The sequence below is a fragment of the Cyprinus carpio genome, chromosome A22 (genome assembly GCF_018340385.1).
Source record: "Cyprinus carpio isolate SPL01 chromosome A22, ASM1834038v1, whole genome shotgun sequence".
NCBI classification, from domain to species: domain Eukaryota; kingdom Metazoa; phylum Chordata; class Actinopteri; order Cypriniformes; family Cyprinidae; genus Cyprinus; species Cyprinus carpio.
The window spans coordinates 2,596,702-2,730,015 of NC_056593.1; the positions used below are offsets into that span (position 1 = coordinate 2,596,702).

General features: G+C 36.2%; 7 protein-coding genes, 1 long non-coding RNA gene and 1 pseudogene across 12 annotated transcripts in view; 2 read left to right on the top strand and 7 right to left on the bottom strand.

Annotated features, from left to right (window-relative positions):
• The window catches only part of LOC122134848, a 7,500-nt gene extending 5,954 nt beyond the window's left edge, over window positions 1–1,546 (bottom strand). For both annotated transcript variants that reach the window (XM_042711656.1, XM_042711655.1), the window contains exon 1: window positions 1,390–1,546. In XM_042711656.1, the coding sequence (XP_042567590.1) occupies window positions 1,390–1,462 (73 nt within the window). In that variant the 5' untranslated portion in view covers window positions 1,463–1,546. The remainder of the gene's footprint in view (window positions 1–1,389) is intronic.
• An 18,732-nt stretch (window positions 1,547–20,278) lies between these two features.
• On the bottom strand, window positions 20,279–23,140 carry LOC109072657 (SLAM family member 5-like). 2 transcript variants are annotated; one of them, XM_042711654.1, is made up of 4 exons: window positions 22,613–23,140; window positions 21,920–22,252; window positions 20,797–21,102; window positions 20,279–20,707 (listed from the first exon to the last, which is right to left on the bottom strand). In XM_042711654.1, the coding sequence occupies exons 1-4, from the start codon at window positions 22,650–22,652 to the stop codon at window positions 20,556–20,558; spliced, it is 831 nt and encodes a 276-aa protein (XP_042567588.1). In that variant the 5' UTR covers window positions 22,653–23,140; the 3' UTR covers window positions 20,279–20,555. The 2 variants fall into 2 exon arrangements, with proteins under 2 accessions (XP_042567588.1, XP_018944443.1); XM_019088898.2 differs by lacking the exon at window positions 20,279–20,707 and having other exon boundaries at window positions 21,011–21,531; window positions 22,613–23,135.
• A 12,507-nt stretch (window positions 23,141–35,647) lies between these two features.
• Window positions 35,648–38,509, bottom strand: LOC109069959. Its single transcript, XM_042711657.1, has 4 exons — window positions 37,900–38,509; window positions 36,644–36,958; window positions 35,893–36,204; window positions 35,648–35,799 (listed from the first exon to the last, which is right to left on the bottom strand). Exons 1-4 carry the CDS (start codon window positions 37,943–37,945, stop codon window positions 35,648–35,650), a joined length of 825 nt encoding a protein of 274 aa, XP_042567591.1. The 5' UTR covers window positions 37,946–38,509.
• A 417-nt stretch (window positions 38,510–38,926) lies between these two features.
• On the bottom strand, window positions 38,927–41,078 carry LOC109073454. Its single transcript, XR_002014864.2, has 4 exons — window positions 41,021–41,078; window positions 40,142–40,419; window positions 39,719–40,003; window positions 38,927–39,562 (listed from the first exon to the last, which is right to left on the bottom strand). It is a non-coding gene; the product is annotated as an uncharacterized LOC109073454 (long non-coding RNA).
• Window positions 41,079–61,054: 19,976 nt separating this feature from the next.
• On the top strand, window positions 61,055–65,323 carry ca22h19orf44 (chromosome A22 C19orf44 homolog). Its single transcript, XM_042711661.1, has 8 exons — window positions 61,055–61,351; window positions 62,158–62,760; window positions 62,847–63,093; window positions 63,209–63,285; window positions 63,361–63,772; window positions 64,505–64,594; window positions 64,741–64,907; window positions 65,047–65,323. Exons 1-8 carry the CDS (start codon window positions 61,256–61,258, stop codon window positions 65,134–65,136), a joined length of 1,782 nt encoding a protein of 593 aa, XP_042567595.1. The 5' UTR covers window positions 61,055–61,255; the 3' UTR covers window positions 65,137–65,323.
• LOC109059558 (calcium homeostasis endoplasmic reticulum protein) lies at window positions 65,283–80,153 on the bottom strand. 2 transcript variants are annotated; one of them, XM_042711659.1, is made up of 19 exons: window positions 79,937–80,153; window positions 79,385–79,558; window positions 78,320–78,355; window positions 76,570–76,733; window positions 74,393–74,530; window positions 74,163–74,314; window positions 73,110–73,221; window positions 72,912–73,001; window positions 72,621–72,834; window positions 71,375–71,538; window positions 69,932–70,364; window positions 68,534–68,775; window positions 68,318–68,451; window positions 68,137–68,223; window positions 67,181–67,327; window positions 66,954–67,076; window positions 65,977–66,071; window positions 65,713–65,898; window positions 65,283–65,537 (listed from the first exon to the last, which is right to left on the bottom strand). In XM_042711659.1, exons 1-19 carry the CDS (start codon window positions 79,959–79,961, stop codon window positions 65,500–65,502), a joined length of 2,754 nt encoding a protein of 917 aa, XP_042567593.1. In that variant the 5' UTR covers window positions 79,962–80,153; the 3' UTR covers window positions 65,283–65,499. The 2 variants fall into 2 exon arrangements, with proteins under 2 accessions (XP_042567593.1, XP_042567594.1); XM_042711660.1 differs by lacking the exon at window positions 78,320–78,355.
• Window positions 80,154–81,843: 1,690 nt separating this feature from the next.
• On the bottom strand, window positions 81,844–101,327 carry LOC109059560 (NACHT, LRR and PYD domains-containing protein 12-like). The gene is made up of 8 exons (XM_042711662.1): window positions 101,188–101,327; window positions 94,918–95,052; window positions 93,012–93,179; window positions 90,757–92,601; window positions 90,132–90,302; window positions 83,905–84,066; window positions 83,389–83,435; window positions 81,844–82,788 (listed from the first exon to the last, which is right to left on the bottom strand). The coding sequence occupies exons 2-8, from the start codon at window positions 95,037–95,039 to the stop codon at window positions 82,232–82,234; spliced, it is 3,072 nt and encodes a 1,023-aa protein (XP_042567596.1). The 5' UTR covers window positions 95,040–95,052; window positions 101,188–101,327; the 3' UTR covers window positions 81,844–82,231.
• On the top strand, window positions 98,880–98,987 carry LOC122135051 (annotated as a pseudogene).
• A 9,701-nt stretch (window positions 101,328–111,028) lies between the features above and the next one.
• Window positions 111,029–117,640, bottom strand: rx1 (retinal homeobox gene 1). Of its 2 annotated transcripts, none has more exons than XM_042711664.1 (4): window positions 117,502–117,640; window positions 116,032–116,370; window positions 113,232–113,482; window positions 111,029–112,741 (listed from the first exon to the last, which is right to left on the bottom strand). In XM_042711664.1, exons 2-4 carry the CDS (start codon window positions 116,324–116,326, stop codon window positions 112,295–112,297), a joined length of 993 nt encoding a protein of 330 aa, XP_042567598.1. In that variant the 5' UTR covers window positions 116,327–116,370; window positions 117,502–117,640; the 3' UTR covers window positions 111,029–112,294. The 2 variants fall into 2 exon arrangements, with proteins under 2 accessions (XP_042567598.1, XP_042567597.1); XM_042711663.1 differs by having other exon boundaries at window positions 116,032–116,403.
• Window positions 117,641–133,314: the final 15,674 nt, after the last annotated feature.

The following is a 133,314-nucleotide window of genomic DNA, read 5'->3' on the forward strand; positions in this document are numbered from 1 at the left end:
GTTCTTGAATGGCCCAGCCAGAGCCCTGACTTAAACCCAACTGAGCATCTCTGGAGAGACCTGAAAATGTTTCTCCACCAACGTTTACCATCCAACCTGACAGAACTGGAGAGGATCTGCAAGGAGGAATGGCAGAGGATCCCCAAATCCAGGTGTGAAAAACTTGTTGCATCTTTCCCAAAAAGACTCATGGCTGTATTAGATCAAAAGGGGTGCTTCTACTAAATACTGAGCAAAGGGTCTGAATACTTAGGGCCATGTGATATTTCAGTGTTTCTTTTTAATAAATGTACAAAAATGTCAACAATTCTGTGTTTTTCTGTCAATATGGGGTGCTGTGTGTACATTAATGAGGAAAAAAAAAAAAAAGAACTTAAATGATTTTAGCAAATGGCTGCAATATTAACAGAGTGAAAAATTTAAGGGGGTCTGGATACTTTCCGTACCCACTGTGTGTGTATATATATATATATATATATCCCACTGTGTGTATATATATATATATCTCCTGATTACATAACGCCGTTACATGTACTCTGTTACTCCCCAAGCCTGGCCCCGACACATTAAGCCAATGATCGACCAACACTGAAAAATGTTTTATGTTTAACATTTGGTTTTATGCTTAATTGAGCAAGTCATGGGAGCAGTGTTTTTAACCAATCAATGTTTTGACTAATTAATTTAGGATGTGGTGGGATCTGTGTTTGTTTGTAGTCAGAATTTTGATTTTGGGTCGGTAGAGATGTGGCTTGACTGTTGTTTTTGTTTTTGGTATTCTTGACCCAGCAAACAAAATACTTCAAGCAGAAAACAGTGATTTATTTGCAGCCATTAAATTGTGCAGCTGATTTTGTCAAAAAAAAAAAAAAAAAAAAAAAGAAATTATCTGATCCCAACTGAAACCAGACCAAACAAAAGACAACACATGGTGAGTCAGAACTCAGCGTTACTCTACTGAGGAAACCGTATTCAGTGAAATGCAGACACCTCTAACTCTACTGCCTGTAAGTTTTACTGTTTTTTTTATTATTTTTTTATATTTTTTATTATATGTTTTATCATTATTATATTAATGAATATACCAGTATGGACCCGCTGTGGTTCTTTTCAGTATCTGCAGTGGAGTTCGTGAATGTTGCTGTACACTGTATAGCAATTGTTTCCAGGATTACATGTTTGGGGATTTTCTCGTATAAACAGTGTAATTAACTTTGTCACCTGCCGAGTTTGGATTTTTCTGCTCACCTTTAGAATTTGAATGCACTCCTATCAGTACTGGCCTGTAACAGTGAATGTTTATCCTCTCTGAATAAATTTAACCAGTAATTTATTACATGGTACTAGAACAGAAGCAACTGAAGCCATAAAAACACATTTTAAACTCACCAACCAGATGCCAGAAACACAAACAGAACCAAACAGTCCAAAACATCTTCAACGGTTTAAGTCCACAAATCATATGAAAAGACAAACTCAGCAATAAAATGACAGATGAGCTGATGAGAAGCTGCTCTGTAGTAAAAACAAGGGACTTTCATCTATGTGGAAGTGTCCACTTCCTGTAGATGCATGATGTACAGTGTAATTTTTAACGGAAACAAATTGACACATAACGTGAAATGTGTCTTAACGTAAGAGTTTCAACTTGTCATGAGATCCTGAGAGTGTTTGACTCTACTCTCACCTGTAACTATCTTCATTTCTTTTCAAATATCTTGATTGTTTCTGAGTTTCTAATGGCTTTAAGGAGCAGGAACAGATTAGCTGCTAGAACTGTGTGTAGAAAAGTGTTCTCTGATATCTTCAAATGATTTATATTCAGCAGCTATGGATTACAACGCTGGTGTGACACGCTAAATGCTTACTTTGTTCAAACACTGCATTAGTCCTTACAGCTGCTATTAGAGTATATGAGGATGAAAAACCTCTCTAGTGGCCCCGGCCCCTGGGAGAGAAACACTGCTCTAAATGCTTACTCTACTAACAAGTGAACACCGCATTAGTGAGACAAAAACAACATGACACTGCAACAGTTTCTCACACACTTCAGTCAAGCTGCTAAAGACTGTGAAATAAAGTTCTGAGCAAATGCTTGCATATGAGGCAGGCAAATAAAGCAATAATTCCAGACCAGTTCCCAATTCAACTCTAGATGAGCTTCTTCAAGGTATGACAAACAAATACAGATGATAAATGGACAGCAGTAGTAAAGAGAGATCTGTGTGTCTCATCTGAGAGAAATATAAACAAAAAAATTTGACTCAAACTAATCATAATGTTCATTCATTCATGTATGAAAAATCTAAAGTATGAATCATTTATTGCTATTGTTTTAATGATACTGTATGTAATCATGGCATCAATTAAAAAAAAAAAGTATAGAAAAGTGTTTTCATTTCCAAACCTCCACTGAAACAGGTCATAATCATGTATTTCAACACTGACACTGACTTCATTTCAACACCAAACACACCTGAAGAACAGAGTTTATTTGTTGTTGTTGTTTTGCAGATTAAGCTTTAAAATCACTTGATGTTGGTTGGATGACGCTTCACTAAAATACTTTTAATAAATTAAATATGACACGAATAGTATTATACAGCCGTACAAAGACAAATGATGATAAATGAAAGAAAAATTTAGTTTTATATGGAAAAATAACTAACTAGAAAGCATTTTAATACAACTAACACTAATGCTGTTGCTTGTTTGAGCTTCATATTTAATTGACTCACTCACAAACTGAATACACTGAATAATAATCAAACTTGACCTCAGATTAGAGGTTCAAAAAAAAAAAAAGCCCACGATAGCGATGCTTCAAATGTCTGAAAACCTTCATGACTGAACTGTGATATTTATCTGGTTGAATCCTCCTTCGACCTCCATCACACTTTCCGTTCACACGTCCATCTCCTTTCTCATCAAGAAAAATCAACAAGCTTCTGCTGATCTTACATTTTCAAATGTGTGAAAACTAATTAAAGAGTGAAATATTGTATTAGATATTTGTATCTACTGATGTGTTATTTAGTGTTGTGAGCTGTCAGACTAGGGGTGTGCAATGTTGAAAAAGAAAAGTTTAGATTTTTTTTTTTTTTTTTTACGATTTTGTAAACAATTTTCAGACTCCTAAAGCTTTTCATATTTTTTGCAGTTAGTTTACTGCAGTTACAGAAATTAGCTTTTCCATCCATGTTAAATCAGTTTGTACCTGTTTTGGCCATTTTTACCTTTATATGGGAATTTTATATCACCTTTATGTCAAATTCTTACATAAAAAATTATATTAGAATAATTAAACACTATAGGGCTGTTACCAATCAAATTAAATCAGTATTAACAAAATCCATGTTTGCACTGCAGAAGTGGCAAAAAAGCAGCATCTTAAGTGCTATTTAGATGTATTTATACAGACATGTTTAATGCAGCTCAGATGTGGAATAAAATGTGTGTTGAGTGGAAATGAGAATATTAAGGGAACAAAAAAATGGAACAATACTTAAGCCTAAATATGAAACTAAAATCAGCAGTATGGTGGCAAGTCACTGTCTTAATGAATGAGTCATGAATCATTCATCCAACCGATTTGTTTAAAAGGAATGAAGGAATGAAGCAGGTGATCATATTTATTAATGGGTCTTTGAGTCATTGACTCATGCATGTTGTTTGGAGATGGTTTTCTGTGATTTATTCATTATAGTTATTATGAAACAGAGCAAAAACAAACATTATGTCTAAAATGTAACTCAATGTTAACTTCTTGTTTGTTGAACTGTTGCATAAATTCAATATCACATTCACAATCAGGCTGATATTGAGGAAAAGAGTACTCTTGCTCGTGTGATATTGCTTAACTCGGTCATATGATGCAAGTATAAAAAGATATTAAAGGTCATACAGATGTTATCTTCATATCTTGACTTTTGTGGTCATTCTTGCATTGCATAAGTTACATCTCACACATTCATGACTGTAGAACTTCACCAATTTAAGACTTCTTGCGTTTCAGAGCAAGAAGTTTCACGTACATTATTCAGTACATTAATACAAACCATGTTTTTGTAGTAAATGTGGTTTGCTGAAAGAAAGAAAAAAAATAAAGCGGTACAAAAATTAAAATTTAAGGATATTTTAAAAAGGAAAAGATAGACAGAGGGGGCATTATGGGTGCTAACATTTTCCTACTTATTTTGCAAAAGGGAATTTCTTCTGCATAGTCAGCAAATTAAAGTTTTATCGAAAGCTTTTAAATTGTAGCCGTTGGTTGATTTTCCCCCTGTGGGTTAAAGGTTTGAAATATTTCATAAATTACATTTGACTGACATGCTTGTATTGAAATATTTTACATTCTATCCATAGTTGGGGCAGAATCTAGAATCATGAGCTTCTCCACCCTTCCTCCAGACTCTAGGACCTTGGTTTCCAAATGAAATACAAAACTTGCTCTCATCTGAAAAGAGGACTTTGGACCACTGGGCAACAGTCCAGTTCTTCTTCTCCTTAGCCCAGGTAAGACGCCTCAGGAGTGGCTTAACAAGAGGAATATGACAACTGTAGGCACTCTGTGAACAGCCAGCTTCTTTGGCAATGAATGTTTGTGGCTTACCCTCCTTGTGAAGGGTGTCAATGATTGTCTTCTGGACAACTGTCAGATCAGCAGTCTTCCCCATGATTGTGTAGCCTAGTGAACCAAACTGAGAGACCATTTTGAAGGCTCAGGAAACCTTTGCGGGTGTTTTGAGTTGATTAGCTGATTGTGTCACCATATTCTAATTTGTTGAGATAGTGAATTGGTGGGTTTTTGTTAAATGTGAGCCAAAATCATCACAATTAAAAGAATCAAAGACTTATTGAGAAGCACCTGTATATAATGACAAATGATATTAGAACTGTTTGTATTTGTTCCCCAGATGCATTTGGTGCCGAGACACACACAGTCAAAGTAGTTTCAGTGAAAGAGGGGAAAAATCTTGCTCTGCGTACTGGTGAGACTGAAATACAGAGAAATGATCAAATACTGTGGATGTTTGGAGATGAGCACAAGCTCTTAGCTGAAATCCATATGAAGAACAAAATCTTCGAAACATATAACACTGATGACGGGAGATTTGGAGACAGTCTGGAGCTGGACAGATATACAGGATCTCTCATCATCAGAGACACCAAATCCACACACTCTGGAGTTTATCATCTGAAGATTATCAAAAAAAGTGCCACCATTTACAAGAGATTCCAGGTCAATGTCAACGGTAGTGGTGGAGGTGAGTAAATATTTTACTTATATATATATATATATATATATATATGTGTGTGTGTGTGTGTGTGTGTGTGTGTGTATATATATATATTGTTGTATAGTGTTACTATACAACAATGTGAAACACACATTTGTAGTACCAAGAAACTGCACCAGTTTTATTGGGAAGGCTGATTTTATTCGCTATTCCAGAGCAAATTTTCCTAATGTACCAGTATGTTACATTATAAAATGTAGTGAATTAAGTTAAAAATAAACATTTAAAATGCTGTTCTACAGGAACAAAGAAGAGAAGTTTAAGTTTTGAAATGTGTTCATATCAAATACTATAGATTGTTCTTATAGAAGTCATATTGCATCTTTTCAATTAAATGTGGAACTACTACCAAAATTTGATCGCGGATGAACTGCACCCTTTCTGATTTAGTTCCTGGGCTGTACAGCTTTTCCACAAAGGACACAGGATGAACAAAACACATTAGCTGTCATAGTGAGAGTTATGTCATTAAAGGAAATCACTTGAATGTGAAGGCATCAAGCTGTTGCTGAAATACAAAGAAGATAGTATCATTTTGACTGACTCTGAGGAGAATAATTGCAACAGTATATGGTTTATCTGTGTTTTTCAAGCCACACTGGGTATTTTTCATAAGGTTAATGAATATTAATCACACAATACTAATCAACATAGCCTTTATTACTGTGTAAAATACTATAAAATAATTCATTTAGTGATGAGAAGCCGTTGTAAAATGGTTTGTTTCTCCTTCATTCTGGAGACACTTGATTGATGCAAGTATGGAATAAAAATATGTCATTCTGATATATTGTTGCATTTGACGCTGTATTACTAACTAGTGATGATAGAAATGAACCTTTTAGAAACTCTGAATCAGATGAACCAGTTGCTTCGCAAAATGATTTACCTTTTTAAAGTGATTGAAACACGGTGGTCGCCTGCTGGACAAAACTGTGTAAATGCAACAAACTCCCACCAAAACCCTTGACAAATCATTTTTATTATAATTTATCTCAACAGCATTTTTTTCACGGACAAAAAAATAGACGATGACGAACTAAAACTTTTTCTGAATGACAGAAACTATGACAAAAATCTATTGACATTTTCGAAATCTGGGAAGAGATTCGTTCAGAATGAATATGCTGCATGATTGCGAGCTTAGATGAGTATGAACCGGCGGGACATAAGCTAACATACACTTGCTGCACGTCCCATAAAACGTACACAAATGTTGATATCTCGGAGTAAGAGAAGAGCAGACATATGGATCAATCTGTAGATAAAAGCATCCGTAGACGTGTAGAAACAGGGGCGCGCGCTCACGCGGAAATGTTGTTTATACATTCAGATATGCGGATATAACCAAAAAAAGAAAGGGACAATCTTTGAACAACCTTACCTAGAGAGGCGTAGCCTGGTCAGTCGGATGAGGGAATCAGAAACTGAGACACGATGGAGCCATTTATGAAATCCGGATCATATTTATTAAACTTACAAATGTACAGAAAGAAAGCTTTCAGAATAGTTCTGTTTTTACTACTCTTCAATGGTAAGAGCTACATATCTATTTGTTTTAACATTTTCGGTTTCACCTTAGGCTAAATTTCAATTTACTAATTGCATGATTATTCTTATTTAATATATTTAAAAATAGCCTAATATTAAACATGACAGGCTGAACTTTAGTGTATTTTTTTACCCACTTAAGCTAGAACGTAGATACATTTTATTTGTTATTTTGTAATTATTATAATGCAGAAATAATACTAAAAATGAAAAACGCGTTTATCCACATTGCAGGGTTTAACTGAACGCTCGAATCCAAGAGCACCGGAGCGATGTCGCTTAACGAGTCTAAAATTAGTTTAGAGCTCCGTGGATTCAGCCTCGACAAGGGGTTTAAAAATGGTTGGATCGTGACTTTTTTTGGTTGTTATTTATGACGATACTTCTACTCGAAATAGACTCGTGATAACTGCTTTATTTATTCAGAAACAGAAGTAGCTCACGGCTTTTTCAACATTTGTATCAGCATTTGTGCAAATTATTTAAACTATATTTTGCGGTTCTTGGCAGAAAAAAATGTACTTTACTTAGACTATTTAATTATCAAGTAGGTCAGGAACTCAGATTTCTTGAAATGGAATGTGAAAAGGAAAGGATAAATTTGCATTCATAACGTTCTTAAAAAGGACTAAAAAGTCTTAAATTTAACTTTTTTTAAAAAAAATGCAAAAACACACACGTAAACTAAAGAACTGATTTTAAGAATCAAGGGCATTATGTTGGCCAGAAACTATCAGTTTCGATTTCGGTTGCTATGGAGAAAACTCGACGCACAGCTGCCACTCCGCCTCCGTTTAAATGCAGCTCTCCAGCCAGATCTTATTGAGCATCCACCTAACCCATATTAGGTAAGGAGAACTATTATATTATTACCTCTATCAGAAAGTTTTGTGGGTTTGTTTTTATTTTTTATGTAAAATCCACTTTAGCACACTGACACACTGCCTGGACTGCTCTGATAAATTCTCCAAGTTTGCATGAGTGGTCACTGTTTTAGTTTTGTTTTGTTATCAGTTTTTCCTAAAAGCACATTTAAAAGCAAGCAGTGGAGAAGTCAGAGGTGTCCTTGCTGGCTCTTGGTATACCCCAGACATCTGATTGGTCACTCCGGACAAGGCTCGAATTGAGGGGGGATGCGGGGGGATGACATCCCCTTTGTTGAAAAAAATAATAAAAATCAAAAAGCATCCCTGCTGTAAAACCATCATCCCCCGTACCATTCCCTTTAGATTAATAATGTTGTATATTGTGTAAAATTATCAAGCAAATGAAATATTAAAATTCACTACTTCTGATACAGTAATTCACAAACTAAATAATGGCGACTGACCAGTCAGATCTCAATACTGTAACAAACTGCACACCAGTGAATTTTCATAATTTTCACACGAAATGGTTAGAGCAAAACTTCTGACGTTCTTTAAAAAGACGAAAACAGAAGCTATGATATTTCCTTGATTAGAGTTTAAAGACGTTCTCCTGACATAACGTGTGACTGAAAGACATTATCAAGTCAGTTCTCAAGCAAGTCTGGGCAGATAGTTAACTAGTGAGATTAGTAAAGGTCATTTATTTGATTATATAGTTTAAAACTGTAAATTTTGATTAGATTACCCGTTCGATGCGTGTGCTCCCATCGGACGCCGCCGAGAGCCTCCTGGCCAGACAACCGTTACCTTTCTATGTTTTTCGGTTGCCAAACCAATCTACACAATATATAAGCAAGCCGTCCGATGCTGTGAGTATCAAGCCCCCCATCGGACATCGGCAAGAGCCCCACGGCCACACAAACCCTCCTTTTTCCATCCTATGGTCGTCGAGGCTTACCCGTCTTATGCTATGAGTAACGAACTCCCAATAAGGCGTTGATTGGGGTATGAATGCCACACAAACTTACCTTTTCCATTCTATGGCCTGCAAGGCGAGAGAGACTTACCCAGCGAGCAGGAAGGCCTGTAATGGACCTCTTCCGCTGGCGAGAGCCTACCTGTTCCACTTAATTTTAGAGCTCTTCCGTCTCACACAACCGGACCTTTTCCATTTTCTGATTCGATGTTTGATGTGTGCTCCCTTCGGACGTCGGCAAGAGCCTCCTGATTAGACAAACCTTACCTTTCCATTTCTATGGTTGGCGAGGACTTACCCATTTGATGTGTGTGCTCCCTTCGGACGCCGGCGTAGAGCCTACCGGCCACACAACCTACCTTTCCATTTGACGGTAAGCGAGGATTAACCGTCCGACTCCATGAGTCTCGACCTCCCGCCAAACCCTGCCTAAAACCCTCTCAGCTATCCTCACATCTTTTAACCCCGCCTGGCGAGGCTTTCCCGTTCGATGTTCTGAGTTATGATGCCCCATCGGATGCCGCGAGAGCTCTCCCAGTCGGGTTTTCCTTTTCACTCTCCCCGTCCGGCGAGGCTTACCCGTCTTATGCGTGCGCTCCCTTCAGACGTCTGGCAAGAGTTCTCCCGGTCGGGTTTCTATACTTGCCGCCCGCAAGCGAGTCTCATCCATCTGATGCCGTGAGTCTTGATCTCCCATCGGATGTCGCAAGAGTCCTTCTTGTCAGTCAGCCCAAAGCTTTTTATCTGCCAAACTGAGAGGACCCAGACGTTCGTTGTGCTGAGTCTTAATCTCCAGTCGGAGGCTTCATGGGCCCTCTCGGTCAGTCATTTGCCCTTCGCCCACTGAATAGCAGGGGCTTGTCAGCCTGTAGGGCCCGTATGCCGACACCGTGACCTATTCCAGTCGAGGGAACTCGGGCCCCCCTGGTCGGGCTATACAATCACACTGCTCCTCTTCATAGGCCAGTAGGGCTCACCCGTTCCAACCCTGTGAGCTCCCGTTGAGCATCGGCTCGAGCCCTACTGACCGGGCGCCCCCCAAACCACGCAGTCCAGTACCAGCAACAGGTAGGGCCTACCCTTCCAATGCTTAAGTCGCTCCCACCGGAGTACGTAGGCTCTTCCGGCCTGCCAACCAGCTGACTTGTTGGTATATTGAAATGCAGGTCCGGTGTATACTTACAATGACATTTTTGGGGGGCGTTCTTAATCTGGCGGCTGTCCTTTGTCCAACTGCTTTTTGGGGGGTACTCTAGGTTCGGGCCATTCCCGAGCTCGGAGCCCTTCCCTGGACAGCACGCCAAATACGCATTCTATACCTCAGCTAATAATATGGGAACTAGTGAAATTTATGTTTTACCAGGTTCGGGAGAAAGCGCGTCAGATAATTAGCCTAATCAACACCGGTAGACCACAATCAAGTAATCAATACCACAGCATAAATACCGCTGACTTACCTCTATCCATTGACGGTTTATCAGCATCCCTCCTCCCCCCAACTCCTCACTTAAATTTCACTTTACAACTAGATGGGGAAGGGGGGGTACTCTAGGTTCGGGCCATTCCCGAGCTCAGAGCCCTTCCCCAGACAGCACGCCAAATACGCATTCCATACCTCAGCTAATAATATGTAAGCGTGAACTAGTGAAATTTTGTCTGTTCTTATGTCTATATTTGGTTTGTGTTTCTCCTGCTGTGTTTTGATTTTGTTTAATAAAATACCTACTGAAGGTTTTATCTGATACTTGTCTTTGTGAGCCAATACCTGACACATAGGACATAGGTATATACAGAATGACGAATGATATTAGAACTGTTTGTATTTGTTCCCCAGATGGATTTTGTTTAATAACACATACAGTCAAAGTAGTTTCAGTGAAAGAGGGGATAAAATCTTGCTCTGCGTACTGGTGAGACTGAAATACAGAGAAATGATCAAATACTGTGGATGTTTGGAGATGAGCGCAAGCTCTTAGCTGAAATCCATATGAAGAACAAAATCTTCGAAACATATAACACTGATGACGGGAGATTTGGAGACAGTCTGGAGCTGGACAGATATACAGGATCTCTCATTATCAGAGACACCAAATCCACACACTCTGGAGTTTATCATCTGAAGATTATCAAAAAAAGTGCCACCATTTACAAGAGATTCCAGGTCAATGTCAACGGTGGTGGTGGTGGTGGTGGAGGTGAGTAAATATTTTACTTATATATATATATATATATATGTATAAATATATATATATATATATATATGTATATATATATGTATATAGTGTTACTATACAACAATGTGAAACACACATTTGTAGTACCAAGAAACTGCACCAGTTTTATTGGGAAGGCTGATTTTATTCGCTATTCCAGAGCAAATTTTCCTAATGTACCAATTTTATACTGTAAAATGTAGTGAATTAAGTTAAAAATAAACATTTAAAATACTGTTCTACAGGAACAAAGAAGAGAAGTTTAAGTTTTGAAATGTGTCCATATCAAATACTATAGATTGTTCTTATAGAAGTCCTATTGCATCTTTTCAATGAAATGTGGAACTACTACCAAAATTTGATCGCGGATGAACTGCACCTTTTCTGATTTAGTTCCTGGGCTGTACAGCTTTTCCACAAAGGACACGGGATGAACAAAACTCATTAGCTGTCATAGTGAGAGTTATGTCTTTAAAGGAAATCACTTGAATGTGAAAGCATCAAGCTATCGTTAAAATACAAAGAAGATAAAATCTTTTTGACTGACTCCAACGAGAATTAACACAATTACAACAGTATATGGTTTATCTGTGTTCTTCAAGCCATCTTGGGGGGGGGGGGGGGTTCATAAGGTTATGGATATTAATCACGCAATGCTAATCAACATAATCTATTACTGTGTAGAATACTATAAAATAATTCATTTAGTGATGAGAAGCCGTTGTAAAATGTTTTGTTTCTCCTTCATTCTGTGATGAGAAGCCACTGTAGTTCACAGAAGGAAGTTATTTTAAACACTTGATTGATGCAAGTATGGAGTAAAAATATGTTGTTCTGATATATTGTTGCATTTGACGCTGTATTACTAACTAGTGATGATAGAAATGAACCTTTTAGAAACTTTGAATCAAATGAACCAGTTGCTTCACAAAATGATTTACTATTTTAAAGTGTTTGAAACACGGTGGTCGCCTGCTGGACAAAACTGTGTAAATGCAACAAACTCCCACCAAAACATGCATAAAAACAGCTTTTACAAATAATTTTTATTATAATTTATGTCAACAAGATTTTTTTTCACGGACAAAAAAGAGACGATGACGAACTAAAACTTGTTTTTTTTAAATGACAGAAACTATGACAAAAATCTATTGACATTTTCGTCAATGAATAAAGATGAAACGAAAATCTTATGGAGGGACGATTTGGGAAGAGATTTGTTCAGAACGAATATGCTGCATGGTTGCGATTAGATGAGTACATACAGTATGAATCGGCGGGACATAAGCTAACATACACTTGCTGCACGTCACATAAAACGTACAAAAATGTTAATATCTCGAAGTAGGAGAAGAGCAGACATATGGATCAACCTGATGACGCAAGAGAGAACTCAATTCAGTCCGGTTTTCTGAGCGCACACACCGAAGCAGCGCCTCTCACAGAGCACACGAGTACTCTTTCACGTCTCATGAATAGAGAAATACACACTAAATGATGTCGAATTGCCTGTTTTGACGAGTATTCACGTAAACACACTTGGTTATGGCTTATGTGAACATAAACAGTTGGGAGAATATCGGACGTGTATCAGTTTCTGTGTGTATTCGGTTTTAAAGTGACAGCAGCCTAATTTAGTCGCTATTGTCTGTGGCATTGATGTTAATCAAGCAACAAAAGAAAGACAGACGGCTCTTGACTGAATAATTTAGTAGCCCTAAAGACTAATCTACATTTATTTATAGAAATAAATATGTCTTCTTGAAAGAATGAAGAATGTGGTAAACAAGTTGTTTTGATGTTAGTTGTCATAAGCAAGTTGTATTTCCTTGAAAAGAAGACCATGTTCTTGTCCTTTATGAGAAGTGGTTTTATTTAATTTTAACATAAAGGAATGTCGTGTGTCACCACAGTTAAATCTGTGTATATTATGATAAAACATTAATATCAAACCTAGTGAATTTGGAAACCCATTAACCTAAACTAAACTAAAGACTAAAAATTATGATAAAACATTAATATCCAAAATTAACACTGCAATGCAGATGTGTTATTGAAATTATAAAACTCAACCACAGCATACTATTTAAATTCTAATTTTTATATGTCACTTACATAGCCATACATGCTGTCTGTACTGTACCTCCCACATAGTTCTACCATTATTATTTGTTATGTTGTTTTTGTTTGATTTTAGTTTCCATTTACTGGAAAGAACTATGTGATCTCTAAACTAGATCCAGGAACTGAACTGTCAGTAGAAAAACACCTATGATTATCTAATCAGAAGCCATCTGATTATTACATAAGTCCCTTTCACTCATGGGTCATTAAATGCTCAACTCATCATTGATTGACATCTTTAACAATGCTGTCATCGAGAAGGCAGGTTTTGTGAGAGTAAACAGTCTTGCCAATTTAGCGATTAGATGAAGCAACTTCCCTAACTCTTTTGAGATTTGTTTTTAATTGCCTAGAGACAAATCTGTCGCCGCAGACTCAGCGTCTGTTGTCATCCACTATGACACACAATACAAGACAAAATCACTGATTCTTTCATCCCGACGCCTTCCATACATCAAACAGATTGTGACAAAATCAGATCAGTCTGATCCCGAGTCACACATTACAAGCAGTTTAATATTATACATGACTTTATGGTTTAAGGTTTACTTTAATTTTGATAAAAAAAATTCAGTACACATTTAAGACCACTCTTATTGCTTTATTTCAGAAAAGCCAGCTCTCATAAACGATTGGATTGTAAAAACTGGTAAGTAAATATTATGATATACATCAGTGCATGAACATGTTACTTCATGTAAAGGCTACAGGAAAATTAATAAATCAGCAATGCTTCTGTACACTTTAAAGTATTTTTTTACTGTAATCTATGTCCTGTTTCTCTTTTTCCTTTTAGTTTTGTCCTTCATGTTTGCAGGACTGATTGGACTCGTACTCATTACATGCTGTTTCTGGTATACGAGATAACTAAACTAAAACTTTACTAAAAAGACAAATGCCGACAAGATGGCAACGGCCGGCTCCGCCTACTTTTGTCTTCAAAAATGCTCTTTGGAAACCTATGGGTGATGTCACGGACACTACGTCCATATTTTAATGTGGGTTACATTTTTCTCATTGCAATTTGGCTTTATGAGGTAAATGAGAAAATCTTGTCTTATGAACATTGTGATATGTTTTGTCTAAGTTTATAAGGGTATAATATAGCACATAACATGCAATCAGTCCTTTTATGAAAAAGTAAATATCACATCCACAACTTTTGTTTTCTGACTTGAAACTGCTGTAATTAAATGTGTCAAAGATGTCTAACATTTTTAATGTTAAGTCTTGTTAGGGCCGATATTACAATCCAGTTTTATTTAAAAATTAGTTTGTAAGTTTTATTCTTATTCATTAAAGTTGTTATTTATTTATTTATTTGTGTGTTTATTTATATTATTTTTAGTTTTAGATTTTTTTTTAATTACTTTTACAACAAATATAAAAATATTTCCTTAATTCCATAATTAGTGGGAACCATGCAGCAATGTTTTTGGTTATTAACATTCTGCGAAATATATTTTTATGTTCCACAGAAGAAATAAACTCATACAGGTTTGAAATTATGACAGAATTTTTACTTGGGGTGAACTATTCCATTAAGAAGGGGATTCATTGGCTATCTAAATCATGAGTTACTACGGTAAACCTATAATAATTTAAAATTCATCACTCATAGTCATCACTACATTAAATAGAAAGGGGAAAAGGTAATCTGATCAAGTAAGTGTCATATCTGCTGCTTTTGTTTTGACCGACTGAAAATGGAAATTCCATACAGCTGTTCTCTTTGAAGCATGGTAATTTTTAAAAATGTCTTCAAGTAATATTCACCCCAATCACCATTTTACCAAATAAAAAAAAAAAACCTTTTGTGGGACAATGCAAGACAGGATTACTAAATGAGAATTACTAAATAACTTATCTCTCAGTTAGAGAGATATTCTGTAAAAAAGGCTTTAGGGGGGTGTTGTATATACCATATGGGTAAAGTATTGTATCAGTTTTGATTGAAGTATTTATCAAGTCGGGTCTGATAAAGATAGATTCTAAGAAATGAATCTGTATAACAACAGAAAAAGTGTACTGGCAGTGCAAGTGTTGTTCCATGAGGTCAAGACATACACATAAAAGTGGTCTGATAAAGATTCTACTAGTGAACAAAATCCAGGAGTAGACCAGCTGGCAGAACCACTCGCTGTACTGTTAATAATGGATTATTAAGGAACAAAGACAGAAAATGAAAATTATTTTTTTTTGAAGTAAATGAAAGAGGTGGGTGAAATAAATGAGTGAGTGGCTGGCTGGAAGACCGACTGTTAAACAGAGTTTTTTTCCACACTGAAAATTTCAGAAGTTTAGTAATGTTATAATATTTAATTTGGCATGAGAACCAGTGGTGTTAAGATGGACATGTGATGACAGAGATTGATCAATCACACTCAGTACATTAATACATACAGGGTTTGCTTTAGAAAATCTTGCACATATACAAAAATAATTGAATAACTAAAAGACAAAACTATTGTTTTAGTGGTACAGGAAAGGTTACTGTAACGAAGGAGGCGTTGTGACAACGGAGTGGGAATCCACTTGCAGGGTTTTTTAGTGGTACAGGAAAGGTTACTGTGCATAATATTTTTTTGGGAAGAGGAGTGTTTAATTCAAAATAGAAATTTTGGGGCATAGAGGACCTACAATAAAAATAAAAACAGTATTTGAAAAATAATGTGTTTTTTGAACATGGAGTAAATGCTGAAAAGTTGCTCCGGGGGAATAATTAAACATTAAAGCATGTCAACATATTCTGTTACTCCAAATACACAAAATTTTGATTTTTTAATATGTATGATTTATTATTTAATCTTGTGTGAACAGCGCAATATTTGGTAATCATCATTTATCATGACAAACACTCACATTTGACACTTCCCATTTAACTATATTATATAGGTCATTAATTTTTGTTGATTGTAATTTATCATGACAAACACTCACATTTGACACTTTGAGCATTAATGAGAAATCTGTTGCTTTTTGATCTCAAATCATTTTTTAGTTATAAAAAAAAAAAAGGAATGAGAAATTTCATCAATCATGTACCTGTTGTGTGAATCTGTGCTCGATCTTGTTCAGCTCTTCTGGATCTGATGTCATAAACCAGAAGAATGACAGTAGCCACGCCCACCAGTGCAGAGAGGACCAATCGGATCACAGCTTCAGTAGAACCACAGCAAAAAAAAGGGACAGAGTCTGAGGAATAAAAACTTGTTCAGCCAAACTGAGATCAGCTCACTCAATAACGGGATCACATTAACCACAGCATCAAGAATATTTGAACAGAAATTAATATCAAGAATATTTGAAGAGCAGGACACATGATTTCTTCTTACCATAGACAGAAACACTGAAAACTTTTAATGACTGATTTGCTCCAATTATCAGTAGTAAATAATCTCCAGTATGTTCAGTTGTGATGTCTGTGATGGTCAGAGATCCAGTTTGATTGTCCAGCTTCAGTCTGTCTCTGAATCTCCCGTCTAGAACATCATCATATACAGTCATGCTGTCGGATGAGTAGATTCCAGCTATTACAGCAATTTCATTCATATATGTCCACAGAATCAGATCATAATCTATTTCAGTAAGATCAGAGTTCAGAGTGACTGAATCTCCCTTCTTCACTGATATTTCATCTGTATCACCAAACACACAGAGAACAAACAGAAACAGCTTGTCACAAATTAATACTGTTTAAATACTTTATGTTATTAGTTTGAAATTAAATTTTCAAATGAATAATATAAAATAACAGAACAGACACCCAAGAAGCAAAATAGTGTGTGGAATAAGATCTGGTGATTAAAGCAGAGGTCTAATGCTATTTCATGCATTCTGACTTTTCGCTGTTAAAGTTGGATTTTCATGCAAAACATGGCCAAAAAAAAAAAAAAACATGTCTTTTATAACCTCCTAATCTGAAAAGACTCTTCAGAGATATGAAGGATGCAATACTACTCTATAGGTACTCTAGATTAATATGAGATTGGCAGAAACTGTGTGTGTTATGTCCCCTTTAAAAAAATAAAACAGGTGGAACAAATATGCAACTCACCATAGACAGCGAGAAAGAAAGATATATTCATATTTTTGGTCTCTACTGTATAAAATCCAGTTTGTTCTTTTGTGAAGTTTGTGATGGTCAGAGATCCAGTTTGTTTGTCCAGCTTCAGTCTGTCTCTGAATCTCCCGTCAAGAACATCATCAAATACAGAGAATCTGTCGGCTGTTACATTGATCTCAGCTATTAAAGTGTTTTCAACCCAAAAACTCCACTGAATCAGATAATCATGTATTTCAGTAAGATCAGAGTTGAGAGTGACTGAATCTCCCTCCTTCACTGACACTGACTTCATTTCAACACCAAACACACCTGAAGAACAGAGTTTTTCACAGATTAAAGCTTTAGAATCACTGGATGTTGGATTGATGAAGCCTCACTAAAACACTTGATTTAAATTTTAAGTTAATAATATAGATTCATATATGGAACAATAACTACAGTAGGGGCCAACGTGATGTCAGTCCTACAAAAACAACAACAACACAAAAACATCAAACTTCATTCAAATTATTTCAAATGTGTTACAGATTGTGTAAGCATATTGCATAGCTGTGCTTGGAGTCAATCATTTTATTTATGATAATGCATTGAAACATGCCAAATAGTGCGGACATCATTTTTTCGAGGCTGTCGTAGAAATAAATGATAAATAGCCTACATGCAAAAACAAGAGAGAACCAACAAAATATGAATAACTGATGTTCTAGTGAATGTATGGTTTTTCCCTCTAAGCTTTTGTTTTTCAAAGCATTTTTTTTTTTCATCATAAAATAAAGCCTGTAGCTGTATTGGTAACTATTATTTAACTAGTATTTTATTACATGCTACCAGAACAGAAGCAGCTGAAGATATAAAAACACATTTCAAACTCACCATCCAGACACCACAAACACAAACAGAAGCAAAATCTGTCAAACATCTTCAACGGTTTCAGTCCACAAATATGAAGACAAACTCTTCAGAACTGGTTCAGTAATAAAATGACAGATGAGCTGATGAGAGACTGATCTGTAGTAAAGGGATATGAAACTCTACTGTCAGCTAAAATAACTGCATATTTATTCATTGTTAATGTGTGTGACCATCCAACTCTTTCTCGCTGATTTAGTCACATCCTCGTTGTCATTTTTAGCTCCAGTAGACCTCCACTTCCTGTAGATCAATTGCATCATTTTAAACTGTAACATAACATGATCAGAGACGCATTAATCACTTACCCCCATGTTGTTCCAAACCCGTAAAAGCTTCGCTCGTCTTCGGATCATAATTTAAGATATTTTGGATGGAAACCGGGAGGCTTGAGACTGTCCCATAGACTGCCAAATAAGTTAGTATTCTTTTGTCAACAGTCTCCTCTGTGTCTCTCCACATAACTCAAACTGCCTGTGCTCTTCTGTGTCAGCCGCGCCACAAGGATGCACTGTTTTCTCTGATATGGAGAGACACAGAGGAGACTGTTGACAAAGGAATTGTTGAATAAAGTCGTTATTTTTGTTTTATTCGCGTACAAAAAGTATACTTGTCTCTTCATAGCATTCCGGTTGAACCACTGAAGACAAATGGAGTATTCTGACTATGCTTTTCATACTTTTCTGACTGATTCCACAAGCTCTGTTTAACTGTAAATATAGTTTAAAACACACTGACTGTGTGTAAAACGTTGTGCGCTATGTGCATGTAAAACAGTTGTCAGTTATATTCTATATAGAGTAAGAAAACTTTATGCAACACAAGTTTGCACAAGAAAGACAAAATTGCAGCAACATGAAATGTGGAAATACAAAATAAATGCTTAAATATGGGCTATTAACCACAATACTGCTTGTGTGGTCAACCACTTTCACAAAAAAACCACACTGGTAAGCTAGTTTCACCATCTCAATTTTGTTTTCAAAACAGCATGACCAACAATTTCCCACAGAGAGGTTTAATTTTGACTAACAATCATAGTTTCACATGTTTGTTCCGGTTTTCCTTATTTGGTCATGTTTGCTGTTCCTGTCCTCAGTTATATTAGTTCCAGGTGTTCCCTGTTTAGTTCATTTGGTTCCAGCTGTGTGTCATTAATTAGTTCATTTGTTTCCAGGTGTGTCCCATTGTGTCATGTGTTTAAATAGTGTTCCCTGTGTTGAGTTCTCTGTCTGCTGTTAAATGTCTTTTAGTTCATGATGTATCATTGTGAGAAGCGGCCCTGATAGCACACGTACATCTCAGAGACGTCTAATACTGTATATGTCTGCATTTACATCTGCAAGATCTATTTTTTTTAATTGTTTGCTCATCTGCAATATGTCTATAGGACGTTTCCTAACAGATGTCAAATAGACGTTTAGAAGATGTTTAGAGATGTTTATGTTTTAGAATGTGTGTAAAACCGACACCTTAAAGAAGTCTATCATATGAGAGTCAGCCGATGCAAGCTTGACTCACATGACCTGTGAACTATGTGGTACTGGATTGTAGAGTTGGACCGTTAAACAGTTTTTCAGGATTTTGTGGGCGGGGCTGAAATCATGTCTCAATGACGCACCTGAGCCATTGAGCATGGCCCCTCCCCTAACACTATGATAACTAGAGTGCATTAATTTTTGTGGTTTGTCCGCTCATTCGTGAGTTCTGTCATTATGGTTAATTACTACAGCCTACAGCTAGCTAGCTATGACTTCATCATATAGATGCATATTACCTGGTGGCGATAATATACAAAACAGCTCAGTCTCCTTATTTAAATTTCCTAAAAACTATAATATCAAGAAGAGGTGGATTAATTTTGTGAAGAGCCACCTTGATAGAGAGCTGAGGATCACAACCACCCTTTGACAACTGAGAGAGGAGGCAGCTTTCCTGCGAGTAGGCGTGGCTTCAGCACAGACAGAGGACACGCCCCCCAGTGCTCGAGTGCTTATTTTTTTCAAGATTTCATTTTGATTACTTGTTTTATTTACTTGCCTTTTTTATCATTCAAATTTGGCTAGGTGGTTATGAACACATTTTTCTTTGGTGTGACATATTTACAGAATAATGCTTTACACAGACTTTCATAATAATGTAAACATTTACAAATAATGTTTAAAATAATGTTTTAATAATGTCAAGCTATATATCCGGCTTAACTTCTGTGTTCCTCCAAGAGATGCTCGACATAATAAACAAAATAAATGAAAATAAAACATGAAGAAACTCTTGAAGCTCAGAGTGAGAACACTTTATTGATAAAGCAAATACAGAGGACAAATGGACAGCAGCAGTAAAGTGTATTATCTGAGAGAAATATAAACTATATAAAATAGTCCTTTTAAACTGGATCTACAATAACACTGCAATACAGGTACATTTTTAGGAGCTCTTAAACCCCTGAATAAAATATAAAAGATTACATCAAGATCAGCACATGAATATATAAAACTTTGAAAACGGAAAAGAAAAAAAAAAATGTTACATGAGAAATTATGTCAATTATGGGCCTGATGTGTGAATCTGTGTTTGATCTTGTTCAGCTCTTCTGGATCTGATGTCATAAACCAGAAGAATGACAGTAGCCACGCCCACCAGAGCAGAGAGGACCAATCGGATCACAGCTTCAGTAGAACCACAGCAGTGGACAGAGTCTGAGGAATAAAAACCCCAAACTGAGATCAGATCAGTCAATAAACATTAATATCAGCACCGACATCAACTGATGTGTGATATTGTGTACCTGAACATGTGTGACAGAGTTGAGTGATGTCCAGATGTTGAGTCTGGTTGCTGATGGGATTGTTGAGCACACAGCTGTAGGTGTTTTTATCCTGATATTCCACCTCCAGAGGTAGAGAGAGACTGATGCTGAGATCAGACACACTGATGCTGGACAATAAACTGTTTCCTTTGTACCAGGAGAGAGTCACATGACTCACATTCACAGCTGAACACACCAATGAACAATTCTGCTGTGATGATGATGATGATGATGATGAAGAACATTGTGAAGAGTTACTGCTGATGACAGAAACAGGCAGACAAGCTGGAAACATGAAAGAATAAAGAGAAATATTAACAAATCTTATCAATACTCTTCTGTTTGGTTTTTATGTGTTAAGTGAGTGTAAAAAAATATTTAACATTTCAACATGTTAATAGTAAGAAATATTAAATATATAAATGTAAATATGAATATTTGAAGGGCAGAAAGTTCCAGCATCTTCAGTTCTGGTGTTTGTGATGGTCAGAGATCCAGTTAAATTTTTCAGCTTCAGTCTGTCTCTGAATCTTTCATCAGTACCATTATATCGGGAGAAGATTCCAGCAGATCTATTGATTTCAGCTATCTGAGACGTTTCTGCTCCAAATGTCCACAGTGTGCTGTCTTCATGCATTTCAGTAACAGCAGTCTGTGTAGTGACTGAATCTCGCTTCATCACTGACACTGACTTCTCTTCATCAGCAGACACACCTGAAGAACAGAGTTTTTCACAGATTACTGCTGTGGGCCTTGAACGTGGTAGTTATGCTGCTGTCTATGCAGGGTCAGAAAGCTCTTGAATTTCTTTAAAAATATCTTAATTTGTGTTCCAGATATGAATGAAGGTCTTATAGGTTTGTAACAACATGAGGGTGAGTAATTAATGACAGAATTTTCATTTTGGGGTTAACTATCCCTTTAAAACTACGAAATCTTAATGGAATAGCCTATGTCCCAAAACACACTACAGGAAACCATTTTTAATGGGTTTAACAGTTAGCAGTTGATGGTTTGTAATGGTTGCATTTGCAGTGGAAACCATTAGAATTTCTGTGATGGTTTCTATTGGTTTTCTTTTTCAGCAAGGAAATGTATTCACCATTCACAGAAACAATGAAATATTTTGATGACAGTTTTCCTCCAACAATCAGTAGTTCATAAACTCCAGCATGTTCAGCTCTGATGTTTGTGATGGTCAGAGATCCAGTCTGATGATCCAGCTTCAGTCTGTCTCTGAATCCCGCAGCTTCACCATGAGATGTGGAAAAGAGCTGAGCTTTTTTAAGGATTTGAGCTATAAGAGTCTCTGAATGTCCAAATGTCCATGTTATCAGATCATCATTCTGAATTTCAGTAAGACCAGAGTTTAGAGTGACTGAATCTCCCTCCGTCACTGACACTGGCGTCAATGCATCTGAATCAGCAAACACAGCTGAAGAACAAACAGAAAAGATCAAGGCTTTTAAATAACTTAAGGATGGTTTACTAAAGTAAATATTTTGAAGTTTAAAAAAAAATTATGTCCAAAAACAACAACAGAACAGATTAATAACTGTATGTTTGTGGTAATTCTGGACAAAACTCTGATTTCCTGATGCAGGAACTGAAGTTGATTTGAGCTCCATGCATCATCATACACAGAAAACACTTTTACTGCAGACAAGAATCACGTCACACTGAAACTAAAGCTGCTGCTGTTTGAGCTTCAGTGATTTATATAAAGGACATTTAGAAAAACCAAAAACTGAATCTGAAGAAAAACTGAAATCATAAAAACATATTTCAAACTCACCAACCAGACGCCACAAACAGAAGCAAAATATGTCAAACATCTTCAACAGTTTCAGTCCACAAATATGAAGACAAACTCTTCAGAACTGGTTCAGTAATAAAATGACAGATGAGCTGATGAGAGACTGATCTGTAGTAAAGTCACGAGAAACTCTACTGTCAGCTAAAATAACTGCACAACTAGAAGTGTTAAACCGTGTGAACATCCAGCTCTTTTTTGCTGATTTCACAACATGTTAATTTTGTCACTTTAAGCACATCTTCCTCTTCTGTTCAGTGTTGTCCTTTTCAACAGAGATAAACTGAATCATAACATGATCAGAGACTGGAGAAGTTGCGAGTGTCTTAAAGCAGTGTTTGATCTGCTCATGAGATCCTGAGAGTGTTTGGCTCTGCTCTCTCCTCTAACTGTCTTCAGCTCGTTTCTTCTTCAGTTCTTATCAAATGTCTCAGTTGTTTCTCCTCTCAGACTGATTTCAGAGTTTCTCTAATGGTCAAGTCAAGTCAAGTCTGCTTTATTGTCAGTTCTTCCACATGTACAGTACATACATACAGAGAATTGAAATTGCGTTACTTTCAAACCCTTGGTGCATACAGATAACACTAACAGTAGAGCATAAAAATACAGATAATAAAATATAAAGTACAACTATACAAATATACAAATAGGTCATGTAAAAAGAAAGATAAGTAAAGCAGTACAAGGCACATGGCAGATAGGATGCAAACCAGTGAAGTAAACAGTGCGGATATAATGATTGTAGTGCAAAAGAGCTTATTCAGTCTGATTAAAGTGTCAAAAATCTCATAGAGCAGTTCTTCATTTAAACTGACAAATGATATAGTTGAATGAGGTTAGTTAACTGCTGAATGAGGAAGTGAGCAGACCAATGTTTGAATGGGGGGGGGGGGGACTGAGGTTCGGAGTTCAGTGGTGCATGTGTAATCCCCTTCACTGGTCTGTCTCCCGACCCTCCCGGAAAGGACCACACAGAGACGAAGGCTGAGCTCATCAATCGCACGTTTACTGAGATGTCGAGAATGTCTGAGAATATGTGAAATGACACCAAACAGACATTAAGTACAGCTCATCCGGTCACGTAACTGTCAAAAATAAATGTAAGTGTAAAAATAACCAACGAGAAAATACAAAGATAGAAATACCATGTGCTCCTAACGTGCTCGACATTGAGTTTCGATACAACTGCAATTAATCATCAACTCTATGTCTCTTATGACTCAAATATGAAATAAAACACTTTAAGTACAAATTTGACCTTAAAGATAAATAAAATCATGCCTGACAACATTTTATTTCTGTTCAACCGTAGAGAGATTTTCCACCTACCATTCTCCTCAACAGCTTCATACAACTGAAGAGAATTTGGTCGACTTCACTCATATTTTATCATACTCGCCTGTAGGTGTCCCAATGTCCTTTTCTTTTAGATGCACTTAACACATTATATTCAATTAATCTCAGAATTATTTTACAACATGAACAAACATTTTGGCAAAATTCATTACAATTTTATTTTATCTGTTACACATGGGGAAAAAGAGGGGAGGGGAGGGGGGCAAGGTCGGCAAGGAGTTCAGCTTCCTGACAGCCTGACCAATGAAGCTGTCCTTCAGTCTGCTGGTCCTGGCCTGGAGACTCCGCAGTCTCCTCCCTGATGGCAGCAGACTGAAGAAGCTGTGTGTTGGGTGGGATCACCTGTGGTGCAGAGGGCTTTACGGGTGAGACTGGTTCCATAAATGTCCAGGAGGGAGGGAAGAGAGACACTAACCATCTTCTCAGCTGCTCTCACTATGCGTTGAAGAGTCTTCCGGCAAGACACGTTGCAGGCACCATACCACACAGTGATGCAGCTCATTAGAATGCTCTCGATGGTGCCTCTGTAGAAGGTGTACATGATGGGGGCCGGGGCTCTAGCTCTTCTCAGTTTGCGGAGGAAGTAGAGACGCTGCTGTGCTTTCTTGGACAGTGCTGCTGTGTTTTCAGTCCAGGAGAGGTCCTCTGTGATGTGCACACCCAGGAACTTGGTGCTGCTCACACTCTCCACAGTCGCACCATTGATGGTCAGAGGAGCATGCTGAGTGTGCACTCTCCTGAAGTCAACAACAATCTCCTTCATCTTCTCCACGTTCAGAGAGAGTTTGTTGTCACTGCACCACCCAGCCAGGCGGCTCACCTCACTCCTGTAGTTAGTCTCATCTCTGTTGCTAATGAGACCCACCACAGTCGTGTCGTCCGCAAACTTAATAAAGAGGTTGGAGTTGTGTGACGGTGTGCAGTCGTGGGTCAGCAGAGTGAAGAGGAGGGGGCTCAGCACACATCCTTGGGGGGCCCCAGTGTTCAGTGTGATGGTGCTGGATGTGTTGCTGCCGACCCGTACTGATTGAGGTCTTCCAGTCAGAAAGTCTAACAGCCAGTTGCACAGCGAAGTGTTGAGCCCCAGCTGGACCAGTTTGTTAATGAGCTGTTGAGGTATGATTGTGTTGAATGCTGAACTGAAGTCTATGAACAGCATTCTGACGTATAAGTCTTTTTTCTCTAGATGTGTGAGTGCTGAGTGGAGGGTAGTGGCGATGGTATCATCGGTGGAGCAGTTGGACCGATATGCAAACTGGAAGGGGTCCAGGGAGGGGGAGGAGGGCAGACTTAATGTGGTGCATGACTAGCCATTCAAAGCACTTCATGAGAATAGGAGTAAGTGCAACTGGACGGTAGTCATTGAAGCAGGATGAAGACGCTTCTTCGGGACTGGAATAATGGTGGTAGCTTTGAAGCATGTGGGGACAACAGCCTGACTAAGCGCAATGTTGAAAATGTCTGTGAAGACATCAGTGAGTTCCGCTGCAGTACACTCCCAGGAATGTTGTCAGGACCTGGAGCTTTGCATGTGTTGATCCTGTTGAAAGATCTCCTCACGCTGTCTGGGGTCAGCATCATCACCTGGTCATCATCATGGCTGTGTCACATCAGTTTTGCAAGCAAATTTTTGTCCAATCTCACTTGATACAAGTCTTCAGATGCTCAGCAATCTGTGATCATCGTTGTCTGATTCTCTCTTTTTTTTTAATGACTGGTCATACATATTCAATAGGAAACATATTCAGCAGGCAGGCCAGTCTAGCACATTCCCTCTGTGTCTTTATACAGAATGAGACCTGGCATGTCTTGATCTAATAACCATGGAATTCCCATGAAAGACACTTATCTTGATGGCACTCAATGTCTCTTTACAATTCCAATATGTGCCAACATGTCAATGGTACCTTCACACATTTGCCAGTCACATGGTGACCCATACTTTTTTTTTGTGGTATGTTTTTGACTTTTATATTTTTTTGAGAAAAAGTTGTGAGAACGATAGCAAAGTTAAAGAGAAAGTTTATTGGTGGGCACAGTGGGCACCTCACTCGTGGTATTGCTGGCCCGAGACTCAAACCCACAACCTTAGGGTTAGGAGTCAAACTCTCTAACCACTAGACCACGACTTCCCCCTACTACACTTTCGCTAGAAACATGGTGAGCAGCAAAATTATAGATTACTTTCACTAAAACACAGCAGAAAAAAAAATGCTGCAAATATACTTATATATAATAAAATTGGGATATATAGTAAAATTGGGAGAATGTTGTTAGATGGCTAGGATGGAACTTAAACTTGGAACTGTTAGTCTATCTTTCTTTTCTGCTCAAGATGAGAACATTTTGATTATTGTAGCTACATTGTTTTTAGTAGGCTAGATACTGCTTTTATGTAGATTGTTAAATTTTTATTGTTTTAGGTATGTTGTTTTTGGTAGGATAGATTGTTTAAATGTTTTACTTATTTATTTTTTTGTCACATGGTCACTCATGTATCTAAATGTAAAGATACAATAAGTTAAAAAAAAAGAAAAATGTTGTTAGATGGTAGGTTGGACTCTTATGATAGACTTTGATTACAGAAAAAAAAGTTTTGAACATGGTAATGGATTAAAACATAAGTAACAGGCTGGATGTACATTTACCTTACATCTAAACACCTTTTTTTTTTTTTTTTTTTTACAAAGCAGATCATAGATCATATATTTTGTCTATAGCCTATAAAATAGCTTCGTAAAAACAGCTTCGTAAATAGGAAGATTTCAATACATGAGGATTCTGAATGGATTTTTTAGCGAGCCATTAAAAGACTTGAAACTCGACTCAGACTCGTGACCAAAGACTCAAGACTTGACTCAGACTCCAGCAATAAAGACTTCAGACTGGACTCTGACTCCAAGTTAAAGACTTGTGAACATATCTGCATGGCAGATCTGGGGACTCAGGGAGCCATGGCGGATCAGGCAGCCCAGGTGGCCATGGTGGAGCAGGTAGTGCAAGAGTCTAAGGCAAAGCAGCTTCCAAGGCCGCAGCCCCAGCCCCTGCCTCTACCTCCACAGCTGGAACACTACTATACCCCCCCAAAAAATAAAAATTATTGGGGACACATACGGGGCTGAACTCGGGGATTGGAGTCCTCGCTGGACTTAACGGGGGATCAGGAGCCTTCCCTGGGCTTAACGGGAGATCAGGAGCCCTCCCCGGGCTAAATGGGGGATCTGGAGCCCTCCCTGGGCTAAACGGGGGATCTGGAGCCCTCCCAGGGCTTACAAGGAGCTGGCACTGGAGGGTGCTCTGGAGGAGCAGGCACAGCAAGGCGCTTTAGAGGAGCTGGCACTGGAGCAAACACAGGGGCTGGAGCCGACAATGAAGCAAGCTCTAGAGCTGGAACCAACACTGGAGCGAGCTCTGGGGCTGGAGCCAACAGTGGAGCTAGCTCTGGAGCTGAAACCAACACTGCAGCGAGCTCTAGGGCTGGAGCCGACACTGGAGCGAGCTCTGGGGCTGGAGCTGACCACTTTCTCCTCCTTAGCTTCCTCTTCTGGTTGGGGGTAAAAGGCTAGGTCGGCGGACTAGAGTGCTGAACGGCAGGCAGGCTTGCCACATGAACCACTGGCTTGCTTGCCATAGGAGCGGCCGGCGAACTTGACTTGGGAGCAGTCGGTGGGCTGGAGTCAGCCGCGGCTGGTGGGCAGGACAATAGCGCGGCCGGCATGCTTTTCTGTTGGGATGCCAGCTGTCTTGACTTCTGAGCAGACGGCACTCCTGGGCTGAGGACCAAGGTGGAGCTTCGGATGACTCAGGGGTGTTTGGGCGGCGTTTCTGGGCTGAGAACTATCGTGGAACTTTTGTGGGTTCTTGGGTTGGGGTGAGCTGGCAAGAGGAGGCATCCCTCAGAGGGGGCTGGATGACGAGACTGAAACATTTCCTCCACTTAAAAATCTGAACCAATTAAGATCAGGACGAGATTATCAGCTCGATCAAGGGATAATTACACACAGGAAAATTGTCTCGTCGTCCAGTCCGAGCTGAAAGCATGCACCAAGAGCGGCGTCATACCAGCTAAGCTGGTTCACAAGCTCAAGGAAATCCTCCACATACCACTTCGACTTCCGACCAGCATGCCACAAATCATTTAGCTTGTCCTCAGCCATCATCTTTTATGAACAAGGAAAACTCACATAGCACATGTAGACTTAACAATACCGGACAAAGGAATTCAAAACGCAGAACACTATTTAAAGACCTGACAGGACAAGGGGATGATGAGACACACCTGGGATCAATGGAAATAAATGGGAAACACCTGGCATAAAATTATCACAATTAATGTGAGACAGAAACTGGGTCAACAGTGCACATGGGGAGCAAAAACACACACAAAACATGGGACGGAGTCTGACATAACTCCCCCTCCCGGAAGGTGCATTCTTGTGCCACACAACATCCAATTGGGGGGGGGGTGCTCTGGAGGTCCCTCAGGACAGACACGGGACGGTGGGCTTCCAGAACGGTACCCGTTCGCGGCGCCATGGCGGATCAGGAGACACGGGAGGCCATGGCAGATCAGGGAACTCGGCAAGCCATGGCGTATTAGGGGACTCTTGGAACCATGGCAGCAGAGATGGGCACTTGAGGTAGTTTTTATAGACTTCAGACTTGACTTCAGACTCGACCTGAAATGACTCCAGACTTGACTCGACTCGAGGAAAAGGACTCGTGAATATTTTAAAAGCAACTCGAGTCTTTTATCCTTAAATACTTATATAACTGATATTGGGTCACAGTGCACATGAGGAGCAAAAGCACACACAAGCCATGGGACAGAGTCTGACACTCATACAATATTCTACATTTACACAGTCATTTTCATTTTCGTTTTTTCAAAGCAACTTTGCATTCAAGTTTGTTTCATCCTGTTCTTGCTTCCTGGGATCATACCCACGACTCAGTTTTTAAATTATTAGTAAATAATTTAGTAAATTAAGGTTTTTACCATTATAAGCTGGTTGTTTTCACACAGTGTTTCTCAACCACATTCCTGGAGGACCCCCAACACTGCACATTTTTCATGTATCCTTTGTCTGACACACCCATTTCAAGTCTGTGAATCTCTGCTAATGAAGAGGTGACCTAAATCATGTGTGTTTGATTAAGGAGACGTAAAATGTGCAGTGATGGTGGTCCTCCAGAAATGTGGTTGAGAACCACATTTAGAACTGTTCTAACACCTTATAAAAGTGATTTTTGCATAATAGGCCACCTTTAAACTGATTTTTTTTTTTAAAGAGTTGAATCTTATTTGACTTGTATAATTGAAAAAGCTGAAAATTTCTTACCCTATTTTAATGAGTTGAAGTAATGTAAAAATATGTTGTCATGACGTATATGATATCAAATCACAAAAAACTAAACGTTATTTCATTAAAAGGCTACAGGAAAACTGATCAATCAGCAATGCTTTTGATGAAGACTTTATCTTTGTCTGTCAGAGGAAATGGAGCGTCGATATGTTGTGTTTAGTTCACTTGTTCTCAAAGTATATTATAACGTCTCATGGATAATTATTTTCTCTAGTTAAAAAACATATTAGGGGAAGTAGTTGGTTTATTATTGTGGACACTGGACAGGGAGTAACACATTACAAAAGTAATGACATTATGCAGTATATTTTAGCTGTAACGCAGTAATATAGCGCACACAGCTTTTTCAACATTTGTAAAAAGACGTCGCAAATTATTTAAACTTTATATTTTGCGGTTCTTGGCTGAATACTTTACTTAGGCTATTAAATTATCAAGTAGGTCAGGAACTCAGATTTCCTGAAATGGGATGTGAAAATGATAATAAATTTGCATTCATAATGTTCTTAAATGGGTCTAAAAAAGTCTTAAATGTAACATTTTGAAAAAATGCAGAAACACACACATAAACTAAAGAACTGATATTAAGAATCAAGGGCATTCTGTTGGCCTGAAAATATCAGTTTTTTATTTATTTATTTATTTTGATTATTATTATTATTATTATTATTAAGAACTTGTAAACAGTACAAAAACAGGCACAAAGGTCAAAGCTCCAAAAGATGAATGGGGTAAAAAAAAAAAAAGACATCTACAAGACACCAAATAGATTCATAATATGTAAAAATGGTTTTGTTTTGTTTTGTTATCAGGTTTTCCTAAAAAAAAAAAAAAAAAAAGCATCCCTGGTGTAACACCATTATACCTCGTGCCATACCCTTTAGATTAATAATGTTGTATATTGTGTAAAAATTATCAAGCAAATTAAATATTAAAATTCCTCACTTCTGATAATTTAGGAACTAAATAATGGCGACTGACCAATCAGATCTCAAACCTGTAACAAACTGCACACAAGCTCCAGTGAATTTTCATCATTTTTTCACACGAAATGTTTCTAGCAAAACTTCTGACGTTCTTTAAAAAGACGAAAACAGAAGCTATGATATTTCCTTGATTAGAGTTTAAAGACGTTCCCCTGGCGTAACGTGTGACTGAAAGACATTATCAAGTCAATTCTCAAGCCAGTCTGGGCAGATAGTTAACTATTGAGATTAGTAAAGGTCATTTATTTGATTATATAGTTTAAAACTGTAACTTTTATGTAGATTAGTTCAGTTTGTTTGAAAATGTTAATGAGCAGCTTTGCTTTCTGTGTGTAAGATGATAACACTGTTTAAAAAGTAAGGAGGTGGAATTATAATTATGATTGTTTTGGAACATATCATATTTCTCGAGCTTTGGCATTTTGATCAGATTTCAATCCACCTTTAAAGTCTAGGTTAAGTTTTGGATGGCAAACATTAACCCAGATTGTGAGAACAAAAGCTTATACCACAGACTGAAAAAATAAAAACAGGTTTCAGCCCTCAGTTTCTGTTTTATTTTGTCTGTTCTTATGTCTATATTTGGTTTGTGTTTCTCCTGCTGTGTTTTGATTTTAAATAAAATACCTGCTGAAGGTTTTATCTGATACTTGTCTTTGTGAGCCAATACCTGACACATAGGACAGAGGTATATACAGAATGACGAATGATATTAGAACTGTTTGTATTTGTTCCCCAGATGCCGAGACACATACAGTCAAAGTAGTTTCAGTGAAAGAGGGGAAAAATCTTGCTCTGCGTACTGGTGAGACTGAAATACAGAGAAATGATCAAATACTGTGGATGTTTGGAGATGAGCGCAAGCTCTTAGCTGAAATCCATATGAAGAACAAAATCTTCGAAACATATAACACTGATGACGGGAGATTTGGTGACAGTCTGGAGCTGGACAGATATACAGGATCTCTCATTATCAGAGACACCAAATCCACACACTCTGGAGTTTATCATCTGAAGATTATCAAAAAAAAATGCCACCATTTACAAGAGATTCCAGGTCAATTTCAACGGAGGTGAGTAAATATTTTACTTTTATATATATTATATTTTATATAATATATTATATTTATATATATTTTTGTATAGTGTTACTATACAACAATGTGAAACACACATTTGTAGTACCAAGAAATTGCACCAGTTTTATTGGGGAGGCTGTTTTTATTCGCTATTCCAGAGCAAATTTTCCAAATGAGCCAATTTTATACTGTAAAATGTAATGAATTAAGTTAAAAATAAACATTTAAAATACTGTTCTACAGGAACAAAGAAGGGAAGTTTAAGTTTTGAAATGTGTTCATATCAAATACTTTAGATTGTTCTTACTGAAGTCATATTCAATATTTACAATGAAATGTGGAACTACTACCAAAATTTGATTTTTCTTTTATGCCAAACATCATTAGGATATTAAGTAAAGATCATGTTCCATGAAGATATTTTGTAAATTTCCTACCATAAATATTTCAAAACTTCATTTTTGATTAGTAATATGCATTGCTAAGAACTTTATTTGGACAATTTTAAATGCGTTTTTCTCAAATAAACGCATTTAAAAGGAGGGGGGGTGTTTTGGTTTGCGGCACGATGTATGTTAAAATACATCGTGTATACACTCACTCTAGTCTATGATCCATTTAAAATGTTAAAAAACTTTGTTTTTCAGCCACACACACGTTGCAAAGTTTCGGGAATTCACTCTCGAAGTAGCAGTGATTTGTGGTCCTGGATGACCAATAAGCAATAGACGGGAGAAAATATGTGAAAATGGGTTTAAGACTAGAGCACCCTCACTAATTTTAGAAGACCCTCAGTGATTATTTTTTGGAACCTGGTTAATACGCTTTTTATTGCAAAAATATGTACAAAAATTGATGCAAAATACAAAATGCACATAATAAAACAATTGTTAAATGCATATTTATAAGTTAAGCACTTAACTAAAATAAGTAGGCTGTAAAATAAATAACTAGAGAAGGCTGACTATAAGAAGCTTGCTTCCATTTAATGAGATAAGCCTGCTCCTCATCTGAATTAGAAAAAAAGCGCTTCTAGTCTTCAGTGATGCAAGAACGTTTGAGCATACACGTAATCTCTGAGCAAAAGCAGAGCCAAATTCAGGGGGGGCTGGTGCCACCCCTGGCCACCACGTAGACACGCCTCTGCTGTACCTTAACACCCACATAGTTCTACCATTATTATTTGTTATGTTATTTTTGTTTGATTTTAGTTCAGTTTGCATTTACTGGAAAAACAATGTGATCTCTGAACTAGATCCAGGAACTGAATTGTCTATGCAGTAGAAAAACACCTATGATTATCTAATCAGAAGCCGTCTGTGGTTATTATTACATAAGTCCCTTTCACTCATGGGTCATTAAATGCTCAACTCATCATTGACTGACATCTTTAACAATGCTGTCATCGAGAAGGCAGGTTTCGTGAGAGTAAACAGTCTTGCCAATTTAGCGATTAGATGAAGCAACTTCCCTAACTCTTTTGAGATTTGTTTTTAATTGCCTAGAGACGAATCTGTCGCCGCAGACTCAGCGTCTGTTGTCATCCACTATGACACACAATACAAGACAAAATCACTGATTCTTTCATCCCGACGCCTTCCATACATCAAACAGATTGTGACAAAATCAGATCAGTCTGATCCCGAGTCACACATTACAAGCAGTTTAATATTATACATGACTTTATGGTTTTGTTTTCTTTAATTTTGATCAAACTCAGCACACATGTTAGACCACTCTTATTGCTTTTTTTCAGAAAAGCCAGCTCTCATAAACGATTGGATTGTAAAAACTGGTAAGTAAATATTATGATATACATCTTGAACTTGTTACTATATTTAAAGGCTACAGGAAAACTAATATAATCAGCAATGCTTCTGTACACTTTTAAAGTTTTTTTTTTTTTTTTTTTTTACTGTAATCTATGTCCTGTTTCTCTTTTTTCTTTTAGTTTTGTCCTTCATGTTTGCGAGACTGATTGTACTCGTACTCATTACATGCTGTTTCTGGTATACTAGATGACTAAAAATCATATTATTTATCTTGAGAATAGTTTGTTGTTGAAATAAAGTGCAAAAGAAAAATTTTGAAAAATGTAAACTTTATTGTAACCATTTGTCCACAGATATGATTTGGTTTGATTTTTTTTTTCTAATCAAGTGAACTTTTGTGTTTTATGTGTCCAAGTGTGTTTTAGAGCCACTATCTTAGACCCATCAAATCACAGCTTCAGTACAAAAACACCATTTGAAGATTTATTTAAAAAATGAGTTTATACCGGAATTGTCAAACTCTTTCAGAAGAATTGCAAACTTTAATATTAGATTTGACAAAACAGGAGGAGTTTGTCTCATTGCAGTTTGGCTTTATGAAGTAAATGAGAAAATCTTGTCTAATGAACATTGTGATATATTTTAAGTTAAGGATATAATATAGCACATCACATGCAATCAGTCCTTTTAAGTAAAAGTAAATATCACAACTTTTGTTTTCTGACTTGCATGTGCTAAATATCTAACATTTAAGTTTTTTAGTACTAATTTTACAATCCAGTTCAGAATAGTTTGTAAAAATCATGTTTTATTTAACAATTTGTTTGCAATAGTTATTCTTATTCAGTAAAGATGTTTGTTTATGTAATGGGGTGACCCTTTTAGGGTTTTCTTTCTGTGTGGGTGGATGGAGCTGGGCGGAAGTTAAGCTTATGGCCCCTTTAAAAATGCAGAGATTTCCTTTTACTTCCGTTTTTCCTCCGGCATGGTATGCAGGCTGCATTCTTTTGTGTCGCAAGAGCAATCTATTATGCATTAAGCATTGATCGCTTATTAAGTGTCGTAGACCTGCATAAGTTGGAATTCCCTTTTTCTTTAACTTCTGCTGTGGGCCTGTAGATGTTCAACTGCATTAACATATTTTGAGTGTAATCAAGGCAGTGTTGGTGGTTTGTTCACCGTTCTTACTGAGGGCCAGTCAATTGTGCTTCAGGTAAGATTTTATGTGGTATTTAAGTTGTTTTCTAACCAGAGATGTAATTTTAGATATAGTGTTTGTATGGTCAATGATTAAATCGACTAATTGTTTCATAGAAATCTGCCCGCTGTTGTTTTGCTGCTGTGCGGCGGCTCGTTACTGCGACCTGTGGTGCTGTGCTGTGGAGACTGGAGAGGGTGCGCGCTCAAGTTCCACGGACTATCGTGATTTAAAAGCGCACGGTTGTGTGAACAAGTTTTATGTGAGTGATGTTTTGAGGCGGGCGCGTGTTTGAGTGAGCTCGGTGTGAACGCGCGTTTGTGGTGGTGTTTGTGTGTGTGTAGGAAGTGTGTGTGTGTGTGTGTGTTGAGATGATTGGGTATTGAATTATTTCTTTGTTATATTGGTTGATTCAATTGTATTTTCTTTAATTTGATATTTCTTTGTTTTTGTGGCTTGTTAATTGTCTTTTTGATTACGGTGGGCTCTTATCTACTGTCGATTCCTATATAACCACCAGGGGCGATTAGCTGTTGGAATTGGGAGGGTTTACTTTGTTTATTTATATTGTTGTTTTGTTTATTGTGTGGATTGTGATTCTTTTTTTTTTTTTTTTTTTTTTGGTTATATATTTGCATGAAGGTGTGAAGTGAGGTTGTGGGAATTTAATTTATTTGGAATTTTTTTTGTTTACATTCTCTTTCCCAAGTGATGATTTATCCCATGAGATATTGGTATTGACCGTTTAAGATCCAGTTTATAGGTGGCCACTGTGTGACATCAGTAGCTTATGAAATTTATTGTTTTTGTAACGTGTGTTTTTTTTTTCTAGAATAATTTTTGTATAATTATATTTTTGCATCTCGTTGAGTGTCAAATAAAGATTGTACACATCTCTGCTTGTTTTCCATTTATTTGGAAACCCTGTAGTTGGGAGCATTTACAAAATATTCTATATCTTAGGTGGCAATTGCCTCCGCTCACATTTATTTATTTATTTGAGTGCTTATTTAATTTTTAGTTTTAGAGTTAAAAGTTATGTAACAGAAACTTCAGTAATAGTTATTTTGAGTATGGAGTGTAAACTGGCCCACAAGACTTTTTGGATTAAACTTTTATCTGTTTCTATGAATATAAAAAAGTGCTATCTTCTATATCTTCTAGGTTGGAAATGAACCGCCTACAACATAAAAAGCCATCACAAATAATTGAAAATTAATTAATGATTGAAAAAAATTTTTTAATGAGAATTTTCATCAATCATGTACTTGTTGTGTGAATCTGTGCTTGATCTAGTTCAGCTCTTCTGGATCTGATGTCATAAACCAGAACAATGACAGTAGCCACGCCCACCAGAGCAGAGAGGACCAATCGGATCACAGCTTCAGTAGAACCACAGCAGTGGACAGAGTCTGAGGAATAAAAACACCAAACTGAGATCAGCTCAGTCAATAAACATTAATATCAAGAATGTTTGAAGGACAGGACAAATAATCTCTTCTCACCATAGACAGAAACACTGAAAACTTTTAATGACTGTTTTGCTCCAATTATCAGTAGTTCATAATCTCCAGTATGTTCAGTTCTGATGTTTGTGATGGTCAGAGATGCAGTTTGATTGTCCAGCTTCAGTCTGTCTCTGAATCTCCCGTCAAGAACATTATCAAATACAGTGACGATGTTGTACGGTTTATTTATTCCAGCTATTATAGCTTTTTCACTCATATACAGGTATGTCCACAGAATCCGATTATAATCTATTCCAGTAAGATCAGAGTTCAGAGTGACTGAATCTCCCTTCTTCACTGATATTTCATCTGTATCACCAAACACACAGAGAACAAACAGAAACAGCTTGTCACAAATTAATACTGTTTAAATAGTGTATGTAATTAGCTTGAAATAAAATTTTCAAATGAATAATATTAATAATAATATAAAACAACAGAACAGACACCAAAGAAGCAAAATAGTGTGTTGAATAAGATCTGGTGATTAAAGGGGAGGTCTAATGCTATTTCATGCATTCTGACTTATTTTAGAATTCACTGTTAAAGTTGGATTTTCATGCAAAACATGGCCAAAGTTTCAGAAAAACATGTATTTTATAAATCTGATAAAACTAAAGACTCTTCAGAGATATGAAGGATGTAATACTACTCTATAGGTACTCAAGATAAAATGAGATTGTCAGAATCTGTTTGTGTTATGTCCCCTTTAAAAAAATAAAACAGGTGGAACAAATATGCAACTCACCATAGACAGCGAGAAAGAAAAATATAGTCATATTTTTGGTCTCTACTGTATAAACTCCAGCGTGTTCAGTTGTGAAGTTTGTGATGGTCAGAGATCCAGTTTGTTTGTCCAGCTTCAGTCTGTCTCTGAATCTCCCGTCAAGAACATCATCATATACAGAGAATCTGTCGGCTGTTACATTGATCTCAGCTATTAAAGTGTTTTCAACCAAAAACCACCACTGAATCAGATCATCATCATGTATTTCAGTAAGATTAGAGTTGAGAGTGACTGAATCTCCCACTGACACTGACTTCATTTCATCCCCAAACACACCTGAAGAACAGAGTTTTTCACAGATTAAAGCTTTAGAATCACTGGATGTTGTTTTGATGAAGCTTTACTAAAACACTTGATTTAAATTTAAGTTAGTAATATTCTGCAGCAAAAGACAAAAAAGATGCTGAATGAAAAGAAAAAATAGATTCATGTATGGAACAATAACAACAGTAGGAGCCAAATTGATGCCAGGCCTAAAAAAAATTGTTAAACTTGAATTTAGATTATTTAAAATGTTTTTATTTAAATTGCATAGCTGTTTGGAGTCAGCTTTTGTAAATTGAAACGTGCCAGCTGTGCTTGGATTTTGGCAAAGGATTCATAGATAATACAATGAAACGTGCCAAATAGTGTGGACATACTGTCATTTTTGGATTGTGTTTTATTCAATGTATGGTTTTTCCTTCTGAGCTTTTGTTTTTCAATGCATTTTGAATTCTGTAGCTGTATTGGGTTTATTTATTTATTTATTTTTTTTTTTTGGCCAAATAATTTTGTCTGATAAATACCTTAACCAAGTTTAGTGTTTTTGTTCTTCCCTTATATGATGCCAAATATTTACAAATATTTAAACATTTTCCTCATATTTTGATGGTTGAAAACCATCTTGTGCAGTCATTAAAAACAAACCAAACCAATCCACTCCGGACATCACTTTTGACCACTAGTGTAAATAAAAAAAAAACACACACTTTTATTTTAATCTTTGATGTCACACTAAAACTTATGCTTCTGGGTATTTGACCTTCATGCAGTATTTATTTTATTTAATAAATCACTGATAGACCTGACTAGACCTAAATTCAAACTTGATCTTTAATTATGTCTGTATGAGAATAACAGTGAATGTTAATCCTCTCTGACTAATTTAACCAGAAGTTTACTACATGTTACCAGAACAGAAACAACTGAAATCATAAAAATTTATTTAAACTTACCATCCAGACACCACAAACACAAACTGAACCAGAATCTGTCAAACATCTTCAGTGGTTTCAGTCCACAAATATGAAGACAAACTCTTCAGAACTGGTTCAGTAATAAATGACAGATGAGCTGATGAGAGACTGATCTGTAGTAAAGTCACGAGAAACTCTACTGTCAGCTAAAATAACTGCACAACTTGAAGAGTTAAATCGTGTGGACATCCAACTCTTTTTTGGTCATTTCATAACGTTAATTTTGTCACTTTTAGCTCTAGTAGACCACAGCTTCCTCTTCTGTTCAGTGGCATCATTTTCAACAGAGATAAAGTGAATCATAACATGATCAGAGACTGGAGAAGTTGCGAGTGTCTTAAAGCAGTGTTTGATCTGCTCATGAGATCCTGAGAGTGTTTGGCTCTGCTCTCTCCTCTAACTGTCTTCAGCTCGTTTCTTCTTCAGTTCTTATCAAATGTCTCAGTTGTTTCTCCTCTCAGACAGATTTCAGAGTTTCAGAGATGAACATCAAATATCTTAATGATTCAAGCTAACAACCTTCAGTCTCTAGTTCTCTAGTTCTCAGTTCACTCTTTGAGAAAGAGGAATATAGAAAGATATGATGTTATGTCCATAAGCTCTGTTTATAAGTAAATAATTAAAACTCTCTGACATATTTATGTGTAAAACATTGTGCACTATGTGCATGTAAAACAGTGGTCAGTTATATTGAATATATGAATAGTATGAAAACTTTATGCAACACAAGTTTGCACAAGAAAGACAAAATTGCATCAACATGAAATGTTGAAATACAAAAGAAAGAAAAGCTTGTTTCCACAACACTGATTGCGTTGTCAACCAATGATCACAAGAAAAAACACACTGCTAAACTAGTTTCACCATCTCAGGTTTGTGTTCTGAATGTACTGAAATCATGTCTCAATGACTCACTGGAGCCACTGTGCATGGCCCCTCCCCTAACTCTACTCCCAGACAGCAGAAAAAAATAAAATGTTTTAATTTGTTTTAATTTAAAAATAAAACATGGAGAAATTCTTGAAGAGAGAAAACTTTACTGATAAAGTAAAGCAAGCACAAATGGCAAATGGACAGCAGTAGTAAAATGAGATGTGTGTGTATTATCTGAGAGAAATATAAACAATAAATCATTTCAAACTGGTAGTCTATAATACTACAAACACATCCAATTTTATTAACCGAAAGATTTATTGTCATAAAATAATTACTTCATAATTGTATTAGAATTTTACACACATACAGGTGCATCTCAATAAATTAGAATGTTGTGGAAAAGTTCATTTATTTCAGTAATTCAACTCAAATTGTGAAACTCGTGTATTAAATAAATTCAGTGCACACAGAAAACCCAAAACAAAAACCCAACAAATCAATATCTCAACTAATTAGAATATGCCGACATGCCAATCAGCTGATCAACTCAAAACACCTCAATATTACTATATAAAGCCATTTAAAATACATGAAGATTAAAAAAAAAATTATATGAAAAGTTATATGAGAAATTACACAATTTATGTTTCTAATTTGTGCTTGATCTTGTTCATTTCTTTTGGATCTGATGTCATAAACCGGAAGAGTGAGAGTAGCCACGCCCACCAGAGCAGAGAGGACCAATCGGATCACAGCTTCACAGAATCTGAGGGGGGAAAAAAACCTTCAAACTGAGATCAGCTACTAAGAAATGTAAATGAATTGTAATAAATATGGATTTAATAATTATAAGGATAAATCAACATCTAAATACTAGATCTACTATAAAACTTGAATATATAAAACTGATACTGTAACTCACCGTAGACAGTAACATTGAAAAGAATCAACACATATTGGGTATCTAGTAAATACAATCCGGCATCTTCAGTTGTGATGTTTCTGATGGTCAGAGTTCCATTCTTTTTGTCCAACTTAAATCTGTTTATATATCTCCCATTAGCAGCATCTTCATATTGCATGACTGAATCGATCAGTACTTTGAATTTGTTATTTAGGTCAAAATACCACTGAATAAAACCCCAATCATCCAGAATAAAACCAGGGTTCAGAGTGACTGAATCCCCCTCCTTCACTGATATTTCATCTGCATCACCAAACACACACAGAAGCAGTGTTCATAATTTGAAATAATAATAAATAAATAAAACATTCACAATGGATTTATAATTGAATATTTGCACTAATTAAAATATAACACAGGTGAAACAAATATTTAACTCACTTTGGGTAGCAACTTGCATATTCTCTATCACACCGTTGATCTTTTTTCTATAATATCCACAGTTTGATTATCCACATTCAGTCTGCCTCTGAATCTTCCATCAGAAACATCATATACAGTGACTTTGCCGGCCAAATTATTAATTTCAGCCATTAAAATCTCTTCCCATCCAATCTCCCACTGAATCAAATCAGTGTTCTTAATATGAGTAACACCAGAGTTCAGAGTGACTGAATCTCCCACCTTCACAACCACGGGGATGATTCCTTTAACCTCATCTGAAGAACAGAGTTTGTCACAGATTAAAGCTTTTAATTCACTTGATGTTGGTTTGATGAAGCTTCACTAAAATACTTTTTTAATTGTGAAAAAAAAAAAAAAAAAAAAAAACATTCAGCAGTAGTACAAAGACAAAAAAAAAAAAATGCCTGTGGTAAAACATTTAATTATGTAAACCTTGAAGAATTATATAAAGGCAACATTAAATTATTAAACATTTAAATATTTGATCTTTTTATGCTGATATTGTACTAAAACATAGGCTAATTCAAATATTAAAAAATATTATTACTACTTAAAATAAGTATCGATAATTAAAGAATGTTTTATAGCACTTTGGCACAAAGTGGCCATATGAAAGCCAACGGTTTAATTTAGAAAAGTATTTTGTAACAACCATTACACTGTTACAAATTTATATTTAAATTTATGATAATTATAATATTTCTTCACACAAGGGATTATGCTTTTGTGGATCTGATGTCATAAATCAGAACAATGACAGTAGCCACGCCCACCAGAGCAGAGAGGAGCAATCAGATCACAGCTTCACTGAGTCGGAGGAATAAACACAAAACTGAGATCAGCTCAATGCCATACCTGTACATGTGTGACAGAGTTGAGTGATGTCCAGATGTTGAGTCTGGTTGCTGATGGGATTGTTGAGCACACAGCTGTAGGTGTTTTTATCCTGATATTCCACCTCCAGAGGTAGAGAGAGACTGATGCTGAGATCAGACACACTGATGCTGGACAATAAACTGTTTCCTTTGTACCAGGAGAGAGTCACACGACCCACATTCACCACTGAACACACCAATGAACAATTCTGCTGTGATGATGATGATGATGATGAAGAACATTGTGAAGAGTTACTGCTGATGACAGGAACAGTCAGACTAGCTGGAAACATGAGAAATATGAACAATATGAACTTATTTTAAGTTCAATTCAATTCAATTCAATTCAAGTTTATTTGTATAGCGCTTTTTACGATACAAATCATTACAAAGCAACTTTACAGAAAATTAAGTTTTCGTTTGTATTTAGTAGTAGCTTATCAGTGGTGACTGTCAGTTCATGTGCATATGGCAGAAATGTTCAGAAAAATCAAATAAAAAGACGTAAACAAACAGACGATTAACACTATTAACAGCAATTATGGAATCAAACTTATAGCAAAATGTGGTAGTGCTGTATGTTGTCTCTGGGTTAGCATCATCTGAGGTCCTCTGAGGGGTTGGCATCATCTCTTCTCAGGTGTTCTGGATCCAGACTGGAGCTTGTGTAAATCCTAGTTACCACGGGATGTAAATCCAGTGGCAAAGCAGAGAAACAAATAGAGACATAATTAGCGTAGCTGCTGTTCCAGCCAAGTAAAATTAATTAGTTTAACCCAAGCTAAAGAATAATAATGCACATTTGATCAGATATAACTGCAGTCCAAAATTATGAGATGCATTATTTGAATGCTTGGCCAAAGAGGTGTGTTTTTAATCTAGATTTAAACAGAGGAAGTTTGTCTGAACCCAGAACATTATCAGGAAGGCTATTCCAGAGTTTGGGAGCCAAATGTGAAAAAGCTCTACCTCCTTTAGTGGACTTTGCTATCCTAGGTACTATCAAAAGTCCAGCGTTTTGTGACCTTAGGGAGCGTGATGGGTTGTAGCGTGGTAGAAGACTAGTTAGGTACGCAGGAGCTAAGCCATTAAGGGCCTTATAAGTAAGTAATAATATTTTGTGTATGATACGGAACTTAATAGGTAGCCAGTGCAGAGAATGTAGTATTGGGGTAATATGATCATATTTTCTTGACCTGGTAAGGACTCTAGCCGCTGCATTTTGGACTACCTGTAGCTTGTTTATTGAGGATGCAGGACAACCACCTACCAGTGCATTACAATAGTCCAGTCTAGAGGTCATGAATGCATGAATAGCTTTTCTGCATCAGGAACAGGTAACATGTTTCGTAGCTTGGCAATGTTTCTAAGATGGAAGAATGCTGTTTTTGTAACATGGGAAATATGATTTTCAAAAGACAAGTTACTGTCTAATATAACACACCCAGATTTTTGACAGTAGAGGAAGTAACAATACATCCGTCTCTTATTGCAAATTGTAATCTACGAGATTCTGTGTAATGTTTTCTGGTCCAATAAGTAATAGCTCTGTCTTATCTGAATTTAATAGGAGAAAATTATTGGTCATCCAATCTTTGCCTCTGTTAGCTTAGATAGTTTAGAAGTTTCATCTGGTCTTGTTGAGATATATAGTTGAGTATCATCAGCATAACAGTGGAAACTAATCCCGTATTTTCTAATGATATTACCAAGGGGCAACATGTATATTGAAAATAGCAGGGGACCTAGGACAGATCCTTGTGGCACTCCATATTTTACTGGTGATAAATGAGATGACTCCCCATTTAGATAAACAAAGTGGTAGCGATCGGACAGGTAGGATCTAAACCATCTTAAAGCCTGCCCTTGGATACCTGTATAGTTTTGTAATCTATCTATGAGTATGTCGTGATCTATGGTGTCGAACGCAGCACTAAGATCAAGTAAAACTAGCAATGAGATGCAGCCTTGATCTGAAGCAAGAAGCAAGTCATTTGTAATTTTAACAAGTGCAGTTTCTGTGCTATGATGGGGCCTGAAACCCGACTGAAATTCTTCATAGAGATCGTTTCTTTGCAGGTAGGAGCACAATTGAGCAGACACAACTTTTTCTAAAATTTTAGACATAAATGGAAGATTTGAAATGGGTCTGTAATTTGCCAGTTCACTAGGATCTAGTTGTGGTTTCTTAATAAGAGGCTTAATAACCGCCAGCTTGAATGGTTTTGGGACGTGACCTAAAGATAATGACGAGTTAATAATATTGAGAAGCGGTTTTTCTGCTACAGGTAACAACTCTTTCAGTAATTTAGTGGGTACAGGATCTAATAAACATGTTGTTGGTTTAGATGCAGTGATAAGTTTATTTAGCTCTTCCTGTCCTATAGTTGTAAAGCACTGCAGTTTATCTTTGGGTGCGATAGATAAAACTAAAGTATTAGACGCTGTAGAATCTACATTTGTTATTGTATTTCTGATGTTATCTATTTTATCAGTGAAGAAATTCATAAAGTCATTACTATTTAACTGTGAGGGAATACTTAGATCGGGTGGCGTCTGGTTATTTGTTAATCTAGCCACTGTGCTAAATAAAAACCTTGGATTGTTTTGGTTGTTTTCTATGAGTTTGTGGATATGCTCGGCCCTGGCAGTTTTTAGAGCCTGTCTATAGCTGGACATACTGTTTTTCCACGCAATTCTAAAAATTTCCAAGTTAGTTTTTCTCCATTTGCGCTCAAGACTACGAGTTTCTTTCTTGAGAGCGTGGGTATAACTGTTGTACCATGGCACAGTTCGTTTTTCTCTAACCTTTTTCAATTTGATGGGGCAAACAGCTACAAATGTATTAGAGAAGGTAGTGCCCATGTTGCCAGTCATTTTGTCTAGTTCATGTGTATTTATGGGTACACAGAGCAGTTGAGATAAATCAGGCAGGTTATTTGCGAATCTGTCTTGGTGGCTGGAACAATAGTTCTGCCCGGACGATAACGTGAAGCCATATAGTTATTATCATCAATACGCAAAATGCACGATATAAGGAAATGGTCAGTAACATCATCACTTTGAGGTACGATATCTATGTCAGTAAGATCAATTCCATGCGATATAATTAAATCTAGCGTATGATTAAAACGATGAGTGGGCCCGGTGACATTTTGCTTTACTCCAAAACAGTTTAATAAGTTAGTAAACGCAAGTCCTAATGCATCATTTGTATTATCAATATGAATGTTAAAATCTCCGAACATTAGCGCTTTATCAGCGGTAACCAACATGTCTGAGAGGAAATCTCCAAATTCTTTTAGGAATTCTGTATATGGCCCTGGTGGTCTATACACAGTAGCCAGAGAAAGAGATACGATAGATTTCTTTTGCATATCTGACAGTGTAACATTAAGCAGAAGTATTTCAAATGATTTAAACCTGTATCCTGTTTTCTGGGTAACACTGAGAATATCACTATATATTGTTGCAACACCTCCCCCCCAACCAGTCTGACGGGGCTCATGTTTATAACAGTAGTTTGGTGGAGTAGACTCATTTAGACCAATATAATCATTTGGTTTTAGCAAGGTTTCAGTCAAGCAGAGTACATCAAAACTATTATCTGTGATCATTTCATTTACAATAACTGCTTTGGGTGTGAGTGATCGAATGTTTATGAGCCCAAACTTTAAAAATTGTTTTTGCTCATTTATTTTACGTTTTTCTGGTTCAATCACGATAAGATTTTTTCTAGATCCTACATTAAATTTATATTTTGACCTCACTATTCGGGGAACAGACACAGTCTTAATAGATTGGACAACGCAAGTACTTCTAACATTTAAGCGGGTAGAACAAAAGCCATCATAGCAGTTATTTGAGAATTGGCTTACTAGTCAAATTGGCTTACTACTCAAATGGAGCGTGGATGGGTTAAATGCTTTGCATTTAACCCATCCAAAGTGCATACACAGAGCAGTGAGCACACACACCCGGAGCAGTGGGCAGCCATTAATGCTGCGGCACCCGGGGAGCAGTTGGGGGTTCGGTGCCTTGCTCAAGGACACCTCAGTCGTGGTATTGCCGGCCCATACTCGAACCCACAACCTTAGGGTTAGGAGTCAAACTCTCTAACCACTAGGCCACAACTTCCCCGAGATGTGCCTCATGACATTTTTTCCGAGGAGGCCTAGCTGAAGCACTACAATCGATTATGACACTGCACAATCCGAACTGGACACTGGAGTTTTACATAGATCTGGCACTTCAACTAAGGGGCTCTGCGTATACTGTGGGTGTTGTGGATGAGGAACACAGCAGTCCTACAGTATTTCTCACTCCAGAGTGTCTTCCCAAGATGGCTGCCAGTCCAGAGACTTTCCACAAAATGGCTGCCGTTCCAGAGTGTCATTCCAACCTGGCCGCCATTGAAGAGTCTCATCATGTCACAGCTGTCATCTCAGACAGCCGATCTTCCTGAGTCACATCACATCTTAGCTGATCTCCCAGAGCCTTATGTCTTGGCTCTTCATCCAGAGTCGCGTCACATCGCAAATGATCATCCAGAGTCTTCTCACGCCGGGTCAACCATGACCATTGCTACAAGGCCAGTCCCAAGGTATCCGAGACTGGCATAAAGTGTGTCAGATACACCACTGGTCTCAGCTAAAGCAGTGGACATTCCAAGAGCCTCAGCACGGGTTATTCCAGAGACTATTCCCCTCCACTCAGTGCTCCCTGTAATGGGGGTCGCTATCCTTTTGTGTTTGGGCAACTCACTGCTCAATTACTCCTCCTGAGGGTGTTCCAGCCTCTGAATCCGCTCACGAGGCCGCAGCAGTTCCTGATCTCACTCAGGAAGCTCCAGAGGTGGCAGCATCTGCTGCAGAACCTCCAGAGGTGGCGGAATCCACTGCAGAACCTCCAGAGGTGGAAGTGCTCATTTGTGAACTCCCTGCCTGTCCTGTTATGGCTATGGAGGCCGTATTTGAACTCTCTGATTGTCCAGTCAAGGCCAAGGAGGCCATCTCAGAACTCTTTAACTGCTCTACCATGCTGAATAATCAATATTTTGAACTTGTTGTCCCACCCAATGGGACAGCATGACAGGTAGAGGAGGAAGAGGGAGGCCTCCTCCTCCTATAACTGTCATGCTGTTTGTTCTGTCTCCGCTTTTGTCTGTCTGTCCCTCACGTCATCCAGTGAGGGTGGTGAAGGGTCATGATTCGCCTTGGGATAGCAGCCTCCAGCTGCACCAAGCTTTGAGGATTCCAGATCTTTTTCTCCGGCCTTCGAGACCAGGACACTTCGGTCCATCGACCCTTTGGTGTCACCTTGACTCAAAGCTATCTCATCTCTATTTTGGCCCGTCAGTCCACTGGCTCCACCAGGCTTCCTTGTTCCTCCGGCTCCACCTTAGTCATTCATCAACCTGCCCTCGCCTCAGGACTACATTCCTCCGGCTTCGCCTTGTCCCTCCATCCCTCTGGCTCCATTGGGCTCCTCTCTCCCTCCGGCTCCGCCTTGGTCCTCGGTCATTCCGGCTCCACCGCTGCCTTCTGGAACCCCACCTTCACCTCTGTCGCCAGAGCCGTCGGCTCCACCATGGCCCTCCAATCCCTCAGTTTCACCCTGGCTCTTCAGCTCTCCATCTTCGCCTTGGGCCTCCCGTCCACCGGCTCTGTTTCTGTCAGTCGGACCCCTTAGACCTCCTGTTTCACTCCCCTCATGGTTCCTCCCTCCATCAACTCCACAGTGGACGTAGAATTGTTCTCGTAATTCTGTTTGGAGCATCTGGAATCAGCTCTTAGTGGGGGGGCTCTGTCACGATAAGGGGTTTTGTCTTTGTTCTCTCCGGACTCCATTTCCCATAAACCCCTGCCTAGGAACTCATTTTTGCACTACACCTGTTTCCTATCAGGGACACTATAAAGGTTGCACACATCCACACACACTTTGCTGATTATTGTTTAGCCTGTATCCTGTTCCTTGTCTTCGTGTTTAGCCTTGCCTTGTTTTTTGACCTTGGACTGTGTATCGGAATTTGCTACCATAAATATATTAAAACATTGTTTTTCATTAGTAATAAGCATTGATGAGAACTTAATTTGGACAATTTTAACTGCATTTTCTCAAATGTGTTTTCAAACACTTGATTGATGCAAATTTGGAGTAAAAATGTTATTCTGATATCATTGTACTTGACGCTGTATTACTAAATAGTGATGATAGAAATGAACCTTTTCGACACTTTGAATCAAACGAACCAGTTGCTTCGCAAAACGATTTACTGTTTCAAAGTGCTTGAAACACACGCTGGTCCCCTGCTTGTCAAAACTGTGTAAATGCAACGAACTCCTACCAAAACATGCATAAAAACATACATGCTGTCTGTACCGTAACACCCACATAGTACTACCTTTTTTTTTTTTTTTTTTCAGTTTCCATTTACTGGAAAGAACAATGTGATCTTTAAACTAGTTCCGGGAACTGAATTGTCTATGCAGTAAAAAAAACACCTATGATCATCTAATCAGAAGCCATCTATGGTTATTATTACAAATACCTCAGTTAAACCAAAGTCCCTTTCATTCATCGGTCATTCAATGCTCAATTCATCATTGACTGACATCTTTAACAATGTGTATGATGTCATCGAGGAGGCAGGTTTTGAGTGTAAACAGAGATTAGATGAAGCAACTTCCATAACCCTTTTGAGATTTGTTTTTAATTGCCTAGAGACAAATCTGTCGCCGCAGACAGTTCGTCGGTTGTCATCCACTATTGACTTTTCCTTTTAGTTTTGTCCTTCATGTTTGCGAGACTGATTGGACTCGTACTCATTACATGCTGTTTCTGGTAAACTAGATGACTAAAAATCATATTATTTCATCTTGAGAATAGTTTGTTGTTGAAATAGTGCAAAAGAAAAATTTTGAAAAATGTAAACTTTATTAACCATTTGTCCACAGATATGATTTGGTTTATATATATATATATATATATATATATATATATATATATATATATATATATATATATATATATAAATTTATTTCTTTTTTCCTAATCAAGTGAACTTTTGTGTTTTACGTGTACAAGTATGTTTTAGAGCCACTATCTTAGACCCATCAAATCACAGCTTCAGTAAAACTACAAAAGTTTACACCATTTGGAGATTTATTTAAAAAATGAGTTTATAACGGAATTGTCAAACTCTTTCAGAAGAATTGCAAACTTTAATACTAGATTTGACAAAACAGGAGGAGTTTGTCTCATTGCAATTTGGCTTTATGAAGTAAATGAGAAAATCTTGTCTTATGAACATTGTGATATATTTTAAGTTAAGGATATAATATAGCACATCACATGCAATCAGTCCTTTTAAGTAAAAGTAAATATCACAACTTTTGTTTTCTGACTTGCATGTGCTAAATATCTAACATTTTCAATGTTCATTTTGTTAGTACTAATTTTACAATCCAGTTCAGAATAGTTTGTAAAAATCATGTTCAATGATTTGATCTTTGATGAAAATCAAAGATGTTTGTTTATTTATTTATTTGAGTGCTTATTTTATTTTTATTTTTAGCTTTAGATTTAAAAGTTGTGTAACAGAAACCTCAGTAATAGTTATTTTGAGTATGGAGTGTAAACTGGCCCACAAGACTTTTTGTATTAAACTTCCATCTGTTTCTATGAATATAAAAATGTATTTCCATAATCCCATAATAAGTGGGAACCATGCAGCAATTTTTGTCAAAATATCTTTTTATGTTTCACAGAAGGAATAAACTCATACAGGTTTGAAATTATGAGAGCTTTTTTATTTTGGGTGAACTATTCCATTAAGAAGGTAATTAATTGGCAAAATAAATCATGATATAATCCTGAGTTACTACGTTAAACCTATAATAATTTATATTCATCGCTCATAGTCCTACAATATACAGAACAGGAAAAAAAGTCATCTGATCAAGTAACTGTCAAATCTGCTGTTTTTGTTTTAACCGACTGAAAATGGAAAATTCATACAGCTGTTCTCTTTGAGGCACGACTGGGTGTAATTTGGAAGAACAAGTAAAAATGTCTTTAAGTAATATTCACCACAAGCACCATTTAAAAAAAAAAAAAAAAAAAAAACTTTTTGGGGCAATGCAAGATTTTTTTTTTTTTTTTTGTAGGATTACTAAATGAACAGAACTATTAGACTGATTTAGTCTAACAGTGTATCAGAGTCCTGCTTGTAAGAGTTAATAGAGGCAGCGGCGGTCGATAGTGTCCTTGTTAGCGTGCCCTCCTCCCATCCCAGAGACCCTGGTTCGGATCTTGCTTGGAGTGGATCAAGTAGAACTAGGCCTCGACAAGGTGGACTCGGACCCATGACCCTGATGGGAGTAAGGTTTAAGCGTAAAAGAGGCAAGAGCTGCGAGAGTAAACCTCACTCCCCTGATCTCAAGAGGCACATTGGTGACTGATGCTAGAGACTGCTTGGTATTTAACATCTGTGTTAGTTTGCGCACCTCCCGTGCTGGTGACCTGGGTTTGAATCCTGCTCAGAGTAGAACTCTGTAGACTTCAGCTGACCCTGACATATTGACTCTCTCAGTAAGAGAAACATTCTGTAAAAAAGGGTTTTTGGGGCGGTGCTGGATATATGGGTAAACTAATGTAACCAGTTTTGAGTGGAGTATGTATTAGGTTGGGTCTGATAAGAAATGAATCTGTATAACAACAGAAAAAGTGTACTGGCAGTGCAAGTGTTATTCCATTAGGCCAAATGCAAATGAAAATTAACTATTCTTCAGAACATAAAAGAAAAATGGGAACAAAATCCAGGAATGCTGTAGTTGGACGATAAGGACCTGGCAGAACCACCGACTGTTAAACAGGGTTTTTTTCCACACTGAAAATTTCAGAAGTTTAGTTATTTTATATTTAATTTGGTATGAGAACCAGTGGTATTAAGATGGACATGAGATGACAGAGATTGATCAATCACACTCAGTACATTAATACATACAGGGTTTGCTTTAGAAAAGCTTGCACATATACAAAAATTGTTTAATAACTAGAAAACAAAACTATTGTTTTAGTGGTACAGGAAAAGTTACGTTAATAATAATGTACACATTTAGAAATAATGTAACATTTTGTGCTGAAATCGTTAAAATGCATAAAGTTAGTATCCCTCCAGGGGACGCCCGACATAATAAAACACTGAGTTACGCTGGAGCCTCAGAGTGAATAAAAACTTTGATAAAGGCAAGCAAATACAGATGACAAATAGACAGAAATAAAGTGAGATCTGTGTGTCTTATCGAAGAGAAATATCTCATGTTCAGTCAGTAAAAGAGCTTCAGTATAAAAAAGTCTGATCTGTACAATAATAATATTTATATAATAGTTGTCTGATATTAACTGTTATATAGGTCATATTTACTAATCTATGTGAACAGCGGAATATTTGGTATTTTTCAAGACAAACAATCGCATTTGGCACTTTGAGCATTAATGAGAAAATATGTTGCTATCTTCTAGGTTGGAAATGAACCGCCTACAACATAAAAAGCCATCACAAATAATTGAAAATTAATTAATGATTGAAAAAAAATTGAAATGAGAATTTTCTTCAATCATGTACTTGGTGTGTGAATCTGTGCTTGATCTAGTTCAGCTCTTCTGGATCTGATGTCATAAACCAGAACAATGACAGTAGCCACGCCCACCAGAGCAGAGAGGACCAATCGGATCACAGCTTCAGTAGAACCACAGCAGTGGACAGAGTCTGAGGAATAAAAACACCAAACTGGGATCAGCTCAGTCAATAAACATTAATATCAAGAATATTTGAAGAACGATCTCTACTCACCATAGACAGAAACACTGAAAACTTTAAATGACTGATTTGCTCCAATTATCAGTAGTAAATAATCTCCAGTGTGTTCAGTTGTGATGTCTGTGATGGTCAGAGATGCAGTTTGATTGTCCAGCTTCAGTCTGTCTCTGAATCTCCCGTCAAGAACATCCTCATATACAGTGACGATGTTGTACGGTTTATTTACAGCTATTATAGCTTTTTCACTCATATACAGGTATGTCCACAGAATCAGATCATAATCTATTTTAGTAAGATCAGAGTTCAGAGTGACTGAATCTCCCTTCTTCACTGATATTTCATCTGTATCACCAAACACACACAGAACAAACAGAAACAGCTTGTCACAAATTAATACTGTTTAAATAGTGTATGTAATTAGCTTGAAATGAATTTTTCAAATGAATAATATTAATAATAATATAAAACAACAGAACAGACACCAAAGAAACAAAATAGTGTGTGGAATAAGATCTGGTGATTAAAGGGGAGGTCTAATGCTATTTCATGCATTCTGACTTATTTTCACTGTTAAAGTTAGATTGTCATGCAAAACATGGCCAAAGTTTCAGAAAAACATGTCTTTTATAAATCTGATAAAACTAAAGACTCTTCAGAGATATGAAGGATGTAATACTACTCTATAGGTACTCAAGATTAACATGAGATTGGCAGAAACTGTGTGTGTTATGTCCCCTTTAAAAAAATAAAACAGGTGGAAAAAATATGCAACTCACCATAGACAGCGAGAAAGAAAGATATATTCATATTTTTGGTCTCTACTGTATAAAGTCCAGAATGTTCATTTGTGAAGTTTGTGATGGTCAGAGATCCAGTTTGTTTGTCCAGCTTCAGTCTGTCTCTGAATCTCCCGTCAAGAACATCATCAAATACAGTGAATCTGTCGGCTGTTACATTGATCTCAGCTATTAAAGTGTTTTCAAACCAAAAAACACCACTGAATCAGATCATCATCATGTATTTCAGTAAGATTAGAGTTGAGAGTGACTGAATCTCCCACTGACACTAACTTCATTTCATCCCCAAACACACCTGAAGAACAGAGTTTTTCACAGATTAAAGCTTTAGAATCAGTGGATGTTGTTTTGATGAAGCTTTACTAAAACACTTGATTTAAATTTAAAGTTAGTAATATTCTGCAGCAAAAGACAAAAAAGATGCTGAATGAAAAGAAAAAAATAGATTCATGTATGGAACAATAACAACAGTAGGAGCCAAATTGATGCCAGGCCTAAAAAAAATGTTAAACTTGAATTTAGATTATTTAAAATGTTTTACAAATTTTGTAAATTGCATAGTTGTGCTTGGAGTCAATCGCTTTATGATAATACAATGAAAAAAAAGAGAGAACCAACAAAATATTAATAACAGATTATGTTCTAGTCAATGTATGGTTTTTCCTTCTGAGCTTTTGTTTTTCAATGCATTTTGAATTCTGTAGCTGTATTGTTTTTTTTTTTTGTTGTTGTTGTTGTTGTTTGGTTGGTTTTTTTGGCCAAATAATTTTGTCTGATAAATACCTTAACCAAGTTTAGTGTTTTTGTTTTTTCCTTTATATGATGCCAAATATTTACAAATATTTAAACATCAATCTTGTACAGTCAATCTTGTGCAGTCATTAAAAACAAACCAAACCAATCCACTCCGGACATCACTTTTGACCACTAGTGTAAATAAAAAAAAACACACACTTTTATTTTAATCTTTGATGTCACACTAAAACTTATGCTTCTGGGTATTTGACCTTCATGCAGTATTTATTTTATTTAATAAATCACTGATAGACCTGACTAGACCTAAATTCAAACGTGATCTTTAATTATGTCTGTATGAGTTTAAAAGTTTGTTTTAATATTATATTAATAGTTTAACCAGAAGTTTACTACGTTACCAGAACAGAAACAACTGAAATCATAAAAATTTATTTAAACTTACCAACCAGACACCACAAATACAAACAGAAGCAAAATCTGTGAAACATCTTCAGTGGTTTCAGTCCACAAATATGAAGACAAACTCTTCAGAACTGGTTCAGTAATAAATGACAGATGAGCTGATGAGAGACTGATCTGTAGTAAAGTCACGAGAAACTCTACTGTCAGCTAAAATAACTGCACAACTTGAAGAGTTAAACTGTGTGGACATCCAACTCTTTTTTGGTCATTTCATAACGTTAATTTTGTCACTTTTAGCTCCAGTAAACCACAGCTTCCTCTTTCCTTTTCAGTGGCATCATTTTCAACAGAGATAAAATGAATCATAACATGATCAGAGACTGGAGAAGTTGCGAGTGTCTTAAAGCAGTGTTTGATCTGCTCATGAGATCCTGAGAGTGTTTGGCTCTGCTCTCTCCACTAACTGTCTTCAGCTCGTTTCTTCTTCAGTTCTTATCAAATGTCTCAGTTGTTTCTCCTCTCAGACTGATTTCAGAGTTTCAGAGATGAACATCAAACATCTTAATGATTCAAGCTAACAACCTTCAGTCTCTAGTTCTCAGTTCACTCTTTGAGAAAGAGGAATATAGAAAGATATGATGTTATGTCTGAGTCCATAAGCTCTGTTTAAAACACTCTGACATATTTATGTGTAAAACATTGTGCACTATGTGCATGTAAAACAGTGGTCAGTTATATTGAATATATAAACAGTATGAAAACTTTATGCGACACAAGTTTGCACAAGAAAGACAAAATTGCATCAACATGAAATGTGGAAATACAAAAGAAAGAAAAGCTTGTTTCCACAACACTGATTGCGTTGTCAACCAATGATCACAAGAAAAAACACACTGCTAAACTAGTTTCACCATCTCAGGTTTGTGTTCTGAACAGCATGACCAACATTTTCCTGCAGAGAGGTTTAATTTTGACTCACAAACAGCTACTCACACTACATTCATACAAAGCTGTTCATGCGAACAGTGGCCTTTAAATCGGATTCAGTTCAAAATGAGGTCAATTTTGCTAAGTTAAACACTATTTGAAGCACATGCAAGTTTTACCTTGGTCTTTTCTTCCAAACAAACTGAGAAGTGAAGAGGCCTGGATCAGTGTTTCCTGAAAGTTATGCTGGGTACACACCACAAGATAATCGGGCTGATTTTGGGCCAATTTTTCCCCTTCCGACCATCCTAGGTAATGTCCCGATTATCTTGGTGGTTCTTCAGATTATCTTATCAGATTTTCCTGTGGTGTGAGGTGTGTTAAGAGTAACTGAATTTGCTCGGAAGAACATCGGAGGCGCCCCGATCGTGAACCGTTAATATTCAACGTTGGATATATACAGAAATCAGAAATCCTGATGTGTAGGGGGAACCCCAAGGACAAACGCACGTACGATCTGGAGATCATCACGTGAAATGAAACAATATCCAATCAGAAACTGATCTGACAGAAGACGGAAGCATAACAAACGCAGTCATCACAATAGGCTTGTTCGAGATGCATCAGTGCTTTTGAATCGCTCTTGCGGTACTTTGATGGCATACAGCGATCGGTCTGCGCAGTCCCGATGCATCTCGAACAACATTTCTTCTTACTGTCCGCCGTGTTTATTCTCAAGTCTCCAGAGATTTTGCGAGATTTTATGTGTTCACAATAAGGACTCTAGCTGAAAATCTATTTGTGTGTGGTGTGCTATCACAACAAACACTTTAGTAGCAAAACGGTTACATCTATGATTTTTTTTTTGTCCTCGGGTTTGTGGTCTCTCACATTTTGAAAATCTTTTCAAGCATTCTTTAAACACAAAAATTCTAAACATCTTTTAGTGTTTACCCAGCATTATGATGCACTTACACAAAATCCTCATATTTTAACTGTTCACTATAACACTAACACGTGAGGGCCTGAAAACACACTCAAAAGATTAAACAGTATTTTAATGCACAAACGTCTCCAATACAAAAAAGCCTCTGAACCGCCGAGCACCACCTGTTGGATGAAAGTTTAGCAGCAAGCATGTTGCCCTTATCCACATTGTTAGTGTTTGAATAACAATCTTTATTAGCAAAATTACATATTGTGCGTTAAGTAACAAGCATGTTACTGAAACACTAGATAGCTTTAAGCAACAGCATGTTGCTGACTTAAACACAGTGTTGGCAATAATGGTCAAAAAAGATCTTTAACAGACATCTTGCAGATGTACGGGTGCTATCTGGGTATTGCTCAAACATGTTACAAAGACTGTGAACTATGTTGTTTAGACCTTTATACAGTTTTTCACCATTTTTGTGTTCAGGATTTTTTGGGATTTATTTCACTAAAATACTTTTTTAATTGTGAAAAAAAAAAAAAAAAAAAACATTCAGCAGTAGTACAAAGACAAAAAAAAATGCCTGTGGTAAAACATTTAATTATGTAAACCTTGAAGAATTATATAAAGGCAACATTAAATTATTAAACATTTAAATATTTGATCTTTTTATGCTGATATGGTACTAAAACATAGGCTAATTCAAATATTAAAAAAAATATTATTACTACTTAAAATAAGTATCGATAATTAAAGAATGTTTTATAGCACTTTGGCACAAAGTGGCCATATGAAAGCCAACGGTTTAATTTAGAAAAGTATTTTGTAACAACCATTCCACTGTTACAAATTTATATTTAAATTTATGATAATTATAATATTTCTTCACACAAGCGATTATGGTTTTGTGGAGCTGATGTCATAAATTAGAACAATGACAGTAGCCACGCCCACCAGAGCAGAGAGGACCAATTGGATGACAGATTCAGAGTCTGAGGAATAGGCACACAAAACTGAGATCAGCTCAATGCCATACCTGTACATGTGTGACAGAGTTGAGTGATGTCCAGATGTTGAGTCTGGTTGCTGATGGGATTGTTGAGCACACAGCTGTAGGTGTTTTTATCCTGATATTCCACCTCCAGAGGTAGAGAGAGATTGATGCTGAGATCAGACACACTGATGCTGGACAATAAACTGTTTCCCTTTGTACCAGGAGAGAGTCACATGACCCACATTCACCACTGAACACAACAATGAACAATTCTGCTGTGATGATGATGATGATGATGATGATGATGAAGAACATTGTGAAGAGTTTCTGCTGATGACAGGAACAGGCAGATGAGCTGAAAACATGAGAAATATGAACAATATGAACATATTTTAAGTTCAGTGTGTTGAGTGAGTGTAATTAAGAGTACTTGAAGGACAGGACAAATGATCTCTACTCACTGTGGACAGAAATGCTGATTAGTTTTACTGAATATATTCCTCCAGTTCTAAGTAGTTTATAATTTCCAGCATGTTGAGTAGTGATGTTTGTGATGGTCAGAGATCCAGTTTGATCGTCCAGCTTCAGTCTGTCTCTGAATCTCCCGTCAGGAACATCATATACATTCATGCTGTTGTTCGGTTTATTGATTTCAGCTATTAAAGTGTTAATATAAAACCCCGACTGAATCACATCATTACTCTTCATTTTAGGAAGATGGGATCCTAGAGTGAATGAATCTCCCTCCGTAACTACCAGGAACTTATCTCCGCCTTCTTCAACAATACCTGCAGAACAGAGTTTTTCACAGATTAAACATTTAAATAACTTGAAGTTGGTTTGATGAGTCCTTCATTAAAACACTTTTAAATATTTAAATGTTAAGTGAAGAATATTGAATGAAAGGAGACTGCGCTCAGTGGAAATTCCATTACAGAATGTTAAACCTCTCTGACTAATTTAACCAGTAATTTATTACATGCTACCAGAACAAAAACAACTGAAGCCATAAAAACACATTTTAAACTCACCAACCAGATAAACAGAGGCCCCTGGGATAGAGCATTACAGCAGGCCCCCCTACCCAAGATCATTTTATTCCATTTTTCTTGTTGATATGCCAATTAAGTTAATTAACATGTACATAAATATGAATATAAGTGAATATGCAATTTCACTCTTTGCCAGAAGGTGGCGCTTGTGGAACAGCGGTTACAGAAAGTAAACAATGCCTTATTTCAAGCACTATACGAAGGTAATAATATGAAAATAAAATACCATCAAAACTTCCTGGCTGAAATGTGAGTTAACAGGTATGATTTAAATGCCATAAAATGCACAAAATATTCATTATTCATCATCAGTAGATCAATGGCAAGTTGGCACAAATGTAGCGTATTTGGTGATTGTCGATAATAGTGGACTGCTAATAGTGCATTTCACTTGCTGAAGACAAAACTAAAGGCAGAAAGACCCACAAACAAACAACTGAAGTCAGCTGCAGTAGAGGCCTGGCAAAGCATCACAAACACTGAAAAAAATAAAAACCTCTCCAACTCTATATTTTCTAGTGACTGGTAAAATTTTCAGTTGGCCTAATTAAATTTATGAAATTCAATTCACACAAATTCAATTTGGCCTATTGAAAATTTTAGATGTGATCAATCATTAGAAAATTCTGAGTTGGAGAGGTCTGAAATTTTTTTACAGTGAAGGAGGAAACCCAGTCTTCGGTGAAGTCTGTGAGTTTTACACTTAAGGCAGTCATTCTCAACAAAATATTAGAAATGAACATTTTTTTATGATTATATGTATTTGTCCAATTACATTTGAGCCCCTGAAAATGGGGTTGGGGGGTAGCATTAAGTGTTATATATATAATTCAACCCCTTGAATTAAAGCTTAAAGTCTACACTTCAAATTATGAAAATTGTGTCATTGCCCAAATATATTATGTACCTAACAGTATGTACTGTGTATATATATATATATATATATATATATATATATATATATATATATATATATATATATATTATATATATATATATATATATATATATACATATATATAGGCCACCCTGATCTCTAAGACATATATTATTTTGAAACATGTACTGTGTTTAATTCATTAAATTATAGCTGTTGGATGTTTATCACATTTAAGCAATATTGCGATTACTGTTTTTCCTTGAAGCAGTAACTCTGATCACAGTGACTGAATCTAAAAATTTATGTTTAAATTTCAGATTATATTCAGATTTTTTTAAGTAATTTTTTTAGTAATTTATTTTGTTATGTATGATTTTTTGTAAAGTTAGTTGTCCAGTTCCATTCCTTTCACACAGCAGGGCGTCACCAAAAAATAAAAATAAAAAATTAAAAAGCATTTTTTAGAGTTCAGATACAGGTTTTCACAAAAACTAAAAGTTTTTTTTAAAAAGTGATTAACTTCACATTTCAGCCCTTAAACCATTTTTTTTAAGAATTATAAATTATTATATTAATTTAAACAATGATTTTCAATTATTAGCCTAGTCATTAAATAACATAAATATATACTACTGTCTTAATTGTTTACATATTATAATGCATTATCTTCTTTTCGATCCACCAATTCACATTAACGTGTTTGCTGCATAAAAAATTGGGCTGATTTTCGGGATAAATAAAATGAACTCATTGTACTCATATTCAAAAAAATCATAGCCTTTTGAAGTTTATTTGTCATATTAAGCCATATCGCAATTCTTGTCTTACCGTCCCCAAATTTAAGACCTCCTGAAATTATTTCTTGTATCATTTAAAACATTTTATGGCCTTAAATTTGAAACAAATTGAAGACTTAAGGTTCTTTCAAATTTTCAAATTTTCACTCACTCTGTTTGCACGCCGCTTCTGCTTTATTCACTGCACAGACTGATGGGTCCGTAATGCAAGCTTTTGGTTTTCGAGGAGTTGTCCTTCAGTGTGTTAAGTCTTACTTATCTAACAGAAGTTTTTGCAGTTAATTTGGGTGAATTTTTCTCAACTCCAGATCCACTAATTTGTGGGATTCCTCAAGGGTCCATTCTTGCACCTCTTTTCTTTTCATTATATTTGCTTCCTTTGGGATCTATTTTTAAGAAGCATGGTGTCTACATTCATTGCTGTGCTGATGATATGCAGATTTATCTGGCACTGCAACAAAAATAATAGGAGTGCTTTAACTCCCCTCGTAGTCTGTCTGAATGACTTGGGAATCATGTTTGGGGCATCTGATAATATGGGGGCCTCCTAACCTCAGTCTTGGTCCAATGGCCCCATATAATAAGGCAGTTGAGAGGAATCTTGGTGTATTATTTGACAAAGCTTTTAAATTTGATAAACAAATATATGCTGTTGTCAAATCCAGTTTTTTTTAATCTGAGACTTTTGGCGAAAGTAAAGAATTTTCTTTCTATTAATGATCTTGAGAAAGTCATTCATGCCTTCATTTTTTCACGGCTTGACTATTGTAACTCTCTTTATGTAGGAGTCAGTCAGACAGCACTGCTGCGTTTGCAGGCAGTCCAGAATGCGGCCGCTAGACCACTGACAAATACACGCAAGCTTGAGCATATTACACCAATTTTATTGTCACTTGAGTGGTTGCTGGTATGTTTCAAATTTGAATACAAACTTTTATTATTTGATTTTAAATCATTAAATGGCCTGGCTCCAACATACCTAGCTGGCTTATTAAAACGGCACACATCTGCTAGATCTCTTATGTCCTCTGATCAACTCCTCTTGACAATTCCCAGATCCAGACTGAAACTTAGGGGTCATCGGTCTTTCTAACTAACTAATTATCATTGACTTGTTTGCACAGATACTAATTAAACTGTACTGCGCTGGATGATGAAATCACTGAATTCAATGATGAACTGAAAAAATAGTGTTTGACACACTATTTTCCTAATTAATGCTGTAAAGTTGCTTTGACACAATCTGTATTGTTAAAAGAGCTTTATAAATAAAGGTGACCTGACTTGACGTGACTGACAGAGAGAGGGGAGGACATTTGCTTGACCTCTCCAGAGTCTACACAGACAAGATTTGTTGAAAGAAGAGAATTTTCTGTTTTAAAGCAGGGTTTATTTTTTTATTTTTTTATTTTTTTATTGGGACTACTTATCAATGTTTTAAGGAATTATAAGGGTTTATTTTTTTGTTGAAAGAAGAGAATTTTAAACATTACTATTTTAATGTTTTTGAAAGAAGTTTCTTCTGCTCATCAAGCCTGCATTTATTTGATCAAAAATACAGAAAAAAAAATGTAATATTGTGATATATTATTACAATTTAAAATAATTGTTTTTAAATTTATTATACTTTAAATTATCATTTATTTCTGTTATGCAAAGCTGAATTTTTAGGATGATTATCACATGATCCTTTACAAATCATTCTAATATGATGATTCATTATCAAAGTTGGAAACAGTTCTGCTGTGTTAATATTTTTTCAGAACATGTGATACTTTTTTTAGGATACTTTGATGAATAAAAAGTAAAAAAAAAAAAAAAGAAAAAAAGAAAAATAGAAGCTAGCTATGTTGTTAAAATATAAATATTTTGTAATAACAATATACACTACTGGTCAGTAATTTGGGGTCAGTAATTTTTTTTTTGTCTTTCTTTTTTTAAATAAAATCAATACTTTTAAATTGTTAAATTGATAAAAAGTGATAGTAAAGAAAATATATTATTAGAATATATATTATTAGATTTTTTATTTTTATTTTGAATAATGCAGTTCTTTTTAACCTTCTTATTCATCAAATATATTAGACAGCAGAACTGTTTCCAACACTCATAATAAATCAGAATATTAGAATGATTTCTAAATGATCATGTGATAGACTGGATGTTACATGTGACACTGAAGGCTGGAGTAATGATGCTGAAAATTCAGCTTTGCATCACAGGAATAAATTATTTTTTCACAGTATATTCAAATAGAAAACTATTATTTTAAGTTGTAAATAATATTTCACAATATTAATGTTTTTTTCTGTATTTTTGATCAAATAAATGCAGGCTTGATGAGCAGAAGAGACTTCTTTTCAAAAACATTAAAAATAGTAATGTTTCCAAACTTTTGACCTGTACTGTATATATATATATATATATATATATAAATTTTGACCTGTGATTTATTTTATTGTGTTTTATTAGAGGGAGATAAAGTACAATTCTTTATAAATATTGAATAAATAAAAATAAAATACTAGAAAGGATTTTCCTCAAATCTCATTTGGCGTATTTGAAGGAAGGTTTGCAGATTATTCGTTATGAAACTCTATTAAATCGACGCAATAAATAACTCTACGATTTAGCCGAGTCGAGGAAGTGAAACCAAAAGATCCTCATCCGCTTCCGGTGACGTTGTCATGGAGTCATGTTGCGGTAAACATGGAATATAGACAACAACTATGCGATGTGCTCGGTTTCCCTTGAAACGAGGCTTTTTGATGACATGTTTTGTTTATGTTACGCATGTGAAAAAGCAGACTGTTTCTAGTTTAACAAATTGGCGATGTTTACTAACTAGTCAAGATGTGGAGTCGTGGAGGAAGGAGTTCAGCTCTGGAGCGGGCGAAGGCTCAGCTCTCTGGACGGAGAATCTCCAACAATGGGCTTTCAAGAGATGTGGTTCGTCTGTGTTACACAATTGCTCTACATTCGACATGACACCAAAAAGAATGCGATTTACTTTCTTAATACACGTTTCTGGTGTTATTATGCACGATTCGTCACGTTAATTCCATATCTTAATTCTTTGTTATGAATCTTAAACGACTTTACTTCTCAGATGACGTCATCGAGGCCGCGCAGTATTATTAATATACATATAGTTTTTTAGTCAGTAGTTTATCCTTCTGTTATGGAAGGCCATTTGTGCCACTGACTAGAGAGAAGAAAAAAAATGTTTTTAATACTCAGTTTCTTTATATCTCACAAAGGTCACAATTGTGAGATATAAAGTTAAGTTTATTTATATTTTTTTTTTGTCAGAATTGTGGTGTTATAATCTCTATTTTGGGGTATAAAATGTGTATTTTTGTTTGTTTTTTTTAGATTTTGAGTTTTTATATCAAATATGTGTATTTTTAAAAATTTTGAGTCTTTGTATCGTATGTAAACTCGCACTTGCGAGAAAAAAAAAGTCTGAATTGTGAAGTAAAAATCAACAATTTGTTATTTTTTTATTCAGTGGCGGAAACAGGCTTCTGTACAATGTTGAAAGTAATGTTGCCTTTGCAAAATTTGTATGAATAATGCAGTGTTTTAATGCCGTTTAATGTTATTGTAACAAAGGTTAGGGCAATCATAGCACATAATGATATATTTAAAAAATAAAATAAAATAAGCAGCATTAAAACTGTGATATGTGGAGATCATGTTACCGACTGTTATTTAATGTCTGTGGTGTGTTGCAATAACTCTTGTTTACCCAGGAGAACTCTGGAAAATTCGTGTCACCATCCAGACAGATGCAATTCCAGGATTTGAGCGAAGTCTTTTCGCCATCAGAAAGTGAAAACCAGGACCCTGTGAAGACTACGGCATTGGAGAGTTTCGGCATGGGTGGAGGGAGCCGATTTCTGAAGAAGACCTCCAAAGATGCCACTGGAGACAGAGTGTCATCTGCTCCTCGAAAAACTCCTGCAGGAACATTCATACCTCAACGCAGTTCACAAAGCGCAGCTTTGAGTAGACTAGCGCTCATCGAAAACCGCATCAGAAACCAGAAAACCAAAAGTGACGGCGCTAGTATCCATGCAAACCTCTCAGAACCACAAGAGACACATACATCTTTACAGTCCAGCAGTGAGCTGAGCATGACAGGGAATCGCTTTCTAAAGAAGAGGACTGTGTCCGCACCTCGAGAGCAGAAGGTTCCTGAGAGAACGCTTGGTCTGAATGAACGTAAAGAAAGGAGAGTCAGTTTAGACAGCGACGAACAGGACATGCGAAGACTTCTAGGAGATTCTTTTAGCTTATCAGAAGGTTCCTTGCAAAATGCAGCAAGGCAAAAGAGTCCTCAACCAGTTAAAAAGGTATTAGAACAGTAAAATTGTTGTTTGACCCCAGTTTACTCTCCTGTTCTATCATTCTTAACCAGTATGACTTTCTTCTTTTCCAGTTATACAAGAAGAGCAGTGAAAAGTCCACCGTACCTTCGCCGACTCCTGAAAAACATGAAGTTCTCACCCATCAAAGTCTTTCTCCTCCACCCAGCAGGCCTGAGTCACACATAGTCAGGTTTACTGAACATTCAGTGTCCTCTGAAACGGATCACAGTGAGATCCGGTCTTTGGACGATCTTTTTCCTGTTGCTGCGGCACCTGATTCTGATGATACTCTGAGCGAGAGGAGTGCAGTCTTGGATGGTAAAACACCTGTGGATTCAACATCTCGCAATCTTCTGAAACCTTTCTTAACTATTGTTAAATTTAATTGTTCACTGTGTTTTAAAATGTTTTTCTCTTGATGACCTACCCACAGATTTCAAACTGAACGTAATGACATTGGACGATCTTGCCCCTATACCATTTGAAGCAGCTGAAATCTTACAAGAAAAGGTGCGCTGAACGTCATATCTGAACATAATTTACGCAAGATTTTTTAATACTGATAAACATTGTCTTTAATCACAGAAAGAAACACAAGCCAGACAGGAAGACAGAAATAAGAAGTCATCCAACATTTCAGATGTTGCTTCACCACCCACACTAGAAGAGGCCTCGGCTGCCTACGAGAGTGATTTTGAGAGCGAGATCCCATCTGAGACGCCAGAGAGTGCCAGTGAGATCTCCGAACGTCTCGCAGATAAAGACAAAGACGCCTCACTGATCAGCGAGGCCCAGTACAGCTCATACAAATCCCAGGATGGCAACGACGATAACCGTAATTTATCACAATCATCGTCATCAAGTTGCCACTCAGACTCTTCCTCGAGGTCTACCTCGTCCAATGCAACAGTCACACACGGCCCCAGTCCTGATGGTCACGTGAAGGAGGTTGCAGTACAGACTCAGGCGGATGGACTAACTTACACATGGTCTTCTGGTAGGTTTACGTTATCCGATACTTCTGTCAAGTCAAACTTACGAAACCCATCAAGAACATGTCTAAATCATTTTTGAAACTCCATTTCTTTGGGGTGTCCCTCAGGGTTATAGTTTAGGACCACATTCATTCTTGTTCTGACTGAAATGAATTTTGGAGTGTATTTGGGAGATTCTTCAAGAACACGTCTAGATTATATTTGGAACTTCATTTTTGGGGGGGGCGTCCCTCAGGGTTATAGTTTAGGACCACATTCATTCTTGTTCTGACTGAAATGTGTTTGGGAGAATCTTACGAAATCCATCAAGAACACGTCTAGATCATATTTGAAACTCCATTTTTTGGGGGGCGTCCCTCAGGGTTAGAGTTTAGGACCACTTTGATTCTTGTTTTGAGGAAAATGTATTTTGGGTGAATCTAGCAAAAACTGTCAAAACATGTCTAGATCATATTTGAATCATTTCTTTGGGGTGTCCCTCAGAGACAATGTTAGAGTTTAAGACCACTTTAATTCATGTTTTGAGGAAGATAAATGTGGGTGAATCTAACAAAACAGTCAAGAACATATCTTCATATTTTGTCTGAATATCAAAAGAAAAGAGTATTTGTTGTGCATCATTACTATTTTCATGACATTTAAACACATTTTCCTCCAAAATTTCCATACTGGCAAAAAACCTAGAAAGACATGTTTTTGTGAAATCCACCCATTTATGTCAGCATTTTTTTCAGGCATGGCTGCTGTTGGTCCGTCACTGGGCATGACGTACGTGGACCCCACTCCAATAGCCAGTCACACAGTCAGCGCTGAAGCCATCGAGAGTAAGAATTACAATATGATCTACACGCTTTACGTTTGAATAACCCTGAACCTAGAAAACATGAACATCTCAAGTGGTTACTATAAACAACTGAGAAAAATCCTTTGCTTAATAGTTGAATTAACTCATTATCTTCCATGCTAACAGGTTTGACGGCGTACAGTCCTGCCGTTTTTGCACTCAACGACATGTTGCGGCAGCAGTTGGCCCTTACTAGAGGATTCATCGACTCCACCAGACGTCACTACACGTCAATGATCGAGTCACTGGGACCTGCCGACTACAAATACACCACACTAGAGGATACTAAAGAGGTAAGATTTTGACAAGGAAAGAAATTGAGGCTTTTAGGGTTAGACATGCAACAGTTGTAACAAATTTATATATATCAAATCATTTTATTTATTTCATAATATCTTTAAAGTTTGCTAACAGGACTTTATTTTGTTCTAGTTTATCCGTGCTCACAGGCCACCCAAACTGAGTATTGAAGACGCTTTAGAGGAAGTTCTACAGGAAATGAGAGACTATCATTACAGTTGAATTAACAGATGATCAACATTTTGGATGCATCATCAATAGATTAACAGCCAAAACTTTTCAATCATTGTTCATGCTGCATAAAATAAACCAGTATTTTTTTGTATCTGTTCATTGTGCATAAATGAAATGTTTACATAAACACTGTGCCCTTTTTAAAACATCTTTATTTTGCTTGTACAGAATCTCAGATTAATCAAAGAAAATGCTTGCAATGACACTGACACTTTCTGTGAGTTACAATATGATGCACTGATGCATTTTACTACAGAAAGGAACTAGAGAGCAAAATAAAACGTCCAAACAAATGTGAAAAAAAGCTTTATGACAACTACAGTAAAAAAACAGATCATGTGTGACGGGTGATCACTCTGTGCTGGAGGGCTCCTGGGGGTCTCTGGTTACTGAGGACAGAAAAAGATAAAAATACTTGGTTATAATTAACAGTAAGTTCAATACATGTGGTTAATAGTTTGATCAAACCCCTAACCCTAATAATTAGCATCAATATTAGTGATGTTTGACTTGGAAAACAGGCTGCTGCTGATTTTTAAGCCTCTATTTTACAAACACAAATACCTTTTTCTCGTGCTTTCATCCTTGCGACAAAATTGTAGCTTTTGTTTCGCCTGTAGTTCACGTATGGGTCGTCCAGTGGGACTCCCACTCCTTTATACTGGTCCCACCTGTCCCGGATGTCTCCTCCTTTGATGGGGTCTTGAATGCCCTGTTCTTTAGCACCAAGACCTCCTGACCCACTCCAGCCTGCAGGACGAACAGAAAGAGATTTAGCACTGGATCAACGGAAAGATCGGTTCATGGCGGCGTTTGTTGATCACGTACCCATCTTCATGAGCATCTGATGGCCTTTGTTTTCTTCACCCAGCCTGAGGTCGACGGGTAACGCAGCAGGACCTGAACCCAAACCAGATGTGGAGCTGCGGAGAGAGACCGTATTTCATGTCAACGTCATAATAAATTGCTATTTGGTTTGAAGAATTTCATTAAATTTATTAGGTGAAAATCATTCTCTGGTAAAATCTGCATGCATTTATTTTAATTGAAATAAATGTTTTGATGAATTTCATTAAATTTATCAGCAATGATTATACCAACTGTTTTTTTTAATTTTAATTGTTTAATAATTTTTTTTTATAATTTTTTATTTTTTTTAATTGAAATAAACAATAATAATTGTTTACAATTTTTTAATCATGCAATAAAATACAATCATAGACACTGCAATCTGGATGTGAATTTTTTTTTTTTTTTTTTTCCAGCTCTCGATATTTGACTTGTGAAGGTCAAAGTTACAATATTTAACTTATAAAGCTCAAAATAAATGTGGAGAAGGTTTGTGACCAAAAATACAATAAAATATTTTGTATTGGGCTTTCATAGCATGGGACTAGAAATTTAGGAGCCTCTAATGAGTGAAAAAAAAAAAAAGTGAAAAAAAAGGTGTTTTTTTCTCGTTGTTTTTAGTGATTAGTTTTTCCAATCTTTATATTTGAATTTTCACTAAATAAAAATGTTGCAATTTCACTTTGTATTAACATTGTTTTTCATTGTAAATTTATAAAAAAAATAAAAATGAAAAACATAATATATAAACATTGTTTTTCATTGTTAATTCATAATATATATATATATAATAAATAAATAAATAACTTAATTGTATTTTTTTTTTTAATTAAGCATAAATAATATATGTTGTAAATAAAGCTTTGTGGAAAAAGCTGATACAGATGAGATCACAAAGCAAAAATCTGCTTTTCAAATATGAAGTGGACTTGGGTAATAAAAGCAAATCGACTTACGGTGGCGTCGGACTGCGTGATTTTGATTTTGCAGCATGGCGACGCTTGTCTGGAGATCGTGACCTGGAGCGAGATCTGGAGCGGGAGCGACTTTGGGATCTGGATCTGGAGCGACTCCTGCTCCTACAGGAGAAAGTAAAAAAAAAAAAAAAAAAGTGTTCAACAACTTCCTGTGGCTGGAAAAAAAAATGGTTTAAATGTCAAAGCAGATATTGTTTTTGGGATACCTAGAGTGAGATCTGGAGTAGGAGCGAGAACGAGAGCGGGATCTGGATCGGGATCTGGAGCGAGAGGATTTGGAAGACCTGGAGCTGGAGCGTGACGTCGATCGTCCTCGGCTGCGTGACCGGCTGCGGGAGGGACTCCCTCGGGTGCTGCCAAAAAAAAATTTATTACCAACGAGGTCTTATTAATTCATTCCTAGGACTTATTAATTTTGTGGCCACGTTCCATGTTTCATTAATTTGTTCCCAAGTAAACTCATGATTTAACTAAAATGAGGAAACGAATGAATTAAGTCGTAGGAATGAATTCTTAATTATTTCTCTTGTAAACAAAGCTTTGTACCGCATGATAATGTTAACTGCAAACATTGCTTTTGTGTTTTAAAATACAGTAACGAGAACCGTGAAACCATTTTAGAAAGGTGAATTCAACGTCTCTGTAACTAGATAGGAAATAGCAAACAATAACCTCCATTTAAAGTAAAACGACCCTCATTTTATCAAATTATTATGATCACATTTATTCATTTTACAATCCTACGACTACGCTTATTTAGACTAAAATATAGTATACTATAATAGTATTTATTTACATTTTGAATCAGGTTTTAGTTTTATATTTTCAATTTTAATTTCAGTTTTTAGTTAGTATAGTTATATTATAGTTGTATTTTTTATTTTAAGCTTTTGATTTTAATTCATTTTAGTAAAAAGTATTTTTTTTTCAATTTTTATTAAATTTTTTTATATTAAGTTTTTATTTCAGTTTTAGTCTTAGTAAATTTAACGCCAACTTATTTTATTTCAGTGAGTTGCAAAGACAACATTTCTAATTTTTGTATAGCTTAAGCTTTTTCAATTAACATTCACATTTTATTTCAGTTTTATTTTAACTAACAAAATGAATAGTGTAATAGTTTTTTGTTAGAATACATTAAAACAGTTGATTTAATCCCCACCTGTTGCGCTTGTCTTGTTCCTTTTTCCGCCTCGCTCTCATTTTGGCCCGGAAGAACTCATACAGACCATTCTGTTCCCAACCCTCACTGGAAAAATCATCATTTTCAGTTATTACAACTGAAGTATTAAATATTTTAAAAAATGGCTACACTCTATAGCAGTCACACTTGAAGTGGTCACCTGTTTCTGGGTCTGTCGTGGGACGGCGGGCTGTAAAACGCCTCCACTGCGGCCAGCAGACGCTCACTGGGAGGCATCGGGGGCGGCAGACGGATGTCTTTGGGGTCCAGAGGCTTATAATCGTGATCTTCAAGCTATTATCAAAGAGAAAGTATCACCTTTAGCACGAGACTGACAAAAACTATCTGTCCCAGCTCACGTCGGATGCAAAATCACCTTCACAAGCGGCGCCATGAGTCCTGCGGGAAGGTCGAAGTAGGGCACGTTGGGGACCAGGCTGGGGTCGTCCTGACTGACGTGAGCCGGGGTCTGGCGCCGCATGTGGGGCGCCTGGCCGTTAAACCCGTGAGGAGGAGGTCCGAAATCAGGATGCTGGTTCCCGCCCCACGGAGGAGGATCAGCAATCCCCGGAGGAGGAATCCTCTGGTTGGGGTGGTGATGAGGCGGCGGACCGATCTCTGATATGAGAAGAACAATGGAATCCTCTGGTTGGGGTGGTGATGAGGCGGCGGACCGATTTGCTAGGCAAAAACCGGACCGATCTCTGATATGAGAAGAACAATATCTGAAATTTCTATTAAGTATTGCATTTTTTTTTTGTATTTGTAAGCATTTTTTAAACTTTTAAAAGTGTCTTATACAAAATTTGAATTTGTGATAAAAAAAATTTTTTTTAAAAACACGCAAGATCTGAAAACAAAACAAATTGCTTTTTTTGTACCCATTTAAAACTAAGGCAGAATAAAAAAATAAATAAATAAAAAAATCTGTTAAGTATTAAAATATTACAAGTATTAAATTATATTACAATATGTGTAATTAGTTTTTGCGTTCATTTTGTGAACGGTTCAATTAAAATATGCATCGGTTTTTTATTTTATTTTGGAAAACAAATTCTTGTTTGGTCACATCTGAATGCTGAATGTGTTATTTTAGTATCAGTAGTATACTATAATAGTATTTATCGGTATTTTAAAATAGTTTATTTATATATATATTTTTTCATTTTAATTGTAGTTTAAGTTCTACTAATTTTGCTTTGTTTTGTTGTTTCTTATATTTATATTTAATTTTTATTTAAGCTTTACTTTTAGTAATTTTAGTACAGTATTACAGTATTTACTAGTATTTTCAATTAGGTTTTAATTTTCAGTTGTTTTATTTTCATTTTTTCATATACCCCTATTACAATAATGCTGTGAAATATATAATTATAATAACTGTACTGTAATCATAATTTCATTTTACAGAACAGTGAAATTACAACATATTTATGTCTAAATTTCTTAACTTTCAAACGTTAAACCTCAGATTTACACACTTCGCATGGATAGAAAATGTCAATACATATCAATGTGGAAAAAAATAAAATTTGCATACTCCTCTATTAGTTTTTAACAAAACTTACTCATCTAGTTGCATCCGAAATTTTAGTAATTTATTGAAACACAAGGACAGTGAATTTGTGCAAATGTTTCCACAAAATCACATTCTTACAGTATTTTTTCCATTAAATTCAACAACTTAAATACTGCTTAACTATTAAATAAAATAAACCCATTCTGCTTAGGTTTAACTCGAGTAGTTTTCCGAATATTAAAGCTGAGGTCGCACCTCCTGGGAAGTCTCCCTGTGGGTAGTCGAATCGGTGCGGTGGATACGGCGGACGCTCAAAGTGATGCCGCGGAGGAAACTCATCCTGCATGAAGCGCGGCGGGAAGCGCCCGAAGTTGTGTGGCGGCGGCTGGTTGAACGGTGGCGGCTGCTGGTGTGGAGGGAAGGGCCCGCGAAAATGCGGAGGACGCTGCATGCGGAAGGGAGGCTCCCTCTGGCCCCACGGCGGCGGTTGATCCGGCTGGCCGCTCCACGGCGGCTGCTCGAACTGGCCGCTCCAGGAGGGCGGTGGCTCGTTCTGGCTGCTCCAGGGGCCTGCGGGGCCCCCGTCCCGAGGGCCGCTCCAGTTGGGGTCCCGCTGCTCGTTCCACATGCCCTCGTGGCTGTTCCAGGGAGGGCAGGGGGGCGGGGCTTGAACTGGGTCGAATGGTGGCTGGAGGCGGAAACATTGAATATGTTAGAATCAGGGCTACGTGGATTACTTACAAATTGTAAAATAAAACTATTAAAATAGTCTTAGACAAAAATTAGGAATTAAGTTTATATATTTTCAGTTTTTGTTTTCTTTTCAGTTTTACAATTTTTTTAAGACTTATATTTAGTTTTTTTATTTTTTTTTAAGTATTTTTATTTTAGTTTTAGTTTTACTTATTTTAGTATATTATTATACTAGTATTATCCAGAATTTTTGGAGCAAAAATAAATAAATAAATAAATAATAATAATAACTCTTTATATATATATATATATATATATATATATATATATATATATATATATATATATATATATATATATATATTATATATATATATATATATAAACAGTCTAAAATATTACATTTATTCATTTAGGAGACACTTTTATCCAAAGGACGACAATGGGAGCAATCAAAATCAACAAAAGCTATAACAAGAGTAATAAATATAATATATTAATATATAATATAATAATCCACACTATTTTTTTTTTTTTATTTGGAAAAAATCCCCCCCCCATTAATTCAAGAATTTAAATATATGTAATAATATATTCATATTTAAATATAATGTAAAATGTATATATAATGCATTTAATATTTAAAAAAAAAAATAGTATGTTACTGATTTCAAATTGCATGACAAAAATTGTACTTAGTAACAATCTATTCCGCTACATTTTAGTTAATATAAGGTTACTTTTAGATTACTTTTGACCTAAATAATTTATCACATTGATCTGAATAGGATAATCTTTAAAACAGTTTAATCTTTTTTTTTTTTTTTTTGAGATCAACATTTTATTTGAGTTTAATTTTCATATCAAGATCATAGTCAAAACTCTAAAAACATTCCAATCTAATTACAAATACTTAATATTTGGAGTCTGATATTGAGTTAGTATTAATACACAGCTGCAAACAGTGTAAGATCTGTAAGACTGGACAGCGTTTCGTTCACTTACGGGTTGCTGCGGGTTCCACGCTGGCATGTTGTGCTGCGGATCGAACCAGCCGGGTTTAGAGGAGGGAATGTCGGCCGACGCTGCCGGGTTCGAGTCTGATGGTCGGTTCTGAGGGCCTTCGTAATCGCCGGGTGGAGGTCCGGCCCCTGGAGGCTTCAGATCTCCTGATGACATCATACAAAATATCAATTTACACATTACAACGAGCCAAGAATGACATCATAATTAATCACATATAAGCAAAAATGACATCATATATAGTCAAGAAACACAAAATGTTTGTATGTGTAAGTGTATAAATGTTTGGTCTATTTATGTAAAGCACCACCGCAGTCATAAATAATCCTAACGAGGGTTAATTAAGCTCTAAACTTAAAAAAGGAATGATATCAAGGCAAAAAGAATGAAGTTTGTACTGAAAAGCAAAAGCAAACTGGAGAATAAATGCACGACTAAAAACTGACATGCAAATTGATGTTTTTTTATGTTTTTGAAAGTCTCTTCTGTTCACCAAGGCTGTATTTATTTGCTCAAACATACCATAAAAACACTAAAATTGTAAAATATTAGAATTCAAAACTGCTTTCTATGTTAAACTGTAATTTATTTCTGTGATGTGCAGCTGTATTTTCAGCATCATTACTCCAGTCTTCAGTGTCACATGATCTTCAGAAATCATTCTAATATGCTGGTTTGCTGCTCAAGAAACATTTCTGATTATTATCAATGTTGAAAACAGTTGCGTTCCTTCATATTTTTGTGGAAACTGTGATACATTTTATTTTTCAGGATTCACAGATGAACAGAAAGCTCAAAAGCACAGCATTTATTAGAAACAGAAATAGTCTGTAACATTATAAATGTCTTCGCTGCCACTTCTGATCAATTTATTCCTTGCAGAATAAAAGCATTAATATCGTTCTAGCCCCAAACTTATGAACAGCGTTTTTTTTTGTTTATATATAAGAGACTTTGTCTGCATGTGATTTCAAATATGTAGTTTTTTTTCCCAGATTGACCTAAAACTTATTTCAGATAGTTTCCATACATATCTAATCTTTATTTAGTTTAAGATAAAGCTCTAAATTTTCTAGAACTAAGATTAAAAACTAAATATTTGTAATATTTATTTAATATAAAAACTATAATTGTTTAAGATATTGTAATATAAATAGATTAGTAAAATATTATAAATAATAATATAATTAATATTGTGTTTTTAATTTGATTATAAATATGTTTTTACCAGGCTGAGAGGTCAGGGGCGGTTGTGTCTTGACGTCGGCGTCTGCAGGCGTCAGCTGACCGACAGCCGCTGCGGCTGCTGCTACTGCCACCGTCTGCTGCTGCTTCAGATTAGTAACAAACTCCTCGTGCTGCGTCTTCAGCGCCTGGATCTGCTGCTGGAAGGCCATCTGGACGGGCTGCACCACCGCCGCGTACTCCGTGATGAGCGACGCCTGGACCAGACACAACAGAGACGTGACGAGAAACACATCTTTAGCTGCAAAACAAACACTGAGAGCACGAGCCGTACCTGATACTGCCCCAGACCCAGAGCCGGACTCTGAAGCTGCTGGATGGTGACGTCGTCAAAGTAGCCGTTCTTCTCCCAGAGCAGCAGCAGCTGAAAACATGAACAACAACTGAGTCTCTCACGTAAAACTGAGATCATGACATCTACCAAAGTCAGTTTAGAAGGGAAACGTGAAGAAATGGGGATGGATGATCTTACGCGGGTGATTTTCTGCTGCTTGTCTTCCTCTACAGCCAGGAAGCTGGTGCAGTAAATGGGAACCACAACTTTCTGTAGCGCCGCCAAAAGATCCCTCTGATTCTTCCTCTGACTGTGGAGAAACAAACGCCATAAAATACACTTCGAGTTGCGAGGTACAACTAAAATGGGCCACTACTTTAACATGCTTTCCTAGTGTGAAAAGTGAATATAATAACTATTTTCTGATGACCTTTTTCATTTGAAGCCTAAAATTAAAGTGAAAATTAATACAAATTAAGTTAAATGTAATAAAAATTAGACATCAAATATTTTTTAATTTAAATTACCCAACCAGTGTCGTAATTCTCATTAACTAAAACTTAAAAAAAAAAACTTTACATTCATTGAAATATTAAAAAATGTATTCAGTTATTCAAACTTATTTTATTTCGGCTAGTTTTAAAAAGCAACATTTTCAATTTTAATTTAGTGATAACTGAAACTGAAATGAGTGATAAAAATAAAAAAATAGACATTAAAAAACAAATTTAAAAAAAATTACAACATTAAACTAAAATGAAAATGAAAACAGCACATAAAAAAAATGAGAACTTTAAAATAAAGCATCACATTAAATAACATTATGCAAATTTATGATTAAGTCCTTCATTTATATAATCAAAATGACCCCTGATTATTAACTAATATTAAATATAAATAAAATACATTTATGTTAAATGAAATTGTTTATTAATTAAAATAATATTATAAAAGATAATAAAAATGTAAATATAAAAAAACATTACTATGAATGAAACTCTAAATTTTTGTAATATAAAAATATTTTTAAATATTTACATATAATAAAAGGAATTAAAATTATAAATAAAATGCCTACAAATATATAAGGAAACCAATATAAACACTAATTCAGAATATTATTTAATGATATGATACTATAATAGTATATTAATGATACTGACATAACCCTCCATCAGAACAGCTGACTTTAATATTCTAATTCATTATGAAGTGCCATAACACAGTTCAGATGAAAGCTCTGCGTCTCACCAATGATGCAGCACGTCGTTGGTCAGATAGATGAGATGCAGGCGGAGCTCGAAGTGCGCCTCGTCCGCAGTGATGCGGTTTCTGAGATGCGACGTCATCAGCTCGCAGTGCGACGGGGTCTTCGCGTTACTGAACATCCAGTTCTTTCCAGCCTGAGAGAGAACGAAATATAAGCACTAATGACTAATCTGAGACGCATCGGAGAGAGCGAGGCAGGTTTCGGCTCGTACCGATATGGCGTCTTTGGTGCAGGTGTCTATGATGGGCTGCAGCAGGTTGTCAAACTCGTTCATGTCCAGCTGCGTCTCCACCAGCAGCTTCTGCATCTGCTGCTCCATCGCCAGAGAGATGGCGGCCGTCACTTGCTCCTGAAAGCCCAAAACACATTTATTTAACAGAATATATTACAGTTTAAAAGTCTGGGGACAGTTAAAAAAAATTAACAGAATATTAAAAAATGTGTGAAAAAAAAGAAAACAAACTTGTTTTGAACTTTCCATTCATCAAAGAATCCTGGAAAAAAGAATGCATCACAATTTTCACAAAAAATACTGGGCAGCATGTTTTCAACACGATAATATCAGAAATGTCTGAGCAGTGAATCATATATTAGAGTGATTTCTGAAGATCATGTGACACTGAGGCTGGAGTAATGATCAAATTCAGCTTTAATCACAGAAATTTGCTCTTCTTTTGAATTCAGATTTGATCACTATTTTAAAAATTTTAATTTTGGTTTGAATGTGCCTTGTTTGTGGGTTTGAATTTAATTTGAAAAGCTTAAAAAAAACTTTAATGTTGGTTTGACAAAGCCTTGTTTTGTTGTTTGAAATTGCTAGTATGTTTTTACATGTTAACATAATTTAACATTGCTAGCCAGTTTTAACATGTTACTAGCATAATATACCATTACTAGTAATTTGCTAACAGGATTTATGTTGCAAACATGATTCAAAAAATTAATAACATGTTTTATCATTTTAATATGATTTAACAGGTTAGCAACATGCTAATTCATGTTAGCAACAAGTTTTAACATGTTGCTAACATGATTTAACACATTACTAGCCTAGATGCTAACATGATTTATGTTGCAAACATGATTCAATATATTAGTAGCATGTTTTAACATGTTAACGTGATGTAAAAGGTTAGCAACATACTAACCATGCTAGCAACAAGTTTTAAGACATTGCTAGCCAGTTTTAACATGTTGCTAACATGATTTAATATGATTTAACAGGTTACCAGCATGCTATCCATGCTAGCAAAACGTTTTAAGACATTGCTAGCCAGTTTTAAACATGTTGCTAACATTATTTAACACATCACTAGCAAGATGATGCTAATAGGATTTATGTTGCAAACATGATTTAATATATTAGTAGCATGTTTTAACCGTTGCCAATATATTAGTAGCATGTTTTAACATGTTAACGTGATGTAAAAGGTTAGCAACATACTAACCATGCTAGCAACAAGTTTTAAGACATTGCTAGCCAGTTTTAACATGTTGCTAACATGATTTAACACATTACTAGCAAGTTGCTAATAGGATTTATGTTGCAAACATGATTTAATACATGAGTAGCATGTTTTAACAAGTTACTAGCATGTTTTAACATGATTTAACAGGTTAGCAACATGCTAATCAATGCTAGCAACAAGACTTAAGACATTATTAGCCAGTTTTAACACGTTGCTAATATGATTTAACACATTTTTATAGAATTTTTATTATGGTTTTTGTTTTGAAAATATGATTTAATATATTAGTAGCATGTTTTAACACATTGCTAGCATGTTTTCAAATGTTAACATGATTTAACAGGTTAGCAACATGCTAATTTATGCTAACAACATGTTTCAACATTCCTAGCCATTTTTAACAACTTGCTAACATGATTTAACACATTACTAGAATGTTTTAGCATGTTAACATGATTAAACATGTTAGCAACATGCTAATTCATACATGCGACACGTTTAACACATTGCTAGCCTGTTTTAACGTGCTACAAACATGATTAGCACATTGTTAGCATGAATTAGAATGTTGTCCTAGGATATTCGTTAAGCTTTGGTAGAGACAGACAGCTTAAATACTGTATGTACGTTATTGTACAAAAGTTTTCAACCCCTTAATGAAAGTCTATGGGACTTTTCGTTGATTTGATCGCCCATTTAATGAAAACCGTAAGTCCGATCAGTTCAAAAAGACACAGCAACCCGAGTCAGAACAGTCTTAAGGTCTGACCCGAGTTTGGTGGTTGTAGCCTGAAAACTCTAGGAGGAGATGTTGACTCAATTCAGTCTCACGAGAAGGATCAATCACAATATTACCGATTCTACTGTATTTTTTTGATCAATTAAATGCAACCGTGGTGTGCAGAAGAGCTTGGTGTACCTGTCTGAGGCTGAGCAGGTGTTGCTCCTGCTGCTGGAGGTTCCACTGGCTCTGCTGGATGAGCTCCTCCACAGACGGCGTGGTTGGCGGGATCGGCGGCGGCGGCAGCATCGTCATTGGCGCGGAAACATCGGCGACCTCGTTACCTGGAGGTTTACAGAGCTCTGCGAATCACAAGAACACGCAGATGCAAAAAACATCACGCCTACTGTACGCTGAGCCATACATCTGCCTGCCGGCGCGTCCGAATCTGACGGATGTGTGTGAACGGTCACACTGGGAAGTGCTACGAAAGAAAATATGAACCCTTTTGGAATGGACGTTCCCAGAGCAAAGCCATTCAGGTCGGAGAAACATGCAGGAAATCACTCATGCTGGTTTGTTCCCCTCTGATTTTCCATGTCTTGCGATAGTCGCATGAAAAACTCGGGAGTACGAAAACATTAAGCCGAGGAAAGCATGGGGATATGACACAGTAAACGGACTGCAAATAACTGAGGGGGAAATATATCAAGTAAAAAACCCACAAAGAAAAACGACTTGCTTGCGACTTCTTTGAATACCTGAATCTAGATTTATATAGAATGATTTCATTTGCAAACAAAAGTAAACCAAAAATCACACTGCACAAGTTTAGATATCATGTATGCAGCAATAAACAGTGCAGGGAAGTAACATTCTTTGCTTTAAAGGAATAGTTCAACCAAAAATGAAAAATTGCTAACAATTTACTCAACTTCAGGCCATGTAGATGAGTTTGTTTCTTCATCAGATTTGGAAAAATGTAGCATTGCATGACTTGCTCACCAGTAGATCCTCTGCAGTGAATGGGTGCCGTCAGAATGCGAGTCCAAACAGCTGATAAAAACATCACAATAATAATCCAACACCCAGCTGATAAAAACATCACAATAATCCACAAGTAATCTTGTAATCCAATAAGTAATTGATTTGTTTTTAACTTTGATAGAGATTCTTCTATCCATAATGTTGGTCTGAATCAGGAGAGAAATATGCAGAAATATGAACCCATAATCCATAATGTTTCCTCAAGTGAAAAAGGTCATCCCCTGTTGACGCTCACATCAAAATCCACTCACATATTTGTGTACAACTGTTTTGGCATGTAAACTGTGCTTGATCTGTGCAGATTTCTCTCCTGATTCAGCCAAAACGATTTTTTTCACTGGAGAAAGCATTATTATGGATAGAAGACTCTCTTTCGAAGATGAAAACACCTTAATGATGGATTTGTTTTGATGGTTTTGACATTAACTGATGGAGTGGAGTGGTGTGGATTACTTGTGTATTATTGTGATGTTTTTATCAGCTGTTTGGACTCACATTCTGACGGCACCCATTCACTGCAGAGCATCCATTGATGAGCAAGTGATGCAATGCTACATTTCTCCAAATCTGATGAAGAAACAAACTCATCTACATCTCAAATGGCCTGAAGGTGAGTAATTTTTCAGCAAATTATCATTTTTGGGTGAACTATTACATTACTTTTAATACTTGGTTTAAATCCCTAAGAAAGTGTAACGGCGATGGTTGGCAAACCCCGCCAAAAGTGATTTTTTTTTACATTTCAACCAACTGTACAGGTTGAAGTATGACTGAGAAAATGTAAACCGTAACAAAATCTGACAAATGAAATATAACAAAATTTTCAAGCATAGATGATGCAGAAGAACTCCATGAATACCAGGGAAAATGAAACATTTCTGATCATCGGTCTAATAAATACCTTCCATTTTATATTCATCATCATGAGAGGCAGAATCTATAAAGGAGAGAAGCACACCTTAAAGACGAATACACACACACACACACACACAATACAAAACAACCAAATCTAGCTGTTTCCATCCCACCTAGAACTAGAACTATTAAAAACATTTATGTGAATAAAAAATGAAGCTATAATAAATAAATAAATAAAATCAATAAAACTATTTAGATAAAATAAGTATAATTAAAATAGGTTTAAGCTGAAGCACCAAGATTACATAAAATAAATAAAAACTAAAATAAACCTAAAACTGATATAAAAATATATGAAACCTAAAAAATATTATTTTAAAACATAAAAAAACATTAAAAAATACCATAAAAAATAAAAATAAAAAAGACTAAAATAAAAACTAAAAAAGCTAAATCAAAAGATTAATAAAACTATACGAGTATATAGATGATATTAAAGGGTTAGTTCACCCAAATATTAAAATTATGTCATAAATGACTCACCCTCATGTCGTTCCAAACCCGTAAGACCTCCGTTCATCTTCGGAACACAGTTTAAGATATTTTAGATTTAGTCCGAGAGCTTTCTGTCTCTCCATTGAGAATGTATGTACGGTATACTGTCCACGTCCAGAAAGGTAATAAAAACATCATCAAAGTAGTCCATGTGACATCAGAGGGTCAGTTAGAATTTATTAAAGCATTGAAAATACATTTTGGTCCAAAAATAACAAAAATGATGACTTTATTCAGGATTGTCTTCTCTTCCGGGTCTGTTGTGAAATTCTAACTGACCCTCTGATGTCACATGGACTACAGTACCTTTCTGGACGTGGACAGTATACTGTACTACATACATTTTCAATGGAGGAACAGAAAGCTCTCGGACTAAATCTAAAATATCTTAAACTGTGTTCCGAAGATGAACAGAGGTCTCACGGGTTTGGAACGACATGAGGGTGAGTCATTAATGACAGAATCTTCATTTTTGGGTGAACTAACCCTTTAATATAACACAGGTTAGTAATAATAAATGTGAGTTATGCTCTGCGGTGGTTCATTCACGTACGCTGCTGCTGTTCGATGGCCAGTTTGTATTTGTAGTAGCCGAAATATTCTCCTCCGAACAGAAACGAGAACTTGGGGTTCTCCTTCTGCTTCTCCATGGTCATCTTCTCAAACTCGGGGCCATTTCGGGCGACAAACTGGGCCAGTTTGTCAATGACGTTACGCAGCTCTTGATCTGATGGGAAAAACATAGTATAGTTTCTATATTTAATTTTTAAGTATAACTAAATATTTGTGGTATTTTTTTAAGTGTAAGAGCTTTAAGACATTTCCTTTCATATCTTTTTGTGATGACAGTAATGGATATCACCAGCTGTCCACAGTTTTAGTTTAATAATATGATATTTGTACTGGAAATGTTGGTCAGCATTGACATTACTGTAAAAGCTTTATAAAGTATAAAGTATATTAGCAACTTCACTTGTCATCCTGATCACACAAGACAGTCTACACAAACTAAAGAGCACTTAAATGCTGATTTCATGTGTTAATTGCATGTTTAATTGTGTAAATAATGTCAGTTCACACGCGTTCGCGCGGATCACTCACTTACCTTCTGGCGGTGTGGAAATATCCATTTTCTCAGGATTACACGCGAGTTTTAGACCTGGAATTCACTTATGAGACATGACGCTGAAGTGCGGAACAAAATAAATCGCTTTTAAAAGGGTGCGACCATTATATTAGCACGGGTTTGTTGTGTTTCGGGTCAAGAACATGAAGCGACGGGAACCGAGTCCTGACGACTTCCTCTGAGATGCGTGCGCGCTCTGGAGTCGCTCAGAAGGGCCGTGACGTCACAGCGTCGCCTGCCGTTCGGAGGCCGCAATTTACAGACAATCTTAACTGACGACTTCCTCTGAGATTCGGACCTACGCCGTAGCCTTTTACGCCGTAGGCTATGCGTCAGTTTTAATTTATACTTCTGCGTCGTTGTCCCGCGTCGACGTGCAGTACACATGCAAACCGCTAGTCTGCGGTGTCCACGGGCATGTTGCTGTTGTAAACAGCAAGAAAACCCGCAGAGTACCATGACAAAAGCCGAAGAAGAAGCGGCTCGGCGGAGAAGCATTATTATAGCCATGACGGCGACAGAATAAAATATTAAATCAGTATTTAAACTACAAAAGGAGACAACAACGGAACAAGAGAAAGATGGCATTCTTTCAATCTTCACAAGGACTTGTTGCCACGGCAGATCAACATTGTTTATCGCGGACAAAATACTGATGTATAATGCTATGTAGTATAATAAATGATAAGACAATTGTTTCTTTGCTTTGTTTTATTTTATATAAGAAGGTGTAACATAAAAATATATTAAAGTGCACATTATAAACACACACCAAACTCAAGTACATACAAAGAAAGGGGTTCTAGCAAAACAATCACAGCACTTGCGCTCCGTGTAGAATTGACGCACTGTTAGCTTGTTTGAGAGGTGCACGTCAGGCTACGGCGTAGATTACGGCGTAGGGTGTGTGTCTATGCGTAGGCTACGGCGTAGGTCCGACGCAGAAGTATAAATCAGCCTTTATATGCGTAGTTTTTTCAGTATGTGTGGTGAGGTATTATTAATTATGTTTTTATTATTTATGTTGTTGATGTTGTTTTTAGATTTATTTATTTTATTATTAAGTTTAAAGAAGGGTTTTCACCCTCATGCTGTTTTTGCAAGGAGTCAGAAACTATTTGAAGGGTTTTAAAAATAATGATGTTTTTTTTGAAAAGTTTAGTAGGTCTTACTTAATTGTATAACGTTGATATTTATGCTTTAATTTCAAGCTTGAATTGAGTACTAAAGAATTTACTGGTTTTTTTAATTATTGCCTGAACTAATTTTTTCATGTAGAAATTAGTTTGTTTTTCTGTAGTATTTACTTCACCACAGAATCATTTTTATCAGTGTATGCAAACAGAAAGATACCAAATGATTAGGATATCCGAGTAATTGCTAATATGAAAGATGTATGATAATATGAAGGATAGTATGTTTGGGAAAATAAGAGTTTATATTCTCTCTCCCATCACTGATTTGATGTCTAATGCAGGAGAGACATAATATTAGCAGAACAATAATTAACAATAATTAATTAATTGTTTACATTACTAAAATTATATGTATTGTAATATTGGTAGCCAAAAAGTATTTGGACACTTGAGCCGAAAGTAAATGGTTGTTCCTTATTATCACCCCAATGAGATTTGAAATAAAAGTTACTTTAATTAAATTATATGTATTGTAATATCCGATTAAGTATATTTGTGTTGATTTGAGATGTTAGGCTAATGTATTATATTTGTTTTTGTTTATGAGATTTGGATAGATTAAATGAAATGTTGTTGTTGTGTGTGTGTAAATATTAAAGTGTAAAATTAAACAGTCATATATTACAGTCCGATCTCATAATAATGAGACAAATGTGTCAAAACACACGTCCAACTTCAGCAGCCATTAGATTTTAATACAGCAACACTTCCACTTTAAAATTCAGACAATCACTAGAATGTTCACAAGACAAAATGTACTGATTTTTTTCCATTATAGTATCAAAATGATACTCAGTTACCCTTAAAACCATCTTTAGTCTGAGTAAACCTCAATACTTAACATAGATTTATATATTCAACTTAATAAAAACATAAATATAGGCTTAAAGATATAAAAAGCATCACTGTTCTCACTTTTTTAAAGTAAGCATCAAAGTTAATGCTAGATTTTTTAGATTTTTTACATATAGTTTAAGCTTTTAAAATACATCTATACATATATACACATACTGAAACTGAAAGTGAAGAAAGAGTTGTATTTCAGAATTTGTCTGTTATGTCACTGAACTGTTGTGTCTCAGTTGTTTCTCACTGGAGGATATTTAAACTCACACAGAGACACTGAACTATCAAAATAAACACCAAATCCTGCATAGAGGGGTTCTGTGAATGTGCTGTTGAATGTGTGTAAGTGTGTGAGTGTGTTTGTGTCAGAGACGCTGTAGAAGGACAGAACACCAGCGGACCAGTCCAGATACACTCCTACTCTGTGAGAGCTTGAAGGAGCAGGTATGACTGTGCTCATCTTATTGTGTCTGGCAGTGAATCTGTTATCAATACAGTCCAGCCTCCAGGATTTTTCATTGAATCCAAGCCAGCAGTCATCTCCGTCCCCTTTTCTGCTGATTCCTTTATATGTCACTGATATATTAAGCCCAAGCCCGCTCCATTCAACCTCCCAGTAACAGCATCCAGACAGACTCTCTCTACACAGAACCTGGCGACACTTATCAAATCTTTCTGGATGATCAGGATACGGCTGCTCCTCTTTCACACCTGTCACCTTTCTGTTCCTCTCAGACAGAGCAAGATGAGTGTTCGCTGTGTTTAAATCCAGTGTGAGATCACATGCATCTACAGAAGAAGAGAGATTAAAACATTTATAACATTCCATCACAAGTGGTCTAAATTTATAAAGTTGGTTGCTTGACCATTTTTTTTTTTTTTTTTTTTTTTTGATTACTATTTGTATTGCAAAACCACTAGTTTTCTTCTTCTTCTTCTTTTTTACTTACATAGTTTAACCACAGCGGCTGTCTTTGTGTCATGGCCCAAAACTAATTTTGGTTATACAGACTTTCACAGAAACCTCAATACCTTGGCCTATTCAAGCCCTTATATCTAGGCATGTTGTAATAAAAACAAGTAAAATAATACATATTATTTTAGTGTTTTCTTTTATAATTTGTATTGAGATTATGTTAATATGACTAAATTTGAATGATTTGAAGAATTTTACTTCTGTTTTTTCTAATTAACCAACTTAACAATTTTTGGAGCACTTGATGGACTGATGGACTGACCCAACACAACACAACAATAATAATTGAGATGTGTGTGTGTGTGTGTGTGTGTGTGTGTGTGTGTGTGTGTGTGTGTGTGTGTGTGTGTGTGTGTGTGTGTGTGTGTGTGTGTGTGTGTGTGTTTGTGAAAGAGAGAGAGAGAGAGACCTACATTTCCGTGGTCCTGCTTTAATCCTGAACTCTCCTCCATGATCCAAACTAAAAATAATAAAAGATGTCAGATTTTATAGATTTAAAATCAGAAGAGGACATTACATTGAAAATGACACACAAGACAAAATTAGCTAACCCTTTTAAATTGCAAACATGAAAAGTCTGGAGTGGGTTTATAAATTACAAGACTTAAATTTTAGTCTTCCTCACACAAAGTTATATAAATTGCTTCTTCTGATGAAGAACCTTTGAGATGGGAACACTTCCCTTAACACCCAATGTACTTATTACATTTTAAGAAGAATGGCATCTACACTAATATTAGTCTGTTTCATTCTTATTCTGAGGTCAACGTAGTCATCCAAATCCAGTTCGGTTCCAGTATCATGAAGTCAAACATATTTTCTTCTTATTTAGACTGGATTCTTATTTAGACTTGAATCTATGTTTTCTTCATGTCTTTAAAAACATGTAAAAACACACATGACAGGATGATTGTTAGTGTTGAACATACTTGAGTATTTCCAGTCTGTAGTTTGGATCAGAGAGCAGCTTGACTAATGATTGTCCTGGGTGATTGTAGCTCAGATCCAGCTCTCTCAGGTGTGAGGGGTTAGAACTCAGAGCTGAAGCCAGAAAACCACAGCCTTCCTCTGTCACCATACAGCCAGATAATCTACGAACACACACACAAACACTAAACATCACATCATCTGACACTTCAAAACTGATCAAATACAAGACCAAAACATTCAAATATATATGTTTTAGTGTTTTCTATGTTTTATTGACCTAAATGGGAAAAAGGAGATTCAGCAAGGTAGTATATTCTGTATTCTGGATAAGGAATGTCATTGTTTTTTTGTTTCTTTATTATTCTTTTTTTCCATAATTCCCTTAATTTTGCTATCATTTAAATATAATCTATTATTCCAACTGTCTAATAATATAATAATTATGTCTACTATTTACATTTACATTTATGCAGATATAGCCAAGCTCTGATTGTCACAAATCCTGTCCATGGACTTCCGTTCACTCACCACCAGAGGTCACCCGCTCTCCACATGGACTCTCATACTACACAGACTGTTACACATCACCCTGGACTCCTTTTCCCATACTCCATTGCACTAATCACAAGCTCACTTGAAACCAATTACACACAGCTGCTACCAATAACACACAGTATATAAATCAGTCTCACGCCACCATTCAGGGCTGAGTATTGTATGTGCATATTGCTGGTTGTGATAGCTATGTTAAGGAGCCTGCATTAAGTTTCTCAGCCTCAGCCTAGTCTTGCTTTGTCTGTTTCATCGTCTTCTGATTATTGCCTGGGTACTTTGGATTACCTCTCTCGTCTTGCCCTGTTCGGATACTGTTTGCCCCTGCCTGGACCTTTTGCTTGGTACCTGGATTATCTCTGTAGTCTCACCCTGTTGGATTATGTTTGTTGTCGACTGACCCTCCCTTGTTTACTGGAATGCTCTTGCCTTCTACATGCCAATTTGTCATCGACTGGTCTATGCCTGTTTATGACCACGTCTTTAATAAAAGCTTTGCACATGGATCCGCATATTTAATGTCTTGTTTGCCCCATAACACCTGATAATGTATGGAACCATTATATTAACAGACTATCCAAATTTTAATAAAACAATAGGTCGATACCTTTAGTAGCACAGATGTGTCTGTCACTTTAAAGGTATGGTTCAGACAAAAATGAAGATTCTGTCATAATTTACAGAGATTGTTCTAAACCTACACAAAGTTATTTCTTCTGTTGAACACAAAATTTATTTTGAAGAATGTGGGGAAACTAAACAGCTGCTGGTCCTCAAATTCCATAGTAGAGAAAAAATACTATCAGAGTCTTCGGGGACCAGAAACTGTTCAGTTACCCACATTCTTCAAAGTATCTTCTATGTTCAACAGAAGAAAGAAATTATTACAGGTTTGGAACAACTTGTGGGTGTGTAAATGATGACAGAATTTTCATTTTTGGGGGAACTATCTCTAAGTCCACCGTGATCAACTGAAACGCTTCTCTGCAAACTGCGTGTTCATCATTAGTTGGACAGACCCACTGATAACTTTGCCATCTAGCCCTACATCAGGAGATGTGTTCAAAGGGAAGACTGGGCAGACGTGAGCCACGCAGGTTTACTGCATGCTGTGTTCCATACATGTTTTGGGGCTGGTTGCAAAAACTTTATAGACTAGTCTATAAAGTTATTTATATAATTTTTTTTATTTAATTTTTTTTATTAATTTGTGTTCATTTATTTGAATTCAGTTATGAAAAGGTAGATCGGTCTTATTTGTATTGGAAAAGTATGACTGATTACCCCTTGACAACTGCTAGTAGGTCAAACTAGTTCTTAAGACACAGTCTTAACATGGTGGCTAAGTCCATGCAACTGGCCACTGGAGACTCTGTCGCTATGGAAACAAAGACGCCAAAATGCAATCATGCGCAAATGAACTTCTCTAATACTTCTTATGAAATTTGTTTCATTATAAATGCTATTAGTATTATCCAACCTTCAAAATCCCTGGCCTTTGTAAAATACGGGACAAATCAATTCCGAATCAATTTGACTATTCCGTATTTTAAGGGACGGGTGGCAACCGTAGCACCTGCTTGCAGGAGTTGACTAACACACAGTCTTTAATAATAATAGACAGGAGAACAGGCAAACCAAAAAATTGTATACATAAACAATAACCGGAGACTTTATACAAACGCAGATGAGGGACTAATGACATAATAAAACACAGGTGAACAGAATGAGGCAATCAAGGGGGAACAGAAACTGGGTCAATGAACAAAACCAATGAACTGCCTCTCAAACTCTCCATCTCAGATGTTTACTCTTTACACTCTGTGTAAGGTGAATGCACGGAAGGCAGCTGGCCCTGACGGAATACCTGGTCGTGTGCTTAAAGCCTGTGCGGAGCAGCTGGCTGAGGTCTTCACAGTCATTTTCAATCTGTCCCTGGCCCAAACAACTGTCCCCACTTGTTTCAAAACCTCCACCATCATGCCAGTACTGAAGCACTCCACTGCCTCGGTCCTTAACAACTTCCATCTTGTCGCACTCACCCCCATCATTGCCAAGTGCTTTGAGAGGCTGGTTGCATCCCACTTAAAATCCTGACTCCCTGCTAAAGGTAAACCCATTCCAATTTGCCTGTCGCTGCAATAAGTCAACAGAGGACGCCACCTCTACGGCATATCACTCTGCTCTCACCCACCTGGACACTTAAAATACACATGTGAGAATGCTGTTCATTGATTTCAGTTCTGCATTGTACACTGTAATCCCCTCCAAGTTGATCTCCAAGCTCAGCCAGCTTGGAATCAGCACATCCCTTTGCAACTGGACTCTAGATCTTCTGACTAATAGACCTCAGTCTGTTAAGTTAGATGACCTCTCCTCCTCCATCATCACCCTGAACACTGGCGTCCCACAGGGCTGTATACTGAGCCCTCTCATGTACTCCCTATTCAACATGACTGTGTTCCTGTTTATGGCTCCAACACCATAATCAAATTCGCAAATGACACCACGGTGGTAGGTCTGATCAAAGATGATGATGAGTCAGCCTACAGGGATGAGGTGCAGCACCTGGCTGTGTGGTGTGCCACCAACAATCTGGAACTAAACACCCAAAAGACTAAGGAGATCATTGTGGACTTTAGGCGGACTAGGAGTCATGCACACACCCCATCTTCATCAATGGAGCTGTAGTGGGGCGTGTGTCGAGTTTCAAGTTCCTTGGCATCCACATATCTGATGACCTCACCTGTTCACTAAACACCTCCACCCTGGTCAAAAAGGAATAGCAGCGCCTTCTTACGGAGCCTTAAGAAAGTCCCAGGATCCTTGTTGAATTCTACTGCTGTACCATTAAGAGCATACTCACAAACTGCATCTCAGTATGGTACAGCAATTGCTCCACATCTGACCACAAAGCACTCCAGCGGCTGGTGAAAACTGCTCAATGGATCACAGGCACCCAGTTAACTACCACTGAGAACATGACTCACAAGCGCTGCCTGGGCAAGAAACATCATCAAGGATGCCTCTCATCCTAACCATGGACTTTTCACCCTCCTTCCATCCGTCAGGCGTTACAGGAGCCTACGCTCTCGCACTAGTAGGCTCAGGAAGAGCTTCTTCCCCAAGGCTGTGACACTTCTGAACTCCACACTACCAATCTAACCTGCACCTGCTCTCTTACTGCACTGGTCACAGTACTTTACATACATACAGGTGCTTCTCAATAAATTAGAATGTCATGGAAAAGTTAATTTATTTCAGTAATTCAACTCAAATTGTGAAACTCGTGTATTAAATAAATTCAATGCACACAGACTGAAGAAGTTTAAGTCTTTGGTTCTTTTAATTGTGATGACTTTGGCCCACATTTAACAAAAACCCACCAATTCACTATCTCAACAAATTAGAATATGGTGACATGCCAATCAGCTAATCAACTCAAAACACCTGCAAAGGTTTCCTGAGCCTTCAAAATGGTCTCTCAGTTTGGTTGACTAGGCTACACAATCATGGGGAAGACTGGTGATATGAGAGTTGTCCAGAAGACAATCATTGACACCCTTCACAAGGAGGGTAAGCCACAAACATTCATTGCCAAAGAAGCTGGCTGTTCACAGAGTGCTGTATCCAAGCATGTTAACAGAAAGTTGAGTGGAAGGAAAAAGTGTGAAAGAAAAAGATGCACAACCAACTGAGAGAACCACAGCCTTATGAGAATTGTCAAATAAAATCGATTCAAGAATTTGAGTGAACTTCACAAGGAATGGACTGAGGCTGGGGTCAAGGCATCAAGAGCCACCACACACAGACGTGTCAAGGAATTTAGCTACAGTTGTCGTATTCCTCTTGTTAAGCCACTCCTGAGGCGTCTTACCTGGGCTAAGGAGAAGAAGAACTGGACTGTTGCCCAGTGCTCCAAAGTCATCTTTTCAGATGAGAGCAGTTTTGTATTTCATTTGGAAACCAAGGTCCTAGAGTCTGGAGGAAGGGTGGAGAAGCTCATAGACCAAGTTGCATGAAGTCCAGTGTTAAGTTTCCACAGTCTGTGATGATTTGGGGTGCAATGTCATCTGCTGGTGTTGGTCCAGTGTTTTTTGAAAACCAAAGTCACTGCACCTGTTTACCAAGAAATTTTGGAGAACTTCATGCTTCTTTCAGCTGACCAGCTTTTTGAAGATGCTGATTTCATTTTCCAGCAGGATTTGGCACCTGCCCACAATGCCAAAAGCACCAGAAGTTGGTTAAATGACCATGGTGTTGGTGTGCTTGATTGGCCAGCAAACTCACCAGACCTGAACCCCAGAGAGAATCTATGGGGTATTGTCAAGAGGAAAATGAGAAACAAGAGACCAAAAAATGCAGATCAGCTGAAGGCCACAGTCAAAGAAACCTGGGGTTCCATACCACCTTAGCAGTGCCACAAACTGATCACCTCCATGCCACGCCAAATTGAGGCACTAATTAAAGCAAAAGGAACCCCTACCAAGTATTGAGTACATGTACAGTAAATGAACATACTTTCCAGAAGGCCAACAGTTCACTTAAAAGGTTTTTTTTTTTTTTTTTTTGGTCTTATGAAGTATTCTAATTTGTTGAGATAGTGAACTGGTGGGTTTTTGTTGAATGTGAGCCAAAATCATCACAATTAAAAGAACCAAAGACTTAAACTACTTCAGTCTGTGTGCACTTAATTTATTTAATACAGAAGTTTCACAATTTGAGTTAAATTACTGAAATAAATGAACTTTTCCACGACATTCTAATTTATTGAGAAGCACCTGTATATTTTCACTACTCATATTTTGCACAGACTGTACATTGTTCAAGCTATTACACTGTAAACTGTCTAGCATTGTTACTGTACAAGGCTCAGTAAACTATTTCTATAAAAATATTATTGCACTATTGATATTTTGCATAGAATACATTGTTTAACAATACTATTGTGCACTCAACCAACTGTATTTATTACCACTGTCTTACGTTGCTGCTGTTCATAATGTATATATAATCCTACATTGCATTCCTATTTATATTCTGTACATACTCTGCTTAATACTGTATATAGCAACTCCACTGTACATTCTGTAAATCATAGCTTCACTTACTCTGCACTTATCTTTATATAAAAGACTATATTCTTGCACTTCTGGTTAGATGCTAACTGCATTTCATTAGCTCTGTATTTGTTCTCTGCATAATGACAATAAAGTTGAATATAATCTAATCTAATCTAAAAACAAGGTGGGAGAACAGGGAAGCACAGAAACAAGGTCTATAAACATGACAGCAGCACTGTTTATGCACAGATCACTGACTACAGGTTTAGTTCAGTCCCTCTGGGTTCAATGTCTTACTCACAGTGTTGATGGAGCAGAACTGATCTCAGTAATAGTTAGTTCATCTCCACTCCTCACTACTTTGACAGTGAGTGAATAAATAATTTTCATGACACATAAATGGTTACCACATAACAGAAATGTTAAGGTCATTATTTTAATTAAAACCATATTTGAAGCCAAATTAATCCATATTTTCACTAGAAGATCTAGTCACTGATACAACAGAACATCACTGCAACAGAAATGATCCACCGTGCAGTGAACAGTTGTAATGCTTTATTGTAACCAGATAGTACTTTAACTTTCTGCTTAATATCTGTTTTTCTTACCTCAGTATGTTGAGGAGACAGTTTGGACTCTTCAGTCCATCAGAGAGCAGCTTCACTCCTGAATCCTGCAGGTCATTGTTACTCAGGTCCAGCTCCCTCAGTGAGGAGTTTGATTGTAGAGATGAAGACAAACTTTCACAGCACTGATCAGTGAGATTACAGCCAGTGAGTCTATAACACAGGATGAAATTGATAAAACTGACTGACAGTCAGCTGAATAATGTTAGTTTGATCAACACACAAGAATGACATTGTTTTTGTAAATAATATGCAATAAAAAAATCTGATCTCAATAGACTGTTCAGCAGAATAGAGAGAAACTATAGTGAAAACTGCCTGTTTAATTGTAAAGGTTAGTGAAATGGTAAAATTATTTTCATAAACAACTTCATTTTTGTTACTAAACTTTTTTTAACAGTTTTGACTAAACCTCTACACATGGCTTGTGACCGTCCTTCTGAGTCTGACAAGTTACACATATTGTTTGGAATGAGTCGGGAAGGACTAAACACATTAAAGAGTTTTATTCTCTTCAAACATCTGATTTCACTTTAAATTGTGTTACTGCGTCTCAACAGAACAAACACATTATGTTTGATATCCAATCACTTAAATGATTACTCACAGAGCCATTCTGCAGTTCTTCACAGCTGGTATCAGTCTCCTTCTCCCCTCATCTGATGTGTTGTATTTCTTCAGATCAAACTCATCCAGCACATCCTCTGATATCTGAAGCATGTAGGCGATTGTTGAGCAGTGACTAGAAGAGAGTCGATTCACTGAGTGATTCTCTGATTTCACAAACTCCTGAATCTCTCTGTACAGAGTCTGATCCTTCAATTCCAGCAGACAGAGGAACAGATTGATGCATCTGTCAGCTGAGAGATGATCATCACCCTTGATTTTGTCTTTAATGTACTGTGTGATTCTCTTGATGGTCTCTAAGCTGTTCACTGTCTGCGTTAGTAGATCCTGTAAGAGTCTCTGATTGGGCTCCAGTGAGACACCCAGCAGGAACCGCAGGAACAGATCCAGGTGTCCATTTTCACTCTGTAAAGATTTATCAACTGCTTCTTTTAGAAGATCATACAGAGAGATTGTCCACCTATATCCTTCATTCATAAACAACTTCAGTGATTCTATATTCTTGGGTTCATAGGAGTAAAACAGATGTAAAGCAGCGAGAAACTCCTGAAAGCTCAGGTGAATGAAGCTGTAGACTTTCCTCTGATGAATCACAGATTCCTCTTTAAAGATCTCAGTGCAAATCCCAGAATACACTGAGGCATCAGTGACATCTATGCTGCTCTCAAACAGGTCCTCCTCATAGAACATCACATTGCCTTTCATCAGCTGTTTGAAAGCCACTTCAGCAAGTTTCACAATCACTTCTCTGTTGGACTTCAGGATATTCTCTGGATCTCTCTCATCATACTTCTGACTCTTCATGTTGATCTGAGTCAGCAGGAAGTGGATGTACATTTCAGTCAGAGTTTGAGGGATTTCTGCACTCAGATTTTCTTCCAGGAGCTTCTGAAGCACAGTGGATGAGATCCAGCAGAAGACGGGGATGTGGCACATGATGTGGAGGCTTCTTGCTCTTCTGATGTGTAAGATGATTCTGCTGGCTTGATGCTCATCACTGATTCTCTTCCTGAAATATTCCTCCTTCTGAGGGTCATTGAATCCCTGAATTTCTGTCACACGGTTTATGTATTTGGAGGGGATCTGATTGGCTGCTGCTGGTCTGGAGGTGATCCAGATGAGAGCAGAGGGAAGCAGCTCTCCTCTGATGAGGTTTGACATCAACAAACCCACTGATGAAGATTCATTCACATCACAAACTTTCTGAGCGTCTGAAAACATCAGTGTGATTCTGCTTTCATCCAGACCATCAAAGATGAACAAAACTTTACACTCCTCATAAATCTGTGAGTCCAGATCTTGAAGTTCAGGATGAAAGTCCAGCAGAAGTCTGTGAAGACTGTACTGATGATCTTTAATCAAGTTCAGCTCTCGAAATGGAAACACAAACATGAAATCTACATCCTGATTGGCTTTCCTTCCGGTCCAGTCCAGAATGAACTTCTGCACAGAGACGGTTTTTCCAATTCCAGCGATGCCTTTAGTAAGAACAGTCTTGATTTGGTCTTTCTCCTCATATCCTGGTTGATGTAAGGGTTTAAAGATGTCATTGCAGTAGATTGGAGTGTCTTGTGTTCTGGCTGTTTTCTCCATCTGTAAAACCTCATGTTCTTCATTCACTCCTTCCCTCTCTCCCTCTATGATGTAGAGCTGTGTGTAGATCCTGTTCAGGAGGGTTTGATTCTCTTCTAGTCTGATTCCCTCAAATAAGCTCCCATACTTGTTCTTCATGCTGGTTTTGTGCTGGTCTTTGACTCTCTGTCTCTTTGAGTCAGTGCAGGTCAGACGGCGCGTCACTGTTATGATCACATCTACTCTCTTCACTCTGCAGAGTCAGAGAGATGAACAGAAACAGTGAAAAAATAAGAGATAAAAATCAAGAGAGAAACACAAGAGAGAAAGCCTTTCAAGTGTTCCAGCACACCAAACTCTGAGTTCTAATTTGACACGACAAAACATTCACACAGAAGTGTTAGTTCAGACAGCATCCCACTAGGTTTCTAGGAACAACTGATTTTGGTAGGGCACGTCACACATGGCAGCTGTTTTCGCTGTGCACAAGTTTTTAAATAACGTAAATAAAAAATTTAAATGACTAAAATTAAATAAAAAAAATAAATGCTAGTGGGCCCTTTGCAGGCTTTATTTAGTTTTAAGATGATCATGAACACAGACATGTTTTATCTCAGATTAGTAATATTATAAATGCTGATAGTGAATCATTGATTTCCTCACATCACCAATGTGCCAGAGTTCACTGCTCCATCACTGAGACCTGGGGGATATTTCATGGATGCATCACTCTTCATAGACACACAGCTAGGTTCTGGAGATGCTGCTTTATGGGAGTAAACATCCTCCTCCTCATCTCTCTTCTCACAGAGATTCATTTTACCGAGATTGCTGCAGAAATAGACAATAAAATATACTACTGAATTGATTTATTTAGACAAAATGATGAAAAACAAACTTCTGTATGAATTCTTATGCCACACTTAGTACTAAAACATCTAACGAACAAACTTTACTTTCCTCAGACTTATAAACACATTCATACTCTGATCCAAAAATATTTGGATGAATAATCGCCTGTCAAAAGTGGTGCATAAAGAAGATCTGTAAAGTTGCAAAGACTAAAGTCTCAAACCCAAAGAGATATTCTTTTTAAAAGTTAAGACTCGTCCACGCCCCGGTTAAAACCTTGTTTAAACATACCCCCACATGTCTACCTCACGATGTGGGAAGATTTGCATAGTGCCGCTCAAATGTTCACGCAAAGAAAGAAGGTGTAACCTTTGATTCTCGCTGTTGCCACCGCCGCCAAGTCGTGGAGACACTTTGTTGTTTGTTTGGCCTTCCCAAAAGAGGACACAACTAGAAATCAGTGGTTAAGCTGTATTTACAACACTGTTCCAGAACAGTTCAACCCAAATATTCAGATCTGTGCAGCACATTTTATGGAGGACTGTTTCCTGATTCTGGGAGAGAAGACTACAATGCTGGCTGTCTGTAAATATGTTTACATATTTAAAGGATTTGCCACTGATGATTCTAACATGAGTTTTGAGCAGTTGAGTAGCGCTTGTTGTTTGGTGTTTCTTCGATCAAAAATGCAGACATGGTTTCATGTTTATGCAACGTGCAATGCAATTACATTAAAACACAGTATAAGTCATTGCAATCCATAATTATGTCCCCACTGGATGCAACAAATGGCTCGTTTGTAATGGGTTTTATTGCTATTGTCTTATCAATATAGCAATATCACCTAAACTTATTTATGTTCTTGTCTATACCAAAAAAATACTGAAGTCAATTTTCTTGCAAATAGGTTGTGCCCGATCATAAAAAGTAAGAGAATGTTGTTTAAGATAAAATCATATAATATGAATTCAAACGTGAAAAACTGTGAAGATTAAGGCAAACACGTAACTCATTTGTGCAGACGGCAGAGAGCACAGCAACTGGCATGGCGTCTTTTTTTAAAAAAAAAGATGATCTGCGAAACCAATTTGCACTAGTCCCCAATACACAAAAAACTGTCTGGTAAAAAATGTTACTTGCAAACATATTTTCTGTGTGTTTTTGTAGGACACGGCAAACCAGCAGCATGCAGCCAAACTTCAGCTCTGGTCGCTTCGCAGGGAAACGAAAACAGCTATTACTTTTTAAGCAATGTGCAACACGTATATATCTGTTAACATCTCAAAAAATGTGTATTTGGGCTTCATGACCCTTTAAACACATTTCACTAAACCAAATACACAAAATAATGTTCTTTTTAGCAACGTCATATGACCCTTTAAATTCCATTTATTAAAACAACACATTTTCAGTGTGTCTGGCCAGATTAGGCCAATTTAGTGATAAAATTATCTTGAAATCATGAGTGTCGCTACCTAGGTATTGCCAAAACCTAATTTTACAGAGGGGAAGTCAGGAAGAACAGCAATGGTCAAATATTATGTCAGAATTAAATAAACAAGAAAGAAGATATTCTTTAATGAATTCATCTCATTATAATGGCCCTTGAAAATAATCGCACACCTTAGAACATCAGATTCAAGCATTCAGCAGCCCCATAGTATAACCCAGATTATTTATATTATAAATGCTGATAGAGAATCATTGATTTCCTCACATCACCAATGTGTCAGGGGATATTGGTCCATTTCTGAGATCTGGGGGGTTTCCTATGGATTCATCACTCTTCACAGACACACAGGTGGGTTCTGGAGATGCTGCTCTATGTGAGAGACTCATTTTACCGACAGTGCTGCAGAAATAGACAATAAAATATATTACTAAATTTGAATTATTTACAAAATAATGAATATCCTGAATTTTTATGCCACACTTAATACTAAAATATCTAATAAAACAACATGTATTTTCCTAACACCTTTTTTTTCCTTGTAAACACATTCAGACTCTGAACCACTAAGCTTTGGATGAATAATCACCCATCAAAAGCTGTTCAGCTCATATCCAAGTTCAAAAGATTCAAAAACAGCACCTAGAATCAGTCTGATTGTTTGAATCCATTCATTACTTGATCTTAAACTTTTAAACTTTTAATTTCCTCATTCCCCATTCCACTGAGATCCACAATCAGTCAGTAGAGCTGCTGCTGTTCATTGTCTCTCTGAGGAATCACTCTTCACATTTACACCAAACAGGTTACTGTATGAAATTTGAGTCATTTCTGGCTCTACTAAACTATAGAAGAATAAGAAAAAAATGGAGAGACTAAAGCATTTGGAAAATACTTTGATATTTATACTTTAATTTCTACAAGCTTGAATTGAGTACTAATAAAAAAATTGTTGTTTTTTAATTATTATTATTATTGCCTGAACTCATTTTTTCATGTAGAAATTACATTTGTTTTTCTGTAGTATTTACTTCACCACAGAATCATTTTCATCATTGTATGCAAACAGAAAGATACCGAATGATTAGGTTATCCGAGTAATTGCTAAGATGAAAGATGTATGATAATATGAAGAATAGTATCTTTGGGAAAATAAGAGTTTATATTCTCTCTCCCATCACTGATTTGATGTCTAATGCAGGAGAGACATAATATTAACAGAACAATAATTAACAATTAACAATAATCTTCTAGTCTGATTCCCTCAAATAAGCTCCCATACTTGTTCTTCATGCTGGTTTTGTGCTGGTCTTTGACTCTCTGTCTCTTTGAGTCAGTGCAGGTCAGACGGCGCGTCACTGTTATGATCACATCTACTCTCTTCACTCTGCAGAGTCAGAGAGATGAACAGAAACAAATCAAGAGAGAAACGCAAGAGAGAAAGCAAGAGAGAAACCTTTTCAAGTGTTCCAGCACACCAAACTCTGAGTTCTAATTTGACACGACAAAACATTCACACAGAAGTGTTAGTTCAGACAGCATCCCACTAGGTTTCTAGGAACAACTGATTTTGGTAGGGCACGTCACACATGGCAGCTGTTTTCGCTGTGCACAAGTTTTTTTAAATGAAGTAAAAAAAAATTAAATGACTAAAATTAAATAAAAAAAATAAATGCTAGTGGGCCCTTTGCAGACTTTATTTAGTTTTAAGATGATCATGAACACAGACATGTTTTATCTCAGATTAGTAATATTATAAATGCTGATAGTGAATCATTGATTTCCTCACATCACCAATGTGCCAGAGTTCACTGCTCCATCACTGAGACCTGGGGGATATTTCATGGATGCATCACTCTTCATAGACACACAGCTAGGTTCTGGAGATGCTGCTTTATGGGAGTAAACATCCTCCTCCTCATCTCTCTTCTCACAGAGATTCATTTTTACCGAGATTGCTGCAGAAATAGACAATAAAATATACTACTGAATTGATTTATTTAGACAAAATGATGAAAAAACAAACTTCTGTATGAATTCTTATGCCACACTTAGTACTAAAACATCTAACAAACAAACTTTACTTTCCACAGACTTATAAACACATTCATACTCTGATCCAAAAATATTTGGATGAATAATCGCCTGTCAAAAGTGGTGCATAAAGAAGATCTGTAAAGTTGCAAAGACTAAAGTCTCAAACTCAAAGAGATATTCTTTTTAAAAGTTAAGACTCGTCCACGCCCCCTAAAACCTCATTTGAACATACCCCCACATGTCTACCTCACGATGTGGGAAGATTTGCATAGTGCCGCTCAAATGTTCACGCAAAGAAAGAAGGCGTAACCTTTGATTCTCGCTGTTGCCGCCGCCGCCAAGTCGTGGAGACGCTTTGTTGTTTGTTTGGCCTTCCAAAAGAGGACACAACTAGAAATCAGTGGTTAAGCTGTATTTACAACACTGTTCCAGAACAGTTCAACCCAAATATTCAGATCTGTGCAGCACATTTTATGGAGGACTGTTTCCTGATTCTGGGAGAGAAGACTACAATGCTGGCTGGCTGTAAATATGTTTACATATTTAAAGGATTTGCCACTGATGATTCTAACATGAGTTTTGAGCAGTTGAGTAGCGCTTGTTGTTTGGTGTTTCTTCGATCAAAAATGCAGACATGGTTTCATGTTTATGCAACGTGCAATGCAATACATTAAAACACAGTATAAGTCATTGCAATCCATAATTATGTCCCCACTGGATGCAACAAATGGCTCGTTTGTAATGGGTTTTATTGCTATTGTCTTGTCACGCCAGTGTTCTGACTGGGACACGAAGTGTTACATGAAGTGTTACAAGCTCTTAGTCCATAAAGAAGATCAGTAAAGTTGCAAAGACTAAAGTCTCAAATCCAAAGAGATATTTTTAAAAAAAAGTTAAGATTCAACCACACACTCCAAAAACAGCTCATTCAAACATGCCCCACATGTCTACGTCACGATGTGGGAAGATTTGCATAACGCCGCCCAAATGTTCACACAAAGAAAGAAGGTGTAACCTTTGATTCTCACTGTTGCCGCTGCTGCCATGTTGTGGAGGAGCTGTGTGTTTCATTGACGTGACGTGACATACAGCCAAGTATGGTGACCCATAATCAGAATTCGTGCTCTGCATTTAACCCATCCAAAGTGCACACACACAGCAGTGAACACACACACACACACAGTGAACACACACCCGGAGCAGTGCGCAGCCATTTATGCTGCGGCGTCCGGGGAGCAGTTGGGGGTTCAGTGCCTTGCTCAAGGGCACCTCAGTCGTGGTATTGCCGGCCCGAGACTCAAACCCACAACCACAAGAGTCAAACTCTCTAACCACTAGGCCACGACCCCCCCCCCCCAAAAAAAAAGTGAAACTACTTTGTTTGGCCTTCCAAAAGAGGACACAAGTGGAAATCAGCGGTTAAGTTGTATTTACAACACTGTTCCAGAACAGTTCAACCCAAATATTCAGATGTGTGCAGTGCATTTTATGGAGGATGAGGACTGTTTCCTGGGAGAGTAGCCTATAATGCCGGTGTCTGTTACTATAAAGTGAGGCAGATCCAACTTTGCAAGGAGAGTTTGGTGCTTCTGACTCACAGTCTGTAAGTACATTTTTTCATATTTAAAATTTTTGCCACTGATGATTCAGTAGTGTTGAGTAGCGTTTGTTGTTTGTTGTTTCTCCGATCACAAATGCAGACATGATTTTATGTTTATGCAGTGCGATATGAAAGGCAACACGTAAAAAATTCAGCCAATCACAACGCACTGCATAGCTGGCCAATCAGAGCACACCTCATTTTTTAAAACGATAAGCTGTTTAAAATTTGACACGTTTCAGAATGGCATGCATAGAGGAGCAACAATAATGTACATTACGTGGAAAATAATGTGTTTTTTGAGCCTTAAAGGGTCTTGAATCCCCCCTGTTTCAGAGATGCTTTTTCACACCTCCGGTTTGAAAAACTTTCTGAAAAGAGGCGTTGTTCACTGGGCGTAAGGTGTGGGGGTAGAGTGTGGAGAAAAGGCGGAGATAGCATAAAAGGGGGTTACAATAAGTGAATAAATACTGCTTATTTGCACAACGACAATACAAACACACACACGTTGGCAAGATGGACAGCGATGCTGAGAGCAGCAGCTACAGTGGTTCTGAGAGCTGTGTGGAAGTGGAGGACTTCTCTCAACCAGATCGCTTCTCGGCCTTTTGGCTAAGATCAAGTGTAGTATCTGTTCTTATCAGTTTAATTTTGGGGAAGTTGTGGCCTAGTGGTTAGAGAGTTTGATTCCTAACCCTAAGGTTGTGGGTTTGAGTCTCGGGCCGGCAATACCAAAACTGAGGTGCCCTTGAGCAAGGCACTGAACCCCCAACTGCTCCCCGGGCGCTGCAGCATAAATGGCTGCTCTGTGTGTGTGTTTGTTTGTGTGTGTGTGTGTGTAAGTGCACTTTGGATGGGTTAAATGCAGAGCATGAATTCTAAGTATGGGCTGTACAGTATTTCACTTCACTTCACACTTCAGAATGATGACAGTGCAGGTCCACTGCCTTATCAGTTTGAATCTTTGGACCCTCACATGCATACACTAGAATGCAAAGATGAAACAGATGAAGCTATCTTTTTTATAATGATGAAGTGTTTTTATATTAGTAAATTAACAATTTGAAGTTTATCTTGTATATAAATGCTGCAAAATTAAACTAGACACTTTTTGTTTCGCAGACATGTGTAACTATATGTCCCGTTTTGAAGTAATGTAATACATGTGCATCAAGTTGTAATCTTATAATAGGTGTTCATGTGGTAATTGCTCCAGACTCCGGGGAGAATGTATGTTGCAAAGACAGAACACAGCTAATACTATTAATGCACTGAATGGTTTCTGAAGCAATATAACCTAAACTTATTTATGTTCTTGTCTATACCAAAGAATACTGAAGTCAATTTTCTTGCAAATAGGTTGTGCTCGATCATAAAAATGAAGGAATGTTGTTGAAGATAAAATCATATAATATGAATTCAAACGTGAAAAACAGTGAAGATTAAGGCAAACACGTAACTCATTTGTGCAGACGGCAGAGAGCACAGCAACTGGCATGGCGTCTTTTTAAAAAAAAAAGATGATCTGCGAAACCAATTTGCACTAGTCCCCAATACACAAAACTGTCTGGTAAAAAATGTTACTTGCAAACATATTTTCTGTGTGTTTTTGTAGGACACGGCAAACCAGCAGCATGCAGCCAAACTTCAGCTCTGGTCGCTTCGCAGGGAAACGAAAACAGCTATTACTGTTTTAAGCAATGTGCAACACGTATATATCTGTTAACATCTCAAAAAATGTGTATTTGGGCTTCATGACCCTTTAAACACATTTCACTAAACCAAATACACAAAATTATGTTCTTTTTAGCAACGTCATATGACCCCTTTAAATTCCATTTATTAAAACAACACATTTTCAGTGTGTCTGGCCAGATTAGGCCAATTTAGTGATAAAATTATCTTGAAATCATGAGTGTCGCTACCTAGGTATTGCCAAAACCTAATTTTACAGAGGGGAAGTCAGGAAGAACAGCAATGGTCAAATATTATGTCAGAATTAAATAAACAAGACAGAAGATATTCTTTAATGAATTCATCTCATTATAATGGCCCTTGAAAATAATCGCACACCTTAGAACATCAGATTCAAGCATTCAGCAGCCCCATAGTATAACCCAGATTATTTATATTATAAATGCTGATAGAGAATCATTGATTTCCTCACATCACCAATGTGTCAGGGGATATTGGTCCATTTCTGAGATCTGGGGGATTTCCTATGGATTCATCACTCTTCACAGACACACAGGTGGGTTCTGGAGATGCTGCTCTATGTGAGAGACTCATTTTACCAACAGTGCTGCAGAAATAGACATTAAAATATATTACTAAATTTGAATTATTTAGACAAAATAATGAAAATGCTGAATTTTTATGCCACACTTAATACTAAAATATCTAATAAAACAATATGTATTTTCCTAACACCTTTTTTTTCCTTGTAAACACATTCAGACTCTGAACCACTAAGCTTTGGATGAATAATCACCCATCAAAAGCTGTTCAGCTCATATCCAAGTTCAAAAGATTCAAAAACAGCACCTAGAATCAGTCTGATTGTTTGAATCCATTCATTACTTGATCTTAAACTTTTAAACTTTTAATTTCCTCATTCCCCATTCCACTGAGATCCACAATCAGTCAGTAGAGCTGCTGCTGTTCATTGTCTCTCTGAGGAATCACTCTTCACATTTACACCAAACAGGTTACTGTATGAAATTTGAGTCATTTCTGGCTCTACTAAACTATAGAAGAGTAAGAAAAAAATGGAGAGACTAAAGCATCTGGAAAATACATTACAGCAAGATTTATTTATTATTTAGCAGTATTTGCAAATCCTGACTCATATTGATTAACTAATTGATGATGAATCTAGAAATGTGTTGGTTCAAACCTACCTCTGTCTCAATGATGATCATCAAACACAAAATTCATTCAGTTGTCTAGACAGCTGCATTAAACCGAACTTTCTCAAACGGTTTCACATTATTCTCAAACAGCTTTTCTCTCCTGGTGTTCTACACGTTGTTCCCTTTTACAAAATAGAGTCTGTTGAAACTGTTTCACTTTTGAAAATAAACTGGTTCAACTGGTATATGATTTTTTGATTACCTGTAAAAAAGGAATGTGTATTTGAAACACCTGCTCAGGTGCAGTAGCGGTTTTTGTGGGCTAAAGTCAGTCACACCACGACTTTCTTCCAAATAACGCACATTTCATTCATAATATTATTATGAATAGGCCTATACTGCCCTACAAAGGAAAAGTGCAGTAATCCCACAAACACTGAAACTGAGAAAAATGCCTTTAAAGTTTTTACATCAGCCAGTCAAACATGTTGTGGGTAAATTAGTGGCAATGCATCCATTTAAAGCCTTTTTAGGATGAAATTTTTTATAGATAAAAACCATGACCATTGATGTGACCTTTGACCACTAAAATGCAGATACTGCACTCTGCCTTTGGATGACCTTACACAACTAAAACATTATTGTAAAAGCAAAGTGCAGTATCTACAAACTAAATCAGATAAAAAAACTAGTTCATCCAGATTTCTTTTTGTGTTTCTTACTACATGACATTTTTAATAACTTTAATAGTTTTATTGGTGTTTGCATGTTGTGTATGTTAAAATTACTACTTAGTAAGCCTCAAGATCATCTTATCGCAATGTTCCTTTTACCACAAAGAGTTTTGCTCATTTTATTGAAAAAGCAAATAATTACAGACCAAGTAGTCAAAACTCACACAATTTAAACTATTCCTGACAATATAACTAGGGATTCCATAAAGGAAAATAAGGGGCAGAATAAGGGATGCTCAAAATATTTGTACTGTACCACGTCCATGTCTGCAGTTAAGTATATAAAAGGTGTATAAAATTTTCAGAAAAAAATTAAAAGATAAATAATAATAATAATATATATACAGTATATACAGTATGTGTGTGTGTGTGTGTGTGTGTGTGTGTGTATGTATATATATATATACACCTACAGTACAGGTACAGGTCAAAAAAAGTTTGGAAACGTTACTATTTTTAATGTTTTTGAAAGAAGTTTCTTCTGCTCATCAAGCCTGCATTTATTTGATCAAAAATACAGAAAAAAAAATGTAATATTGTGATATATTATTACATTTTAAAATAATTGTTTTTAAATTTATTATACTTTAAATTATCATTTATTTCTGTGATGCAAAGCTGAATTTTTAGGATCATTATCACATGATCCTTTAGAAATCATTCTAATATGATGATTCATTATCAAAGTTGGAAACGGTTCTGCTGCTTAATATATTTTTTCAGAACATGTGATGCTTTTTTAGGATACTTTGATGAATAAAAAGTTAAAAAAAAAAAAGAAGCTATGTTATTAAAATATAAATATTTTGTAATAACAATATACACTACTGGTCAGTAATTTGAGGTCAGTCATTTTTTTTTTCTTTGGGGTCAGTAAAATAAAATCAATACTTTTATTCAGCAAGGATGTGTTAAATTGATAAAAAGTGATAGTAAAGAAAATATATTATTAGAATATATATTATTAGATTTTTTTTTTTTTTTTTGAATAAATGCAGTTCTTTTTTAAACCTTTTATTCATCATCTATATTAGACAGCAGAACTGTTTCCAACACTCATAATAAATCAGAATATTAGAATGATTTCTAAATGATCATGTGATAGACTGGATGTTACATGTGACACTGAAGGCTGGAGTTATGATGCTGAAAATTCAGCTTTGCATCACATGAATAAATTATTTTTTTAAAGTATATTCAAATAGAAAACTTTTATTTTAAGTTGTAATAATATTTCACAATATTACTGTTTTTTTCTGTATTATTGATCAAATAAATGCAGGCTTGATGAGCAGAAGAGACTTCTTTCAAAAACATTAAAAATAGTAATGTTTCCAAACTTTTGACCTGTACTGTATATAGCTATATATATATACATATATATAAAATTTGTTTGCTTATTGTATTTATGTGCAATTTTTCAAAAGGGAATTTTAATGCCATACAAAAAATGTCGCACACATTACACACAAACCACTTGCCTGTGAAATAGTGAAAGAAGTAATCCCTCAGGTAGATTGCATATTTTCTTGCCTAGCTGGATGTTGTGCTCATGATAATCATGTTGTTTGCATTCACCGAAAACTGATTTGCCAAAATCAAAACACGGACGGTGAAGGGAATTGCAGGCAGCGCGAGTCCCGCTAGCTGTGAACCGGGAACGACCGGGTGGCAGAAGATTCCCCTTCCTCGAATGTGTTAACAAATGAAATGGTGATTTGTGCAAAACAAATGATTACTTATCAGTTAAGAATTTGTTATTTGCATGGTCTGGTAGTCATATGGCATATGACTGCAAATAGGGAACAGACTACGTTCTGTATAACTTTCATACAGAATGCTTTGATGAATTATATAACTTTACCAGTGCCAGCTAACTTGTTATTACAATTGGATTAGCTGCCAGAAATGTGGAGAGATGTCAGAATCAACAAACATCAATGCGATTATAAATCAGATTAGTATTATGTTGTCAGAGTGGATATGAAGCAATGCAGGTAACATAACGTTAGGCTGTTTAATTTGCTAGTGGCTGGCTAGTTAATGTTAACTGATTATAAAGCTGTCATTTGCCTTGCTAGGAGTTAATATTTTGCTATCTACCTTACCCATCTTTAAATATTTGCATTTAAATGCGAGTTCAACCATCATTTACTACAGGATACCAAGGCAGATCCCACAGTATCTGTGGTGTCTAATGGGAAAACAAAGCCAGAACGCAGTAACTTCACTTACTGTGGTTTGCCTTGGTATTAGTTTGCATTTTGTAGTTACTGCAATTTTGACACTCTCATTTCTCTGAAATGGGACAAAATTGAACCAGGAGACTTTGTCACAAGACAGAACAGATGTCACAAAGCCCATTTTTAGGACTTAACTCAATTTTGACCAGATGTGTAGTTACTGTGCTTTCATCAGGTGCCCAATTTAGAAAAAAAGAAAAGAAGAAGAAGAGAAATGAGCAAAAGTTAAAGGTATGCAACTATGTTCTCTCTGTATGATTATTACGGTATCCATGTCATGAATGAAGGGCTAATGTTAACTCTTAATTTTGTTAGCCTTTTTGCTATGATGCTTGCTATGCTTATACAACAATAATTTGGTTTTAACTCAACAAACACGAGATCTAATTTAAGCATAATATTGTGCTTTGCAACAAAACTGTCACAAGTTGAGTCATTATTTATTTCCATCAGTTTGGTTAACGTTAGACCCTATAATTAGCCAACGGAATTTTCAAATCTGTGTAATTATAATTTAAATCGGATTAACTGTCAAACTGTATTTCATAAACCGACATCTCAGACATTATGTCAAAACGTTATGGGGTTTCAAATCAAAAAATGACTTTCTGTTACAGAACAGGGCATTGATTTCATACATGTGCACTGTAGAGGACTATATGACTTAAATCATGTTTATCAGGCATTTTGGGAGACAGTGAATACGGAAATAAATTATACATCAATATTCCTATGAAATATTAGATATTATTATTAAAATGTTGCCAATTATTACACTTCTTTTTTCATTAAATGTTGCTCCAAGAGCACATTAATTCGAAGGAGGTCTCGCCCAGGGTGTTATTCAATGTAGAACGGCCACTACACAGCTGAACCAATTTTCTTAATTTCTGAATATGTCCACATGTAAACCAAATACAAACACACACATAGCTGTGAAAAGAAGATAGAAATCATAGGCAGGATCAAATACACATTATGAAAACCTGAGGTGCACACAAAGGGTTAGCAAGTCACAGAGCAGGAAGTTCTTACAGATCATTTGGACTGATTTACCTTTGACCCATTTAAACAATGTCACATGAGCAGTGACAGAAGTATTTTTTTTTTTTTGTTATCTAAATATTTGTTAAAAGAATATTCTAAGTTTTATACAACGAGAGCTCAACTGCATCCAGCTGTCGATTTCTTCTCAGAAAATAATACTGACCCGTCGTATAAAACAGGCTACCAAATTCTGCATTAAAATGATAAGATGAGAATGAAATCACACTGCAAATGTTCCTCAGGAGTTTAATTATGTTTCTCTGAAGTCTGGAAGAATCAAATATTTAACAGGAACTTTTTTCAGAAGTATATTTTATTAAATGTGTGTATCCCTTCACATTCTCTGGTTGATGGTGGACAAAATCAGACTTGTGATATTGGTTCATACAACACTTCAATAAACAAGAAGTTAATATCGCATACTTTACATTTAGTTATTTTGCTCTCTCTGAAATTAGCTCCAAGATGAGCCAAAATAGTTGTGTGTCCGAACAAACACACGACTGCAGTGTTTGGTTAGTGAATCAATGTGGTTGATCGAGTCGGTTGAATCATCTAATGTAGAAAATACTGCACTGTTTTATTATAGTATATTATATTATACTGCATACAACAGTTAGTTCTTTTTGTCAGTGATTGGCGCTTTCAAAAAGCTTCGAAACCTTTGCTAATCATTTCTTTTAAACCAGTATCAAACTGCCAAAGTATGGTGATAATGATCTCTGTGAACTCATGACCTATCTGATTTAGGAATAGTTTAAATTTTTAAACATTTTTAATGACGCATTTGTACAATAAATCCAAGAGTAGTAGTTCATAGTCTCTTATTGGCCTGTGTAGCCAAGCCCTCCATAAAACAAACAAGCCTTGTACATTAATAAAATAAAAAAAGCATACATAAATATATTTAATGGGATTTAATGGTTGTTAACTGCATTGACCACACTTTCAATAAAACATTGCTAATGGGTCTGTAAAATGTGTTTTTTCTGTGTTTTTTGTTGCATTTACACAGTTTTGACCAGCAGGTGTCACCATCGTGAGTAGTTTATAGTGCTTCGAAACAGTGAATCATTTTCAACTGATTCAAAGTTACTCCAGTAGGTGGCGGGAACTTTGTCTTAATGAGCGAGTCATTCAGCTGGTAAGGAATATCATCCTATAAATCAAATGACCTTAATTCTTAAGCTAAATGTGCATACATACTTTAACAGAAACTGCAGGTGGCTCTACAAAATGAGGTCAGTCTATCAGCGCACTGGACACACTGACAAAACTCTTCACTTTTGGGATGATTTTAACAGCGGGTGCTTCCAGTAGTATCTGGAGCCTTTCTCTCACACAGATTAGATCTGTAACTAGATTACAGACAAACTGGTGCTGATTGAATCACCCAGACGTGTTTGTGTGAGTAATATTTGTAAAAAAAAAAAAAAAAAAAAAAAAAAAAAGGTTATGTAGTGGGGCGTGTTGTCACGCACAGTATGGGAAATATTAAATATTATCTGTAAAAGCCACCTTTCACAACACATCTGTTTTTAAAATGAATTATGGATGATTTAATGGCAAACATAATTGATGAATCAGCAAAATACAGAGGCATAAAAAGTTTTGCCCAATAGAAATGATAAAAAATGCACTGTGTGATTGTACTAGTAATTAATTAAAATGTGCAGTTTATAAATTAACATTTATAAATTATATTACCTACTTATAGATAGCATATAATGTGACAACTTGACATTTATAACATTCCAAATTCAACCTTTCTTCATAGTTCAAAGTTCTTATAAAAAAAAAAGTGTTTAAAAAAAAAAAAAGATTTTCTGATTATAAATCATGGCAGCTAAACAATAAAAAGGCATAACCTTTAAAGTCATTTTTAGAGAAGACTAAGACCTAACTGAAGAATCATTCATATAGGTTATAATGTCTCTAAATGTTTCATTTCCAACTGTCCTACTAATCATCAGCACTCCACATGTTTACAAAGGATGACAAAAACCCTTTTCACTTCCAGTGATGAGAAGAATACTGGCGCCAGGCCTCAGATCCAGCCCATCACCTCCCACCCATTCTCCATGACCTCTAATTATGTCATGCGAAAAGAGCCGTGTCCCATTGAAAACCTCGCTTAATCAAACCCAATTAATTCCGCTCGCTTCCCGTATTATCCCCTTCGAGGAACGCGTCATCCCCATCAGCCTGTTAAGTTCAGCCTGCGCCGTGTCGAGGGAGCAAAATAATAGATTATGCAATTAATTGAGTCGTTAGAGACTTAATTGTTCTTAATGAATACAGTAACTCTGTGGGGGGTGTCCTGTGATGCAGAGCGTCAGGATTTTCCCTCGATAACTGCATGATCACTCAGCAAAATATGCTGTTTTACCTTGTGTTTTCATGTTATAGCTCACAGGAACCACAAATAATTATTTGTCATTGCTGATATTAGATGATATTATGACCATTTTAAATCTAGTTCATCAAACTGAAGTCATGAAAGCACGCCCAGGCCAGATTTCACAAAATTAAATTGAAATCCAATAGAATACCAATGGGATTCACATTATATCAAATTACTGTATACAGTAATTATTCAACATTTTTATTAGTATTAAAATGATCTTATATTAAAGACAGCACAATAAATTCTTCCCTAATACGTAAATACAATAATATATTAGTATTATATGAATTATATAACGTTGTATAATTTTAATAGTCACTGTTTTTTCACATTACAGTAAGGAGAGATATTTCGGCATTATAATAGAAATAATAATATTCAATTATTAATGGTGCAACAAAGTCTTAAATTTCTTCATGCAAATATTCTACAGTACTTTTAAACTCTACTTTAGAAAAAGATGCTGTTCAATATTACTACCTGATACCAATATTGTTACCGTTATATTCTACATCTGTAATCACAGTGTGTATATATTCATGTTTTAATGTCCACATTCTTATTCATTCTGATTCATTCCTATAGTAGATTACATGGTAATCTGAGAAGCACAGAGGAAATCATCTTAGTATCTTAGTTAGTATATTAGGTCTTAGTTTTTGTATTTTGTTTTTTTATTTTAGTGATTTGTGGAATATTTTTCCAGTCAGTTCATGATGAGACATTTTTAGCAGATGATCTTGAGAAAAACTTTATGCATTCATACAATTTTGAAAGTTTCAGTCCTGGATGACATGTCAGCCTGACAGCTTTAAGCTTTACTTTCAAATTTAGTCAAAACACAACTGTGTTATTAAAGCATCTAACCTACTAAAAAACTGAACGTGAGATTATAAAACAGACCTTGAACACAACAGACTGACCCACATTCAAAGCATGAGAGTGGAAAAACAGCACATTTCCCTCAGCCTGGCGAACAAAGCTTTTCGCAGTGGATGAACTGCTGCTTTCCCATGATTCCTTTGTGCCAGTCCAGCTGAACGCATGCCTACCCACAACCCAGCCGCCCGTCTGCCAAGATGTGCAGCGGTCAGTGGCTGCTCGGTCTCAGCCCGGCCACTAATCCTCACACTGAACTCATCCTGGCCTGCGGGAAAAAGCTCTAATTGGGGGATTTTCTCCATCATTAACCTTGATGAGCAGCCTTCCCACCCTTGATCACTGCAAAGTTCAGTCACAGTACTAATATGTTTTTCTATGTATAGCATTTGCAACAGCAAAACAGATGCTAAGGGCTGATTATTCCCACAATTCCAATGTCTTATTCAACCTGTTTAACATTAGCATTACTACACAAGTGTTCAGAATGATTGTGTGGTTCCTAGGGTTAGTTAGTTTTAGAACATTACTATGTGCTTCCTAGAAAATCGCCGTGTGATAGCAGAACGTTTATGTAGCTTGTTGCTACAATATGTGATTTTAGTTTGTTACTGGTGGTTGCCAAGGTGTTGCTATGCAGCTTAAGTGTTCAGTATGTTTTTTAGCATGTTGCTATGCAGTTGCTAGGTTGTTCTTGTTAGTTAGTTTTGGTACATTACTATGTTGTAGTGGAGTGTTTGTTTGTTTTTTGGTAGAACTACATTATGTGGTTCTACATTGTTCTTGGAGGTTGCTAAGGTGTTGCTATGCATTATCTAAAGTGTTTGGGTAGTTATGCTGCAATGCAATTGATCGGTTGTTCTAAGTTAGTTTTATCACATTACTATATGATTCTTAAAATTTGGCTGTGTGTTAGCGGAGGGCTTTTGTAGCATGTTGCTACAATATGTGATTTTTACATTGTTCATGTGGTTGCCAAGGTGTTGCAATGCAGTAGTTAAAGTGTTCAATATGGTTTTAGCATGTTGCTATGCGGTTGCTAGGGTTTTCGAAGTTAGTTTCAGTCTATTACTATGCGGTTCCTAGGATATTGTTATGTGTTAGTGGAGTGTTTTTTGCAGAACTGTAATATATGGTTCTAGGTTTTCCTTGGTGGTGGCCAAGGTGTTGCTATGCATTATCTAAACTCTTCTGAGTGTTATGTTATGCGGTTGCTAGGTTATTTTAAGGTTTTTTTTTTTGTTTTTGTTTTTTTGGTAGAACTACAGTATATGGTTCTAGGTTGTTCTTGGTGGTTACTTTTAAAAGTAATGCATTACAATATTGCATTATTCCGTAAATAAGTGACTAATTACACCATTTATTTACTTTTTATGGAAAATAATGCATTACGTTACACTTTGTCATATGGGCTGGTCTTGCTTATTTGTTTTTTTAATAAAAAAAAATAAGTGACTATATTTTTGGCAACTGTAAAGGCCCTTTTGCACTAAAAGTGAAATTAATAAGCCTAAAGTTGAAGGAAGTGCCTCTGCACCTCACTCCTGATTTCTCTCAACACACAACGGACAGGACTGGTGTCTGTCAATAAATGGACAGTAAAGTAACTTGCATTATGTATTTGTTTGGTAAGTAAGTTGGGTTTTTTTTTGTGTTTTTAAGTGTTGTGTTTTTTTTTTTTTTTTTTTTGGAAATATTATGTTTTTAGAGATTTTGTATTTTTTGTTGTGTTTTAACAAAGAGTGTTTTTTATGGATTAGCAAAAGTTTGGAGTGCTTTATATCAAGTTAGGGTGTGGTTGGTGGTTGCTAACTATCTTCCCCTCGGCTTGTGTCCTTGTTTAAAGTCTATAGAATTTTTGTCTCTTTATTTATCCCCCTAAATGTAAAATGTGGACCAAAGCTAGTCCACACCTTCTGCACTGTGGTAATCGTCATATGAAACTGTACAACACGAAAGAACCCACGTTCACACCCCTTTGCTCTTTTCCCAGCACATGTTTTTTTGGGGCCCCAGATGGCCCCCATAGTGTTCCATCTGTCCGAGAGCATTGCTCACACATCGTGAATACAGCCGAGCACCAGGCACTCTGAACATGTGCCTGAACATGTGCCATGTGCCAGCGTCAGGAGGCAATTAGGGAACAGCGGACCCTGGGGCCAATGCCCCCTCCAGGGGCCAGGCTGATTGACTGGAACCTCATCTTCCTAACAGGCTGGCTCGGTGCCACAGGTCAGGAGAAACAGAGACAGGAGGGGGTTTTGAAATAGACAGTCTTTCCTATAGTTCAACCAGAGACTTAGACTTCCAAACAACCTTCCCAGGAATGGACGAGTCGACAGCAAATCTCTGAGAAACTAGATTTGTTTATTCTTAAGAACGTTTGTGGACATTCATTTCTCTGCTTTATTTAAAGGTAATCGTAAAAACATCTAGGACACATTACAAATGTGATTCAAATTTATCATGTTTTGTTTGGAAAAATAATATAATAATTTTTTTTATTAATGATTGTTGTATTGTTGTTTTATTTTTTTTTTTTTGTTATTTATTCTGTGTGTGTAATTTATATATTAGATTCAGATTGTAAACTAACATTTTGCCCAAAGGGCCTCATAACAGAACTGTGGGAAGCAACATTAAACAAAAAAACAACTGGCTTATACAGTTCAATCAACTGTATATATTCATAACATCTACAAACTCTTCGTCCTTGATATCTTTATACAGCTAATCTTAAAACATTATTAGTAAGCATAGTTTGTTCAAATGAGTAATTCAATCAATTTTAAAGTTTAATACCTTTCCTGACAGGAGTCAATATCTAGCTGTCCATAACTTTGTTAGTCAAACACAACTACACATGATTTATTGCTACAAAAACTCTGGCAACATGAACTGAGTGAGTTTCCTTTCAAAAATAAGCAGCGAATCCCACTTGCGTGTTTGTGGGACATGACATTGGTCCTTTGAAGCCAGGTCTGTTTTGAAGGTTAATTATTCTCTGAGTCATCATAAAGTGAGACTTAAAGCACAATGATGGTGTTTTATCTAAAAAACCTTCTGATCTTGATTGGAGTCTTAAAGTGACAGTCTCTGACAGTCTTTCCCTCTAAAAAAGCTGAAACAAAAAGATCAGACTTACATCAACTGGCCCAAACAAAGGGGGAGTCAGGAAAGGATGATGGCATAGTTTCCCCTTCTGTTCTTCTGCACGTACAGGAGATGGGTCTGCCAATAAGCATTTGCCTCTAATGAACACTGAGGCGTATAAACTTTTCCCCCAAAACCAATAATTTCTGTCCCTTTGCCTTGCCTTTGTGATCAAACAGAGGGGTTTGGATAAAATCAGCTGCCTGTCTAAGAGGTCTTTTCTAACCGCTGACCATATTTATCTTTTGTTTAAACCAAAAACATCTGGTCCTTCAGGAGGAAGTGTGAATTTGCAGACAGAGTTCATGTGATGCAAAACACGCCCTCATATTCACATTTCAGTAACTCTGGTTTTAGAAACCACTCCAAAACCAATCAAACCTGTTAGGACAGTGAAAGAAATAAAACATGCCAATGTGTGCGTTACAAATACATATATGAAACAGAATGTTTTTCCTCATCCAGACTCAACAGTTGATTGGAAGGTTTTTTTTTTTTTATATCCAGTTGCAAAAAAATAAATAAATGGCACACAAGTCATTTAGCGCCTACATTTCGCTGGCACAACCTTTTCTGACCTGGAGAATAAGATAACCATCCAATACAAGAAACATGGTTCTTGAGTAGCCTTCAGTACCAATTAGTAACCAAGAAATATGAAGGCCCGCAGCTAAAGAGAGATGTACCCTGTCTTAGCACATGGGTGGCCAGGTTTTGTCCATGTACTGGATGTGTTCCTTAGCTTTCATCCTCAATGTGGCAATGCTTGAACTGCGCTGATCTACGTCCTCCAGAGGGTATTTGTCAGTGAAGGGTGAAGGGCATTGGTATGGAGGCGGCGCCATGGGCTGCATGCTTTGGGCCATGGGTTGGGGTGGGCTAAGGAAACCATGATTGGCATAGCCCACTTGTAGTCCTTGTGTAGGACCCATGAACCCTGGGATGCTGTGCACTGGAGTGGCACTGGATAGAGGGGAGGGCAGCCAAGGATCAAGGGGCAGCGAGTTGTTCATGTGGCCCACAGTGGGGTGCATTGGAGGGCGGTTGAAGGAGAGCATGGGGGAGTCATGGAGTTTCATAGTGCTGGCGTCTATTTTCTCCTGTCGCCTCCATTTGGCTCTCCGATTCTGGAACCAAACCTGGGCAAACACAGACACCTCAAATGATCAACGTGTTATGGCAATCCTAAGCCAGTAAGATGGTGTTTCACAAAAAGCATCTGTGCTATCAAACTACTTGTTTCCCAAACTTACTGGGAAACAACCAAAGTTGGATTTAAGTCATGGATGATCTTTAGAAACCCTACTGAAAATACAGTCTGAAATCAGTATGAATTCTGGTTAGTGCTGCTTGGTCTTCTCGATGAAGCTGCTTGAACATATTGGTCTTGCAGAATAAGCTGGTTCTTGTTAACGAATGTGGCCTTGCTGGTTAAGAAGTTTAAACAAGTTGGTTTCAGCAAGTGATTGAGCCACCAGGTGAGGAGAAACCAGAACTCCAGCATCTCACGGTATGGGATCAGCATACCAGTTCCCGAAACACAGCGTACACTGGAGAGTGGTTTTATCAACACGGTATGATCTCCTCTGAAACTGATACTTTTAATTTCATAAAGAGATTGAAACACACCTGCACTCGAACTTCAGGGAGGTTGACTTTCATGGCCAGCTCCTCTCGGCTGTAAACATCAGGGTAGTGGGACTTCTCGAAGGCTCGCTCAAGCTCGTGGAGCTGGTACGTAGTGAAGGTTGTGCGGTTGCGGCGGTGCTTTTTCTTGGGTTGCTCTGTATCGGCTGAATCTGGAGACTTGCTGTCACTCTCAATGGACTTCCGCAGATCGCCCAACTCCCCGTCACACTTATTGGAGAATATGTCAGAATCTAAAGCCGAAGGTGACAGAAGAACATAAAACATAACTTGAGAGTCCATATTAGACAGACTTCAACATGATGTTTCAACAGAACTGCACTATGAACATATTGCAAGATTGCAATCCTACTGGAGCAACCTGGGGTTAAGAGTCATAAGGAAACAAAGTTTTTTGGAATTGAACAAGCAACCTTGATGTTACCAATCCTGATTCTTGACCACTAACACAACACAACCATTTCACATTGAAGTAAAATTAAGTAGATGCCTAATATGATCTCTGTTATTTACGGATGGTAAATATGGACTGCATGTAATTCATTACTGATATGGTATTTCCAAAACCGAGATTCTAATCCCATAATACTCCTGGCAAAAATCTCTTGTAATAAACAGGCTCAGACTAGGGCAGTTTTATTGTCACTGATGGTAGGCATGGCTTTCACTGAAGGTTTCCCATCCCATAATCCAAGCAGAAACAGATGTAGCCTGTTAATTCCACTGATAGTTTCCCCGTAAACCAGGCCCTAATCTACCTAAGGGCTTCGTTTGATTCTACCCCATGTCCTCAACATAAGGTTATGTTTCTAGGAAAAGCTTTACCTGGGTGAACTGGAAAGATCTACTGGCAGTTGGCAAGCTAATTCAGTTAATTCCATTAAAATACTGGTCATCAGGGCAAGTGGATTTGTGCACTGCACTCACAAGATGAGTTGATATACTCCTTAAGTTGTTGCTGTCCAATTGTAAACAAGCTCAGCACACGTGCTGACTGAACAAGTGAACATTAACAATAGCTGCAATGTTATGTACATGCGAGACAAATAACTGTTAACATTAAATTGGTGATAGTATCGTGAAGCCCAACTAGTAGAGCATGGTGCAAAATTACAGGATAGATTCTGCAGACTATTTTTCACATTTTCAGTGCTGAAAATCTACAGAAATCTGCAAAAACTATTAAAAGATGTTAATTGTGTTACACATCAATAATAGCAGTACACTTATATCTGTTAGCATTTTTATTAGTAATAAAATGGTGTAGGTTCTACTAGTAACTGAAATGCTGCAGGTTCAATTCCAATTAAGATCAACCAATGACCTGGACTGTGAAGTGAACCCTTATCATTACTGTGTCCTTGAGGACACTTAACTGCAGATTTAAGCTTCCTGGGGTGACTGTCCTTGCAATCAGCACACGGTAAGTTCACACTTTGGGAGAAGTGTATGCTAATGAACATAGACATTCTGACTATCTGAATACACTTCTCCATAGTGGAAATAATAACTCTAATAATGCATAATATCTCAATTTAGGTTTGTTAGAATGGCTAACACAGAAAACAAAGCAAGAAAACACCTCATTTTGGCGATATTAGAATAAAGCTTTAATGATCAGACAGGAACAAGCTTTCTGGGTTAGCGGAGCTAGCATCATTAACATGCAATAGACTGAACTTACACAATCAAGGGTCAATCCTGGTTCAAGGATCAGCACACCGCCTGTCAGATTCAAGACAGCCCAATAAAAACGCTCAGACTTGCTGGCAACTCGCTTCAAATGAGGACAATCGATCTCAAAGGCTTAAACCATTCAAAGGATCTTGTCTCGTCTGAGTCAAAATAACAGACTTGTCTCTTGTCATGGCTCATGCAAGACATTCTCTCATCACAGGACTAAGAAGCAAAATGAATTATAAGCCCAACGGGAAAAAAAATGGTGCAGAATGGAAAAATGATTATGTCGGCATGCAATCTTGTTTAAGATTGGAGCAGATTATGGGAATTCCACAAGGGGATGAGAACCAGGGATGAGCCCCATTGCCAAATTATTTTCAGGTTTGAAAGGACCTTGTAAAGACATGAAAATGTGATCGCTCTACACATCTAGACTCAATTTAGCCTGGCATATCACCACTGCCAAAAAACATCCCATAAAAACAAGATCTTTTTATAATTGCAAGAGTTTCTCATATATATATATATATATAAACAAGAAGACTGAATGCTCAACAAATGGATGTCCCAGTTCTTGTCAACCAAAGTCTGAGACGTCAACCATTTCTCAAGGTTCTTCCAAGACCAAATTATCTGAGCTATCCTATCCTAATGCATGTTAAAGAATCTTCTACAATTTCACTAAGGAATTTTAGGTGAAACATCTGAGGCAACATTGACGTGAGTCAAAGGCACAATGAAAGAACAACTTCTTAGCAAAACAATCATCCTTAAGGAGTGTCCATCTTCCTGCAATCCATAGTGTTAATGGCACTTTAACAGAATGTATCAAGGTAACCATGCCATCGGTTTTGTAAGTTATGTAAAAAAGAGGCGTCTGACTTTCGTTTAGGTCTCTTAAGGTGACACTTGATGCTAATGCCCTGGCAAGCTGCCACTGTCAACTTAAAATCAACAGAAGGGCTCAGAATAAGAACTGTAGTCTGTGTCTGCGTCTGGGCTTTAGTAAAAGTGTGTCTTAAAGTATTAAATAACCATCCTATGAGGCTAGTCTGGGAGTGATTGCAAGAAACACTTGATATTTGACCCATGAAGAACTCACCGTGAAATGTAGGTTGCTCCGAACCATCCCTGAGGGGTGGCAGATGCCCGTAGGGATGTACCCGCTGTTCCTGCTTCCCTGGATCTCCAAGACTTTCATCTCCAACTTTGTGTGCTACAGCATTGCCTCCAGGGTTGAGCAAAGGATCCTGGTCTTTGTTGAAGCCCAGGATGACATCTATGCTGTGGACACGAGTGCACACCGCCGCGCCCCCTGCTTTGACCATCTCGTGGAAGTTACTGGGCGAAAGACAACTGTCATCCACCATGTTCATCGTGTCCAGTGACAAATGCATTCGAAGGCTGGGATGGGGCCCTACAGCTGATAAAACCACTTGATCTGATGGAGGAATCCAAAACAGATTGATTTTACCTGGTTGGAGTCATCAAAGAGAGACTAAAATTAACAAGTGCATTAAATAATGTTTTAGAAGCCAAGTTCTTCACATTTCAGCTCAAATTCTTCATTAATATTAGTGTCATTACTATGAATATTTATAGTTAGAATAAATAAGCTATTCTCCAGGTATTAATGGTTTGTCTAAGCAAGTATAGATAAGCTCATCTACTTCTATTTTTACACATACTGTAATATAAAAATGTAAACATTATTCTATTGTTATTGTTTTTTTGTTTTGTCTAGTATAGTTTAGCTCATCTACTATATATACATATATGATATATATATAATATATATATATATATATATATATATTATATATATATCATCCCCAATTAATAAACATCCAAGCCATATAATGACACAATCTTTTTTTAATGTGTTTTGACATCAAAAAGAATAAAAATCAAAAAGTGCACCAAAAAACTTCAGATCGATTACTTCATTAACATGAGTTTATTAGTGTCTTAATGAGCTCTCATGTGCATCAATATTTATAGTTTAGTAGGCTAAAATAAGCTCTACTAACTATTATCTACCTTTACAGATAATGTAAAAAAAGTTAAAAAGGCAAACATATGCAAAATTTGTAAATGTCCCATTATATAACAACACAATATAATGTCTGCATTCTCAGAAAACCAGATTATTTTGGCATATGACATACAGACATTTATATTAACATTAACATAACATTTATATTTATAATATACTGATAATCTGACAAATGTGGAATTAATACATACACAATTCAGATTTAAATAACATCTAAACCCTTAAAACTGACTTATATAAAAAATAATTTAGATTGTTAAATATGAAAATAAATTACAATTTTTATAAACAAATGTTTATTAATGTATTATATACATATTATTAAATATGAAATATTATTATATAAACATCTTATTTATTACATGTATATAATAGCATATATAAATAGTATAGCAATTATATATTTTGCAATATGTAATATCATGTATATTATCAAAACCCAAGAATGACATATAATTGAAGTGTGCTTTGGAAGAAAGTTTCCTCAGCACAGATTGACCGCAGCATGGGACGTACCTCTGACACGAGATGCTCTGTGCTCTTTCCGTCTCCAGTCTGACCCGCATCCACCTGTTTCTCCCTGCAGCGGGTCACATGCGGGCGATGAGCACGCCTCCGTCTGCTACTGTACAACCCGACCGACCTCAACTGCTCTCTCTTTTTTAATCATATATATATACAAATGTGCAGAGGTTTTCTAGTGTGTTTTGTTGTGGAGAGAGATGTTGTGTGTGTGTGTGTGTGTGTGTCTTTTGAGGGGGGAAATAATAGCAGAGGATTACAGGAGCTCATTCATTGGGACTGCTTCCCCCTTAAGAATGATTGACAGACGGTTTCTGCTCAAGTAATTGCTCTAAATCGAGCTTGAATTCACCCCACAGGAGGGGGGCGACACTAATGAAGCTGTTTCTCCTTCCTCTTAGAAAATTCACTTGTTTTAGTGACAATAGGATGAACTGAAAGTTTTCACAAAGATCTTTCACAAGAAAGCTGTTACTCACATAAATACAAAGAGAAAGAGAATACAAAGATATACAAAGAGCGTGTTTCCAAAGAGAAAGTAGTTATACTTGAAAATGATAGAGCCTTAACAAAATAAACAAATATTCAATCTTATATAAATAATAAATTATAAATGTATTATCATACATTTTTCTTATACATAATATTGCATAAAATATTTTTATTTTAAATATTTGTACTTTTTAAACATGCTAAATAAATGTATAAATAATGTGATCAACGATTAATACAATTTACAATGATTATAAATTGCAAAAAATATATATATATCAAATGTAAATAGTTGCATATATTGACAAGATGACACACAGAGCACATTTTGGCATGAACTGCAGGCTTCACAGAAGGTATTACAGTAAATACTCAATACTATCACCTGCAGAACAATTAGCCAAGTAGTTAAAGCAAACGACATGAGCACAGACTCTTTTATAAACTCATTAAAGAGTTAACCCAGGCAAACTCACGAGAGATCGGTGCTTATTAAGAGATATGACCTCGGAACAAGATTAACTCGCTCACTTTCAAATGAATCCATGTAAACGATCTTACTGCGTCCATTAACATGACTGTAGTAAATTAGAGAAGATGTGTTTTGTGTGTAAAGTACAGTATATAATTTTTATTTTATATTAAAATTGCAATAGTTGATTTGATTTGGTTTATCTTGTCTTTAGTTATTTATTGTTTCATCTTAGTATGTATGACTCAATTTTTGGGAGAAGTCTTCATCTTTGAAGGGCTGATGGAGGTTAATCAGCGACACCTCCAATGAAGCTAAAGACACTAAAGATTTCCTCTGACTTCAATGTATTATTTAAGGGTTAGTTCAGCCAAAAATCTAAATTAATGTCATAAATGACTCACCCTCATGTCGTTCCAAACCCGTAAGACCTCCGTTCATCTTCAGAACACAGTTTAAGATATTTTAAGATTTAGTCCAAGAGCTTTCTGTCCCTCCATTGAGAATGTATGTACGGTATACTGTCCACGTCCAGAAAGGTAATAAAAAAACATCTTCAAAGTAGTCCATGTGACATCAGAGGGTCCGTTAGAATTTATGTGAAGCGTCTCGAAAATACATTTTGCTCCAAAAATAAAGACTTTATTCCGCTTTTCTTCTCTTTCCGGGTCTGTTGTGAACACGACTGCTGTGACTGTTGACGTACGACGCTGCTGACGGTTGTTCTCTGGGGCGCCCAATAACAAAGCTAACACTTCAGCAGCGGCGTTACGTCAGCGGCGTCACTGCAGTGTTGTTGAACGCGCTCACAACAAACCCGGAAGAGAAAGAAAATCCTGAATAAAGTCGTAATTTTTTTTTTTTTTTTTTTGGAGCAAAATGTATTTTCGATGCTTCAATAAATTCTAAACGGACCCTATGATGTCACATGGACTACTTTGATGATGTTTTTATTACCTTTCTGGACGTGGACAGTATTCCGTACATACATTCTCAATGGAGGGACAGAAAAGCTCTCGGACTAAATCTAAAACTATCTTTAAAACTGTGTTCCGAAGATGAACGGAGGTCTCACGGGTTTGGAACGACATGAGGGGTGAGAGTAATGACTATGAAATTTTGATTTTTGGCTTGAACTAACCCTCTTCAATGAAGTCTTAAGATACTTTGAAGAAGCTCACCTAATGTATTTGTTTAGGGTCATTGTTAGTGTACAGAAGTGAGACGAGATATGAAGAGTAAAGATATGGTCTGAAATTTTGGTTAATAGACTGCATGAAATATGTCTTCCAAACAACCTCTCGGATCTCACTGAAATCTACAATCCCTTGGCTCAGCCAAACGTTACAGCCAGTGCAAGTGGCCAAACCCAGCCAACATGAATGACCTCCAGGAAAGATTGACTTTAACCATATGTTTGCTTATATGTTGCAAGACAGATGTCTCTTGTGAGCAAGAGTCAATCCTCAAAGGACAAAGTTGGATATAGGAAGTACCTGGAAAGCTTGGAGTTTCATCGTACAGCTGCATCTCACGTGCATGAGATCTCTGTTGGCTCATGAGGCATTTGAGGATAATGGTAGTTCCTAGAAAGAAATGGGATTAAAGGGATCATTATGTGGATTTTTTATCATGGCTAATTGTCAGTTCTAACTGTTAGAACTCTCCTGATTGAGGATAATGGTGGGCGATCTCATTAGAAGTCTCGTGATGCGTCTTCTTCTTCTTGCTTTATGGTGGATCGCAGACTTATAAATGCATTACTGCCACCTATCTCTCAAATGGACCACTGATACTTCAAATTGAGATTGTAGATAGTGTGTTAATGGTCCATTTGAGAGATAGGTGGCGGTAATGCATTTATAAGTCTGCGATCCCCCATAAAGCAAGAAGAAGAAGAAAAGGAGAGGTTCTAACAGTTCAGACATTGCGTGAATCAGAGGTAAAAAACGATATAAATACTGTTCAGTTTCTTGCACAGACTGATCGTTTTGTGTCTTTACACATCAGTGTTTTGTCATGAGCCAACAGGGTTTAATTTGGGTTTTGTTTGTGTATGTTTTTTTTTTAGTTTTATTGTATGTTTTAACCATGATTCCCACCCACTTACATTATAAGACTGACAGACTGCAACAGTTTGAGTTAAAAATCTTGGTTTGTGTTCTACTGAAGAAACAAAGTCACCTACATCTTGGATGCCCTGGGGGTAAGCAGATAAACATCAAATTTTCATTTTTGGGTGAACTATCCCTTTAATAAAGTTTTTTGCACAAAAAAAAATATTATTTTTAACCCTCACTCTCACCCTCCATCTAAAAATGATCAGTTTTTAAGGGGCGGGTCCTTTAAGGCTCGTCAGTAATCAGCCAATGTTTGATTGGCTAATATCATTGCATACGCAACAGTTTCAACGGCATTTACAGACAAAGCATTATGAAATCATTTACTTACGGGACTCTCCATACATGTGAACTCTCCATTGTATTGTGCCTTGTAAGTTACAAAACAAAATGCTCCGAACAAACATGTAATCCTCCAATACAATCTGGGATGCCATTAAAAATAAACCATCCACTTGTTACTGACACTGAGATCTTTCTGAAGTCTGTTCAGAGGCATTAACGAGCTGCATCAAAGCAAATGTTCTTTCACTCTTCTATTTGTCCTATTGTCGACAAACTCATTAAGTGCATGGACTATGTCAGAAAGTGAAGGTGCATCTGTGTACTGTATCAAAGTCCCTTTAAGACATGTCACTCGGTGGCCATCTTTGAAACGCCTTTCAGGCATGCAAGTGTAGCTCCTATCTCTTTGAATGGGGAAACATAAAATTCTCCAAAACTGTTCACTAAGCTTACGATTAAATTTTTTTGACAACAACTGTCTCATAAATGTTGTTGTTTTATTTTTTGCTCAAATAGTGTTTTTAAAAAATGTATAATTCAGGCTAGACCAACCAGTGCGCATGCACAGTTATAAGTGCATGTGTCCGAACACTGACTGTTTCTTTAGCAACCAGGACTTCTTACGGCAGCTGCGGTGACTTTAAAGGTTAGCGATTAGCTCTTTTACTCAGAAGACGGGGCTTTCTTCGATAGAGCGCAATATTTTGCATTTCCTATCAGACATCAAATAGACTTTTAGAAAAGAATTAAGACTATTTTGCTTTGCAGATGAAGCGATCTTTATCAGATGTGCTATAATGAGGAGGACATTTTAAGCTATGAAACTTGCAGGATGTTTTAATGGTACAAAGACTTATAAAGCTTATATGTCAAAAGATCAAGGCGAATTTGATTGGTTCTCATGTCATGACCCCTTTAATCCATCTATACCTCTTCCAGTCCTTCTACTTATTGTCATGTGTCTCCGTATATTTAGAGCATTTAAGCGCAACTTGGTTTTACTTGGTGGAAGCTAGTTAAACATGTTGAGTAATTTCTCCAAAGTAATGCTAAATTGCATTAATATACTCAATTTTTGAGAGAATTATTATGTCGAACATCAGATTTATACAATAAACAAATGGGAATTGGGAATGTCAAATCTTGGTCCAACCAGTTGGGAACCATGACTAGACTCTTGGTCTTGAGAGGTGATTTTTATATCAGTGATTTGAGTTCTCAGTTTGATGTTTAATGGGACTGGGGCGAGAGACAATTATTCAAGCTGATGTATTTCCTGAAGCTCCGCGCTTGTTTCCTCATTACACTAATTGAGTACAAATTGGCTCAGAAGGTGCAGCGCAGCTATCAAGAGGATTAGGTTTATCAGATGACAATGTAAAGTCCTCTGATCCTATTAGACGCAAAGCAGATAACACAGAGGAGCTGTGTCAGCTCACCGGGGGAAGCAAGGAGAAAAGAGAGGCAGAAAGTTAGCTGTTGTACACAACGTTTTGTATATGGAAAATATTTCATTCAATTCCGCTCATGACCATGACAACTAGCTCCACCCTTTATGTGTATGATCATAACACATAAAATGGACTTGGTGAATCCTGCATTTAACCATAATAAAGGCCTGTTCACTCCAAGGAAGATAAGTATAACAATAATGACAACAATGAGGGTTAAGGTTTTTTGGGTTGTATATATAGCCAATAGCTTTTGCTTTAATTCCCAGCCATTAGCATGACTTGCTACTTGCTAGTGGTAATTTGTATGTTTGGAGTTCGTCCAGATTTTATAGAACAAACCATTTGTGTGCCCAAGCCAACAAGAGGCCTCATCAAGATAACAAATACAGCCGTGTTCATTTTTTGTCCGTTTTATGTGTGTATTAGCATATAGATGCTAGCCTCAAAGCTAACAGGAATGGACTAAAAGTCACGAAACTCCTAATTTGATTTAATGGGGCAATTAAAAGTTGACATTAGAGGTCTTCACAGATGTGCAAACTTGATCAGTAAACAAGATTCGCTGAGAAGAATATGAATGCTAATGGACAGTTAGCCATATCCACCTTATATTTCCTGTAAGAGCAGGCACATTCATTTGTAAATTTATCTTCCAGATGTTTTTAGCTGTACAAAGCAATTCGTTTTGCTGCTTGATGTTGCAAACTGGTTTTTATTACCATATTATTATAATGTATTGTCTTGATTACAAACAAACTGCTTTGTAGCGCAGACAGTTTTACCGTTTACTGGAATTTGTTATTCTTCTCGTTATTTCCCCGCAGCAGCTAATGAACCGGAAGTCTTGCATATTTACAGAAAACAGCTTACTTCTGCATGAAAAATAAGGTGGATAGCAGTCGCTTTGGATCACATAACAAACTAGTGGCAATTTTGCTTACCGATGCTATTGCGTAAATGCAGCATTTGCAGTTACCGGCAACTCTTAGTATGATTAAAGGGGTCATATGATGCAATTTTAAGTTTTCCTTTCTCTTTGGAGTGTTAAGAGCTGTTCATGCATAGATAAGATCTAGAATAGAATAAAACAATATTTGGCCTCAGCTGAACTTGCATGGCATGTCAGGAGGTGAGTAGAAACACGGAAATGGACGAATCCTGTTCAGAGTGACTGATGCATGTTTATCCCTCAGTGTTGTCCTCTCAGTTCTCCTGACATCTTTTAGTAATCTGTAGATTAAATCGTAAGACCCCTCTGTCGACCCAGTGAACACACGACTGTGTGCAGTTTACCTGTACAGCGATTAACCAAACACCCATATGGAGGATCACGCTGGAATTCAGCATCAGATTCTTACACCCAGCTCTGTTAGAAAGAGACTTAAAAATTCTAGCCAGTTTAATTTAATCAAATTAAATGAACTCTTTAACCTTATGCTAATTCAAAACCAATGCAATTACTAGCAGTCAGTTCAATAATGTGCGGTGTAAGATGTCACACATGCTTACACCACGTACTAACCACTGTGCACCAGACATGAATGATTCCTAAACTCTGCTCAACAATATGCAAAAATATGCAAAAAGAAAAACTGTGTGAATGTGTGTGAATTTTTGGATGGTTTTGCATGGGTTTAATAGAAATATTTGTTTCTGTTAGTAACACACTTTCAGAGGTGTCTGCTACATGTTATGCCCTTATTTTTTGTTTATGGCCCCGTTTGCCCCTGCAGGATCAAAAGACAGTTTACGCGCTTCACAGCCCAGAAAGAACAAGGTTAAACTTTCCTCCTTAACACTTAATCTGATACTCTTAACGTTGTTAAAGCTGATGTTCCTGGGGAGGTGCTGACGTGCTTCGGCCTTTAATCGGCTGATTAGATGCCTCACCTGTCAGTCAAACGGTCTCTCCTCCCCCATATTCTAAAAGGGTCCACAGGCTCCTCCCACTCTGACATCACCAGGTAAATCTTTCCATGACTGAGAGAGCGATTACAGCATGGTACACACATACACACAAAAACAAACACTTAAAACAGACGCTTAAAAGATCTTTTCCATTCAACAGTTGTTCATAGTGGTGACTATGAAGCACTATAAATAAAAGTACAAAAACAGTAGTTCTCTTGACTGTATTTTAAGTCTTCTGAAGCAATAGCTTTATGCGAGTTGAAAGCCCAAAACATTATTTTCAAATACATTACACACAAACACACACACACGTAATACCAAAGAAGACCAGTAGGTAGTGGCTGGAGTAGAGTATGTTGTTTTATTTTTTATTTAATTGGATTAGATTAGTTAATTTTTGTTTTTTGTAAAGCACCCGTCTGCACTGGATGTTGTCTCACTTTTACTCTCAAAACCTCACAAATGAATCCATGAGCATGAGGAACAGTAACAGTCATGCTTGACTTATAATAAATCAGAATTTGACATCCATTAAAAAACTAATTTTCAGAACTATTAAAATCAAAATTGACATCAGTAGAAATTGACAAAAAAAAAGTCTATGATGTAAAACTTCAAAATTGAGATTAAGTTATAATTATGAAATACTAAATCAATTATGAGAAGAAAAAAAAAATCACAATTATGAAAGGTTGAAATCAACAGCCAAAATTATGACAAAACCAATTATGAGATAAAAAGTCAAGATTATGTATAATAATTATGAAATGTTTAAATTGACAAAAAATATAATTATGAAAACCTAAGTCAATCATGATTTAAAAAAAAAAAAACGAAATCATGACAAAAAGCCAATTATGATGTAAAAAAGAGATAAATTAAATAATTATCAAATACTCAGTCAGTTATGAGATAAAAAGTCAAAATTCTGAAAAGCCGAAATCAAAAGTCATACAACATAAAAAGTGGAAATTTAGATAAACAATTTAATTATAATATACCAAGTCAATTATGAGATTAAAAAAAAATCAAAATTAGGACAAAAATAATTTTGAGATAAAAAGTCAAAATACTGACAGTGATGATTATGACAAATCATGACCGAAAAAAAAAATGAGATAAAAGTGTTGAAATTTTGAAAAATCTAAATTGACAAGTTGAAATAAAACAATTATAAGATAAAAGGTCAAAATGATGACATACTAAGTTGTAAATTATGGCAACAAGTTGAAAATATGATTAAAAAATAAAATAGTTAAAAAAAATCACAATTATGACAAGTCAAGGTTATGAAATAAACAGTCAACTTGTGTCAATAATTTCTACTCTTGTCAATTTTGACTTTTTATCTCATAATTATGACTTACTAAAGTATTTTTTCTCTTATGTGGCAGAAACAGGTTTCCACACGTAAGAGATCTTTGCTTGCAAGTATTTTATGGATTTATATTCTCTGATTATATTTGGTCAAAACTGTGAATCATGCTACATGTGAAACTGTTTCTCCGTGAGCACAAATCTCATCTCTACGTCATTTACCAAACGTTTCCAACATATTATCATCACTTTATCTTGTGCAACTCACTCATATTCAATCCTACACAAAGTTACCCTTCATGTGTCCTAGTTTAAATGGAAATCTTCACTTTGTTTTGTTTAATTTGTTCTTGTTTAATTGTACACAAAGTTACCCTTCATGTTTGAAATTATTTCCCACACATAAACGACCACATCTGCTCCTCCGAGCGGGTCAGAGACCTTTAAAATCATCTCGAGGAATTACACATCATCCTATCTGAGGATTTCTAAATCAGAATACAGATGGGAAATTCAATCTGCTGACCGTCTCATGGGTGACAGATAAACACCAATCCAATGACATGTAAAATGACATAGTATGGGTTTATAATATGGATTTAGTGAATATATGATATGATGATAATTTGGGATGTGATTTTTGGAATGTTGTTTAGGTTCTTCTTGGTGGTGGACAGGTGGTTTCTTCCTGTCTGGCAGGAAAAGAGTCCTAAACCTTCAAGTCTTTGTGACATTGTGGTCTCGATTTATTAAGTTTTGAGTCGCTGGACATATTTCTGTACAATTATGGCACAAAACAGATAAAAGTGACGTTTCATCAATGTAAAGAGAGATTAGAATAGAAGACTTCCTGTAGATGTGTGTATTACTGTAGTTACAATAAATACATTTCTGAATTGCATGTACGACATGAGCAGAAAGTCTCTTTTTTTACAGGACCTCATTGAGGACTGAAGCAGATAATGAAGCATGTGCAATAATGAATTTCAGCATTTGTGAGAAACCAGTCAGGAATAATGGGTCGTATTTCACCCTAAAATCAAAGGAAAAGGGGAAAAAAGAAACTAAAGCCTATTTATTTTTTTAAAAACAAAATAATTATCACTACCGTAATATAAAATATAAAATTATAATAATAATAATAATAACCATGTGTCTGGACATTTTTCATGTATTTAATTCCAAAAACAATATTTGCATTTCGATAATGAAAATTGAGGAGGAAAAAAAAGGAAATTTGTCATTTTTATTTTCTTTATGCTAATAATAATTGAAGTCATTGGTATGACATTATTTTGATGACAATTGAGCACATTTTCTCCCAAATTCACATTTGTATTTATTTTGATAATAAATAGTAAATAAAATGCAAAACAACAAAAAAAAAATGCATATATGTATAAAATATATTAAGTAATATAGGTATTTCATCTTGGTATTATATGCTGTACTGTAACAATAAAATAAGACTTTATTTCTTCCAAAACTAAAAATTGCTGGGAAAGATTATTGAGACCAATATGACATTATTTTGATGACAATTAATCACATTTCTCCCAAATTATACTTAATGCTATATATATATATATATATATATATTAGTGCTGTCAAATGATTAATCGCATCCATAATAAAAGTTTTTGTTCACATAATATATGTGTGTACTTTGTATATTTATTATTTCTATATAAATACACACACATGCATGCATATATTGAAGAAAATTATTTTAATACATTTTTAAAATAATTCTTACTATGATAATATCAGGAACTACCACAACATTAGAAAAAAGCCTATTAAAAAAATACAGAATAATAAATTAATAGAGCAAACTATTTTTAAACAAATAAAAACTTAATAATTCTCAAAGTATTTTCAAAAAATACAAAAATTACTTTATTGTAATACAAAATAATATTATTAAATAAAAAAATAAAATAAAATTCTCAGTATCATAATACTAAAAAATAAAAAAAGCCCTATAAAAAAAGTATTGATGTAATTCAAATAATTAAAACGAAATAAATAAATAATTTTTATTTAAATAAAAATAATTTTTTTAAATAAGGTCACTCTTATTACTGTCATACAAAATAGTATTATATTAATAATAAGCATGTTGAGTTTTTTGTAATCATCATTATTCTCATGATTCTTCAAAATAATAAAAAATAATACATTTAAATAACTATTAAACAGGATTTGCATTTTGGCAATGAGAATGGAGGGGAAAATGGGTTTAATTGGTTATGTAAAAATATTGAATTTTTGATTTTGGAGTGAAATATGACATGCACCTCTATATTTAAATGAATGTTGCATTGATTTATTGTATTAAAATGAAGGGTTTTAATACTGTGAACCGCTAAACGTCCTCGTGTGTGGAGAAGATTCACCAGATTCCCCTGCGACGGCACACAGTCGACTCATGAACACATTATCAGACTCCGTGTGTTTGACAGATACTCCTCTGACAGGAATTACCTTCGTCATGAGCTCGGTGACCAGGTCAAGTCCATTGTGAAGAATCACTAGTAATAACCGCACCAGATTCTTATGGTGGAGATTTCTGGAGAAGAGGACATTATGAATATGTAATAAAGACCTAGAGCAGGTCACGGAGGAGGAAGTGCTCTCACGTCATGACAGGAAGGCCTGAGCGGTTACGTCACATTTGATGTTCTGGACTGCGTATTCACCCTCGAACACAGCTGAAATATTAGCAGATTCATACAGAGAAAACATCTTACAACATACATTCATTCATTTTCAAGTGTATATGATTTGTATGCGCGTGTGATGCATATTTGTTTTTAAACATGTACCCTGCATATTTATAAATAGCTACAAATTCATAGCTAGGCTACATATAATTTAAACTTAATGAATTATACATAGTGCATAAAAGATTTTAATTTATTTAATATTTTATATTTATATATAATGTTATATATTTATACTTTTAATAATATTACATGAATTACATTTTTAAAAATAGTGAATTGAATTTATGTATTTATTCAATTAATTATTCATTAAATTATTAATTTGTTGTTAATAATTTTATTATTGTATATTTATATATTTTAATTTACTTAATTTAAAAAATGTATAGGTAATTATTATATTTATATACAATATATATTTCTACATTAATTTGATTCATATATTTAATCAGTATATTTATAATGAATATTTTATTTTAAGCATTCAAGTTTTTACGTAATATTACATATATTAAATTAATATTTTGTAGCAATTTAAAAATGTACTATAAGTATTATCAACCACATTATTATTATTTTATAAAAAAAATGTTTTAAATATATATATATATATATATATATATATATTAAATTAATATTATATATATATATATATATATATATATATATATAAAATAATAATTATATGATGCACTGGATTGCCAAGATAAAAACTGGTTTAAAACCGCATAAAATAATTTATTTCTAAAATGAAACTGAACCACTCACTGAATTAAACACAATGTACTGAGGTCATGTGACTGTAGCATACTGCTGCATAATACACTTTTTACAGATTTTTAAATACAGTGTGCACTTAGCAGTAAGCTAGTGCTCCGTTTCTAATTATATGTCTTGTTCAAAAGCTGCTCTCTAGTGGTTTACTGAGAGAACTACAACAATAGTCCACAGGAGCCTCAGATTCAGAAGGAAAGCACACCACTGAACTCTCCCTCTCCTGAGGTCAGCTCGGACAGATCCAGAAGCCCGCCGGCTGAAACACAGAGCCAGATCTACACTGTTACACTCCTAGAAATGCATCCTCAGGTATTTCTGGAGCTCTTTAAGTCACACTTACACTTCAACAGCTTGGTCTGATACAACGTCTATAAGAGGTGAGTGTGTGTTGATTTTATTAATTTTTTTAAATTTATTGTTTCAAAATGTTGTTTCAAAATGTTATAAATTAATGTAAAATCACAGAGAAAAAAAATTTCAATAGTAATAATGTTGCACCACATAATGTCACAAGAGTGATTAAAAAATAAAGAAATGTGAAAATAATGTTGCACCACATAATGTCACAAGAGTGATTAAAAAATAAAGAAATGTGAAAATAATAAAATATATTATTATTATAAATAATAATCATTAAAAAGAAATGTGATTAAAAAAAAAAAAAAAAATGTAAAAATTAAAAAAGCTATATCTTTGTCACAAGAGTGATTAAAAAATAAAGAAATGTGAAAATTATATTTTATTTTTTTTATATAGAGGTGTATATATTATTTAATACGTATATTTAAACTTTAAACAAAAATAATTTATATATTTAATTGAATTTGTAGCTTTATATTTGTTTTATGTGTAGAATATTTGTATATATTATTTAATAGTTATAAAACCTCGATATGACCTTTACTGCAAAAAATAAAAAAGTGAAAGAAAGAATTGATAAAGGCCCAAAAATTATCTATTTTTTTAAATAAATACATATTAATTAGACCTTTACTGCAAAAAATAAAAAAGTGATAGTTAGAATTAATTTTAACATTTTCAAAAAAGACATTTTTAGAGTTAATATATTTTTCTTAAAAATAAAAATCAATACATACAATAAAAAATACCTCAAACAATCTATGATTATATGATGATAAAAACTAACATCATTCTTTCTTTGTGTGTAGTAGCAGTTCTTCAGGTTTCTGCTCACTAACGGCATCAGGCTTAATTTGGGGTCTATCAGGAGGGCCTTTCTCTGAGGTTCGAACCCGAGACCAGTCCTTCCTCCCCCGTTGTGTTATGTCAGGCTCTGTATTCCCCTTTCCTCTGAAAACAAACTTTAGTCAACCTCTGGTGACTTTATTTGGGAGAATGGGTTTAGGAAAAGTGCTTAACTTACTGTTCCAGGTCCGAGTGTCAAGACGTCTCCTTTGTGATACACTGCTTCACCTGCTCTAGGTTTGTGGTGCTGCTTTTTGGCGACGCACTGCGTTCCTGCCGTCCAGTTCTTCTGGAGTAATAGCAGAGTAATAATAATAGAGTAAGTAGTAAGAAGTGAGGTGTGAAAACATCTCGAGGTGTCAGCTAATATTTAGCAGAATGTCTCTCTCATCGCCTTGGGTTTACTGAGCACCGCACATCTGAAGAGCCTCAGACCTGATGGAGAAACTGCGGGAAAAAGCACTTAAGAAAAGGTTGGGCTTGATGATTTAGCATGTTACAGCCGTGTAAAATGGTGTACTTCATCTAAATTAGGTTTCTAAAAATGTTAGAGAAAAAAAGGCCAAAAATTCATTCCAGAAACTCAAAAACACAAATTTTTGTCATTGCAGAGATGATTAAAATGGTGAGAAATGGCCCCCAAAACAAAGAAAGGTGTGATTAAAATGGTGAGAAATGGCCCCCAAAACAAAGAAAATGTCCTGAAAATATTTGAAAATTAAAAATAAACCCAATACACAGCATGAAATTTAATAGCAATAATTAATATCAAGCCACAAAGCTTTTTTATATTATGATGGGTGGTAATCAAATGTGCTAATTTCATTTTAATTTAAAAACCCAATACACAATTTAATAGCAATAATTAATATCAAGCCACAAAGCCACTTTAAAAAATGGTGATGGTAGAGAAGAAAAAAACACTCAAAATAAATAAAAGTACAAAAAAAAGTTAATGAAATATGATTTGTGAATTTTATTACAATATTACACTAAATTGGCACTTTAGAGAAGATTGCAAAATCCTAAATACGTCACACACCAAGAAAATCTTGACTGCAAAAAAGTAAAATAATAATTACTAATAATTAATAATAATATATTAAATGGTTCAGTTCATAATTTTTTTTTTTTTAAGTATATTTAAACCATGAGTCGTGTACAAAATGTGAAAATAATTAGTATCAATACATTTTTTAAAAAGTATTTTAAAAATGAGTTTGTTAATTTTTAATATAAATTGGTAGGTAAAAATAATGATGTTATTCATTAAATGTTTTTGTTTGTTTTGCATAACCCCTTGACAGGAAAAAAAAATGATGTTATTCAAAATGTGTAAAATGATTCTATTTAAATATTTAAGTTAAATTGATAAAAAATTTTAAAGTTTTTTAATTTTGTGCTAAAAAAGTCAAAAGGAAAAGTGTTATAATAGAAATAAATTTATAAAAGTTTAATGTGCATATACCTACAGATCAAGATTATAAACCAGGGTACCTCAAATCTTATAAATTGAAAGGTCCACTTAACCAATTTTCCATTGTTTTAGTCGAGGTCCGGGCAAAACAGTGCCATCACATTCCAAATACAGCACTTCAACAAACAAAAAAAGCATTCCCCAAAAATTTTGGAACTATATCACAAAAAAAACTTACCATGGTAGACCTGTTAGTGTGAAAGGTGACACCTTCGTTGTGTGCCAACAGTTGTGTAAAAACTTGGCATATCAAAGGGTGAAAGGGGCCAGGCGGAGGAGGTCAAACTGATTGTGTTGTAAGTGTTCATTTGGTGCACGGGTGCTTGCGGTAAGCCATTTTTTCACCCAGTTCCTGGTGAAAAAAGGGCAGCTTCACAGCCGTACGTTGAGGGAACCATGGCTAGAATCTGAAGGGCCATCTTCTGCAGAGGGAAAACCTTACTGCAGTAACCATGCTTCGCCAGACCGGTAACAGAGGTCACAGTGCGATTCCTGCCAGTGCTAGGTTTTCGTGGAGTCTCAGTAGCTCTGGTTGCAGAGGAGCAGCATTGGGACCTGGGAAGACTTTCCTTGGCTTCAGTTGAAAAAATTCTGCAACATTTTTGACCAAAGAATGGATTTTCGATGCACACAACACGACTAGTTTTGCCAGAGGGGCCAATCTTCACAAGCGAGTTTTGGAAAATTTTAAATCAGCTTTTCCAGGAATTCAGCCGAATTATGACGGTTCTGTTTCCTGCAGTCTGATCCAAAAGTCTTGGTAAAAGTGAAGCAGGTGTCTGCTGTAAGTAATCAATTTGAAGACCCTCCCGATTCCTCTGGGCAAAGCACGGTGCCAGCGGACATGAGGTCACCACCACTGTGCTGTTTTTGCCCCTGGAGCTTTATATTAAGGTCATTGAGCTGGGAGTAATGTCAGATTAGAAAAAGCAACACCTTCCATGTCTTCTTCATTCTTCATGAAAACCAACAAATTGTTTGGCTTTTGCACTCTTTCTGATTCAATAGAAAATGTCTCCAGCTCTTTCCGCAGTGCCCAAAACCAGCTCGAGTACCTTGCCTTTACTAAGCCACCGGGGACACCGTTTGTGAAGGAGCAAATCATCAAATGTGGCATTCACCTCTATTAAAAATGAGCGCACACAAAAACGATTGTTGCAGAGCAGAGAGGGATGCTCCAGATAGTTGACAAGTTTCATGACTGTTGTCATTATTTCTGAGTACTTTTCTCCAAGGCTGGCACAACAAAACCATCTGGTGAATTGAATATTTGCCCCAGTAGTGTATGTCTTTATGTCATGAGGTCAGGTGTGAGTTTCTCCAGAGCGTGGACATAATATCCCCCTTTCTCTCCCAATCATACATGGGATGCCACCATCAGAGCAAGGAAATGGAAACAACATTGTTCAGGTCCTATCATCTCTTCCCTCTAAGCCATCTGTGTCACTGCTTCATAAATGTCTCCCCCCTTGTGTTCCCATGGAGGTTTGTTGAGACCCAAAACTTCTTCATGAAACATTCATCCCTTTTCTGCATCAAGCAAAATCTGACAAAGACCATGAGTTGT

Coding starts and splice junctions, on each gene's coding strand:
- rx1 (XM_042711664.1), bottom strand. CDS start 116,326: ATGCATTTGTCACTGGACACGATGAACATGGTGGATGACAGTTGTCTT. Junction 113,483..116,031: donor GGAGCAACCTACATTTCACG/GTGAGTTCTTCA, acceptor CTTCGGCTTTAG/ATTCTGACATATTCTCCAAT. Junction 112,742..113,231: donor TCCCTGAAGTTCGAGTGCAG/GTGTGTTTCAAT, acceptor GTGTTTGCCCAG/GTTTGGTTCCAGAATCGGAG.
- ca22h19orf44 (XM_042711661.1), top strand. CDS start 61,256: ATGTGGAGTCGTGGAGGAAGGAGTTCAGCTCTGGAGCGGGCGAAGGCT. Junction 62,761..62,846: donor GTCCTCAACCAGTTAAAAAG/GTATTAGAACAG, acceptor CTTCTTTTCCAG/TTATACAAGAAGAGCAGTGA. Junction 64,595..64,740: donor CAGCGCTGAAGCCATCGAGA/GTAAGAATTACA, acceptor CCATGCTAACAG/GTTTGACGGCGTACAGTCCT.
- LOC109072657 (XM_042711654.1), bottom strand. CDS start 22,652: ATGTTTGACATATTTTGCTTCTGTTTGTGGCGTCTGGTTG. Junction 22,253..22,612: donor CTGTTTGTGGCGTCTGGTTG/GTGAGTTTGAAA, acceptor TTTGTTCTTCAG/CTGTGTTTGCTGATTCAGAT. Junction 21,103..21,919: donor TTTCATTGTTTCTGTGAATG/GTGAATACATTT, acceptor TCATGTTTCCAG/CTTGTCTGCCTGTTTCTGTC.
- LOC109059558 (XM_042711659.1), bottom strand. CDS start 79,961: ATGGATATTTCCACACCGCCAGAAG. Junction 67,077..67,180: donor TACTCCAGATCTCACTCTAG/GTATCCCAAAAA, acceptor TTTCTCCTGTAG/GAGCAGGAGTCGCTCCAGAT. Junction 66,072..66,953: donor TCACGCAGTCCGACGCCACC/GTAAGTCGATTT, acceptor CTCTCTCCGCAG/CTCCACATCTGGTTTGGGTT.
- LOC109069959 (XM_042711657.1), bottom strand. CDS start 37,945: ATGTTTGACAGATTCTGGTTCAGTTTGTGTTTGTGGTGTCTGGATG. Junction 36,205..36,643: donor TTTCTTTCTCGCTGTCTATG/GTGAGTTGCATA, acceptor TTGGTGATACAG/ATGAAATATCAGTGAAGAAG. Junction 35,800..35,892: donor TTTCAGTGTTTCTGTCTATG/GTGAGAAGAGAT, acceptor TTTATTCCTCAG/ACTCTGTCCACTGCTGTGGT.
- LOC109059560 (XM_042711662.1), bottom strand. CDS start 95,039: ATGAGTCTCTCACATAGAGCAGCATCTCCAGAACCCACCTGTGTGTCT. Junction 92,602..93,011: donor AACTCTGGCACATTGGTGAT/GTGAGGAAATCA, acceptor CTGACTCTGCAG/AGTGAAGAGAGTAGATGTGA. Junction 90,303..90,756: donor AAGAACTGCAGAATGGCTCT/GTGAGTAATCAT, acceptor CCTGTGTTATAG/ACTCACTGGCTGTAATCTCA.